Source organism: Theropithecus gelada, chromosome 1 (assembly GCF_003255815.1).
Source record: "Theropithecus gelada isolate Dixy chromosome 1, Tgel_1.0, whole genome shotgun sequence".
NCBI classification, from domain to species: domain Eukaryota; kingdom Metazoa; phylum Chordata; class Mammalia; order Primates; family Cercopithecidae; genus Theropithecus; species Theropithecus gelada.
In genome coordinates, this window is record NC_037668.1 from 17,072,976 (window position 1) to 17,201,314 (window position 128,339).

A 128,339-nucleotide genomic window follows, 5' to 3' on the forward strand; every position below is an offset into this window, starting at 1 on the left:
CAGAACCTACCTCCTCGGCTCTCGCTGTCGGCTGGCTTGACCTGGATCGGCCTGTTCATCTGAAGGAGAGAAGAGAAGGCAGCTGCTGGGGACCTCCTCTGAACACCCAAGAGCCCTCCCAGGCCGGGCCCTGCAGAGAGACTAGAGGGGCAAGCCCCAGGCCCTCTAAGTTTCTGATAGGAAGGAAGGGACAGGGCCTAATATTGTTCAGGATGAAGGCCTGAGGGGATCAGAGACACGGAGAGAGAGGATGTAGAGGGAGATGCTCATGGGCACAGCTCCAGGCTCAGGTTGGGCTCCCAATGACTTGGCCAGGGATGGGTGCTGCTGTCCTGAGTGGGAGAAGGGGGCCTGCGCATAGGACCCGGGGCCTGAGGGAGAGCCCAACCAAGGGGTTATTTAATAAGAATTGCCTCAATTCTACAAAGTGGGCGCAACAGAGGCCACTCTGTGAAGAAGCCCCAAGGAGGACTCTAGACCGAGGGAGACCTCACAGAGACCCAGACTTCCTTCTGACCCCTAGAGTTGTGTCTGCCTCTCTTTCTGCCCCCCTATACCCCTTGACCCCAGGGGGAAGGCACTCGGGCAGCACAAAGGGAGCAGATGCCCAGTCTCCGTGGCAACGGGAGAATGCGCACCATGGCAACCGCCCACTCAGCCTGATTTATCCGTCCCCGTCGCCCTGGCGACCGTGGTGACGTCATCACTTCTGCTGCTCCACACACCCAGAGAAGGAGTGGGGTGGGGGGTGGTAACAGGGTATGCTGGGGGTGGAGGATTTGGTGGGGGCTGGGAGGTGGGGGAGGGGCCCAGAAAACCTTCCTGATTCTGGAGGGAGGCTTGCAGAGCAGGCCCTGCAGGGGCCATCCCATCCCTTCTCCTGCCTCCCTCCTCCAGAGCAAATCCTTGGTGCCTGGAGGGCTCTAAAGGAGGAGTTGCTGTCCCGTGCTCCTTCGCAATTTACCCTGTGCACGGAAGTCCTCCAGAGCTCTAACCTCTCCCAGAACCCTGCAGTATCTCCCTTTGTTCAGTCTTCAGTGGAAATGGAGAAATTCCTAGTTCCACTCTCCATGTTCTTGTCTGGTGAGAGGACTTGGAAATTACTCCTGCAGGTTGATTTTCTTAACCAGGGTGGGGAGTATTATAGGAACTGGAGAAAGAGGAGAAGGACTTAGTATTTCGTGTCTGAAAATATTTTGCTCTTGAGGACTCTGACAGCTGGAACCACACCTGGTTGCCCCACTCATCTGATGGTGGGGCAGTAGTTCCAGTGACCAAAAAAATTAAACCATCCATTTACATTCTGAGGGTGAGGCTAGAGGTACCCTCAGGAAAGGCACTGGACTGGGAGTCAGGAGACCTGGATTTAAGGACTAGCCCTGCCCTGCCACTTACTAGCTGGGCGACCTTGGACAAGCCACTTGTCCCCTCTGGGCCTCAACTTCCTTATCTGTAAAACAAGGGAGTGGGCCAGGCGATGTCTAGTCAGGTTCCGGTCAGCTCGAGGGCTCCAGCATGTGGAGATCCTGTATGTGGCATCACTTAGCGCCAAGAAGTACAGAAGTCACAGTTGCCCCTGCCCCTTCTCACCCTGGATCCTCACCCAGGTGTCCATCATGCCAGTCAGTCTGGCCGACTCCACCAGTTAGGTATTCCCGGCCTCGGACCAAATGTAAGCCCCACTTCAACTGATACTCCTATCCCAGAGCCCCACGCCCACCCCCCAAATCTCTGGATCTGAGAGCAGCTGGTGGGGAGGGAGGGTAACAGTCACACAAATCCTCCAGCCAATCTGCCCCCAGCTTTATCGCCCGCCAATCTGGGATTATCCCAGCCGAAGCTCAATCTCCTTAGGCGTGTGTGCGCGCGCGAGTGCGCATGCGCAGGCAAAGCACAGTGGGGCAGATGCTCGGGGTGCACAGGCTTTCACCTCCTTCTCTCCTGTGCTCTAGCCAAACCACTCAGGAAATTCCCTCACAGGCACCTCTGCAGCCAGGCACCCACCCCTATGCCCACCTCACAAGAAGTAGAATCAGAACCAGGGTTGGGGGATTCTTAGCTTGGCACTAGCCCCTTCCCAGCACGCCTGGGGATTTGCTGTTCTAGATGGAGATGGGAACCTGGGACCCAGAGAGAAAGTATGCAGTTCCCTCCCGGCATAGGCTCCCAGGCACAAAAATAGCATCTCGAGAAATACCCACGGCTGATGTGGATTCGCACAAAGAGACACACAAGTGTACAAACCACAGCAAGGACCGTGCTTACGGTAGGCTCCCCCTACACGGTCACAGACAGGGCCCTTGGCGCCCCAGTGTCCCCTTCCCAGCCTCCTTCTTCGTGGCCTGGCACTTCCTGTGGGGAGCTCAGGCTTTGTTAGCTCAGCTCGGGCACACCTGCCCCCTCCCCTGAGTCCAGCTGTGCCCTGTTTACCTGGCAACCAGGCACGGTGCCTCTCCTCCCTAGTTACTACCCACCAGGTGACAGGCCCTCCCTCGGGCCTCCCAAAGAAGAAGGGGCTATTTATACCCCAACCCAGTATCGCGGAGCCCCTCCACCACGGTCACTTTTAAGGCCCTCATCCTCGCCAATAGCAAAAATTCCACTTCCAAGAAGACCTCGCAGTTCTCACAAAATCTAATTCTTTTGAGGGTACAGCCTGGGGTCCTGCCACTCCTGGCTCCACACTTGTTCCGGGAGTCCCAGACCACTCACCAGTTCTCTCTGTGGGGCCAGAATCCACCTTCCTGACTGCAGGCCAACAGGGAAGGCCCATGTCCCCCAAGTGGGATTTTGGTTCAGGGTGAAGGGGGAAGAGCTGGACAGAGGGCAACCCCCACTCCACCGCCTCCAGGAGGCCACACCCTGCTCACAGGACAAATGCAGGGACCTGTGGCAGAGCCACTCCTGGGAACTCTTAGGGCAGAGAAGAGGAAATGCGGCTCAGTAGCTATAGGCCCAGCCCCCATTCTTTCTCTTTCTCTCTGCAGCCCAAAATATCACCCTAGTATGGTAGCACCTTCTAGATTTTGGGGGTGACAGAGATGGGGAGCAAGGAGGGGGGGCTAAATGTCTCCCATTAAAAAAAAAAAACCTGCAGTAGGAAGGCATGGAGATTAAACAGTAGGAAGAACACAGTTATGCAGGAGCTGACACAATGCACACACACGCGTGTGCATGCATACACACGTGCAAACACACACTGAGGGGAGAATGCAGGTGAAAGGAGAAGACTTGAGGAAGACAAAGGGTCACAGACGTCTGCTCCCCACAGCTGCCCTGGATCTGCTCCTTCACTCCCTTTGGATGAGGGTCTGCCTTGGAGGATGGAACCCTCATTTCCTACTGGAAGCTCTGTCAGATCCCTCTGGATTCTGTCCCCTGGGGCAAGGACTAAAGTGGAGAATTCAGCGTCACCTGGGAGCTCTGGAGCAGGGCTAGACAATCATTAACCAGGCGCCCTTCTTCCTCACCCCCATCCTGGCCTGGACTTCCTCAAGAAGGGCAGGTGGCGCCTCTCCACACCCAGGATGGAGCTCTGCCTGAGCTGCCAGGCAGCTGGAGGGGCACAGACCCAGGGTAGACACCCACAACTGGTACACATCACCCTTGGGGCTCATGCCCATCCCCAGGCTGTCTCTCATCCATGTTTTCACTCCAATCCTCTTTATCTACCTTTTGCTCTGACCCCCTCTCATTTCTGCAGGGGCTCCGAGATAGGGAGACAACAGAAAAAGACAAATGGTGATGGAGATGAAAACTGTTGATTTGTGAGGGGCCTCCACAGAGAAAAGCGGGGAAGGCAAGTTGGGACTAGATGGGGACCAGGTTTGCCAGGGATACGTGTGCCCAAACTCCGCACATCTGGCCTGTCAGGAGCTCACATGCCTGTATGCACAAACACACACTCGCCTTGGGTCCTGTAGCTCACACACGTGCATGACCCTTAACTCCGGCTGCGACGGGCAATGGCTATTCTTGCCACCAACTGGGATAAGATCGTTGGTGGGGGTGGGGTTTTTGGTGGATTTGCCACAGTTGGCTTTGCTTTCCTAGCAGTGCTCAAAGGTTGAGGCCACGGAAGGGCTGGGTCATGGACCTATGCAAGGTTTGAAGTTGGGGGTGGTTGCAGCAGTTCTAATTTTCCCAGGTCTCCACCTGCCCTTTCCCCATCTGTTTTTCCTATTTCCCTCTTAGGAAGAGATGGGTGAGCAGCAGCAGTCTCCACTTCCCATGTTGGAGAAGCAGTAGAGGCCAGGACAGATGTGTCTCCGGCACCCAGACCCTGCTGAGCAAATGTTTGCTGAAGGTGGGGATGGAGTTAGGTCTCAGGAAGGCACTTGCTGGGATTCACAGTCTGGAAGAAGGCAGAGCAGACAGATAGCAAAGGGAGTGGGGGGCATCCTTTCCCCCCAGCTTCCATGACCGGGGAAGGGGGACAGTCCAAGGTTCTTTCTTCCTGCCCTCAGTTGCCAGCCCAGGCTTGGAACAATAAGCAAGGCTGGCTGGGAAGAAGAAGACACAAAGAGATAGGACCTTGCAGGAGAGGGGCCACCTCCATGGCCACCCCTGCCTCCCTGGGCATACTTGGTGGCATCAGGCCTGATCATCTACAATGTCTGTCCCTGCCCTTGCCTGCTACTCTCAGGCCTACCTCCAGCCCAGACCTGCCTGGGCCTGCCCAGGCCCTGCTTTACCCTAATGCTCTGTGGCTTTGTTCCTGGGACTCTTCCTGGTAGACAGAAAGGAGAAGGGAGCTCAAGAACCAGCACCGAGATGCCAATCCAGCCGGCACCAGCTGCCTGTTCTCAGGTCACAGGCACTCCTCCCTCATCTCACAGCCAGCCAGTCTGCCTTTCCAGAGTGACAAAAGAGTGCCTGGGTGCCTCCTGCTCACCCTGATCCACACTTGGGGTCCAGAGACTTTTCCCCACACCTTCCAACCAGCGGGTCCTCCCTCTAGTGTTGCCCCATGGGCAGCTTGGGAAGTGGGGAAGGGGCTGCATCTGCTCCTGGTAAAAGTCATGTTTACTCCACTAATCGCTGCTTTCCTTCTCTCTGGGTAACAAGAAATGCATGCATCTGTAGCAAGAAAGATGGATGCTAGAGAGAGAGAGAGGGACTTCCTGGTGATGAGAACAGGTGGAAAATATGCTCAGTGTCAGGAGGGTGGTGAGCCTCCTGCCATTTCTATGGCCCTTTTCAGCCCCCTGGCCCTGCAAAGGGCAGGACTCACCCCTGGAAGTGTCTTCTGTTCGTGTAGGGCGCTCTGGGCCTTCAGGGCTGAATCCCGGGCACAGTATGTCAGGAAGGCACATCCTGAGGAGGGGCAGGGGCAGAGAAACACGGCGGGGGGCGGTGAGTCCTCCATCTCCCCTCTCTGAAAGGCTCCCTTCCAAAGACTGACGACTGGGAAGCTTTCCATTCTTGTCATCTTCTGCCTGCTGGGGTGGGGAGGTGTCTCCAAGGGGTAGACACTCTGCCCCAGAAGTGGGGCAGACACCCGGAGGCCTAAATACTGGTGGTGAGGGAAGAGGGAGGACACTTGGGCTGTCAGGAGATGGGCTTTGTGTAAGGAGAGGAGAAGGACCATGTGACCGCCAGACAAGTTGGAGTAGTGTGGCTTTCTCTCCTGCTGAGCTGTTCTCCTTTCCCCTCTCCCTCACCTCCACCTCCCTCCATCTTGGTCACCATCATCCCTCTCTTCTCCCATTTTCCCTATTTCCTCATCTCTCCCCAACTCCACCATAGGCAGGTGGAGGGTGGAGAGTGAAATAGAGAAGGGAAGGGAAGAGCAGTTAGCCGGAAGTGCCTCTTCCCTGTGCCAGGTGGAGGGGGAGCTAGTGTGGCCCCTGGGATCTCCAGTGCATGGAGCTCTCCAAGTGCTGACCCCGACCGCCCTGCCTAGCCGCATAGCCCTTGGATAGGCCTGAGGAGCACCCTCCCTTCTCCCTCACTCTCTTAACTTTCTAAGCCTCCCACACTTTCCAGATCTTTGCCAATCTCCAGCCTTCATGCCCTGCTTCCTAGTCCCTCTCTTTAGTCCTGGAGCTGCCTTGCCCAGTCCAGCTCCACGCTTTCCACATTAAGCACCTGACCCTGTGTCCTGACCCCCATTCCAATATTATCTGAGGCTGCTCAGATTCTCAGTCTTGCTACACACACACACACACACAAACACACACACACACACACACACACACACACACACACACCCCTACCCAGCTGCTTATCTCCCAAACCAGCTCTCTTGTCCCTCCATTCTTTCTTGAGTTCATCCCATGTGACATCAACACCCCCATATGTCTGGGATCCACATCTTTGCGCCCTCTTGACAACTCTTTGCCCAAAAGAGGCCCTCCTTAGTCCTTCACCTGGGTTTCCTGATCACTAGCTGAGTTCTTTTTATGCTCCTCCATCCACTTTCCCCAGCCCTGAACTCCTCTCCTTCCACATCAGCCCTTCCCAGCCGCTCCACCCCTCCAGCCTGGCTTAACTACCCCCAGCCTCCCAGCCCACCCCGAAGCCTCTTCAGCCTGCCCGACCCCTCACCCTTGTGCAGCCCGGTGTACTTGTCCTTGATGACAGTCAGCTCGAAGATCCGACCAAACTGTTCGAAGATGGGCTTCAGGTCCTTCTCCTCCAGATGCCTCGGGATCTGCCCCACAAACAGCTTGATGGCATCCGGCTCCTTCATCGAGGCGGCCCAGGAGGAGGGCCGAGGGAGCAGGGAGAGACCCAAAGGCCAAGGGGAGCTGCCCAGCAAGGAGATAAGTGGTGGGGCCCGGGGGCCCAGCCGGGGCTGGCTTTCCCTTTGGCCCCCAACCACGCTGCTGAGCAGAGGGGCGGCTCTTCACACAAAGGAGGCCCAGGGAGTTGAGGGCTAGGGGTCAGGGGTCTAGGCAGACGCTGTCATGCCACCAGGGGGCATCGCCCAAACAAACGATCTCCCTCCCAGAGATCTGGCAAATGTCCCAGGATGGGGGTGAGTGTGGCCAAGACCTGGAGGGAGAGGTGGTAGCCGGGGCGCTGGGGCTTAGAGGGCTGGGAACTGGGAGTTGAGATGAGAGCTGGAGGCGGGGAAAGGGCCTGAGGAGGGTAATAGGGAGGAGACTGAGGGGTTAAGGGGCCTGCAATGGTTGCCAGCAGCGTCAGTGAGGGGGGCCCACTCCTGATGTGGGGCAGGTGAATGTCTCGTTGGCTTCCCTGGGAGGACACCTCCCCTGTGACGGATCCTTCTGCTGGGTCCGAAGATCCCTGATGCCAGACGCTTGATCTCTGATGGCGGCAGGGCTTCAGGGGTCCCTTTTGCCCTGCCGCCCCCCTTCAGGTCCTCCCCTCAGCCCCCCTCCCACCCCCACCCCGGTCCCCGGGCCTGGGCTGCTGCCGGCTGCTCCCGCCGCTGGGGCTGCCTGCTTTCCCGGTCACCTGGGTCCCGGAGCTCTGCTCTCCGGCCGCGCTCTCCTCAACAAAAACCTCCCCCCTCCACACCCCCCTCCCCACTCCCACCTCCTTTCCCCTGACATCAGTGATGTCAGTCTCAGGGGTCGAATACAAATTCTCTACCCTGGAGAGGGACGCACAATCCAAGCAAGAGCCACGCCCTCGTTCTATCTCCATCCTCCCTGACTCCTTTCCCGCCCCCAGAAGAGCAGCTGGTCCTGTTGATAATAACCCTTCCCCCATCTTACTCCCCAGTCAGTAGTTGGGCAAAGCACTAAGATGGAGAATTTACAGAGGAACCCTAAAATGGGGTCCATTGTTCCGGGGGCTGGAGCTGTCCCCGGTGCTGGAAGACTCAGGAGATGGGGGTTTAGGGGGGAAGAGGGGAGCCCGGCATCTGGGGACCCCCGAGAGTAGAGAGTCAAGGAAAGAAATCAGGGGAAAGAAGATGAGATAGGACGGTTGGACAGGCTGAAGGGGAAGGAGGTGTAGATGGAGAGGGAAGCAGGTCGCAGAGTCTGGGGGAAAAAGAAAAAATGCAGAGAGGAAAAATGGAAAGGAACGTGGGGAAGGCGAGAGCAGGATGAGATGAATGCAGAAAGAGAACTGTATATTTTCCAGAAAAGGAACCAAGAAAAACGATAGCTTTCTGGCATTTGCCGACGCCCCCTTCTCTCCCTCTGGGGGGTTTGTGAGTATAAGTGCGTGGGCAGGGAGGCCGCGGAGGAGGCGCGGCGGGCGCTCTCACTTGTAAGCTCCTTGAAGACCAGGACATCGTTTAATTCAGCATCTTACTGTTCATAGTGTCTAGCACCCTGTCTTGCTCATGCGTAGCAGGAGCTTAGCAAACACTTCATGCAAAGAACCTCTGACAACAGTGGATTCCTGATTCCTTCAGTGGGAAGAACCACAGCTGTCAAGCTTCCCCTTAGGATGTAGAAACCCAATTACTCTTTCCTTTGCTTCTTTCTTCAGTTGGGTTCTTTGAGTGGGACTCAAATTGAGCCAGGTAGCACAGAGGAGCAGGGGAGGCACATTCGGGGACCATTGCTCCCCTGAACGTGGATACTTCTATGGATGATTGGCAGGCTCCACGATCTGGAGGGAGCGTGAGCACACCCTCAGTGCAGGGATTATCTGTGGACATCAGACCTTGTCAGTGGTGGCAGCCCTTGCTTTCCATCAGTGCTCAGCAACGGGGGCTCTCCTGGGGTTCTGGGCTTTTGTAGAGCACCCTGTCTTCCTGTCATTCCCTTCTTCACCCCCGGAGTAGGGCTGCTGTTTCCACAGGGCACTCGTGTCTCTAAACTGTGTCCCAGCTGAGTCCCAGGGGCCTCCATTCCTGAGCTATCACAGCAGGCAGGCTTCTCTTCTGGAAGGAAAATAATAGTAACAGCTAGTGCTTACATGGCTCTTACAGTGTCCCAGGCTTTGTGCCAAGTGCTTTATATTTACTAACTCCTAAACCCTCACCACCCCCCTATGATGTAGATTTTGTCATTATCTCCAAATAGAGAGGAGGTAACCAAGACACAGAGCTGAAATAACTTGCCTAAAGCCATGCAGCTAGAAAGAGGTCTAGCTGAGATTGGAGCCCGGGCAGTCTGGCTCCTGCGTCCACGCATTTAACTCCCACATCAAACATTCCTCTTGAGAATAGGAGCAGTGGTGAAGTCTGGCCTTTCTTCCTCTTCTGTCTCCATTTAAGCCCTGGATGAGAGAGAGTCCTTCTTTTTACTGCTTGATTCTGTGGACCACCTCCCATCCTTCCTTAGTCTGTTTTTCTGTTGTGGCCTGGAGCCACGCTCTGGCAGTTGCTTGCATTTGAGTGAATGTGTATGTGTAGACTTGATGACACTTCATCACATGGATGCCCAGGTCCCCCAAGTAGGGTCCTCTAACATGGGGTGGCAGTGGGGGAGGTGCTAGAGGACTCAGTGGTGGGTGCTCAGAAGAAGCGAGTGATGGCAGAGCCAGGGAATCCAGAAGGGCAAACACATCTTGAAAGTAACTTTCCACTCACCTACCCCACCCCCACTGCTCCTTTCCTTGCCTTCTAATCTGATCTTGGTATTTATGGAGATGCTAAACAGATCATGCCCTCTGAGGATGGAGAAGGGGAAGACCCTATGGCCCTGTTGATCTCATTACTCTACGTCTTCTCAGCAAATCTGCCGCCCTGCTGCTCATTCAGGCTCCGGGCTAATCATATTAATTGAAATATTAAACATTCACAAAAATGAATTAAAATGAACTCCCCTCACTCCTCCTCCCAGTCAGTAATTGGGGAGATAGCTGCAGGCAGCAAAATGCCTCCAGTCCTTTGCTTAGTTTGTGGTCCTTAGATTAAAGGTGTCAGTCTGAGAGAAGAGGCAGGGTTTAGGGGAGAAGAGTGGTACCTCTCATCAGACTCTCCTTGCTGAGTGACTGTGAACACATCTCTGGTGTTCTTTCAGGCCATGGGATGGGAGTCCTGTGAGGTAAAGACAGGGGAGCCCTGAGACTCCAGTGCCTATTCCGGAAAGTTTCTCTCTAGGAGGGACAGAGGCTTCCAGGATACTGTCTCTGCCACCACCCCCAAGCTCACCCTCTTTTTTATTCCTCTGCAGTCAAAGCTAGGCTGCCCTACATAAAAAGATTATTGAATTTGTAAAGGGAGAGCTCTGATCCTGGCTTTAGATTCTTAGGAAATGAGAAATGCCGGATAATTGGGATATTTTTCAGAAAGGGCAAAATGTGGTGGTATGTGTGGGCAGAGTGGCCAGTCATCAAATACTGTCTGGCTTCACGGATTGAATACGGAGTGAAGACATCTGCAGCAGAATTTATGAGAGTGCACAAAGAATTGATTCTATAACCTTCCTGCCCTCAAGTGACTTCCACCTCAAGTGGAAAGTAAGACAGGCCAACACAATACATAATAGTGAGTACTGAGAGGCTGTTAAAAAAACAAAAAGTAGCCCCTCTCATACACGGGCATTTGGGCCATAGAATGTGATCAGTGAGGAAAGGCTTGATTGATTATCAAAGCACAAGAAGATCATAGATTGGCAGAGGGAGGATATCAATTTTCTACTTGGAGGTGGGGAGGTAGAGAACACTGTGCATGCCTGTGTGTGTCTGTGTGTGTCTGTGTGTGTAGGTTTGCTGGTCCAGGCTCTGGCATTGTCTAATACAATACAAGCCACATATATGGCTTAAAAATTTCTAGTAGCCATACATAAAAGCAAAAAGAAACAAGTGAAATCACTTTTAATAATAAATGTTGTTTAACCTGATATATCCAAAATACTATTTCAACATGTAAATCAATTACATGTTATTAATGAGATTTTTTTCATATCAAGCCTTCAAAATCCAGTGTTTATTTTATATTTGCTGCACATTTAACACCTACAGCCACATTTCAAGTGTTCAAGAGCCACAGGTGGCTCGTGGAGACTGTATTGGCTGGCACAGCTCTATATTGGCTGGCACAGCTCTGGAGGTGTCACCACTAGCTTCTCTGGAGGGAGTGTGGGGAGAAGACAGATCTTGGCCAACAGGAACCATTATCTCTGGTTAACCTCTTGTTCCTGCCGGAAAAAAAAAAAAAAAAATCACTTCTGACAGATGGCAGCTTATCTCTCTCTCACTCTATTAACTCTCTCTCTCTCTTAAAAAAAGACAACCAACCAAAATGATCACTAACTGGGATGGGGTTCCTGGGAAGTGGCTTGTAGCCCACAAACTAATTTACTTCTTGTGGTTTTCCCTGGCTTGGGAACTGCCAACACTTTCACTTCTTTTCCTCAGTCTTTGCTGGAAAGACAGAGGCAGACCGTTGACAACCCCATCCACGACCAGGGCCTAATGGTGAGCTTGTTTCTCATGGTATTTTCTTGCTCCTTAGGGAGTTGTTCACAAATCTGAAAAGACAGCCTCCCGTTTTTTCTCCTGCTTCTCAGAAGGCCTCTGCTGAGCACGATCTCTGCGGGGGTAGGAGCGCGGCATGTGTGTATTGATAGACAGGCTCATGCCCTTTCTCGTGGCTATTTTCAGCTCTCTGGCTTTATGTTTCACTTTCTCTTCTTAATTAGATACTAGAAGAACAAATCTTGAAAATCAAATTCCCTTTCTCCTCCCGTATTCAGTTAGGAGTGGAAGAAAATAATTTAGAATTTATGAGGAGAACAGGGTGAAGAGAAAGTTAATCTACACAAAAAAGTCAGTCCAAGAGGGGGAAATTCTGGCAGAATGTCCCCGGGGTCCTTTCCAACATCTTTAGTTGGAGAGAACGTTCCTTCCTTTGCAGAACTCAGCTCACTCTATGTTCTGGGGTGCTTCCACGTTGTTTGAAGAATCCACGGCTCCAGTGTCGAATGTGTACAGGACAGAAGGACGGGACGGTTTCTGGGACAGTGGAAAGGGAATAAGCCTGGGTTCTCTTTCCCCAGTACTAGGCTTCCTCTAGCTTCTGTCCAAGTGAGGGAGTCTGGAAGCAGATTCTGGGAGATCTTTTTTCCTGTTGTTTTACTCTAGGGCTAAGAAAAAAAAAAACTGAGGTTGGGTGGGGTCAAGAAGGGCTCATTCCACATACAATTAAGTCCAGAAATCAGTCCCCCAATCCTGGAAACGCGATCCTTTAGAGACCCCGCGCCGCCCCCGCCCCGGCTCCGGAGCTCACCCCTCAGCTCCCTCAGTCCCTCGCCCCAGCTTCGCTGAAGGGGCCGGGCTTGGGGGCGGGGCGGGGCCTCGCCGGCTCGCGGCCCGTCGCCTTGACGACCGCAGCAAGATGGAGACGCTGCCGAGCTTGCTGCGGCGGCCGGACCCCGGGGCCCTTAGTGCCGCGCAGCTGGAGCAGCTGCGAAAATTCAAGGTGGGTGCGCCCGCGCCCCTACCCGGCGTCCACCAAAGTGTAGCTCCCCAAGGACTGGGGCCCAGACTGGGAAGAGAGCCGCCGAGAGAAGGGGAGCGGGAGCCTGTTCCCTGACAAAGTGGGGAGGGTGCAGGGGGGACCCCCGGCGGACCTCTGGGCGTCTGAGCCCAGCACAGAGCGCCACGGGTGTCTGAGAGTACAGGAAGAACTAACTCAGGGACTCGGCCAGAGAAATGGGCCGAAATTACACATCCGACCTTAGTTAAGGCCCCTCAGCCTGAACAGGCGGCAGAATGATATTTTATCTGTAAGAAGATGGGTGGCTTAAACTTTCAAGCATCCTGGGGAAAGACTTGGGTTAAATGCGCACGCCGTTTCCCGCAGCCCCTCACATCTCCAGGGCTGAACCCTGCATCTGTTTCCTCATGGAGTGACCTTTTATTCTTGCCCCCCAGATTCAGACTCGGATTGCTAACGAAAAGTACCTAAGGACCCACAAAGAAGTAGAGTGGCTCATAAGTGGTTTCTTCAGGTAGGTGGTTTTCCAGGCTCTGGGATTTGTGGCACCCAGGGTTTTCTTCGTTATCGCTAGAGGTTTCCTTCAGTTATCTCTAAATTCTTAAAAATATGTCTATTCATTTACTTTAACCGTAAGGATAAATACATACCATATGACACTTGGAAGAGGGAATTTGGCGTTGAGAAACCCAACAGCTATCCACTGGGTGTAGAACACTATTCTCAGCCATAGGAGCTTAACAAAATCACTAGTTGAACTTAAAACAAAAATCAGTTGTCTGGTTGGCCCTTCCCTACGCGAAAACATTACTATAGAAAAATTCCAAGCGTTGGAAGCCACTCTTTTCTTGGGGAAGAGAAGACAATTTACCAGTGTATCCTGGAATATGTTCTTTCCTTCCCCCACCCTCCTTTCAGCCTGACATTTGCTTGAATGGAAACATATCCTAATGGGATGAAAGGCAGAGAATTAAAAAAAAGAAAAAAATCACAGAGCATCAGTGGATGAAAACAATAGAGCTATCTCAAATGCTGTTTGGTTATAGACAAATAGACAAGGTTTAAATAATTATAATGGCACCCATCTCCAGGCGTTGTGCTGTTTCCCTTAGCACTTACCACATTAGCACTTACCACACTGTATTGTAGTTGCGCTGTCAGTCTTCTGTTACCGGTCCAAAGCTCCCAGCTAGTGGAGTGTGTTTGTGTTCCCAGTGCCCACGCAGTGTGTGGCATCTTGGAACACTTTTGCTGATCCTCCCAGCACCTCCACAAAAGACAGGTTATTGTCGGCTGGGCATGGTGACTCACGCTTGTAATCCCAGCACTTTGGGAGGCTGAGGCGGGTGGATCAACTGAGGTCAGGTGTTAGAGACCAGCCTGGCCAACATGGTGAAACCCTGTCTCTACTAAAAATGCAAAAATTAACTGGGTATAGTGGCGGGCGCCTGTAATCTCAGCGACTTGGGATGGCTGAGGCAGGAGAATTGCTTGAACCTACGAGGTGGAGGTTGCAGTGAGCCGAGATAGCGCCACTGCATTCCAGCCTGGGCAACACAGCAAGACTCCATCTCACCAAAAAAAAAAAAGAAAGAAAAAAAGACAAGTTATTGTCATTTTCATTTTACAAGTAAGAAAATTTAAGCTCAGAAAGGTGGAGTACCTTCCCAAAGTTGCTGAACCAGGATTCAAACCCTCCACTGTATTGTGCTGTCAGCAGTTGGTCCCCATTTCCCCTCTGGACTATGTGCTTATAGCCAGAGTCAGGCCCTCCTTTGTCTTCTCAAAAGTTGTCCAGGTTGGGCGCGTAATCCCAGCTACTTGGGAGGCTGAGGCAGGAGAATTGCTTGAACGCAGGAGGCAGAGGTTGCAGTGAGCTGAGATTGCTCCATTGCACTCTAGCCTAGGCAACAAGAGTGAAACTCAGTCACAAACAAACAAAAGAAGTTGGCTGGGCAGATGTGTTGGCTCACGCCTGTAATCCCAGCACTTTGGGAGGCCAAGGCGGGTGATCATTTGAGACCAGGAGTTCAAGACCTGCCTGGCCAACATGGGGAAACCCCGTCTGTACTAAAAATACAAAAATTAGGCAGGCGTGGTGGCACGTGCCTGTAATCCCAGCTAGTTGGGAGACTGAGGCAGGGGAATCACTTAAATCTGGGAGGCAGAGGTTGCAGTGAGCCGAGATTGTGCCACTGCCGCCTGGGCGACAGAGCAAGATTCTGTCCTATAAAATAAAAATTATAAAAACTCACTATTCATATTATAGACGTTTCTCCAAGTGGCAACAGATTCTCAGAGGGCAGATAGGGGAAGGAGACAGAGAAAACTGAAACCTATCCAGTTATGAAGGCTGGCCAGGGATAAGCCTTGGGCAAAAGACAGTTTAGGGATCCTCTGTCAATATCAGACCTGAGGATCAGGCCGTCACCATTTGCAACTTTTCTTCTAAAGGGAAATAAGATGATACCGTTCCTATCTTGGGGAGCTTGCTCTCCAAGTTAGAAGTAGATCCAGCAGAGAGATTGGGGATAGAGGTTAAAAGCTGGAACTAAATCAACATTTGCATTGCTCTCAAACAACAGGATTAGAATACTTGGGGTTGATGAATGAAGAAGGAGTTGTTTCAGTCACCTGTCAGGGATGGTCTTGCTTCTCTCTTTGTCCAGGAACAGTCTCCAGGAGCAGCCTGGGTGTCTGGGACTGGCTGCTGTGGGGACAGCCCCAGATACTTCCTTTCCTTTCTTACCATGCTCCTGTCAAGGCCAGGTAGGCCACCAGGTTTTTCTTTTTGCTGTCCCTAAAGCTACTCCACCTGAAATCCTCCTGACCTCTTTTCCTGGGTGGAGCTTGCGGAGGGTTTCGTGTTTGAAGTTTTAGGGTTTACTTTTGTTTGTTCAGTGTCCTTGTTTCCTTTGATTGGTACCAGGATGAACCAGAATCAGCCTCGGTCCCTGCTGGTCACCTCACATGGTCCTTCCTGTGAGAAAAGAGGAAGGGAGAAGTGAGGGCAGAGTCCTGAGCACCGTGCCTGTCCTTGTCTGTTCTGCAAATCTCTGCTGTTGATTCATTCCAAGCCAAAAGAAGCTCTGAAGGGTTCTTTCTGGGAAGCAAACTCCCCACTTGGGTTTTTTGGATCCTAATGATTTATGGCCATTCAGCCACAATTCTCCAGCCTATACTGGTAAATACAGTGTACCAAACTCTTGACACCTTGAGTTTTGGACCTGCAAAATGGAAAGAGTAGGAATCTGACTTATTTTAAGGTACACGGAAACCTTGGGTTTTGTGCTGCAGATATGATAGATAGCCAGGTATGAAATTGTAGAAAGTCTTTTTTTTTTTTTTTTTTTTTTTTTTTTTGAGACGGAGTCTCGCTCTGTCGCTCAGGCTGGAGTGCTGTGGCGTGATCTCGCCTGACTGCAACCTCTGCCTCCCGTGTTCATGCCATTCATTCTGCTGCCTCAGCCTCTCGAGTAGCTGGGACTGTAGGTGCCCACCACCACACCCGGCTAATTATTTTGTATTTTTTTTAGTAGAGACGGGGTTTCACTGTGTTAGCCAGGATGGTCTCAATCTCCTGACCTCATGATCCACCCGCCTCGGCCACCCAAAGTGCTGGGATTACAGGCGTGAGCCACCGTTTTTTTGTTTTGTTTTGTTTTGTTTTGAGACAGAGTCTCTCACTATCACCTGGGCCGGAGTGCAGTGGCACAATCTCAGCTCACTGTAACCTCCACCTCCAGGGTTCAAGCGATTCTCCTGCCTCAGCCTCCCAAGTAGCTGGGATTACAGGTGCCCACCAGCAGGCCCGCTAACTTTTTGTATTTTTAGTGGAGATGGGGTTTCACTATGTTGGCCAGGCTGGTCTCAAACTCCTGACCCTCATGATCTGCCTGCCTCAGTCTCCCAAAGTGCTGGGATTACAAATACAGCAGTGATCATGTCCTTCCTTGGCTGGAAGAATCTTCAGTAGTTCCACAACATTGCTTTTTTGGGTTTATTTTTAAAGATTCTATTGAAATATACTGAAAAGTGACATATCCTAAGCTAGATGAACTGTCACAGGGTGAAAATACACATGGTACTATTGTTCAGATGAAGAAATAGAACCTTACCAGCACCTCACACCCTTTGTGCCCCTCCCAGGCACTCCCCTTAAAACAGTAGCTAGTATCCTGACTTCTATTAGCATGGATTTATTGCGCACTTTTATATTTTATATGAATGGGATTCTACACTACGTGCTCTTTTGTGCCTGTTTCCTTTTGCTCAGTGGTATCTTGTAGGTACTCCTTTCTCACTGCTGTATAATATTCCATCATGTGTTATGCCGTGTTTTGTCTATTTCCATTGTCTTTCAGACTGAGTATAAATGTCTCTCCCCAGCATTCAAGGCCCTCCGTAATAGAGCCTCTTCTGTTTCCCACTACTCCCTGCATTCGTCCCTCACTCCAGCCAGACCACGTTTCTGATCATTCTGCTGACCCCATGGAGCTCAGGCAAAGATGGCCCCTTGAGTGCTCTTTTGGACTCAAGATAGAAAGGTGTCTACAACCCACTTCCTACCCTCAAGGAAGTCGTAGTCTATAGAACACAAACTGTTTCTCTTTCTGGGCCTTTGCTCTTGCTGTTTCCCTGGATCTGGAATGTTCTTGTCCCTCCACCCTCATCCCGCCTACTACAATCCCATGTGTACTTCAAGGGTCCTCTCAAATGCCAGCTGCTTTGTGAAGATTGTTGGGTTCCTCCTCTCAGTAACCTCTCTCCCCACTCTGATCTCCCAGAGCACTATTTAATATCCTCTTTAGCACTTGTCAGAGGTTCCTTGACCTTTTGGACATTTGAAGACAAACCTGTTCCTTTTTACTTGCCTGTAAGTTATTTGAGGTAGGGCTATATTTTATTTTATTTTGAAAAAAGCAGTCACTCATATCCAGGGCAATTACACAAATTTGTGTTCAATAATTATCAAAATGAATTGAAGGAGAAGGGGGGCAAAATTCTTGAAGCTTAGGATAAGGAGGGGCTTCCTGGGGAGTTGGGAGGCCTTGGCCAAGAGAACATATTATAGATAGCACTGACCTTGGAGTCACAAGACCTGGGCCCTCTTTACTTTATTTACCAAGTTTATGAACTTGGGCAAATCATTAATCTTTTGAAGGCTTGGTTTCTTTGGATGTAAAATGGGGGCATAATAATGGCTGTTTCACAGGGTTGTTGTAAAGTGAGACAATATTTGTGAACATACTTTATGAACCATAAAACTCTATGCAATATGAGGCATTTTCAACTCTCTAGTGGCATTGGCCCTGCAGGTGTTACCACAGTGTCTCTTTGCTGGACTGAGGGGCCAACAACCATCTGAGGTCCATCTTTTAGCTCTGTTTATTGTATCTCCCTCTGCCCCTTGAATTCATGGTTAAGCTTACTCAGGACATTGTGGGGCTGCATATCTCCCACCAGTCGTAGGCCAGCCGGCATGTTCTTCATCTTTGCCTCTTGCCCTTGGCTTGAGATCTGGTTCAGTGAAAATGGTCGTTGAGGCTGGGTGCCGTGGCTCAAGCCTGTAATCCCAGCACTTTCGAAGGCCGAGGTAGGAGGATCACATGAGCCTGGGAGTTCGAAACCAGCCTGGACCCACATAGTAAGACTCTGCCACTACAAAAAAATTAGCCAGCACAGTGGCACACGTCTGTAGTCCCAATGAGTCGAGAGGCTGGACATGGGAGGATCTCTTGAGCCAGGGAGGGTGATCGCGTCACTGTACTCCAGGCTGGGTGACAGAGCGAGACCCTGTCTCAAATAAATAAATAAATGCACCATAAAAAAGGTTGTTGATGGAATGACAAGCCCCACTTGACTGCAGCACAGCTCTTTTGTGACATAAGCAATATCCTAGTGTATTGACATTTAGGATGCTTTGCTCCTTGCCTTAGATATGGAGTTGAAGGAAAATCACGAATGAAAGGGTCTTTGTCAGGAGTCTGAGGATTTATTGACTCCCAAGATGGTTGTGTCTCAGGTTAATCTGTGAAAGCACAGGACATGAAGTGTAGCCACAGCCTGCCTTAAAGTCTGCTTACCTCCCATCCTATCCCTTCATGTTTTCCAGAGAAATATTTTTGAAAAGACCAGACAACATCCTAGAATTTGCTGCAGGTGAGTAAGGCAGCGTCGGTTTTGGGTATCTGACAAAGCCAGCACGGAGAGCATGTTTATGAGTTTAAACTTGAATGAGCCCAGGATTCTCCCTGCGGAGTCTGGGGTACTCCTTCACCTGATGTCCCCCAAGGGAACTTTTTCTCAGCTTTTTCTTTCCTCCATCATCATTTCCTCAAAATGAGGACAGACCAGAAATGAGGCAGAACTTCCTCATAGTGAGGATGGTTAAGAATTTTGAGATTCCCAAAGGAACGTATCGGCAGCTTTTCCCTTGGTAATCTTAAAGCAGGGCTCTCAACCCTAGCTGTGCATCAGAATCACCTGGGGAGCTTTTAGAAATACTGATGCTCAGGCCCCACCCCCAGAGAGTTTTATTTAATTAGTCTGGGGTGGGGCCCAGCATACAGGGCTTTAAAGACTCCCCAGGTGATTCTAATGGACTGGCTGCCCGAGATGCCTTAAGGTCAATGGTATTTAGAGGGAAAGGGATGGGTCCGACAATTTCTTGGGTCCTGTTAGTCCTGAGAATTGGGTACCTCCCAGACCTCAAACCATTGCTAACGGAATCTCAATACGCCTTTGCTAGCGCAGCAGATGCTGCCTGTGATTCACAGTATGCTGGGTGTATAAAAACCCTCATCTGGCGTCATCCTGCGAGAGCTTGGCTCTCCTCTGAGAGGGTATTCTCAGAGAAGGCGTGATAGCTCAGAGACGGGAGCTGGCAAGCCGAACTGAGACAAGAATAATACTTGGCATTTATTTGGGCCCCAAGATGGGCCTGGAGCAGAAAACCCAGAGAATCCCTGAGCCCTCTGATGGCTCTCTGTGCGTCAGCAGGCGGAGGAGCAAACAGTGCAGCACAGGGTAGGTGGGGGGTGGGGGCAGGCACAGCGTGGAGGGGCGGCAGCCAGCCTCTGGGCGCCCTTCCTGGGAATGTTGGAGCTGGCAGACTCAGAACTGCTTGGGTGGGGGCAGTGACCGCTCATTTTACCATATTACATTGTAAAGCAGGGCCATTAGTAGCAGTCCTGCTAGTACCAAGCCATCCTAACTTTCTGGTGGAGTAAGCTGTTTCCTTCCGTGGGTAAGTCTTTTCCCTTTGGGTATAGATGATGTCTTCTTTTTGATTTTTATCCCAGACTACTTCACGGATCCAAGACTTCCCAGCAAAATTCACATGCAGCTAATTAAAGACAAGAAAGTGGCTTAATTAGCAAAATCATGATGCTTGGCTGTTGGGAGAGACCAGACAGAATCCAGCCTCAGGGTGGGTGTTAACCTCACTTACAGACAGAGGCTTCTTTACTCTTGCGAAAATAAGCTGTGGTTTATTGGTCCAGGGTGTGAAAGAAATCAAGTGGAGAATTTAAAAGAGAAGTTTAATGCAAATGTTTAGTTTTTCCTATACTGTCTTGGGGAATTAGGGACTGTGACGAGAGGCCCAGGGTTGATTGGTCATGTCAGTATCAGGAAGCTTCTTAATGTAGTGGAATGGATTAAGAGAGTGGAAGTGGGAGTACAGTAGTTCAGGGGTAAAGATGGCAACAGGGAGATGGGGAGGGGACCATTAGCATCAAGATGATGTTCCTGCTGGTGGCCTTTCCCGTGTGACCTTGGTGGTGAGAGGAGAGATGTTTCCATTGCTTCTGGAAGGGGTGGGAGCAGTTTCCTTCCTTGCATCTTGGATTGGGCACTTTCCCATTCCTGCCTCATCTTCAAGCCAGGCTGTCCCATTGAGGCCACCACAAGTTTTTCAGGCAGAATGATTCCTGAAATGATATTGAAAGCTGGGATTAAAAAAAAAAAAAAAAAAAAGAGGTGAGAAAAGGTCACACTCCTAATCTAGTGGAACCATTTTTGTTTTGCAGGGTCATCTGGAGGCATGAGAGCCCTCCTGCCATCAGTGTGGGTTTCCAAGCTGCCTTGGGCTCTGTCTACTGTCGCAAAAGCTTTCAAAGATATTCATTAAACACAGACCTTCCTGCTCTCTCTGCTTTATTTCACTCAAGAAGAGGAAGCCATCCTTCATGGGAGGGCTGCTCTGCCCCACTTTGACGTGCGAGGCAGCAGGCCTGTTTCCACTTTCAGGGCGGCCAGGGGCCTCTTGCTGGGTCAGTGGGCTGTCGTGCCCACCCCCTGAGAAGAACACAGCTGATCATGGGGGCACAGAAACAAGCGAGTCCATGCTTCAGCTGTGGTTTTGTTTTCTTGTTTATCTTACTTCCTGGGTTACTGTACAGAGTGTAAGGTGATGATTAACTTTGATTTCCATAGAAGCAATTGTAAGAGGAATTGGGCTGGAAGGACATCAAGATAATGTGAGATTAGCCACAGAAAACCCATTCAGGGTCATGGATATTGTGAAATATGTGCCCACCAAGGGATCTGGGAGTTGTGGGCTTTGTTCTTGAGGACTCTGGGGAACTTGCTGCCCATCCACTTGATTTCAGGTAAGAGGTATGGGAGTGGACCAGATGGCCTCAGGAAGTCCTTTTCAGGCCTAGGAGCTTGGGGGTCTTTTGTGGTTATGTCCTACCCCTCTGGCCTGCACGATCCGCTGGCTCCACTGTAGAAAGAACCTCTCACCTGTGCGTTACGTGTCAACATCACCATAGCAACAGAAGCCCAGACCAAAGCAGGGTTGTATTATTTTTATCTGCCTTGTCTCTGTCGGCCTTGTTCCTAGCTGCCGTCACCTGCAGTAGTAGAAAGGGCAACAAAACAGCGTGTTTAAAGAACTATTAAAACTATACATAATAAGCTATGGAATAGGAACTTGAGGAGTTATTTTTAGTGCCTTCAGAGTCACACTTCAGGAGCTATGGCACTGACAATAAGATATCCTTCTTTAGAAAATCCAAACGAACACTTCAGCAAAAAACACGCATCTACTAAGGACCTCTGATGTGAAGTGTTGTATTAGACAATGCGAGAACCTTTCCTGGGGAAAGAGACCTGGAACAATGTGGGGAGAGAGCAAAGCATTTTCCAAGATGCTGTAGCACATGATTTAATACTGGGAGAGTATAGTGGTTCATTCTTGGGGGAGTTTCCTGGTAGAAATAAGAAATCCTTTTCTTATATTTACACTTAAGGGACATTTCAATGCCTTCCTGAGTAAAGAATGAATTTAGCACATGTTCATAGGGCATCTACTTTGTGTGAGATGCTGTGCTATGTCCTGGGGGCAAGACATAAAGATAGTACCGCCACAGAACTGTTTATAGTCTGAGGAGATGGGCTTCTTTTCTCCCATAACTTTACCTGTCTGAATATCTCACCTATTAGACTAAAAGCTCCATAAGGGCAGGGACCAAACCTGAAAATCTAACTTGTTCACTACTGAATTCCTGACTCCTAGCAGTCTTTGGCAAATAGCAGGCACTCAGCAAGCATTTGCAGAGAAAATGCTTGTCTGCATAATTGAATGAGCAGTCGCATTACATCAATTGCTATATTGGCAATTACATACCTCTGATGGAAGTAGGTACATAATATAAGGGGAGGTAGAAGAAAAAGCACCAGGTTTGTCTGGGAGAGTGAGGGCAATCCCATGAGAACTGGCATGTGATGGATTAGAAAGGGTTTGCCAGCCGGACATGGTGGCTCACACCTGTAATCCCAGCACTTTGGGAGGCCGAAGCAGGCAGATCACAAGGTCAGGAATTTGAGATCAGCCTGGCCAATATGGTGACACCCTGTCTCTACTAAAAATACAAAAATTAGCCAGGCGAGGTAGCGCACGCTTGTAGTCCCAGCTACTCGGGAGGCTGAGGCAGAAGAATCATTTGAACCCGGGAGGTGGAGGTTGCAATGAACCGAGATCGTGCCACTGCCCTCCAGCCTGGGTGACACAGGAGACTCAGTCAATCTCAAAAAAATAAAATAAAAAAAAAAGGGTTTGACAGGCAGACCTGGGACGAGATAGTCAAGAGCAAGGATGACTCTGCTGAGCAGGATGGTGGTGGCAGGTCCTGTTTGTCACCTGCTTGCCCTTATCCTTTTCTTCCTTGCTAACGGAACTCCAGGTTTGCTGAGGGCAGCAGTGGGTTCAGCCCCAGGTAGTGGATGGAATTTGGTCTGGTCCAGCCATAACAATGGCATTCCCTGACTTCCCAGGCTTCCTTGCAGCTTGGGGCAGCCATTTATTCATGGGCTAGAGGTAAAAGTGTGCTGGGGGTTCTACAAAAACCTTTGCTTTTCTTAACAAAAAGCCAGAGTTGGGGACAACAGATTAGGTTGGAATAGCCCTCCCCTTTTTGGTTTGTACCTGAATGTGATGCCTCGAGCTATACAGTCATCTTTTTTTTTTTTTTTTTTTTGAGACAGAGTGTTACTCTGTTGCCCAGGCTAGAGCTCAGGGGCGTGATCTTGGCTCACTACAACCTCTGCCTCCCAGGTTCAAGCGATTCTCCTGCCTCAGCCTCCTGAGCAGGTAGGATTACAGGCATGTGCCACCATGCCCGGCTAATTTTTGTATTTTTAGTAGAGATGGGGTTTCACCATGTTGGTCAGGTTGGTCTCAAACTCTTGGCCTCATGTGATCCGCCCGCCTTGGCCTCCCAAAGTGCTGGGATTACAGGCGTGAGCCACCGCACTCAGCCTGAGCAGCCATCTCAAGACCATGAGGTAACCAGTGTGAGGGTGAAAGCCAGACTTCTAGAACAGCAGAAAGGGAAGATGGGGAGACCCTGGGGTCCTGATGGCATCTTTGAGCACTTAAACAGCCCAGAAATCACCCACCTACCTTCAGACTTCTTGGCAAATGAGAATAGTGAATCTCTTTTGTTTCAAAATCAAAGAGTTTACATCCTGTTCCACCACTTACTAGATATCTGGCCTTGTCCAAATCACTTCACTTCCTTGAGCACTGGGTTTCTCATCTATAAGACCTACAATACCCACCTCTCCAGGTTGTTTGGATTAGAGGTAAAGAATGGACAGTACCTGGTGCATGGGAGATGTTTGCTAGTGGCATACCCCCTGGGTGATGTATGAAGTACAAGGGTAGGTGTGGTGATAGGAAAAGCCAGGTAAGAAGGTAGGACAAATCAAAAGGTACTGTGTACTAAGGCACAGGAGGTTAGGTTTTTATCTTGTAGGCAATGGAGAGCTAGCAAAGAATTGTAAGCCGAGGGGAATTTATAAAGAGATTTGCATTGAGAAGGCCGGGCGCAGTGGCTCACGCCTGTAATCCCAGCACTTTGGGAGGCCGAGGCGGGTGGATCACCTGAGGTCGGGAGTTCGAGACCAGCCTGACCAACATGGAGAAACCCCGTCTCTACTAAAAATACAAAATTAGCTGGGCCTGGTGGCACATGCCTATAATCCCAGCTACTAGGGAGGCTGAGGCAGGAGAATTGCTTGAACCTGGGAGGCGGAGGTTGCGGTGAGCCGAGATCGTGCCATTGCACTCCAGCCTGGGCAACAGAGTGAAACTCTGCCTTAAAAAAAAAAAAAAAAAAAAGAGATTTGCATTGAGAAAGTATAATAGCGTGGAAGACAAATTAGGGGAAACTAAGTCTAGAAATGGGAAGACCTGTAGGGAGATGATCGTAATTGTCCAAGCTGTTTGGGCATGGTGGCTCACACCTGTAATCCCAGCACTTTGGGAGACTGAGGCGGACTTGAGGTCAGGAGTTCGAGACCAGACTGGCCAACGTGGTGAAACCCTGTCTCTATCAAAATACTCCACTAAAATTAGCTGGGTGTAGTGGCGCACACCTGTGTTCTCAGCTACTTAGGAAGTTGAGATGGGAAGATCGCCTGAGCCTGGGAGGTCAAGGCTGCAGTGAGCCAAGGTTGCGCCACTGTACTCCACTGTACTCCAGCCTGGGCAACAGTGAGACTCTTTTTTTTTTTTTTTTAAATAATTGTCCAAGCTGTCATTGTCTCTCACCTGCACCATTTCAGTTGCTTCTTACCCTAGTCTCTGTTGACTCTCTGTCCACTCTTTCAGTTGAGAATGTATTTAGGTGTAGGTAACAGAAAAAGAAATTTATAGTGACTTAAACAAATATGGGGTCATTTTTCTCACCTAAACAGTTCAGCAGTAGGCAAGAGTCAAAGGGTCAATGATGTTGACAAGTACCCAGACCAGGTTTTTTCTGTCCTCAATCTACCAGCTTAGCCTGTCCCTTTGTGGCTGTGAGGCCTCCTGCACTCTCAGGTGTCCTCTTTACATTTCAGGCAGGGAGAAGGGCAGAGAGCTGCACCAGCTGACTTTGTCCCTTTTTATCAGCAAAGACAAGCTTTCTCCGAAGGTCTCCCACCTCCCCCTCACTGGCCAGACCAGGGTCACGCGGCCTATCCTAAGCTCAACAGAGACCAGGAATGGGAGGAAAACTGCTGGGTGAGACCCACATCAGCATCTGTCCCACCTGCACTCCCTGATCCATCTTCCATGTAACAGCTGGGATAATTCTTGTTTTAAAGTTTAATTTTATTGATTTTTGAGACAGTCTTGTTCTGTCACTCAGGTTGGAGTACAGTGAAGCTCACTGTAACTTCAAACTTTTGGGCTCAAACAGTCCTCTTACTTCAGCCTCCCTAGTACTAGGACTAGGGACAGGTATATGCCACCACTAATTTTTAAAAAAATGTTGTAGGCTGGGTGCAGTGGCTCACACCTGTATTCCCAATACTCTGGGAAGCCAAGGCAGTGGATCACTTGAGGTCGAGAGTTCGAGACCAGCCTGGCCAACATGGTGAAACCTCATCTCTACTAAAAATACAAAAAAAATTAACTTGGTATGGTGGCACACAATTGTAATCCCTACTACTTGGGAGGCTGAGGTAGGAGAATTGCTTGAACTCAGAAGGCAGAGGTCGCAGTGAGCTGAGATCGTGCCATTGCACTCCAGCCTGGGTGACAGAGCAAGACTCCATCTAAAAAAAAAAAAATTTTTTTTTTTTTTGTAGGCATGGGTTGCCTAGATTGCCGTGTTGCCCAGACTGGCTCAAACTCCTGGGCTCAAGTGATCCTCCTGCCTCAGTCTCTCAAAATGTTGGGATTATAGGTGTTAGCCTTCATACCTGGCCTAGAATGATCTTTTAAGAAACTGAAATCAGAGTATGCCCTCTCCTGCCTAAAACCCATTAGTAGTTTCCCATGAGCTTAAAATCCAGATGGCACTCCAGGGGCTACAAAGCTTTGCAAGACCCCATCCACCCCTCAGACTTACCTACTCTTTCCTTCTCACTTCACTATGTTCTAGCCAGACTAATCTTTTTTCTGTTCCTCAAACATGCCGAGGTAGTTTCCATTTTAGTGCCTTTGAACTCTCCCTGATTTCTCCGCTCCAGATGTTCACATGGCTCGTGATGGAAGTTGGAATGCCCTGTGCTGAAAGGAAGAGAGAACTCCACCATGAGTGGCTTACACAAACAGGGCTTGCTTTTCTCCCATAGCGAGTCTGGGGGTGGTGGCTGCTGGCCTTGGTTCAGGGCCTGCATCTCTCTAGAGTTTCCTTTCTTTCTCTCATGATCAGAGGAGGACCAGGAGGACCAGGAAGGGACTCTGCCAATGCAATTGTCTTTTTTTTTTTTTTTTCCAGAAAAGTGAGAGCTTTCCCTCCACCACAGCTGACTTTCATTGGCCAGAACTGTGGACGTGCCTCCTCTTGAAGGGAGGCTGGAAAATGGAGTATTTCAGCAGCCAACAGTGCCCTAGACAGCTTCTTGTCACTGCCACAGAGTCCTTTCCTAGTGAGCCAACTAAAGTAGCCTCCCCCAAATATTTTTCAATATTTAACTAAAAAATACTTCCCCTTTGGCCAAGCACAGTGGCTCATGCCTGTAATCCCAGCACTTTGGGAGGCCAAGGCAGGTGGATCATGAGTTCAGGAGATCGAAACCATCCTGGCCAACATGGTGAAACCCCGTCTCTACTAAAAATACAAAAATTAACTGGGCACGGTGGCAGATGCCTGTAATCCCAGCTACTCGGGAGGCTGAGGCAGGAGAATTGCTTGAACCTGGGAGGCGGAGGTTGCAGTGAGCCAAGATCGCACCACTGCACTCCAGCCTGGAGACAGAGTGAGATTCCATCTAAAATAAATAAATAAATATATATATATATCCCCCTAGTCATTCTTCTCACATCACTTTGTTTTGTTTTCTTCATATCCCCTATCACTGTCTGATACTATCTTGGTTATTTTGTTGTTACTATCTGTGGCCCCAAGAATGCATGCTCCAGTGAGGCCTTGTCAGCCCTGTTCATCACTCTGTGACCAGCACCCACAGTAGTGTCTTTTTGTACAGATGGGTTGCCCAGGTTGCCTTGTTGCCCGGGCTGGTCTCAAACTCCTAGGCTCAAATGATCCTCTTGCCTCAGTCTCTCAAAGTGTTGAGATTACAGTTCTGAGCCTCCACACCTGGCCTAGAATGATCTTTTAAGAAACTAAAATCAGAGTATGCACTCTCAGTGTAATCTCCACCCCCTGGATTCCAGCAATTTTCCTGCCTCAGCCTCCTGAGTAGTTGAGATTACAGGTATGCGCCACCACACCCAGCTAATTTTTGTATTTTTACCGAGTTGGTCAGGCTGGTCTCGATCTGACCTCGTGCAGCTGCTCAATATGCATTTGCTGAAAGATAAATCGATGGGGTGTTGGAAGACTGAACTGCAGGATGAGGCCTTGATATATGCAGTGGCATGAAAACGGGAGGTGAATTCTAGACATATTTAGGAAGGGGAATTGGCAGGACCTGTAATTTAAATGGAGTGGAGTTATTACAGAAGTTGTAGATTCTAGAATGACTTCCAGGTTTTTTGCACGGGAAGAAGAGGAATGCTGGAATCATTCACTAATACAGAGGGGAAGCAGGTAGGGGCAGGGGAAATGGGGAGATGAATTTTGGCCAAAAGGTTTCCACTGAGTTTGCAACTGGGTCATGGTGATGTGAACATGAATAACTTCAGTGGGGTAGGCAGAAGTCAGATTGCGGTAAACTTGGTGGCAATTGTGAGATGAAGACATGGAAGTACATTCACAGTGCCCTTGAAGACAGCTTTCTAGGAGCATGGCTGGGAGAGGAAATGGAGAAAGGGCAGTCGTTGGAAGGGGAAGCAGGGTCAAGGATGGGTTCTTGTAATGGGAGATGCTTGAGCATCCAGTAATTTGATGCTTTCATCTCTTCTGATAGATTTTACTTTTAAGCTAAAGTTAGGAGTGTCTTGGAATTGCTGCGCAGATTGGATCTGATATCCTGAGAGCAAATACACAAGCTAATAAGCTGGCTACAGGCAGGCCTGCTTTGCCACCTAGTGACCTTCAGCAACCCCTCTGTGTCAGGTTCCTCGTCTTCAAAATTGGAGCAGTAGTTCTCCTTAGGCTTGCAGTAAGGATTGCCTCAGTGTGTGGTTGCCTTGCTGTGTCTACTGGGTGGGAAGGAAGGGCAATGTCTGGAAAGCAGGCCACTCTCAGTCTAGCTGGACTGGCCTCTGCTGCCCTCTCCTGGGCATGTCTGCAGAGTTGACACACTGTTCAGAGAATGCAGGCTCAAGGCCTGAGTGGAGTGTCAGCAGGAGGGAGAGAAGAGGAAACAAGGCTAGGCTGGGAGTGGGAAAATAGTAACAAACACACAGATTCCTGTAATAGAAAGTTCTTTAGATGTTACAAAGACCAGGGCCTTAGCCCTGGGCAGTGCTGCTTCAATGAGTACCTTAGATGTTTACTTCTTTCTTTTTTCTTTTCTTTTTTTTTTTTTTTGCGATGGAGTCCACAGGCTGGAGTGCAGTTGTGATATCTCGGCCCACTGCAACCTTTGCCTCCTGAGTTCAAGTGATTCTCATGCCTCAGCCTCCCGAGCAGGTAGGATTACAGGCATGTGCCACCATGCCCAGCTAATTTTTGTATTTTTAGTAGAGACGGGGATTCACCATGTTGGTCAGGCTTGTCTCAAACTGGTGATCTCAAGTGATCCACCCGCCTTGGCCTCCCAAAGTACTTGGATTATAGGCGTGAACCACCATACCCATTCAATGTTTACTTCTTTAAAGTATCTGAAGAGAAACCTTGCAAATTGATTATTCATTCATTTATTCATTCACTTATTCACTCATTCAACAAATATTAGGGCATATTATATACTCAAGATGCAAAGTTTTGGGAATAAGACACACTCCTCAAGGAACCCATGGTCTAGTGAGTGAAGACAGATATATAGATACATAATTACAGTACCATTTCAAAAGTAAAATGTAAGATGCACAGTGTATTCTTGATTACATGTATTCAATAGTTAATATGTTTTGGATCTGTGTCCCCACCCAAATCTCAGGTCAAATTGTAATTCCCAATGTTGGAGGTGGGACCTGGTGGGAGGTGATTGGATCAGGGGGTGGTTTCTCATGAGTGGTTTAACACCATCCCCTTGGTGCTGTTCTCATGATAGTGAGTTCTCTTGAGATCTGGTTGTTTAAAAGTGTGTAACACCTTCCCACTCTCTCTTGGTCCTGGTACTGCCATGTAAGATACTTATTCCATCTTTGCCTTCTGCCATGATTTGAAGCTTCCTGAGGCCTCCCCAGAAGCAGTTGCTGCCATGCTTCCTGTACAGCCGATGAAACCATGAGCCAATTTTTCTTTATAAATTGCCTGCTGTCAGATAGGTTTTTTGTTGTTGTTGTTGTTGTTGTTTTTTGAGATGGAGTCTTGTTCTGTTGTCCAGGCTGGAATGCAGTGGCACAATCTTGGCTCACTGCAACCTCTGCCTCCCAAGTTCAAGTGATTCTCCTGCTTCAGCCTCCCGAGTTGCTGGGATTACAGGTGTATGCCACCATACCTGGCTAATTTTTTTGTATTTTTAGTAGAGTCGGGGTTTCACCATGTTGGTCAGACTGGTCTCAAACTCCTGACCTTGTGATTCACCCACCTTGGCCTTCCAAAGTGCTGGGATTACAGGAGTGAGCCACTGCACCTGGCCTTCAGGTATTTCTTTATAGCAATGTGAGAAGAGACTAATACATAAAATTGGTTCTGAGGAGTAGGGCATTGCCATAAAGATACCTGAAGATGTGGAAGCAGCTTTGGAATTGGGTAACCGGCAGAGGTTGGAAGAGTGTGGTGTGGAGGGCTCAGAAGAAGATAGGAAGATGAAGGAAAGTTTGGAACTTCCTAGAGACTTGTTAAATTGTTGTGACAAAAATGTTGATAGTGATATGGACAAAAAGTCTAGGCTGATGAAGTCTCAGAAGGAGATGAGGAACTGATTGGGTACTGGAGCAAAAGTCACCTTTGTTATATGTTAGCAAACAACCTGGTGGCATTGTGCCCCGTCCTAGGGATCTGTGGAACTTTGAACTTGAGAGTGATGATTTAGGGTATCTGGTGGAAGAAATTTCTAAGCAGCAAAGCATTCAAGATATGGACTGGCTGTTTCTAACAACCTATCTCATATGCATGAGCAAAGAAATGATGTAAAATTGGAACTTATATTTAAAGGGGAAGTAGAGCATAAAAGCTTTTGAAAAATGTTCAGCCCAGTCATGTGATAGAATAGAAAAGCCCATTTTCAGGGGAGAAATTCCAAGCAGGCTACAGAAATTTTCATAAGTAAAAAGGAACCAAGTGCTAATATCCAAGACAATGAGGAAAATGCCTTGAAGGCATTTCAGAGACCTCCACATGCAGTCCCTCCCATCATACACCAGGAGCCCTAGGAGAGAAGAATGGTTTCGTGGGCCAGGCCCAGGGTCCTGCTGTCCTGTGCAGCCTCAGGACACTACTGCTCATATCCTGTTCACTCCAGTTCCAAAGGGGCCAAGGTACTGCTCAGAGGGTGCAAACCCTAGGCCTTGGTGGCTTTCATGTAGTATTAAGCCTGTGGGTGCACAGAGTGCAAGAGCTGAGGCTTGAGAACCTCTGCCTAGATTTCAGAGGATGTATAGAAAAGTCTGGATGTCCAGGCAGAACCCTGCTGGTAAGGGTGGAGCCCTCACAGAGACCTTCTATTAGGGCAGTGCAGAGAGGAAATGTGGGGTTGGAGCCCCACAACACAGTCCCCACTGGGGCACTGCCTAGTGGAGCTTTGAGAAGCGGGCCACCACCTTCCAGACCCTGAAATGTTTGAGCCACTGACAGCTTGCATCCTTAACCTCAAAAAGTTCCAGTCACTCAATGCCAGCCCATGAGAGCAACTGTAGGGTCTGAACCCTGCAAAGCCATAGGGCAGAGCTGCTCAAGGCTTTGAGATCCCACTTCTTGCATCAGTGTGCCCTGAGTGTGAGTCATGGAGTCAAAGGAGATGATTTTGGAGTTTTAAGATTTAATAACTGCCCTGCTGGGTTTCAGACTTGTGTGGGGCCTGTAGCCCCTTTCTTTTGACCGATTTCTCCCTTTTCAAACAGGAATATTTACCCAATGCCTATACCTTCATTGTATCTTGGAAGTAACCGACCTGTTTTTGATTTTACAGGCTCATAGGTCGAAGGGACTAGCCTTGTCCCAGATGAGACTTTGGACTTTTGAGTAATACTGGAAGGAATTAAGACTTCAAGGGACTGTTGGGAAGGCATGATTGTATTTTGCAACATGAGAAGGACATGAAATTGGGAAGCATCCAGGGGTGGAATGATATTTTTGGATCTGTGTCCTCTCTCAAATATCATGTTAAATTGTAATCCCCAATGTTGGAGGTGGGGCCTGGTGGGAGGTGATTGGATCATGGGGGAGGGTTTCTTATGAATGGTTTAGCACCATCCCCTTGGTGCCTTTCTTGTGATAGTGAGTTCTTGTGAGATCTGGTTGTTGAAAAGTGTGTAGCACCTCCCCCAACCCTTGATCCTGCTTCTGCCATGTAAGATGCTCTCCCCACTTTGCCTTCTGCCATGATTAGAAGCTTCCTGAGGCCCCACTGGAAGCACATACTGCCATACTTCCTGTACAGCCTGTGGAACTGTGAGCCAATTAAATCTCTTTTCTTTATAAATTGTCCAGTCTCAGGTATTTCTTTATAGCAATGTGAGAACAGACATAGCTTTGTTAGGAGTTTTTTTTTTTTTTTGTTTTTTGAGATGGAATCTCGCTCTGTTACCAGGCTGGAGTGCAGTGGTGTGATCTCGGCTCACTGCAACCTCCGACTCCATGTTTCAAGCAATTCTCCTGCCTCAGTCTCCTGAGTAGCTGGGATTACAGGCATGCACCACCATGCCCAGCTAATTTTTGTATTTTTAGTAGAGATGGGGTTTCACCATGTTGGCCAGGATGGTCTCGATCTCCTGACCTTGTGATCCACCTGCCTCAGCCTCCCAAAGTGCTGGGATTACAGGCATGAGCCACTGCACCCAGCCAGGACTAATCTTGAATAAAATCCAAACACAATGTCTGTCTGGCTTTGAAATACACCACTGTATGATTTCTTTTCCTCTGTGATGCCCCTTCAATGGTAAAGTAACATGGTAAAGTAACCTTGTGAAATTCCACAACCAAATCAACGAGGAAGAAAGAGTAGCTGTTTAGAGCTGTGAGAAAGATCTAAAAAATATTTATCTAGGTGAGAAGTATAAAAAAAATGTATCTCAGTTCTCATATTTAAAGGTACTATAGGCCAGGCACAGTGGCTCAGGCCTATCATCCCAGCACTTTGGGAGGCCAAGACGTGTGGATCACCTGAGGTTGGGAGTTCGCAACCAACCTGACCAACATGGTGAAACCCCGTCTCTATTAAAAATACAAAAAATTAGCTGGCTGTGGTGGTGCATGCCTGTAATCCCAGCTACTTGGGAGGCTGAGGCAGGAGAATTGCTTGAACCCGGGAGGCGGAGGTTGCAGTGAACCAAAATTGCACCATGACAGTCCAGCCTAGGCAACAAGAGCGAAACTCTGTCCCAAAAAAAAGAAAGAAAGAAAGAAAAAAAGGTACTATAGTGGATACTGTGGTGCCACCCAGATGTCCACCCCCATCAGGACTGAAGCATTCATCCTTGTCCTGCCCCTAGCACTTCTGGGAATTTTGGGGGACTGACAGTTCCCAGTTGCACTAGCATCTCTGGGAATTTGGGTGACTGACAGTTCCCAGCTGAGCTTCCTCCAGGAGTTGCCCTCAACTGAAAATTCATTCAAGATTATGCCCCCTCCTAAGACAGCCTGCATCTACTGATCAATGTGGAAGTATATTCCCCTGCATGATTCTGATTTCCTTGTCTCGGTGGGGCACAACTCTGCAGGGCCACAACAGTTCCTGAGTTCCTGCTGTCCAGTTCTAAGGCCCTCACTTTCTCCCAATGTTGTTGATCCTGAGAGCATGACTTAATGAACTTCTTTTACTCAAATCTCCATCTGAGAGTATGTTTCCCGAGGAACCCAGCCTGACAGTCAGTGCCAAGAGTGCTGAAGAAGCACATTCTAAAATGAGATTCTAAACTGGAAATACCTGCTGGCCCGCTGACAGGGAGGGCCACTAGCAGTAGGTGGAGCATGGAAATTCCCTAGCAGGGGATCAGTGCAACTGTCAAAGCTTTCACTAGTGCTGAACTGGGATGGGATCCTGGGGGAAGGCAATGCTTAGTGGGGGAAATATATCAGGGCGGATAAATATATCAGATTTTATAAAGACAATGGAATTGGATGGCTAGCTGGAGGCAATTAATGCATTGGACAAAGGCAATGAAATGTTGAGGGTGACTGATCACCAAATAAAGTCTAAGAGTGAAAGCCCAAGGCCCTCCTTAGCAACTTAAAAGACATTTTTTATCTTTTGCATCTAGAGGCCCCCCAAAATTGAGAATAAGGTCCAATATTTAATTGGAAGAGTTGTAGAGCTCCAGAGAAGTTTGAATTCTTAACTCTGGCAAGAAGAAGTGAGACCCTGAGACATAGGAGTGGCGGCAGCTGGGTTAATGCTTTAAAAAATCTTGAATTTTTAAATTCTCCATCTTTTGGGCCTGCAAAAGTGCCCACTTGTTCCTGGTAAAGGCTATCACTACTTCCTTACTTAAGGATGATAGAGAAGCCTCTGGCTTGCAAGACCACACAGGTTCCCTTCAAAACCTACCCCACCTCCTCACCTGATCTGCAAACCAATAACTAGGATTAAGTCCTTTTAGAACTCAGCTAAGACTCCCCTAAGAGAAAAAATGCACTATGCCCTGGAGATTCAAGAGGACCTAACTAGCAAATACAGGTTGGAGATGTATGGGACTGGATTCTGAGGCTATTGGATCAAGGAGGGTGGGACATAAAGTTTGATAAGGGAGAATATATGGATATGCGAGCCCATTCTTTTTTTTTTTTTTTTTTTTAAGACAGAGTGTCACTCTTGTTGCCTAGGCTGGAGTGCAGTGGTGTGATCTCAGCTCACTGCAACCCCCACCTTCCGGTTTCAAGTGATTCTCTTGCCTCAACCTCCTGAGTAGCTGGAATTACAGGCACATGGCTGCCACCACGCCCGGCTAATTTTTGTATTTTTAGTAAAGATGGGGTTTCACCGTGTTGGCCAGGCTGGTCTCGAACTCCTGACCTTGTGATCCGCCCCACCTCAGCCTCCCAAAGTGCTGGGATTACAGGCATGAGCCACTGCACCCAGCATATGGGAGCCCATTCTTATGATATGGTATTTAATACTCTGACAAAGACCCCAAGAGATGTTGCTAACATTCTGATAGTGTAACTAAGTACCCCATTTTCCAAGCGATAGTTTATTTTTTTCTCTCCTTTTCTCTTTTCTCCTTTTCCAAATGCAGTTATAGCCTTTTACCTCCCTTTACCAGACACTCCCTACAAGGCAAGTTCATCTAACTGTGTGTTTAGAAGTCCCAGAGCAGAAGGTTACCTGAAGAGACAACCTACAAGTTGTCTCTTGTAGACAAGCAGGAGGTTACCCGAAGAGACAACCTACAAGTCCATCTACAAGCCAATGTATGCCTGCTATGAGACTCTCTCACCTGGAGAGTTTTGGGCTGCTTTTCCCATGAAGGCACCAGTAGTCACCAGCTCGGCCACCCAGTAGAGAAGGCACCAAAGCGAGTATGCAGGCACCCCACTTGCCTGCTTCTTCCTCTGCATGCCATTTATGTCAGCATGCCAGGTCCCCTTTTAAAAGCATCTGCTTTCTGCTCTAAAAGCTAAGTGATACCCTAAAAGCCGGAGGCTATACCTTCTTCCCTTAAGCTAACTGGAATAAAAAGTCACTTTCTTTATACCAGACCTTGCTCTTGTTAATTGGACTCTGCAAGCAGCAAGCGACTGAACCTGTTTTGGTTACAATAGGATGGCTCTGGGAAGCTTGGAGAAAGCCATGGCCCACATTAAGTGAAGTAGGCATGTGAGAACTGCTGTGGCAAACAGTGGAAGAATTATTAAATGTCTCAAAAGAGTGGGCCTGCTAGGCCAGGTGTGGTGGCTCACGCCTGTAATCCCAGCACTTTGGGAGGCTGAAGTAGGAGGACTGCTTGAGCCCAGGAGTTCAAGCCCAGCCTGGGCAACATAATAAGACCCCATCTCTATTTTAAAAAAAAGAGTGGGTATGCTAGAATTAATATGTTATGTAAAGTCAGAAAACTCACCAAATGCTTATGTTCCATCAGACATCCCGAAGAATATTCACTTTCTTTAAAAGGCTCAAAAGAGTAGGCATGCGAGGCTGGGCGTGGAAAGAATACTCAGTTTCTTGAAGTGATGAAGAATGTGCTGGTAAGAGAAGCTCAGGGACTGCTGTTCTCTGTAGGCCAGGGCTGACATAGGGTATCCGGTCACAGAGCTGGGCTTACTGAGAGCAGAGGGACATTAGGATGCCAGACTCAAAGTAGCAGAATTATTGTGCTGAGCAGAAAGGTTGGAGAGGTAGCCAGGGTCTGACCAGCAGAGAACTTTGGCGATCATTAATAGAGCATGGCTTCCTGAGGACAAGATAGATGGCACTCAACAAAGATATTGTTCAATGCATTAAAAAACAAACATACAACAACAAAGAGATTAAGGATGGATGATTAGGAGGTGGAGGGTAGCCACCCTGATAAAAAGTTACAATTCCTTACTGTTTCTGCACCCACCCAGCTTAAAAAAAATTCATCTTTATTGAGGTACAATTTACCTACATTAAAATTCACCCATTATAAATATATACTTTAATGAGTTTTACAGATATGTACAGTTGTTCAGCCATTAACACAAGATATGCAACATTTCCATCATGCCCCCAAATTTCCTTGTGGCCAGTGGTGCGCTGGATCCCACTTATGCCACCTTGTGAGATCCAGTTGTTAACTAGCCTCTCTTCTCTACTAAATGGTCAGTCACATCACATCAGTAACTTGAAATTGGCAATGGAGGAGTATTTACACCATGGAAATCAGCAAATGCTACAAACCAGGGCTCCCTCTCCACCAAGAGCCAGTTGTTAAACATTTCCTGGGACACCACTGCTCATTCCCCTCTGCAGTCAATTCCCATCTACAGCTCTGGCCCCTAGCAACCACTGATAAATTGCCACTATGGTCTTGCTTTTTAAAGAATATCACATAAATGGAATCATATAGCATGTAGTCTTTTGTGTTCAACTTCTTTCATTACACTTCTAGGTTTATCACTGTTGTACATATCATTTATTTGTTCCTTTCTCTTATTGGGTAGTATTCCATTGTTTTTGCAGCAGCGATGGATGTTTGGATTGTTTCCATTTGGGGACTATTATGAATAAAACTCCTATGCACTTTAACATATCATTAGTAACTTTTCATTTCTCTTTGGTAAATATCTGGGAATAGGATTGCTGTGTTAAATGGTAAGTATATGTTTTAACTTTGTAAGGAACTACCAAACTCTTTTCCAAAGTTCCTACCCCATTCTGCATTGCTACCAGCAATGTATGACCAGTTTATCTGCATTTTTAGCAGGATTTGGTGCTGTTGCTTTTTTTTATTTCAGTCATTCTGATAGGTGTGTAGTAACATATTGTGGTTTTAATTTACATTTCTCTGATAGCTAATCATGTTGGGCATCTTTTCATATGCTTGAATAGTCTTTTGGGTGAAATATATATTCATGTTTTTTGCCCATTTTCTAAGTGGATTGTTTGTGGGGTTTTCTTTGTTTTGTTTCTTTGATAGGGGTTCACTCTGTTGCACAGGCTGGAATGCAGTGGCATGATCATAGCTCACTATAACCTGGAACTCCTGGGCTCAATTGTTCCTCCTTTCTTAGTCTCCCATGTAGCTGGGTCTACAGGTGTGCACTGCCACACCTGGCTAATTTTTAATTTTTTTGTAGAGATGGAGTCTCCTTATATATTATCCAGGCTGTTCTTCAACTCCTGGCCTCAAGTGATCCTCCTACCTTGGCCTCCCAAAGTGCTGGAATTACAGGCAGTTTTTTTTGTTTTGTTTTGTTTTTACTGTTGAGTTTGAGGGTTTTTCTTTTTTAAATATACTGAAGATACTGGTGCTTTGTTAGATATGTGATTTGCAAATATTTTCTCCCAATACCTTGTCTTTTCACCCTCTTCATATGGGCTTTCCAAGAACAAAAGCTTTTAATTTTGATAAGGTCCAAAATCTCAATTTTTCTTTTCATGAATTGTGCTTTCGGTATCATATCTAAGTACTCTTTGTCTAATCCTAGAATTTGAAAGTGTTCTTCTATTTTAAAAATAAATTTTATAGTTTTACATGTTACATTTAAGTATTTAACCATTTTGAGCTAATTTTTGTAGAAAGTATTAGACTTAGATTGAGTTTCATTTTTTGCCTATGGCTGTCCAGTTGCTGCAACATCATGTGTTGGAAAGGCTAGCTTTCCTCCAGTGAATTGATTTTTTTTTAAATTGAATTGAGGTAGTACCTTTTGATTGAATTGAGGTAGTACCTTTGTACTACCTCAGCACTATGTTGAATATAAAAACATTCAGACTTTCACCATTAAGTGTAATGTTAACTGTAAGCTTTTTACAGGTACTCTTTGTCAAGTGAAGGAAGTGTCTCTGTATTCTTATTTTTCTGAGAGTTGTTTTTTCTTTAAATCACAAATGGGTGTTATTTTGTCAAATGAGTCTTCTGCATTACTTGATTTGATCTTGTGATTTTCTTCTTTAGAGTTTTAATCTGATGGATTACATTGATTGATTTTTGAATATTGAACCAGTCTTACATCTTTGGAATAAGATGGGTGTGGTGTGTAATGCTTTTTATATATTACTGATATCTGTTTTTTTTTGTTTTTTTGTTTTTTTGTTTTTTTGAGACGGAGTCTCGCTCTGTCGCCCAGGCTGGAGTGCAGTGGCCGGATCTCAGCTCACTGCAAGCTCCGCCTCCCAGGTTCACGCCATTCTCCGGCCTCAGCCTCCCGAGTAGCTGGGACTACAGGCGCCCGCCACCTCGCCCGGCTAGTTTTTTGTATTTTTTAGTAGAGACGGGGTTTCACCGTGTTAGCCAGGATGGTCTCGATCTCCTGACCTCATGAGCCGCCTGTCTCGGCCTCCCAAAGTGCTGGGATTACAGGCTTGAGCCACCGCGCTCGGCTGACTGATATCTGTTTACTGATACTTTGTTAATGCTTTTTGCATCTATACTCATGAGAGATTTTGGTTTGTACTTATTTTATACTGTTTTGTCGTTTTCCCGCTCAGGGTAACACTGGCTTCATAAATGAAGCAGGAACTGTTCTTTCCTCCTCTATTTCTATTAGGTAGAATTGGTGTTAATTCTTCTTTAGACATTTGGTAGAATTCTCTAGTGAAACTATCTGGGACTGGAGATTTCCTTTCCTAGGGAGTGGGAGAAGTTTTAAATTATGAATTTAATTTCCTTAATAGTTACAGAGCTATTTAAATTATATATTTTATATTGGGTTCATTGTGGTATTTGTGTTTTTCGGTTTGGTCCATTTTGTCTAAGTTGTCAATTTACGCATATAGATCCGTGGTATTCCCTTATACTTTGGACGTTTATAGTGATAGGTTGTTTCATTCCTGATATTGGTAATTTGTATCTTTTTGTTTTTCATCAGTTTTGCTGGTTGCCTGCCAATTTTAATAATTTTTTCCAAAGAAAGTTATCTGTTTTATTGATTTTGTTCATTGATTTGTAAAAAATAAATCTCATTGATTTCCTGGTTTTTTTTTTTTTTTTTTTTTTTTTTTGGTATCTTCATTATTCCTTGCTCATGCTTGCTTTGGGTTTAGTTTGCTCTTCTTTTTCTAAGTTCTTGAGGTGAAAATTTAGATTATTGATGTTGGACTTTTTGATTTTCCTAATGTATACATTTAATGCTATATTTTTTCCCTCAGCACTGCTTTAGCTGTGTGACAGAAATTTTGATATGTTGTGTTTTCAGTTTTATTCAGTTCAATGTATTTCAAAACTCTTTTTTTTTCTTAAATCATCCAGTGGAATTCCTGGGTTTATGCAATCCTCTTGTCTCAGGCACCTGAGAAGCTGAGACTTCAGGCTTGCGCCTTTGCACTCAGGGCATTCAAGATATTTTTAAAAAATTTCCTTGAAACTCCCTCTTTGACCCATGGGTTTTTACGAAATGTGTTGTTTGACTTCTAAGTATTTGAAAATTTTCCTCCTATCTTCTTTATTTTTGAGACGGAGTTTCGCTCACTCTTGTCGCCCAGGCTGGAGTGCAATGGCATGATCTTGGCTCACTGCAACCTCCAACTCCCAGGTTCAAGCATTTCCTGCCTCAGCCTCCCGAGTAGCTGGGATTACAGGTGCCCACCACACACTCGGCTAATTTCTGTATTTTATTAGAGATGGGGTTTCACCGTGTTGGCCAGGCTGGTCTTGAACTCCTGGCCTCAGGTGATCTACCCGCCTTGGCCTCCTGAAGTCCTGGGATTACAGGTGTGAGCCACTGCTCCTGGCCCCCATCTTTCTATTATTAATTTGATTCCATAGTTGTCAGAGAACGTATTGTATAGTGCAATCCTTTTTAACTTGTTGAGATTTGTTGCATGGTCTAGGATACGGTCCACCTTGGTGTATGTTCTGTGAGAGCATTCAAAAATGTGTACCCTGCTGTTGTTGGGTGTAGTGCTCTATGTAATGTCAATTAGGTCTTGTTGGTTTGATGATATTGTTGAGTTCTTCTGTATAGTTGCTGATTTTCTGTCTAGTTGTTCTATTCATTGTTGATAGAGGGGTGTTGATGTCTCCAAATATAATTGTGGATTTGTCTATGTCTGTTTTGAGTTCCATTAGTTTTTGCCTCACACATTTTTCAGCTCCTTTGTTTGGTGCATTTAGGATTATTATGTCTTATCGGTGGATTGACCCTTTTTATCACTATATGATGATCCTTTTTGTCTGTGATAATTTTCTTTGCTTTGAAGTCTACTTTATCTGTATAGCCACTTTTGCTTTCCTTTGGTTAATGTTTGTCTTTTTTTGAGACAGTCTCACTCCATCACCCAGGCTGGAGTGCATTGGCACCATCTTGGCTCACTGCAACCTCGGCCTTGTGGGTTCAAGCGATTCTTGTGCTTCGGTCTCCTGAGTGGCTGGGATTACAGGCGCCCACCACCATGTCTGGCTAATTTTTGTGTTTTTTTAGTGGAGATGAGGTTTCACCATGTTGGCCAGGCTGGTCTTGAACTCCTAACCTCAAGTAATCTGCCTGCCCTGGACTCCCAAAGTGCTGGGATTACAGGTGTAAGCCACCATGTGTGGATTTTTTTTTGACAGAGTCTCACTCTGTCACCCAGGGTGGAGTCCAGTGGCACAATCTCGGGTCACTGCAATCTCTGCCTCTGAGGTTTAGGTGATTCTCCTGCTTCAGCCTCCTGAGTAGCCTGAATTACAGGTGCCTGCCACCAAGCCCAGCTAATTTGGTTAATGTCTGCATGATATAACTTTCCCCATCCTTTTACTTTCAGCCTGCCTATATCATTATATTTAAAGTAAGTTTCCTGTGGAGAGTACATAGTTTGGGTCATGCTTTTTAATTCATTCTACTAATCTTTATGTAGTTATTGGTATGTTAGGGCTTAAGTCTGCCAATTTTTGTTTTTGTTTGTTTTTTTCTGATTTTGGTTTCTTTGTTTTCTTTTCCCTACCTTCTAAAGATTACTTGAACATTTTTTAGAATTCTATTTTATCTATGGCATTTAAAAAAATATATGGAGCCCTTCACAAATTTGCATGTTATCCTTACATAAAGGCCATGCTAATCTCTCTATCCTTTCAATTTTAATATATGTGCTGCTGAAGTGAGCACTTTCTACAGTGTTTTTGAGTATATTTGCATAGCTTTCTTATTGATTGTTCTAGGTATTATATTATATATACACATAACTTATTACAGCCTACTGTTGTCATTATTTTACCAGTATGAGTGAAGTATGGAAACCCTACCTCTCTTTGTCCCTGTTCCCTCTCTAATTTATAATTTCTAAAAACATTCCCTGTACATACCTTTAGAATAAAATCAGACAGTGTTGTAATTTTTGCTTCAACTGTCAAACATAGTTTAGAAAATTCGATAGAAGAAACGTCTATTGATTTTACCCATATTTTTTGCTAACTGTGTCTTTTCTTCCTAACGTTCCAAGATTTCTTTTTTCATTGTTTCCTTTCCATTTAGAGAATCTCCTTCAGCCACTTTTAGAGTAAGTCTACTGGTGACAAACTCTTTTTGTTTTCCTAAGAAAACTTCCGATAATATCTTAGTTTCCTCTTCATTCCTGGAGGATTTTTCTTTCTGTGTATAGAATTCTATTTCTTTCTGGGTATAGAATTCTGAGTTGACCGTTATTTTCCTTCAGCCCTTGAAAAATATTGTACCAATTCCTTCTGACTTCCATGATTTCTGATGAGAAATCCATTGTCATTGAATTGTTTGTTTCCTTATAGTGACATTTTCAAGAGATTTTTTCTTTGTCTGATTTCAGAAGTTTAATTTTAACATGCTTGGAACAGATTATTTAGGTTTATCTTGGTTGAGGTTTCCTCAGCATTTTTTCTTTTTCTTTTTCTTTTTTCTTTTCTTTTTCTCTTTTTTTTTTTTTTTTTTTTTGAGACAGAGTCTCACTCTGTTGCCCAGGCTAGAGTGCAGTGGTGTGATTAAAGCTTACTGCAGTCTTGACCTCCTGGGCTCAAATGATCCTCTCACAGCTGGGACCACAGGTGCATGCCACCATACCTGGCTAATTTTGTGTGTGTGTGTGTGTGTGTGTGTGTGTGTGTGTGTTTATTTTTGGTTTGGTTTTTTTAAGAGATAGGGTTTTAGCATGTTTCCTGGGCTGGTCTTGAACTCCTAGCCTCAAGCAGTCTGCCTTCCTCTGTCTCCCAAAGTACTGAGATTACAGCCATGAACCACTGTACCGAGCCTTCCTCATCTTTTTGAATCACTACGTATATGAATCACTATGTTTATGTCTCCTGACAAACTTGGGAAGTTCTCAGTCATTATTTCTTGGTGTACTTTTTCAGCCCTGCCCTCTTTTGTTTCCTCTTCTGGGACTCCAGCGACAGGAGCCACAGGAGCGTTAAATCTCTTGTTAGTCTCTCAGGTCCCTGGGGCTCTATTCATTTTCTCACTCTATTTTCTCTGTTGTTCAGATTGAGTAGTTTCTATTGTTTTACGGTATGCTGATTCTTCCCTTTGTTCTCTTTATTCTGCCATTGAGCCTATCCACTGAGCTTTTCTATTTGGTTATTGTATTTTACAGTTTTAATATTTCTATTTGCTTCTTCCTTATACCTTCTATTTCTTTGCTGAAGTTGTATATTTTTAACTTTTTTTTCAAGTGTGTTCAGAACTGCTTCTTGAAGCATTTCTATCATAACTGCTTTAAAATCTTTGTCAGATATTCTAATATAGCTGCCATCTCAGTGTTGACATCTACTGTATTTTTTCATTCAGTTTGAGATCTGGACATTTTTGTATTATGTTATAAGACTTTGGATCTTAATTTAAAAATTTTGGCCGGGCGCGGTGGCTCAAGCCTGTAATCCCAGCACTTTGGGAGGCCGAGACGGGCGGATCACGAGGTCAGGAGATCGAGACCATCCTGGCTGACACGGTGAAACCCCGTCTCTACTAAAAAAATACAAAAAACTAGCCGGGCGAAGTGGCGGGCGCCTGTGGTCCCAGCTACTCGGGAGGCTGAGGCAGGAGAATGGCGTGAACCCGGGAGGCGGAGCTTGCAGTGAGCCGAGATCCGGCCACCGCACTCCAGCCTGGGCGACAGAGCCAGACTCAGTCTCAAAAAAAAAAAAAAAAAAAAAAAAAATTTAAAAATTTTATTTTAACTGACTTTGTCTGTCACTGCTTTGGCATGAGAGGGGGTGTCATTTCATTGCTGCCAGGTGAAGGGAGAAGTTCAGATTTCCCTCTGTACCTCTGTTGACACTCAAGCGGGACAGGTCTCCTCCTTACTGCTGGATGGGGCTGCTTGTTCCAGCCCCACATGGTCTCTCCTGATACTGTGGTAGAGGTGGCCTCATTACCTCTGGGTGATGGTTAAGGTCCTGACTCTACTAGGCCTCCTCTGATACCAACCGAGCAGGAAAGCAGAGGGGTACCTCATTTCTGCCAGATGGATGTCCAGGTTCCCCACGGACACCACGGTCTTTATTGCCACCACGCTCACAGAGAGGAGGGCTCATTACTGGCTGGCTGGGACAAAAGTCCCAGTTCCCTACTTGGCCTTGTGTGACACCACTCTAGTAAGGGTATTGGGGTGGCCTGTTGCAACCTTGAGAGAGTGGAAGTCTAGGTTTCCCGCTTAGTTTTGGCATGGGTTGGGGTAGGGCCACTGTAGTAGAGTTCTCTGGAGAAACAGAACCAATGGAATATATGTATAAATTGGCTCATGTGATTATGGAGGCTGAGAAATCCCATGATCTGCCATCTGCAAACTAGAGCCCCAGAAAAGTCTATGGTGTAATGTCAGTCTGAGTCTGAAGGCCTGAGAACCAAGGGAGCCAGTGGTGTAAATTCCAGTCCAAGAGCAAGAGAAGACTGATGTCCCAGCTCAAGCAGGCAGGTAGGAAGCAAAACAGGGACATTTGTCCTTCCTTTGCCTTTCTGTTCTATTCAGGCCCTCAACAGATTGGATGACGTCACTCACACTGGGGAGAGTAATCTGCTTTACTGAGTCCATAGATTCAAAAGCTAATCTCATCCAGAAACACCTCACAGACCACCCAGAATAAAGTTTAATCTAGGCACCCTGTAGTATGGCTAAAAGTTCCTGTCTTACAGACTGCCCCTTGCCTTTGGCTAGCAGAAACAGGCTTTTGTTGGAGCTTTTCTTTTTCTTTTTGGTCTGTGCCCATTGGCATTTCCTGGTTGCTGGTTTCTTCAGCTCCAAGTGTCGAATAAATGAAGCTGAAAGAAAACTCAGAGAACTCACCACTGTGGTATTTCTTGGGTCTTGAGGTTTCTATCCAGTCTGCTTTCTTTTCTCCACCTTTCCAAGTCTTCTTATGTTTAATAAATAATTTCCAGGGTTTATGGTTGTTCTAGGAGTGGTGAAAATACATTACCCCATCCTCCCAGAGGCAGGAGTTCCATCCAGTGTATTTTCCATTTCAGATATATTTTTCATCTCAAGAAGTTCCATTTTGGTCTTTTAAGAATACCTTCCACTTCTCTCATTATACTTTTGTTTTTCTTTTTTTTTTTTTTTTTGAGACGGAGTCTCGCTCTGTCGCCCAGGCTGGAGTGCAGTGGCCGGATCTCAGCTCACTGCAAACTCCGCCTCCCAGGTTCACGCCATTCTCCTGCCTCAGCCTCCCGAGTAGCTGGGACTACAGGCCACCTCGCCCGGCTAGTTTTTTGTATTTTTTTAGTAGAGACGGGGTTTCACCGTGTCAGCCAGGATGGTCTCGATCTCCTGACCTCGTGATCCGCCCGTCTCGGCCTCCCAAAGTGCTGGGATTACAGGCTTGAGCCACCGCGCCCGGCCTTATATTTTTGTTTTTCTTTACATTATTTAACTAACAGATTAAATATGTTCACTTTAAATTTAATTCAGTATGATACTGTTAACCTTTACAAAAAGACAACTAGGAAAATGGCTAAATATTTATTTCTAGAACCCCTAATCTCACATATTTTTAAGTTCAGAACTAAAATACTATGTCTCCTCTGAGGCCCTAGTGAAATTAATAGTATAAACTCCTTTTTTGAACTTTTTCTCCTGACTGGGTCTGTTTTTATTTTTTTAATTGGCAAATAAAACTTGTATGTGTTTGTAGGGTACAACATGATGTTTTGATATATGTATACATTGTGGAATGGCTAAACCTAGCTAATTAACACATATATTACCTCACGTACTTATCATTTTTTGTGTGTAAGAGCACATAAAATCTATTTTCTTTTTCTTTTTTTTTTTTTTTTTGAGATGGAATTTTGCTCTTGTTGCCCAGGCTGGAGTGTAATGGCACAATCTCAGCTCACCGCAACCTCCACCTCCCAGGTTCAAGTGATTCTCCTGCCTCAGACTCCCCAGTAGCTGGGATTACAGGCACGCGCCACCACGCCCAGCTATTTTTTGTATTTTTAGTAGAGATGGGGTTTCACCATATTGGCCAGGCTGGTCTCAAACTCCTGACCTCATGATCCACCCGCCTTGGCCTCCCAAAGTGTTGGGATTACAGGCGTGAGCCACAGCGCCTGGACATAAAATCTATTTTCTTAGCAATTTTCAAGCATGCAATAGATTATTAACTATAGTCTTTATGTTGTACAATAGATCGCTTGAACTTATTCCTTCTAACTGAAATTTTATATTATTTGACCAACACTTAGGTTGATTTCATATCTTGGCTGTTGTGAACAGTGCTGCAATGAACATGGGAGTGCAGACACCTCTGTGACATAATGATTTTGTTTCCTTCGGGTATATACCCAGAAGTGAGATTGATGGATCATATAGTATTTCTATTTTTTGTTTTTTGTTTTTTTTGTTTTTACTTTTTTCTTTTTAGTACCACAGAAAAGTCTTCAATGGTAGTTAGAGTTTTGATTTTTAAAGAAATTACCATTTTCCATAATGGCTGTACTAACTGAAAATGCCAACAGTGGACCAGGGTTCTCTCTTCTTCTTATTCTTTTACCAACACTTATTATCTTTTGTCTATTAGTAGCCATTCTAACAGATGTGAGGTGACGTTTCATTATGGCTTTAATTGAGCATTTTTTCGTATACTTGTTGGTCATTTCTTCATTTGAGAAATGGCTATTCAGGCCCTTTGCCTTTTTTTTTTTTTTTTTTTTTTTTTTTTTTTTTTTTTTTTTTTTTTTTGAGACTGAGTCTCACTCTATTGCCCAGGCTGGAGTGCAGTATTGGGATCTCAGCTCACTGCAACTCTGCCTCCTGGGTTCAAGCAATTCTCCTGTCTCAGCCTCCCCAGTAGCTGGGATTACAGGCGTGCACCACCACACCCGGCTAATTTTTGTATTTTTAGTAGAGACGGGGTTTCACCATGTTGGCCAGGCTGGTCTCAAACTCCTGACCTCAAGTGATCTGCCTGCCTTGGCCTCCCAAAGTGCTGGCATTACAGGTGTGAGCTTCTGCACCCGGCCCTTTGCCCATTTTTAAAGTCAGGTCATTTGCTTTCTCGCTATTGAATTGTTAGATTTCCTTATATATTGTGGATATTAACCCTTTGTCATATGCATGGTTTGTAGATATTTTCTCCCACTGGGTAGGTTGTCTCTTTACTCTGTTGATTTTTTGCTTTGCTGTGCAGAGGCTGTTTATTTTGATGCAATTCTGTTTGTCTACTTTTGATTTTGTTGCTTGTGCTTTTAGACTCATATCTAAAAAATCATTTTTCAGACCAATGTCATGGAGCTTTCCCCCTATGTTTTCTTCTGGTGGTTTTATTGTTTCTGGTCTTACATGTAAGTCTTTACCCCATTTTGAGTTGATATTTACATATGGTATGAAATAAGGGTCTACTTTCATTTCCTTTATTTCATTCTTAAGAACTTGAAGGCCAGGTGCGGTGGCTCACACCTGTAATCCCAGCGCTTTGGGAGGCCGAGGTGGGAGGATCATCTGAGGTCAGGAGTTTGAGACCAGCCTGGACAATATGGTGAAACCCCATCTCTACTGAAAAAAATCAGCCGGGCGTGGTGGCTGGCGCCTGTAATCCCAGCCACCGGGGAGACTAAAACAAGAGAATCACTTGAACCGGGGAGGTGGAGGTTGCAGTGAGCTGGGATCACACCACTGTACTCCAGCCTGGGCAACAAGAGTGAAACTCTATCTCAAAAAAAAAAAAAAAAAGCATATTTATATCTTTTAATGTCCTGTCTACTAATTCCACCATTTCTGACATTTCTGGGACTGTTTCTTTTGGTTCTGGGTAACATTTTCCTATCTATTTTTATAATCCTTTTTTTTTTTTAAGAGACGGGGTCTTACTGTGTTGCCCAGGCTAAAGTTCAGTGGCTCTTATTGGGTGTGATCGTAGTGTATTACAGCCTCAAACTCCTGGCCTCAAGTGATCCTCCTGCCTCAGCCTCCTGAGTAGCTGGGACTACAGGTACATGCCACCACATCCAGTACGATAATATTAAATTGAATGTCAGACCTTGGGAATTTGATTTTGTTCAGTGCTAGGTTTTGTTGCATTTCTCTAATGAGTGTTGGACTTGGTTCTGCCATGCTTGGTATCAGTTCGATCATCAGTGCTTGCTTTCAAGCTTTGCATGATGGCTCCAGAGTAACCTTTATTCTATCGTTCACTACTAAGTCCTTTTAAAGTCTCTATATGATGCCCCATGTATTATAGGATCTATTCATATGGGCTGTCAGGAACATAAACAAAATATTCCCAATCTTGTGTAAGTTCTGAGAATTGTTTGGCCTTTCATTTTCTGTTGTTGTTGTTGTTGTTGTTGTTGTTTTTAACCCCCTGCCCTGTGGAATTTTACCTCATTAACGTACATATCAGTATTCAGCCAAAGTTTTGAGGTCTGGGACCTCTTGGCAGATCTCCAAAGCCCTCTCTATATCATTCCCTCGTCTCTAGTGTTTTCCCTTTTAATCTTTCTTTTCTTTTCTTTTTTTCTTTCTTTTTTGTTCATTATTTTTTTGAGATAGAGTTTCGTTCTTGTTGCCCAGGTCGGAGTGCAATGGTGCGATCTCGGCTGACCACAACCTCTGCCTCCCGGGTTCAAGCGATTTTCCTGCCTCCGTCTCCTGAATAGTTGGGATTACAGGCATGCGCCACCATACCCAGCTAATTTTGTATTTTTAGTAGAGACGGGGTTTCTCCATGTTGGTCAGGCCAGTCTCAAACTTGACCTCAGGTGATCCGCCTGCCTCGGCCTCCCAAAATGCTGGGATTATAGATGTGAGCTACCATGCCTGGCCTTCCCTCTTAATTTCTAGCCAATGCATTCTCCACCAACTCTAATCTGTTTTCTCTACTCAATGAGACTGCTAGCTCTATTGGGGCTCCCCTCTCTGCACTGCTCCTAACAGTGTAGTGCAGGAAACTGCCTCTAGGCAATAAGCTGAGGCAATCATGTGACTCACCTTGTTTCCCTTTTGTCAGTTAAAATTCTGCACTACCGGCTTTCCATTGTCTATAAATATTTCTTTCATAATTTTATCTGGTTTCATAGTTGTATAGTGGGAAGGCAATTTCTGTAGCTGTACTTCCTTCTTGGGAGAAGCAAAAGTCTTATTGGGACAATTTTTCAGGTGGAAACAATTTACTAAAAAGGCTATGTCTCTAGCAGAAAGGACCCTGAGACACCATGACAAGTATATAAGGTAGTAATTTTCCCAATCCTAACCCACAGGGACTTAAGATCTTTTATTTTCATAACACACATGAGAGAAAGAGGACTATGCAAACATTTAAAGCACTGTTGGAGAGTCCATTGACATTGACACCCTAGGATCTGAAGCTCCACTCTGTTAGAGTGGCAGGGTGTGGAGGGTAGGTAATAATTATATTCCAGCTCCAGGTCTGACTCTCAGTAGGTCTATCAGGTTTACACTCACCTAGTGGTTATTTCGTGAGTCCTTAACGGACAGTTGGAATAGACATATTTGACAGTTGGCAGAACCACCAGGTTGGTTTTTTGGTGTGTGACGTAGGAAATATCATAGTGAGGAAGACCAACATGAAGTGCCTGGAACTGCCTCCACCATTCCGGACCAATATAATAAATAAAAATTACCTACCTCAGTGCCCCGCTTGAAGACCTAAAGCATGCAGAGGTGGTGGTGCCCATCATATTGCCATTTAATTCACTAGTCTGGCAACTGCTAAAACCAGACAGATCTTGGAGAATGAGTATGGATTACTGCAATCTCAATCAACAAATAATGCTAATTCTATCTGCTGTTCCAAATGTGGTATGTTTGCTGGAAAAGATTAACACAGCCTACATGGTATGTATTGATCTGGACAGTGAACCCTTTTTCGTCCCTGTGAAAAGGAAGACCATAAAAGCTTGCTTCCACTGAGATGAGCAATAATATACATTTACAGTTTTGCCTCTGGACCGTGTAAATTCTCCTGCCTCTGTCATAATATAGTCTGAAGGGACCTGGACATTCCATAGGACATCCCATTACTGCACTGATGACATCATGGTAATTGTACAGGATGAACCTGAAATGATGCCTATACCAGAGGCCTTGGTAGGATAAATTTTCTTCAAATAGTACTGCAAGAACCCTACAAATATTCAGGATTTTGCCAGATCAGTGAGGTTTTTAAAAGCCCAGTGGTCTGAAGCATACCAGGGCCTTCCCTCCAAAGATGATAAGGAGAAATTTTGCATCTCATGTTTCTCACCACTAAAAAGCACAATGCCTTGCAAACATCTTGGGGTCTGTTGCTAGCATATTCCACACTTGGGAATGTTGCTCTGACCCAAATATCAGGTGACACAAAAGGCTGCCAATTTTGAGTGGGTCCCAGAGCAGGAAAAAGCTCTGTAACAGGTCAAGACTGTGGTACAAATGGCCCTGCTGCTTGGCTCACAAGACACCATATTATATTAGATGTGTCAGTGGTGAGAAAAGATCATATACTGTTAGTGATAAATCCCAATAGTAAGTCACACACCCCCTATAGTGCTGGAGCAATGCCATGCCATCTGAAACAGAGCACTATACACCTTTCAAAAGAGAGCTCCTGGAATGCTACTGAATCCTAGTTGAGACAATGTGCTTACCTATGGGACGGTAAGTGATGATGTATTATAACCTGGGTTCTGTCAAACCCACAAGTCATAAGGCTGGGTGGGTCTACCAGTCATCCTTCATAAAATGAAAGTGGTATATGTAGAATTGGGCACAAGCAGGGCTGGAAGGCAAAAGTGAGCTACATAAGCAGGTGCCCAGATCCCCTGTCACCCACCACTGATGCACTGGTGGTTCTTTCTCAGTTTACATCTGTAGCCACATTGGTCGGCGATCCCTCATGACATGATGACAGAAGAGGAAAAAGGCTGAGCTTGGTTAATGTACAGGTTGTCTCAGTAGGTGAAAGTAAGCTGGAAATACACTGTGGCTGCACTATGGCCCCACTTAGAGATGGCCTGTGTACCTGCCAGAAGAAAGAATATATATAGATTCATGGGCCTGGAAGACAAACTGGAAGATTAAAAACGAGGAAGTGTGGGGAAAAGGCACATAATGTACCTGAGAATGGGTGTACGGTGTATTATTTTTGTATTGCAGGTTTTTTCCCATCAGATAACATCCACCACAGAAAAGGCACCAACTAAGCAGATGGAATGACTTCACCAAATAATGTTAACTAGGCTTTGTTGCTGGCACCCCAATGCTGGCAAAGTGATCATATGAATGGAGGAGCCACAGTAGAGCTAATGTAAGTGTTCAACGTCATGGACTCATCAAGTCTGATCTAACTACTGCATCAGTGAATGTCCAGCTTGCCAGCAACAGAGACTAACACTTAGCCTGATGTCACCATTCGTCAAGGAAACCATCCAGCCACTTGGTGGTAAGTTGATTACACTGTATCCTTGCTACCTTGGAAGGGGAAGTGTTCTATATTGAAGGGGCATTGATGTATATTATGGGTATCGGTTTGCCTTTCCTGCCTGCACAGCCTTGGTCAGCAACACCATCCAAAGGTTTACAAAATTTTGATCCATTGGCCTGAAATCTTGTGTAGCATTGCATCAAACCAAGAGACCCACTTGATAGCAAGGAGGTAGAATGCTGGGTACATGATGGTGGGATCGGCTTTAATCACATACCATACTATGCAGAAGCTGCTCCCTGATAGAGTGCTTTCTTGTGGGAAGGCAGGGACCCCAACAGAGGAAGCCATGGCAGAAGAACATAAATTGTGAAGATTTCATGGACATTTGTCCATTTGTCACTTCTGCAATCAATACTCTTGTGATTTCCTATGCCTGTCTTTATTTTAATCTCTTAATCCCATCATCTTCGTAAGCTGAGGATATATGTTGCCTCAGGACCCTGTGACGATTGTGTTAACTGCACAAATTGTTTGTAAAACACGTGTGTTTAAACAATATGAAATCTGGGCACCTTGAAATAAGAACAGGATAACAGTGATGTTCAGGGAACAAGGGAGATAACCATCAGGTCTGACTGCCTGAGAGCTGGGCGGAACACAGCCATATTTCTCTTCTTACAAAAGTGAATAGGAGAAATATTGCTGAATTCTTTTTCTCAGCAAGGAACAGCCCTGAGAAACAGAATGCGTTCCTAGGGCGAGGTCTCTACAATGGCCACTCTGGGAGTCTGTCTTATACGGTTGCAGATAAGGGATGAAATAAGCCCCGGTTTCCCGTGGCGCTACCAGGCCTATTAGGATGAGGAAATTGCCGCCTAGTAAATTTTAGCCAGACCGGTTGTCTGCTCTCAAACCCTGTCTCCTAATAAGATGTTATCAATGACAATGCATGCCCAAAACTTCATTGGCAATTTTAATTTCACCCTGGTGCTCTGCCCCCATTTGCCTTGTGATATTTTATTGCCTTGTGAAGCATGTGATCTCTGTGACCCACACCCTATTCGTACACTCCCTCCCCTTTGAAAATCACTAATAAAAACTTGCTGGTTTTATGGCTCAGGGGGCACCATGGAAAATGCTGACATATGATGTCTCCCCCAGACACCCAGCTTTAAAATTTCTCTCTTTTGCACTCTTTCCCTTTATTTCTCAGACTGGCCAACACTTAGGGAAATAGAAAAGAACCTACGTTGAATTATCAGGGGTGGTTCCCCCAATAGTGCTTGTTAAAAGCACAGCTAAGGCACCAGATTGGAGATGATACCTTGTAAGGAGGAGGCATCATCCTTCATGATGCAGTACATACCCGACCGAGACCGATTGCCATTGAATAGTGTATCCTTAAGGAAAATATATGGCTCTGGGGAACAAAGGGTGGGTGTAGGAGCAGCCCACCATTATCATCACTCCCAGTGATCCAATTGGAGAAACTGTGCCTTCTATCCCAACTCTGGTCTCTAAGGGTTTAGAAGTCCTGGTTCCCAGAAGGGGAATATTTGCACCAGTGGACACACTGAGTCTCACTAAACTTTAAGCTATGGCAGGCACCAGATTACTCCAACTCACTACCAAGAGACAAGAAAGCAAGGAAAGGAGTCATTATCAGGAGGTGGGGCTGCTATTACACAGTGGGGACAGGGAAGAATATATTTGGCACCCAGATCATCCACTTGAGTATGTTTCTCCTTGCCCAATTTTGATGATAAATGAACAAGTGCAGTCATAGCCTAAGAAGGGCATGATAGCCAGGTACCTCATCTGGTAACCCCCATGAACCAGAGGTACAAGTCTCAGGGAGTTAGGGAAAGATCAACAATGGGTAGTAGAGAAGGGAGGTGAATGCCAGTTGCAAACTCAAGCTACAGCAGCAGAGGCTGTGGCCTGTCCCAGACCTTCCTCTTTTAAGTTTCCCCAGAAAGAGATCCATCAGAATCCTGAAGAAACCATTCCAGAACTAATGAAACAAATCAGTCTGAGCAGTGCAAGGGGTGGACTGTAGTGTTGACTGCGGTGTGCTGCTCATATCTTCCCCTTCAGGACTGAAGCTGCTATGAATGCTGACAGCTGTCACCTGTGCCCCATTCGGGGCCTGCCTTTGGCTGAAGTCAGCCAACTCACTCAAGATCATACCCCTTTCCTGGTCAAGTAGGGAGATAAGGTCCAGCCTACTTGTCCTATTAGGGCATCCGGCAGAGCCATCCTAGTTTGAGTTCCTGGTTGACTGAGGCGTTTGTTAAGACTGCATCAGCTCAATTTCTCCCTCTACCCAATTCTACTGCCTTTACTCCCCAACAGGTGTTGATGCAGATAACTCCTCCCAATAAACTTCCTGCACATGAATCTCCAACACACAGTGTTTTTGCCAAGAACGCAACCTGTGGCAGGTATTTAAATGCTTTTTAAGGTTAGCTGTATTAAATGTGTGCCTGTTGCTCAATTTCAGAGAGCTTCATGATGGTCATGTTGAGAGATGCTGTGTTTAATGAGCCTACCATTTCAAGGACAATAGGAATGGGGATCACTGAAATGGCAAATTTCAGTGGGCTTGGGGCTCATGATGAGGCTGCAGGTCCTCCCCAAACCTCAGGAGCGTGTACAGGATGGCAGAACTCTATGCTTCAGTTTGGGGGTTAATTCTGGGTGTCCCCAACACACTAGGGATTAACTGGGGTATGGAAGTGTATACATCTGCTTCAATCTAGATTAGCGCTTCCTAAATGCTGGGGTCTCTGCAAGTTAATGGAGGCTCAAACCTTTCAGGAAGTTCTGTTAAATCCAAGACTGAGTGTGCCTACCAAAAGCAGCCAACCATCTTTCAAAACAAGAGGGTCCTGCTGGGAGATACTGGCAATGAGAAGTTCCTATAGGACCATAAGATCAGTCTGCAGCTGGGCGCGGTGGCTCATGCCTGTAATCCTAGCACTTTGGAAGGCTGAGGTGGGTGGATCACCTGAGGTCAGGAGTTCAATACCAGCCTGGCCAACATGGTGAGACCCCTTCTCCACTAAAAAAATACAAAATTAGCTGGGTGTGGTGGCAGGCACCTGTAATCCCAGCTATTCGGGAGGCTGAGGCAGGAGAGTCACTTGAACTCGGGAGGTGGAGATTACAGTGAGCTGAGACTGTGCCATTGCACTCTAGCCTGGGCAACGAGAGAGAAACTCCATCTCTAAAAAAAAGAAAATCAGTTTTGGCGTCAATATACCTGTATAGGCCGAGGGCACCTATATTTACGCTGATTGCCCCTTCATTGGTAACGTCTCCATCTGAGGGTGGATCCTGTCTGCATGGTGACCAAGATAAGAGATGCAAAAGATCAACATCATCCACCAAGATTATTTCCACTACATGTATAAGTACAGTTGCTTCAAGAAGCACAAGAACATGTTCATGCACCCATCCCCTTGCATCAGGGATGTCCAGATCAGCAACATTATCATGGTTGGATAAGCACCAGCATGAGCAAGATGGTGCACTTCAACATGCTCATGGTCCCCAGTGCCACCAAGAAGCAATTCCAGTTCTGAGTCTGGATGCCTGCCTACTCCCTAATATGAAATAATGTTATTTTCCTATTTTAAAAAAAAAAAGGTGAGGAGGGGAGAAATGCTAAATTTCAGATAGTGCCAGTGCCAGACTTGAGTTATAGAGCTCTGTCAAGTATGAAGTTGGCTATAGTTATCAGTGCAACTATTGATGACAGACTTTCTCATTAGCTGAGAAGGGATGAAAGTGAATGGAAGTGCTTAAACTGACTCAGAGTGGTAGGTGAGCTCAAATAGGAAAGAAACCAACATCTGGTATGGTATGGATAGCAAAGGAGTCAATGATCCCATCTACTACCCTAAACTGAATGACCTCACATTGTATTTGAGGGGCCTTGGCACAATCCACCTGAAAATGAATGTTCTTTTTTCTACTAATGAAACTCTGAACTTATAGAAAACTATTTACTTTCAGGCCAGGCGTGGTGGCTCATGCCTGTAATCCCAGCACTTTGGGAGGCTGAGGTGGGTGGATCATGAGGTCAGGAGTTTGAGACCAGCCTGGTCAATATGGTGAAACCCTGTCTCTAGTAAAAATATAAAAAATTAGCTGGGTGCTGCGGCACATGCCTGTAGTCCCAGCTACTTGGGAGGCTGAGGCAGGAGAATCACTTGAACCTGGAAGGTTGCAGTGAGCGGAGATCATGCCACTGCACTCCAGGCTGGGCGACAAAGCGAGACTCCGTCTCAAAAAAGAAAAAAAAAAAAAGAAAGAAAACTATCTACTTTCCTTATCTCCCATCAAGACATCCATTCATCCATTCCAGAGTTACCTCACGACTAGCTCCCTATCTTAATCTTGGTCAAGGAAATTAAGGTAATTTCTTTTTCAGAATTTTGGGAGCTGGTTCAAGGAACAAGGTTCCCTTTTAAAGCTTCTTTCATCCCAGCTTTCCAACAATTACCCTTAGGCCTTATTCAGGTCTTAGAGAAGTAAAATCCATTGTGCTTATTCACACTGATGACTACGTCAATATATCTAAGAAGAGTAAGTGTTAAGACCAAACACATCATCAACTTGTTCAGCACAATTTGTTCATACCACAGTAACTGTGGGATGAAGTCTAAGATACTCTCTTCTTTCCTTTGTAGCAGCAAACCTCTGTGGCTCAAGGAAGTATGTCAGTTGGATGTCCTGTCCCATCTACTCAAGACCAATAAACAACACTTAAAAAGAACATAATCTCTTTATGTCTGCTTGGGATACAAATGTTCAGCTTGGATGATGAGAATGTGGCAAGTACTGGAGACAATGGCTGGTTCTTCTGTTTGTCCCAATAAACTCCAATGGAGGAAGAAGCTAAACAGGTTTTGGATAGTTTCGGTCTATTGTATCTGGCTTATCAAATCTACAGCCTGGTACTTCTGGAACAAGACTGCCCCAGTGACGATAGTTAAAGATGGCGAAAATGAAGAATTCAACATGTATACGCAGTGCAGTCTGATGTCTTCAGATGTTCTCTAAAATTCTGCATTTGGTCAGAACTGGGAGTGAGATCAAGGTGCTTGCCCATTTCTGCTCCACTGCTCCTGATTCTGCTTTGCTGTCTTGGAGGGAGAGATTTAGATCTGGGGGCTGGTGGGGGCCATGCGGTTGGCAGTTTGCTGAGCTAACCAGTACTTATACCTTTTGGTCTTGGGCTTCTCAAAGTTCACCACAGACATAGGCACTCTTATAGTATCAAGCCCATTTACCTGCACACAAAACAATGGAAATTCTCAGAGATCAGTCAGGTAGGTAAGAATTAACACTACCTAATCCCAGCTTTTCACCCTGACTTTTCTCCCAGTCAGAAAAAGGAGAGCTAGGGCTGGGCACAGTGGCTCATGCCTGTAATCCCAGCACTTTGGGAGGCTGAGGCGGATGGATCACCTGAGGTCAGGAGTTTGAGGCCAGCCTGGCCAACATGGGGAAACCCTGTCTCTACTAAAATACAAAAATTAGCCAGGTATGGTGGCATATGCCTGTAATCCCAGCTACTAGGGGGGCTGAGGCAGAAGGATCGCTTGAACCTGGGAGGTGGAGGTTGCAGCGAGCTGAGATCATGCCACTGCACTCTAGCCTGGGCAACAGAGTGAGACTCCATCTCAAAAAAAAAAAAAAAAAGAGAAAAAGAAAAAAGGGAGAGCTAGGTGCCAAGTGTGGTGGCTAATGCCTGTAGTCCTAGCTAGCTACCTGGAAGGCTGAGGTGGGAGGATCACTTGAACCCAGGAATTTGAATCCAGCCTGGGCAATGAAACAAAACCCTGTCTTGGGAAAGAAAAAGGAAAAAAAAGGAAAAAGGGGGTGAAAAAGGAGAAAGAAAAGAAGAAAAGAAAGTATGCAAAACACTCACCGTCACCTCACACCAATACTCGCCCCACCGTGTGATAGGCTCTTCTGGTAACTTTAATGTATGTGGGGCAACCACAACACCAAGCTGGAAAAAAAAAAAAAATCTCAGCTCAAATGAACTGTTTTCGTGACTGCCACTTTAGGTAACCTCATAAAGAGGGTTACAGGATTTCCTGCACAGGGATGAATAAAACTGGGGTGTCTACTCTGGCTGATTCCATGGGAGAGAAGGGCATACACCTTCCTAGACAGTAGTAGAGAAATTCAATTCTGATTTCTCAGAAAGGGAGGTAGATTCACAGAGAAACAGGGTTTGAGGCCAAAACCACTTCATCTACAGAAGTAACAATTCTCCAGTGAGTCACAAATCCCCAGCATTTCCCTAGGTAGACAGGAAATAAATGGAAACCAGCACCTTTTCCTACCAATCTTTAAATTCTATGTGACCATCCTCAGTCCTTAGCCATTTCCTTCCCATACGCCTGCAAACCAACCAAGAATACTTTCCCTAACTACAGCTGGATGGTCACACCCCTCCCTAACAAAGGGATCAATCTCAGGCCTCCTTCCCAGAGGCAGCTTCCACCTCAGGGGTAGAGTGGTTTTTGGGAACACTCACATTCTTGAAGAAGTGGCGGGCAACTATTTCAGGGTTCAGCTCCCATTTGACATTGTTCTTCATTCCTACCTCCAGGCGACAGCTTTTTAGAAATTTCACTGTCTGAAAGGAATTATGAGTTGGAGTCAAAGGAGAGGAAACATGTCAGGTCACAAGGTATGCAAGCCAAGCACGATGGCTCACGCCTGAAATCCCAGCACTCTGGAAGGCCAAGGTAGGTGGATCACTTCAGCCCAGGAGTTTGAGACCAGCATGGCCAACATGGTGAAACCCCGTCTCTACCAAAAATACAAAAATTAGCTGGGTATAGTGGCGGGCGCCTGTACTGATTATCTTCTCATGTGTCTATGTTCTCTCCAACTTGTTCATAAATATCCTTGAAGGTGGAGGCCTCATCTCAGACTATTCCATGGGTTCCCTGATTCCCAGATTGGGACCTCCCTTGGTACTTTAGGGCACTTCACCCAACACATCAGGGATCTCCCAAGAGGTCTCCATACCGGTTTTGTGGGGCAGCCACAACACTTCCCCTTTCTCCCACTCTTGGATCTGCCTGCAATCAGGAGACCTCAAGGGAATCAGGAAGACTCTCAGGGTGAGGTTGTTAAGTCTTGTAAGTGATCAATAAATACTTTTTACGTTTCTACTCACCACTTCACCTGCCTTGGTCTGGAGCTTCTCTAATTTTCCTTCTTGTCTCAGCTAGAAAAGAAAGTTAAAGATGAAAAGCAGTAAGAGAAAAATGAACCCATGTTAAATAGCATCAAACTATTCCCATGCTGGGCATTGGCTGGGCTTCTGGATTCCTGTTCTTCTAGTTCCTATTTCATTTTCAAGTTAAATATCAAAGGGAAAGAAGCTGCGAGAGAAAAGTTGTTTTATCTCTCCAAGTCTCTGTCCTTCCTTTGAGCTCACCGATTTCTCCTCTTCAAACAGCTTCTTGTTTTCAGGGGATGCATATACAGCCAGTCCCTGAGGAAGGAGTCCATTCCGGCCCAAAGATTTCCTCACTGACACCAGGTCACCCCGGACTCCAATATCTGTCAATGAGAACAGAGACAGGGGATTGGAACCATCTAGGAGTCCCTAAAGAAAAGATGATCAAAGAGAGAAGCACCTCTTTCTCACAGTGCTTATTTTTCCTAAAAGAAATGCTAATTCATATTCACTAGGAACAAGATTTAAGAGACTGCTAATTAGTTTCTTTACGACTTGATGTATAAATTTAATATCCCCTGTATACAGGGAGGAGTTGTCCCATGAGAGGATGTCAGTATCTGTGGCACAAATTGTCAGGCTCCTCTCCCCACACCCTGTTAACGATGTTGCTTGCTGTCTTTATGTTTTAATTTTCAATGCTGGAGGCCAATGTCACAATCACAATAGTTTTTATGGCTTCCTCTTCTCACATATAGAGCTGATTATTTCCACAAAGAAAAAACAAGGCAAATAGTTGAGGGGGACAGGCAGGAAAAAGCTGATGCCAAATTGGACCAGCCTCAGAGGAGGAGCCTCGGCCCGGGCCTTACTCTCCACCGACTGCGTGAGGATGAGCTCCAGGTTTTCCTTGGGCCGATGCTTCGTGTCCTCCACCAGCTTATAGACGCGATGTCGCCGGTGCAGGCGCGGCTTCCGGCCCTCCCCGGCCAGCGGTACCTTCCACCAGCGCTCCACGATGACCGTGCCCTGGCGGCCAGGAAAGCGACGGTGAGCTAGTCTCCACAAGGAACACCGTCTCCCTCCACCACGGCCGCCAGCCCTTAAAGGAAAGCCCGCCACCCCCACATCGGCCCCCTCCAGGTCCCAGTGAGCCTCCAGGAACTATACTCGAGCGTTATCTACCCCCTACCCCAGACTCGGCCCTCACCCGATTTTGAGAGAGGCTGAAGTCGCGCGCCAGGCCAGGGGAGTTCCCTTCATGTCGCGGCCGCAGTAGCTCCTGGATACCTCCCCGCAGCAGCCGCTCAGTGCCCGCCCGTAGCAGAGCTCTGCCGGGCGCCGTCACCACGAGCGCCGCCATGTTCGCAGGCACAGAATGAAACCTAAGGGAGGACCCCAGCGTCGGGCGGCAGGAAAGGCCCCCGCCAGGGCTGCCTGCGGCGCGCCGGGGCGGCTTTGGTCTGGGCTGAGCTGGTGGATGGGGAGTGGGCCGGGGGACAGATGGCAGTGCGGCTTGCCTATTTTTTCTTTTTGGCAGAGGGGAGGGACGCCCAGAATTACTGACTGATAATGGAATGAGTGTTAGGTGGACTGACGCCGGAAAAGACGCTCTTCCTCTGGAAAGTGTGGGCTTTGCTTTAGCTCTAGTTGCTGGGGTAACTTTTAATTCTGACGTTTTGTGATGACTGGATACTGACGGGAGAATGAATGATGCTCTCACTTTTCCTTACTTCAAATCTACCTAAAAGTAGTAAAGGATGGGATCCCTTGGAAAATTCTGCCAGCTCCAGGAAGAGCCTAACCCTTAATCATTACACTGCAGTATTTAAGCTAATAAAGGAGAATTCTAAATCACAAGCTGTGTAAGCCATAGAAAAAAAGCAACTATGGTAGGGCCCCGACAGTTCCCTCTGGGGAGGGTCTCAGTACTGGACAGAAGACCATAAAAATTGGATGAAAGAAGGTCCGTTTGGCAGAGATTATGGAAAGACTGGCCCTTAAACATACTGACCAGTCCTCCTTCCTGCTAAATACACTTCACGTGGCCTCCGGGACACCGGTCTTCTTCAGTCTCCTCTGCTGATTTCTCCTTTTCTCCCTGCTTCTTAGAATGCCCCCGGGACGGCCGGGGGCGGTGGCTCAAGCCTGTAATCCCAGCACTTTGGGAGGCCGAGACAGGCGGATCACGAGGTCAGGAGATCGAGACTATCCTGGCTAACACGGTGAAACCCCGTCTCTACTAAAAAATACAAAAAAAAAAAAAAAAAACAAAAACTAGCCGGGCTCGGTGGCGGGCGCTTGTAGTCCCAGCTACTCGGGAGGCTGAGGCAGGAGAATGGCGTGAACCCAGGAGGCGGAGCTTGCAGTGAGCCAAGATCGCGCCACTGCACTCCAGCGTGGGCGACAGAGCGAGACTCCGTCTCAAAAAAAAAAAAAGAAAAAAAAAAAAAGCAAAAAAACCAAAGCCCCCGGGACTCCGTTTTTGAACCTTTACTCTTCTCAGTATACAGTCACTGTTGATCTCATCCGGTCTCGTGGCTTACAATACCATTTATATGCCAGTGACTCCCAAATTTCTAGTCCATCCTAGACATCTCCCAAACTCGTCTCAAATATTCAACTGTTACTCGTCATTTTCCTCTTATGTATCTAAAGGACACTTCAAAGTTAACTGTCCTAATTTATTTAAGGCCCCCCCCGTCCCCAAAACTGCCCCATTTGCAGCCTTTCTCCTCTCAGTTGACAGAAACTCCATTCTTTCCATTCTAACTCTTTTCCCTCATACTCCATCAGGAAATCCTGTGGGTTCTACCTTTAAATTACAGATAGTCCCTGACTTGGATTTACAATTTTTGAGTTTGTAATGGTGTGAAGGTGATGTGCACTCAGTAGGACATCAATAAGTTACATGAAATATTCAACACTTTATTATAAAATAGGCTTTGTGTTAGATGATTTTACCCAACTGTCGGCTAAGTTGTCTGAGCATGTTTAAGGTAGGCTAGGCTAAGCTATGGTGTTTGGTAGGTGTATTATATGCATTTTCAACTTATGATACTTTCAACATACGATGGGTTTATCAGGACATAGCCCTATTGTAAGTCAAGGAGCACTTGTATTTCCAGAATCCAACCATTTGTCACCACCTCCAATGCTCTACCCTGGAATAAGACACGACTTTCTCCTGGATTACTGCAATAGTCCCCTAAAAGATATCCCTTCATTCTCTACAGTTTATAATTCTCTGTAGCTTATTTATAGCAGCCAGAATGATCTTTTTAAAGCATAAGTCAGATCATATCATTCTTCCACCCAAAACTTTGTAATGACTTCCTCCTTTACTCAAGGTAAAAGAAAAAGGCCATCAAATGGTCTACAAGGCCATACGTAATCTGACCCCATTAGCTCCTCTGTAGTTTACACTGCTCCACCCACAGTGGCCTCCTTGTTTCTTGAAAACAGCAGGCACATTTCCTGCTCAGGGCTTTTGCACTGGCTGCTTCTGCATTGGATGCTCTTATCCTCAGATGCTGGCTTGGTTAACAACCTCACATCCTCCAAGTGTTTAAATGTCAGTTTTTTTCAATGAGAGATCACCCTATTTGTTATTGTAACCCTGACCCATCCCCTTCATGTTCCTTATCTTCCTTTATCTTGCTCTATTCCCCCCACCCCATAGCAGTTACCTTCTAACATACTAAATAATTTACTATATTTATTTTTCTAGGGTTGTCCTCTCACTTTTGGAAGATATGCTCCTTAGGGCAGGAATTTGTTTTGTTCATTGATGTATCTCAAGCACCTAGAATAGTGCCTGGCTCATAATAGACCCTCAATAAATATTTGTTGAATGGATAAATATGCAGAGGTCTCAAATTGGCAGCCCCAGAACCAAATTTTGCTTACAATGTATCAACCTTTTTTTAGTAGTCGATATTTTTTTTAATTGGAGAAATTTACTACAAAACTCTCTTTCCAGTTTCTGTTCAAAAATCATATGATACAGCACCATCAAGTCTGCATTCCTGCATGGAACTGGATGGAACTGAGTTGTGTGGACTTCCTTTAGATAAGGTGTGAGCTTTCCTATTTTGCTACAGCCCTACCCTGCCACTCCACTAATTTCCATAAGCCGTCTAGGCCCCTGAAGGCATTTAGTTTGCAATTCCTACCCTACAAGGTAGGATTCAACAATCTGTAGCAACCCTGGGTTATTAAGGGTAGGGATAATAAAAACACTCAACTGGTATGAACTGGGAACCAACTAATCAGGTCACCACTGGATCAGAGCCTTGGAAGACTCCTGCAGTGTCAGATACCAACTCTTTATTTGCTGGATTTTAGGGGAAGGGGAGTGTCCCCAGAGGAGCAGGGTGGGTGGGCACAAGTGCTCGGGCAGGGCTTTTGGCCAACCAGTACAGAAGTCTTCAAGTTCTATTTTTAAATCATTCATACGGCCATAACGTGCATACTAGTCGAATATGAGCCTTAGATAAGGGATTACGGTAGGTGAGCAGCAGAGTGGAGTCCTGAGGTGACATAAGGGCTGACCCCTTGTCCATGTCATAGTGCCCAGCGGGTCACAATGACACCAGGTTGCCTAAACCTCTGCCACCCACCTGTGAACCTCACTTTGCCACAGGGAGGCACTGAACTGAAAAACTGCCTTGTAACAGGTGTCGCCCCTCTGTCTACTCCCTTTCTTATATCAAGAGGGGAAAAACACGTAACTACCTCTACCCGATCTGGTCACCATACGCCTATTACCTTTACTGTTACAAGTACCGGATCACCCTCCGGGAGAAGATGCTGCCTCGTTGTTATAAAAGGTACTTGTTTTCATCTCTATTTGTAGTTGTTTATATAAAATGTAAGGAAAAAGTGTAAGAATTTGAAAGAATTTCCCAAATAGCAAGAAATAACAACAGAATAGGGGGTGGAAAGCTGGCATGGAACTTTAGAATATTTCCATCTGGTTGACCCAGGAACATAGAAACAGGCTGGACAACAGAAAATACAGATCATGCCAGAGCCTGGTACTGTGTATCTAGAAGTTATGTCTTCCCATCTCAGATTCCAAGATAAACTAATTTGGGTCTCCTTCCCAACCAGCATCACTTATAAGGAAGAGGAGGACTTGACACTCCAGCCCCGTTCCTGCCTCCAGTGCTCCTGAGTCCCTAGTAGGCCTCCAGGTGGGCAAAAGCACCGAGCAGGGTAACCACGACCAGCTTAAAGAACTGTATTCGGTAAGTGAACTATGAGCTGGTGCTGTGACAGGGCAGCCCTTTGCTTGCATACCTTGCAGAGGAGCGACATTGGCAAGTTGGAAGATCAATTATAGAGGTAGATGGAATCCTGGAATGCATGTGTAAAAGCTACTTTTTATATAGACAATGGCCCACAGACTATAAAATCAAGGTCATACAGATGGTAGTGAAAATCAGGATGGGAAAAAAGGGAGTGGGGACAAAGGTAGAACGAACTTTATAGGACTTCTGGGACATAAAGCTGTTTAGATGCTACGCAGGATCTGGAATCCAGAACTTGCCCACATATCATATTGCAATAACAAGCCTGGTTGTAATCACGGCATTTTAAATAGAAGAATTTAGAGAAAACCCATATAATGAAAAAAGTGGAAATTATTAGTGAGAAAGGAAGCACATTATAAAGCTTTGTTTAAATCCTAAACTCTCTGATGTAAACATTTCTAAGTTCCTAAATGGTTATCGTACTCCTGCGTTGAAGTCAGCAGGCAGTAATACTGCCTCAGCTGGATTGTTTGATATAAAGGAGAACTCCATAATAGGCATAGGCTATTAGTTCCTAGGACTAAAGGATATTATTGCATCTTTAAGATCTTGGCTCCGATTCTCCCAGGCTCCCCCAATCAACGCCCACCTTGCTTCAACGGACACACCCCAATCTGCCTGAGGTCTGATTTGAAGGCTAGAGGAGCATTTTTACTCCTTTTCCAGGCTGGGAACTTGACGGTGCTAGCTACTGATCCCCTGCTCCACCAGGACCCAGTACAGTTAGACTTTCACTTCCGCCTCACCTCCCAAACCTCCGCCCATTGGCACGGCCTTCTCTGTGACCGTCGACTCTTCCTGGATATCCCATATCGGGCCTTGGATCAAGGCAACCGGGAAAGGTGACTGAGCCTGGAAGGGAGAATGGGGAGGGAACAGGTAGGGGATTTCACCCTTCTATCATGTCATAGTACATAGGGCTAATTCTAGAGCTAGATATAAGCAATCCATTCACCTGGCATGCAGACAAGCCTGTGAGCTAAGCCAGGATCTGGGTTTCAAGGGGTAAGAGTCCATGGGAAGTTGGACTCAGATCCAGAAATAGTTGAATAACGGGAAGTACTTTCTAACTGTTCATCTCAGTAGTCGTTTCTCTCCAGGCCCCTTCTGTGGCTTACATCCAGTGGTGTGCAATCTCTTGGCTTCAGAGAAAAATCTACTAAAACTAGTTTAACAACTTCCATTTCCTGGCTTGGGTGGGTGGAGGGCAGAAAACAACCAATAAGATTTTTTCTGCTCCAAGTAGGTGTCTTTCTGGATTCTGAGTTGGCCAAACATTTTAACTGTTTTTCTGTGGCTGCTAGTTTGACTGCAACGCTGGAGTACGTGGAAGAGAAGACAAATGTGGACTCCGTGTTTGTGAACTTCCAGAATGATCGGAACGACAGAGGTGGGGATCTGCTGTTCTTCCTCTTCGTGCTGAGGCAGCTGGATAACTCCTTTTCCTTTATAGGAGACCCTCTTCCCCCATCTTTAAAAATGCACCCTCAGGCATTTCAGGGATTCTTTTCTTCCCACCCACCGCGAAGGAAGTTAAAGTGCCTAGCATTCTGTTCCATCAAGTTACAAGTGGACTCTGAGGAAGCCCCTGCAGGTGGTGTTAGGGGCCACACTGAAGGAGCACTGGCAAAATTAGACAGAATCCATTCGAAGGATGTGGTCAGCAGGACAAAATGGATCTCAAATATATTGAGCACGTACAATGTGAAAGGGTCAGACATAAGGCCAAGGGAATGGGAACATATTTAACCAGATGCCTGGAGCATATGTTACAAAAACCACAGCCTCTTGCCTCACGGAGTTCAAACTCTGTTGGATATAAGACAATGGATGGTGAATAACCATTCATAAGTGATAGCTACTATTTCAGAGCTTACTATGCCATCATTGTATTAGTATATAAGTAGACCTCACCAATCTCTAGTGTTAAGCACTTCATGAACATCTCATTTAATCTTAAATTCTGTGAGGAGGAAGGTTCTATGATTTATAAATGGAAAATTTTATAAATGGGAAACTGAAGTTCTGAAGGACTAACTCACAGAACAAGTGTTAAAGCCAAGGTTAGAGCCTAGGTCTGTTTGACTAAAGCACATCCTATATGCCTGCACTACACTGCTTCCCAGGGCCACTCCCTAGTGGAAGAAATCAAATCTGGGGGCATACATGTATTGAGTTTTAAAGCATGTTCTAATCATTTGTTCTATCCTTTCACAGGTGCCCTGCTGCGGGCCTTCAGCTACATGGGCTTTGAGGTGGTCAGACCAGGTCACCCTGCCCTCCCTCCCTGGGACAATGTCATCTTTATGGTGTATCCCCTTGAAAGGGATGTTGGCCACCTGCCCAGTGAGCCTCCTTGAACGTGCTTATTCCAACGCTTTGAGGGGCTGGAAGCCTTGACACCTGGGAATCAGGGGCCCGAGATGTAATTCAGAACACCTTCCATCCTAGGAATAAAGGGTAGTTGCAATCATCAAGTGTTCACTGTTTCTTGGGTGGGGGCGGGGGTGGGTAATAGGGTTGGCTGGAGTGGGACATACACCTTACAGAGCTAAATTCACTAAAAAGACCACAGGGACCTGAACTACAGAGGGAAAGTACCCAAGGATTTTTGGTTCCCTTTGCCTTCCTCCATGCCCCAAACCATTTCCTCATTTATTCTAACCATTTACTGAGCACTAATCAGTGAACTCCCTAGTTCAGAAAGACTAAGCTTTGTTGGGCTGTTTTTATCCATATATTTCAGTTGAGGTGCTATAGATGTGGAGAAAACCAGAGAAGACACACAGATCTCTTGGCTTTGGTCCAAGTGGGGGATTCTCAACAGACAGAATAGGTAACATAGAAGAGGGCATTCCAGGGAGCAGGAAAAGTACTGGGTTATACTAGCAGAATGACAACCCATCAGAATGGGCTGTAAACAGGTCAGACTTAAAGGCATATTAAAGAAAAAGACTTTTATACATAGTAACAAACTGCAGGTAAGAATGAGACATTACTCATTTTCCAGGGTAGGAAGTCTTATGATTTATATCAGGGATCTCTATCTTAAGAGTAAAGGTTCCCTAAGGAACTCTGGTAGCACCAATTCCAGGGCTGAGCATGCTTCAGCGAGTTCATTGCAGCCAACATCTGAAACATCAAATAAATGGAAGTCCCTTAAAGATTCCTCCAAGACTACATGAACTACTTCCCAGAGCTGTTCCTTCACCAGAACCTTTCTGCTAATTGGTACTGAGATTTTTCTTTTTTTTTTTTTTGGAGACAGCATTGGCTGTGTCACACAGGCTGGAGTGCAGTGGTGCAATCTTGGCTCACTCACTGCAACCTCTGCCCCCTGGGCTTAAGCGATCCTCCCACCTCAGCCTCTCAAGTAGCTGGGACCACAGGCACACACCACCACGCCTACTTTTTTGTATTTTTGGTAGAGATGGGGTTTCAGCATGGTGCCAGGCTGGTCTCGAACTCCTGAGCTCAAGCAATCTGCCCGCCTCAGCCTCCCAAAGCTTTGGGATTATAGGCGTGAGCCACCGGTGCCTAATACTGAGATTTTTCTGAGAAAATAAATTTTGAGAATTGTGGTTGTGAGAAAATATAGTTGCCATGTAGTATATAGGTAGACTTCACTAATCCCTAAATTTAAAAGACCTGTGTGAGGCATCCTTACGTGTTAATTTTTAATTTTCTAGTTTATCTTGCTTTATCCTTAAGAAAAGTTCATTTCACTTGCCATTTTTCTACCATCCACATTACTATACATTTATATTTACTTCTAAGCACCTCAAGTACTTCAGGGCTCTCACTGGAGCGTCACAGCACTGTCAGAAATGGAAAGATACTATAAGGAAACACGTTAAAATTTTGGAAAAAGTTTACAGTGGAGATCTACTCCTTAAAGATTCCTCCAAGACTACATGAGCTACTTACCAGAGCTGCTCCTAGAATCCAGGTTTCTCGAATCTTAATCTGGGCCTTTTCTTTTGAATAGTATAGGTGGGGTCTTATTCATATAGCCCAAACCTAAATTGGTTCTGGTTCTTAGTGAATTTTTTGGTTTTTTTGAGACAAGGTCTTGCTCTGTTGCCCAGGCTGGCGGTGTGGTGGCATGATCTGGGTTCACTGCAACCTCCGCTTCCCAGGTTCAAGTGATTCTCGTGCCTCAGCCTCCTGAACAGCTGGGATTACAGGTGCCTGCCACCACACCCAGCTAATTTTTCTATTTTTTTTTTTTTTTTGAGACAGAGTCCCGCTCTGTCGCACAGGCTAGAGTGCAGTGGCGTGATCTCGGCTCACTGCAAGCTCCGTCTCCTGGGTTCACGCCATTCTCCTGCCTCAGCCTCCCAACTAGCTGGGACTACAGGCACCTGCCACCACGCCCAGCTAATTTTTTGTATTTTTAGTAGAAATGGGGTTTCACCGTGTTAGCCAGGATGGTCTCAATCTCCTGACCTCATGATCTGCCCGCCTTGGCCTCCCAAAGTGCTGGGATTACAGGCATGAGCCACCGTGCCCGGCTTTTTTTTTTTTTTTTGAGACAGAGTGTCGCCCAGGCTACAGTGCAGTGGCGTGATCTCAGCTCACTGCAACCTCTGCCTCCCAGGTTCAAGTGATTCTCCTGCCTCAGCCTCCCAAGTAGCTGGGACGACAGGTGCATGCCACCACGCCCGGCTAATTTTTTGTATTTTTAGCAGAGATGGGGTTTCACCATGTTGGCCTCAAGTGATCTGCCTGCCTCAGCCTCCCAAAGTGCTGGGATTATAGGTGTGAGCTACCATGCCCAGCCAGTGAATGGTTATTTCTGAAGTGACTTTAGGAAAAGAATATGAATGTGTATATGGGAGGGACACTTGCCTTTCTGTGAGGCAGTTGGCAGTTTTCACCAGATTTAGGCTCACAGCCTGCTTCCACCTTGTGATTCAATCAGAATTTGGTTTTAGAAAATTTTCTTGAGAACTTTATTCGGCAAAAAAATCCTCCGAATGATTTAAACAGAACTGTATACTCTTCCTCTCTCTCCACGGGTGTATATGTGTGTATACATATAGATATTATACTAGCAATTTAGAAAATTTCCTGAGCCTCCTGTCTCCTTTCTACTTGTATTTTAACTAAAGGTTACGGAGAAATAGCCGAAGCAGTTTCAAAAGCCTGTCTCCAATAACATATCAGCAATTGAGGCTAGGAGGCAGTGTTCTCTTCCCACTTCCTGAGGCTTTTAAATATAATTATGCTAATTTTTGCCTTTGCCTCCTGATTCAACTGGAGTCTTTGAGTTCACCACTCAAAAGCTTTCCTTAACCAGAGTCACCTGATAAGGTGAGTCAGAAGTCTGCAGAATCATCACTTCCAATGACCAAAGCCTGACTGTTTCCCAGCCTCGAAAAGGATACAGCCTAGCAGTAATGTGTATCATGACTGGTAGAGGGACTGAGCCTGACGCTGAATGGCCTGGAAGTAACACAGCAGTATTCAAACACTGGAGGGTTGGGGAGGGATCAGGAGGTGGAATGGGGGAGACACACTTGTAGTGTGGTAGTCCAATTTTTTGGTAGTCCAATGGGAGGAGAACATGAATTTGGTCCATAGCAAGCCAGACTGTATGTGTAATAAAGGAAGGACTGCATGGATCCTTTATCATATACTCCTCTCCTCCAGGCACCAGTTCCTATGCCAAATCCTGCCAAAGACAGAAATACACAAAAAGCTTGAAAGTGCTCAATCTGAGAGCAAATTAAGCTGCAGGAAAGCAGCTGCAAAGAAGTATATTAAGACAGGGCACAGGGAACAGGGAATCAAAGCAAGTGCCCCACTGTCACCCTCATTACTTTCCTGTTGCTACAGATAAGATGATAGCTGCACTCACACAGCAAAGCAGATGGCTGAGCAAGCTGAAGCCCAGACTTCAGAGTAAGTAGTCATCTTCAAGGTTATCATCACCAGACATGGAAGCAGCTTCTATTGAAGAGAAAGAAGAAGGAGAAAGTTAGACACTGCTCTACTCTAGCAGGCACTGCCAGCGAGGCTCAAACGAAAAATAGACCTCTTGGTGCTCAATGACCTGACTAGGAACCAAGCCTTCAATTAACCTCCCTAGTCTGGAACGACTGAATGAGAAAAGTTAATCTCCAAAGATGCTCTAAGGAGGAAATACTGCTTGTACCTGATAAGCTGAGGCAGGACAGGGTATGTGTTATCTCTCCAGAGTTCTTTTTGGTCTCAGTGAGCAAGGTGCTGAGAGAGGCATCTGTTTCTGTGGCCTGAGTGGATGAAAACAGTAAAAACGGAGGAACATGTTGGCTTTTAGGAAAAAAGAGGCCACCTTTCATTCTTCTCATCGGACCTGGTTAAGGCAGTTGCATTTGGCTACCAAGAGGGACAAAATGCTCCTTTGGTCAACTACTGGAGGAGCTCAAAGTCCTCAGGAAAGCTAACACAGTATCAGGACTATAAGTCCTTAGTGTCTATGTGCTAGATTTGCCTGGAAGCAGCACCCTGTATAACTACAATGGCTCACCATGTCCTTCAACATGTCTGGGACAGCTCTGTTTTCTTCTATGTCTTCAGGAAGCTCAATTGCGTATCCTTTGTGTACTAATTCTAGCCCAATATCAAGTTTCTGAGAAGAAAAATGAAAAGGGAATGATGTTCTCTCAGTAAGCAAGGGCAAATTTGAGGAAACAAGGCAGAAGGACTGACACTTCAAAGACATTCCTTTGGTGAGATGGTGAGAAGGATCTTAAAAGTAAGAGTAATATCAGATAAGGGTTTCTGAGAAAGAAAAAGTAAATTAGGCCATAAATATACTGAAGATATGGTAAGCAGTGAGTGAATACCAGTCTTACCTTCCCATTGCTAGTATCATATAAGTAGATCTTTGGCCAAGTTGAGATCCCAGTCTGGACATAGCTAGAGATTTTGGCTACCAGAGGCTTCCAGTCAGCACAATGAGTGAGTCTATCAAACTCATCCAAAGCTTCCTCTTCCCATTGGTCACCTGGCAAAAGATTGTAGGGGTTACTACAGATAGGGGTGGGGATTATACCCTGGAGGGAAGCTGGAACTACCCTTTTCTACTCAGGAAGGCACCTGTGTCTTCTCTGGTCGGGTTGGGTCCGCCAGGCAAGTTTCTGGCTGCTGCTAGTGTTGGTGAGGAAAAGGCACCTGACTCCCCAGAATTCAAAAAGCCTGGGAATGTGAGAATTCCTTCCAATGAACTGTATGAAAGTTATTCTATTTGGAGGTAAGCTCAAAAGGTGGCATGACCAATTTACCTGAGGGAGCGATCCGTGCCAGACTACATTCTATTGCTTGAAATGGAAGGCTTAGGAAGTCACTCCTGAAGTAAAAGAAACTAAAATTAGAATCCTGGGGCCAGAAACATCTTCTTATATTGCTCTTTTAGAAAGAACCAACTAACATGAGATGATAACCATCTGCTCTCTGTAAACAGGTTCCCTTCCAAATCCCCCTGACAACTGCCAACAGCTCACCACTCTATGGCCAGAACTGAGTCAGTAGTTGGGATTCAGCTGAACTCAGCACTGACCTGAGAGCCCTGAGGTCCTTCAGTGGGCAATCTCCATTATCTCCAAAGTCAACAAAGTAGAGGTCCAAGTTCCCATTCTCCAAGGTGCCAAGGACCCTGGCTCGATACCAGGAACCATTTGTAGGTAAAGGTGCTGCTACAATGTCTCCTACATGCACAGTCAAGTCTTCAGGCTATATGTGGGGAGGAGGAGAAAAGCAGAGTTACAAAGTGGTAGGTTCATAAACAGAATCACAGGTGGAAGAAAGAACAAGTAGCTACTCCACAGGGAAAGGAAGAGAATACAATGAAAAAGATCTGCCTTCTTTTCATTAAACCCCAGCCCTGTCCCTGTGGCAACTCACCACACTATTCTCATAGTGCTGGGTCATCTCGTTGACAAGCTTATCCAATTGCAGGCTGCGGGAGCCAACGATCTGGATCCAGAAGTGGTTAGGGTGTTCAGAAGCAGAGACGTAGACTTCTAGGTACTCATCAGCATGGAAACTGAAGTCAGGACTAGGGACTAAACACAGAGATAAGGATGGTGGCCACATTGGACCCATCTCTGGTTGGAATGAAGAGATTACACCAGGGCAGTGAGAAGTACAAATACCAATGGCTGTTACCACTTTAAAATGGCAGGAGAGGCAACTGGATGAATCAAACAAGAATATCCTAAAGAAAGATACTAAGCTATCCTTTGTACCTTTCCATGTAACTGAGTAATAACAGCTTACATTCTTTGTCATGTGCTACGTATTCAAATCAGTCACCAATTATAAAGAAGGTAAACCTCCATATGCTAGCTGCAGCATGGATCAGTAAAAAGATATGTGGACAGCAACCTTTACGGACAGCGACGGATGTGGGCCTGTTCCAGATCCCATTCTACCAATGACTGCTTATGTCACCCTGGACAAGTCTGTGAGCTTCTTGGGGACCCAGGTCCTCTTTGCCCACGCTAGCACCTATGTATAGAAGAGATAGCTCACAGCTTTTTCTTTTTCAATAGTGATGTGTTTTTTTTTGTTTTTGTTTTTTTTTTTTTTGAGACGGAGTCTTGCTCTGTTGCCCAGGCTGGAGTGCAGTGGCCGGATCTCAGCTCACTGCAAGCTCCGCCTCCCGGGTTCAGGCCATTCTCCTGCCTCAGCCTCCCGAGTAGCTGGGACTACAGGTGCCCGCCGCCTCACCCGGCTAGTTTTTTGTATTTTTTAGTAGAGACGGGGTTTCACCGTTTTAGCCAGGATGGTCTCGATCTCCTGACCTTGTGATCCGCCCATCTCGGCCTCCCAAAGTGCTGGGATTACAGGCTTGAGCCACCGCGCCCGGCCAATAGTGATGATTTTTAAAAACAATAATGAAACAGGCAATATAAAATCTCGCTGAGAATTTTACTTGTTGATAAAGTATGTCTAGGCTGGGCGTGGTGGCTCATGCCTGTAATCTCAGCACTTTGGGAGGCCAAGGAGGATGGATCATTTGAGGCCAGGAGTTTGAGACCAGCCTGTCCAACATGGTGAAACCCCATCTCTACTAAAAAATACAAAAATCAGTCGGGTGTGATGGTGTGCATCTGTGGTCTCATCTATTCAGGAGGCTGAGGCATAAGAATCGCTTGAATCTGGGAAGCAGAGGTTGCAGTGAGCTGAGATCACGCCACTGCACTCCAGCCTGGGAGACAGAGGAAGACTCTGTCTCGAAAAAAAAATAAAAGTATGTCTAGAGAAACAATATCAGGTAAATCCAATTATTTGATGTATTACTCATTTGTTTCCTGTGTCAGCATTTCGCCATTTTCATCAGCTGTTTTATATTTAGAAAAATATTTATGTTTAGTATTAATTCAACTAAAATATTATTACCAGAAAGGATTATCTCTGATGATAGACATAAGTGTATTCATGAAACAAGCTTTTTATTGCTTTCTATTTTGGGTAATCTAAGCCAGTATTTCTTTTTAAAAAAATATTTTTTTTTTTTTTTTTTTGAGACAGGGTCTCACTGTCACCCAGGCCAGAGTGCAGCGGTGTAATCCCAGCTCACTGTAGCTTCGACCTCCTGGGCTCATGTGATTCTCCCATTTCAGCCTCTCAGGTAGCTGGGACCACAGGTTGCGCCACCACGCCCTAAGCCAGTATTTCTTTTTCTTTTTCTTTTTCTTTTTTTCTTTAGCAGAAAACCTAGGTTATTTGTTAAGCTGTTACAAAAACAAAACAATTACCATTTGAAGTACTTTTAGGACTTTATCCCAGACTCATTTGTTCTGTTACAGAAACTAATCTAGAAGGTTGGAAATTAAAAGATATAACCTAAGAGGTTATAACAGAGCAGGCTGGTAAAACATGGCAAAAGGAGCTCTCTCTTTCCCACCTTGTCTACTTATACCTCCAAGCTCCTGTGCATTCTCATCACGTAGGTCTGCTAGCTCGTAAAAAATGCATACAGTGAAGGCAAGAATTATAGGCCTACTCAGAGGGTACCCAGACACAGAAAGTTTTGGGGCAAATAATAAACTAGAAATATCCTCTTGGTTAATTCATCTTTGTTAATAAAGGTCACGTATCTATCTTTTGCTGGTGACAACTTATCTCAGTATAGTCTGTCTCAAGAAAGAAGTGGTTCAGGTTGGGTTTTGGAAAAGGAAGAAGACTTTCACCAACTTTGCTCCAGAGTGGAAGAGGCACCAAGTTCTCTCCTGCAATTAGGAGCAGAATCTTAAACCTGCATAAATCATTTTCAGTGATCAACATCTGTATCCTCAAATGTCAGCAACTATTGGTGTGGATTCTACCTCCATCCCATCTTCATAACATCTTACTGAATCTTCTGTCCTGACCCCAGCCATATTATACTGGCTGGTCACAGACTGAGAAAGCATTCCTTCTAATCTCTCCAATGTCTAAGCCAGTATTTCTATGTTCTATGATTAATGGGCTCCCTCTTTGTTACATACTTTCAAACATGGACATCTCTGGGATGGCCTGGGCTCCAGACTTCTGAAAGCTGTCATCACTAGGTTTCTCCCAGGAACCTTCCTTTGGCACCACCACAGCCATGTTGCCTCCTCCTTTGGGTGGAGGAGTCACCAGGGGCGCAGCTGGCTCCATGCTAGAACTGGTGTTTTTCCATAAAGCTGGCTCTCCAGCTCCACCTGGCTCTGTGATGTCTTCTCTCCTCACACTGATTGGCTGTTTGCGTGGGACTCTGGTTTCTGCAGAATGAGCAATTCTCTTTCGAAGTTCTTCATCTTCTGAAACTTTCTCCAGTATCAAATGCTGTGGAAAATAAGAGAAAGGCTGATACTCTGACCCGGGATAGAGTAAAAGGATCTTCTCATGCTCAGGTATAACTCAAGTCTATTAGCTACTTGCCTTGGCTGCTGCCACTTCCTTCTGTGTTCCTGAGATTTTTATAAGTCTTGATAGTAGTAATGTCCCTTCTGATTCTTTGTCACAGGTAATTTTGGCTCCAGAGGCCTTACAGATAGAACGAATCGTCTCGCCGCCTCTCCCTACATTAAACAATACATAAAAACCTGCCCTTCCCTCCTGGCCAACCTTAGCTACTGGAGAAAGCACTGTTTTGCATATACTAGGAGAAGAGAATCAGTTCTCATTTCTAAAGTGAACAAAATTCAAGATGTTGAATGGAAAGCAGGAGCTACTGAAATTATTACTGTGAAAAGGAGAATACCATATTCTTTGTTTTTTCCATTTTATTTAAACTCTACACTTTGGCTAATTTCATGTCATTTTCATTTTGACCACTCAGCATGGCCATATCAGGTCGTAAGATATGCTACATGGTGTGTCAGAACACTGGATCAAGGACAGGACATTTCTCTGCCTCTAACAGCAGCATTAAGCGATGCTCTAGGGGAAAGCATAAAAGGTACTCTCCAGAGCACTATCTTAAAAGACTTGAGATAACATGAGCATCCTGAGCTTCCCTTTAAAAATCAATTATAAGGTAAATATAATACATCTACTAGAACCCATAAAGAATCAATTTGTAAGGTTCAGATCACACAACTTTTTGAGGAAACAGGTTTGGTTTTACCACTAGTTCTGCAAACAGTAAACCTCTGGTCTCAATGCCCCTTTTTTCCCCCTCACATGGTAAAGGGGAACTAGGCCAGAAAAAATCCTTGGGAAGGTGTGAAAGAGAGGCAAAGGTAAAGAATAAAGGAAACAGTAGAGGAAGCCATCCAGTGGTACCTATGATTCTGCCCACAGATCTCTGGGGAACTGAAAGCTGCTCAGACACTGGGGTATTCTCTGTCAGGATCTGATGGATTGCTGCTTTGGCCTTGCACACCTGAACAGGAAAACCACTGATAAGCAGCACTCGCTCATCGCCTACATCCTCTGTGTCCACATCAATCCGAGCACCTGTCTGTTTCCGCAGCTGCAAAGAAAAGGACATTTGGCAGTACATTCTGGAAGAGTTCCCTTTTGAGCCCAGCTATAGACACTCTAAAACAAACCCTGGAGGTAGATAGAGTTAGCCAAAGGCATCAGCTAATGCTATCTATACAACCAATCCTCAGTTACTTTATATACAACCTCAGTTGTTACTATCTATACAACCAGTCCTCACCTTATGGAAGGAAATTAGCAACAAATATAACCCCAAATAGCAGTGAATTCAAACCCATTTATCTTTGTGTTTAGAATCCTTTCCCCTCACTAATTTTATTTGGATTAGAGAATCAAATATTTTGTTTTCTTGACATTTCAGCTGAACAATGGAAGATGGTAAGAAGAACCAGGTAGTCATTCAATATTTACTGTCAATTAATGAGAGTTCATTAATTCCACAGTAGAAAAGGATAATTTGGCCAGGCACGGTGGCTCATGCCTGTAATCCCAGCACTTTGGGAGGCCAAGGCGGGTGGATCATTAGGTCAGGAGATAGAGACCATCCTGGCTAACACAGTGAAACCCTGTCTCTACTAACAATACAAAAAATTAGCAGGGCGTGGTGATGGGCGCCTGTAGTCCCAACAACTCGGGAGGCTGAGGCAAGAGAATGGCGTGAACCCGGGAGGCGGAGCTTGCAGTGAGCTGAGATAGCGCCACTGCACTCCAGCCTGGGCGACAGAGCAAGACTCTGTCTAAAAAAGAATAAGAAAAGAAGAAGAAGAAGGAGAAGAAAGAGAAGGAGGAGGAGGAAGAAGAAGAAGGAAGAAGAAGAAGGAGAAGAAGGAGGAGGAGAAGGAGGAGGAGAAGGAGGAGAAGAAGGAAGAAGAAGAAAGAAGAAAGAGAAAGAAGAAAGAAGAAAGAAGAAGAAAGAAGGAAGGAGGAAGGAGGAAGGAGGAAGAAGAAAGAAGAAAGAAGAAAGAAGAAGAAGAAGAAGAAGAAGAAAATTCAAGCTATAACATGCTGACATTCACCCAGTCAAAAACCCATATTTCAAACTAAGTCATCCTTTCTCTACGGAGAAGTACTCTTCTCTAGAAGGAAAGTCCAAAAAGTTTAGTTAGCTAAAAAGTTCCTCTATTTGTTCTTTTAAAAATATACATAGTGGCTGGGCCATCCCAGCACTCTGGGAGGCCAAGGCAGGCGGATCACCTGAGGTCAGGAGTTCAACATCAGCCTGGCCAACATGATGAAACCTCATCTCTACTAAAAATACCAAAAATTCGCCGGGCACGGTGGTGAGTGCCTATAATCCCAGCTACTCGGGAGGCTGAGGCAGGAGAATCACTTGAACCCAGGAGGTGGAGGTTGCAGTGAGCTGAGATCATGCCATTGCACTGCAGCCTGGACAACAAGAACGAAATTCCATCTCAAAAAAAAAAAAAAAAAAAAAAAAAATATATATATATATATATATATATATTTTCACACATACACACACACACACACACACACACAGAGTATGGGAATGTTTTGTGATATGGGGTCAGTGGAAGGAAACAAGAAATCAATAAACAGAATCAATCCTTGGGAAAGCAGACTGCCTGCTCAGACACTTACTTGTTTAATATTGGCTCCTTGCCGGCCAATGATGAGCTTCACAGCCTCCTGGGGAACCCGCATCTCTATCTCAATGTCATCTTCCCCAACAAATGTCAGCCGCTCTTCTGCACAGATCGTTGTTCATCAGATCAGACTTAGGTAACACCCAAAGCTATTCTAACTACCAGTCCTCCCCAGAATCTGGCTGTCAAAGAGACACTGATCCAAGAGATAAAGTGAGGATCTCAACCATAGTAACAAGGAAAAGTGGCATCTGAATGGGAATTAGAAGGTCCCAAAAGATCAGAGATGGGCATTTTCTCTGGGACACTGTTTCAGATGCTAAAATGGGAAAAACAGACTCTGCAATAAAGAGGAGCTGGGGTCTGGGCAAATTACTTCTCCTAAGACATGACTACTGGAGAAGAATGAAGGCCAAAGGTTGTCTGAGGGGTCCATTAGGCTCAGAACTTCTCCTGACTGATATGTACATAAGTCATTTCTCTAGGTCCTATTAGATCCAGCCTTTGAGGTAAGTGCCTTCTACTAACAACTAGGGAACAGGAATATAGAAAAAAGATGAGTACAGAAATTAAAAAAGAACTCTTTGCTATGTTGATGTTGCTGAATAAAACACATCAATGGAGTTATGAGTTCATTTCATAGACTGGCTTACTTTGCTATGTAAGAACATAGCAAAGACTAGGCCAGGTGTGGTGGCTCACGCCTATCATCTCAGCACTTTGGGAGACCAAGGCAGGTGGATCACCTGAGGTCAGCCACGCTGGTGGTGAAACCCCATCTCTACTAAAAATACAAAAATTAGCCAGGAGTGGTGGCGCACACCTGTAATCCCAGCTACTAGGGTGGCTGAGGCAGAAGAATTGCTTGAATCCAGGAGGCAGAGCTTGCAGTGAGCTGAGATTGCTCCACTGCACACCAGGGTGGGCAACAGAGTGAGACTCCATATCAAAGAAAAAAAAAAAAAAAAAGACTAAATAATTTTAGTCAAAGATTCCTCACAGAAAGCCAATCACAATACCTGAGTCAGGCATGGAGGCACATGCCTATAATCCTAGCACTTTGGGAAGCTGAGGTGGGCAGGTTCCTTGAGCTCAGGAGTTCAAGACCAGCCTGGGCAACATGGCAAAACCCCATCTCTACAAAAAATACAGGTGTGTGGTACACGCCTGTGGTCCCAGCTACTTGGAGGCTGAGGTGGGAGGACTGCTTGAACCCAGGAGGTCGACACTGCAGTGAGCCAAGATTGTGCCACTGTACTCCAAGCTAGGTGACAGAAACCCCACAAAAAACCCACACAATACCTGGCAAGGAAAGAGTTTTTTTTCAATTTAACAAGGCAGGAGCATGTCTGAACATTTTCACATGTACAGTCATAGGGTTCACATACCTCTGCTTTCCCTATACCTGCGGTATAGGATATAGGCAATTGTTGCACTGGCTGGGATCCCAAGGCCCAGGGCTATTTTCTGAATGGTGGACAGGCTTGTCCAAGAAGTTCGTTCAGTGGACATTTTCTGCTGTACTCTGACTTACATCCTGAAACAAGCAAAGCAGGGAAAAGAGGGAGCTTTCATCCAATACTTGTATGAATAGCAGAGAGGCATGGGAGCACATTATTATTGAAAAGAATACTACTGCCTACCTTCCAATTTCAAGAGCTTCAGCAATTTCAAAATTTATTTCATATAAAAAGGGCTCAGGGTATTTTTTTAAAGTTAGCTAAGGTACACATAGAATTAAATAGAAGCATACTTCACTTTCCCCACCCAAGGAGAACTGATCAGTTTTAAAAGACAAACCAAAAAAAAAAAAAAAAAAAAAACAACTAAATGAATCAAATATTTAAAATATATATACTTAGATTTCATATTAAATTATTTAAAATTACTTATCTAAGTCCTTTTATGCCTCCAGGGGTTTCCAGAAGCTGCTGCCTCTGCAAGTAATACCATTCCAGGCTTAGTAAAGGCCTTACTATTTACCTTTGTTGGAAGTACAGTCTTCATTTACTGTCTCTACTTTTGGTTTCTATTTATTTACTCCTTAATGAACAGTGAAATGGGGTTCTTCCCTACTCCATCACCAAAACTGTAACTTCCCAGATAATCAACCCAGAGGGCATGCATGGAGCCTTATCTCATCCATCTCTCTGCAGTAGCAGGAAGGTAGCCACTCCTTCCACAAAACTCTTTCCTTGGTTTCTGTGCCCTCTTTCTGTTGGTTTCCTTTTATTTCCCTGGAGGGTCCTTCCAAGTTTGGGCTTCTCATCCTGTGCCATCAATTGTTAATGTCACTCTGCTCTCTTTAGACCATTTCATCCACATATGTGGGTTCAATTACTACCTATATGTTAATAACATCAACAATGCTGCATCTGGCCTGATTGAGAAGCCCAAATCTTACTTAGACCACTGTAATGGCCTTCCTACAGGCTTTCGTGCTGAGTTTCTCTCTGACACTGTATCTTCATTTTGCTGCCAAGCAAACTTTAATGTGTTCCTCATTATATTTCCTTATTCCACATAGTTTCTCAGCCTCCCTCTCCACTCAAACCTCTCATGCTGCCTCCTCCAACCTTTCTCAACTGAGGTCCTTGCTTTCTATTTCACTGAGAAAGTAGAGCATTCAGAGAAAATATCCACAAGCTTCTACACATTTTCCCACCTACCTCCACCTGTGCCTAAATGCTTGCTGTTCTCTCCTGTGACCACAGATGAACTGTCTCTGCTCCTAGCACTGAAGTCTTTCATAAAAGCACTGCTCCACAAGTTCTCCTTGCTTCTCCTGCATTATTAACATTTTCTTTCCCCTCTACTAGACAGTCCCATCAGCAGACAAACATTCTCCGTTCTTAAAGAAAACCCTGGATTTCACTTCAACTACTTCCCATTTCTTTTCTTCCTTTTAAAGGAAAACTTGAGTGTCAATATATCTGTCCTCAAGTTCTCTTCTTAAATCCACTCTAACTGCTCACATCAGGGTCACCAATGATTTCACATTGCTCAATCCAAAGACTGATTCTCAGTTCTCATCTCACCAGATGTCCCCACAGTATTTGGCACAGCTGGTGATTCCCTCTTCTCTGAAACACTTTCTCCATAGCACACCCTCCTGGTTTTCCTCTTTCCTTTCTGGCTATTCCATCAGTCTCCCAGTTGCTGATTTCTTCGCATTTTTCTATCCTCTAAACACTGGAGTGCCTCGGGGATCTGTCCTTTGCCCTCTTCTCTGTTCTACCTCACTTTCTTGGTGATCTCAAGTCTCATTCACAGACTGGCGTTAACTCCTATCTATATGCTGATAACTTCCAAATTAATAGATCCATGTAGGACCCTTCTCAACTGCCTACATGGATCTCCATTTGATGTTTAATATACATCTCAACTTAACACTGAGCTCCCGATTCACCCCCTTGCCATAATCTTTGCCATCTCAGCAAATGGCAATTCCTTTTTTTTTTCTTTTGAGACAGGGTCTTTCTCTGTTGCCAGGCTGGAATGCAGTGGTGCAACTATGGCTCACTGCATCCACAACCTCTGGGCTCAAGCAATCCTCCCACCTCTCAGCCTCCCAGTAGCTAAGACTACAGGTGCATGCCACCACGCCTGGCTAATTTTTGTATTTTTTGTAGAGAGAGCGTTTCACCATGTTGCCCAGGCTGGTCTTGAACTCCTGGGCTCAAGTGATCCACCAACCTCAGCCTTCCAAAGTGCTGAGATTACAGGGGTGAGCCACTGTGCTCCGCCTCGACTGCATTCTCTTACTTTGTCATCCTCTCTCTCACACTGCACACTTAGCCTGTCAACAAATCTTATTTGCTCTACCTTCAAATTATCCAGAATCTGACCACTTTTTCTCTTTGCAGTTCTATGACCCTGCTCTAAAATACCATCTTTTCCCTAGATTACTGCATTGCCTAATGACGTTCCTGCATTTGCCATTGTCCATTCAGTTTATTCTCAGCACAAGAGCTGGAGTAAGTACTATGTGCTAGATGCTATTGTGGCACCAAAGACACAAAAATGAAAAGATAAATGTGTTGAGTAGCTACTATGCCAGGCACATTACATAATTTTATTTAATAGTCATATAACCCTGTAAAGTAGGAAATATTAATCCTATAGAAGAGTACACACGCTTGAATAGGTTATCTAATCTCTAACCCAGAGTCTGGGTTATTATTTGCATGTAAAAAACCTTGTAAAGTGATTTTAGAAATCCTTCCCCACCCTTCTTTTTACCTAAACTCTCAGGGTAACAGCACCTGTATTTTTATTCTTTATTTTGATTAACATATCCAATTCAAAATTAATACCGACAGAAAGTATTGTAGGTGGTTAAAAAAACACTGAAGACTAAAAAAACTAAAGATAGGTAATAAAAAACTGAAAACTAAATACCTGTATTTCTAGATATTACGATCAAGTAGAATAAAGCAAGCTGGCTTTAAATGAGATTTGCTTAAAAATGAGTAAATGTAACTTTGCTATAATTTGCCTCCAGGTACAAAAATTCAACCCAAATAATTATAATAAACAAAAATGTATTTCACCTTGGGGGGAAAAACTGGCTTTATCCTGGTAAGGCTAAAAACATACTCACTAATACAAAACCTACTGTGGAATAAAACTTAGGCTTTCAGGGAAAGCACAGCCGATCAGGAAGAGTGAAGAGAGAAAGGAGAACATCTAGCACCGAAATCTCACTGAGGAGCAGATAGAGTCAGGTAAGGGAGGCTGGAGGTAGGTTTCTTACAACAGTCATCCTCTCTTATCCTCGAGAAATATGTTCCAAGAACCCCAGTGGATGCCTTGGAGTACTGAAAACTATAGGTTTTTTCAATGTGATAACCAAGATGGCTACTAAGTGACTAAGAGGCGGGCAGCATATACAGCATGGATATGCTGGACAAAGGCAGGATTCTCATCTGGATCAGGATGGAGATTTCACCATGCTAGTCAGAATGGTGCACAATTTAAAACTTAAGAATTGTTTATGCCAGGCGCGGTGGCTCAAGCCTGTAATCCCAGCACTTTGGGAGGCCGAGACGGGTGGATCACGAGGTCAGGAGATCGAGACCATCCTGGCTAACACGGTGAAACCCTGTCTCTACTAAAAAAAAAAAAAGAATTGTTTATTTATGGAACTTCCCATTTAATCTTTTTGGACCAGGATTGACTATGGGTAAGTGAAAGCAAAACCACAGAGAAGGGGAGACTACTACACTGTCATACAGATGACCAGAATTTGCATCTGGCCTCAGAGTTTTACTGATCAATAGAACTGAATAAAGTTCTTCAGAGAACTACCAGAAGTTTGCCAAATCTATTTTTTCTATATTCTGGTTTTAAACAAATTTAATCCACCTTCTTGCCCGGACTCGCAGCCTGAGCAAAAAATAAAACCGCCTTTTACTACTGGGGTGGGGGATGGGTACCTCTTTTCAAGTGTGTTGTCTACTTTGGGTCATTACTCGGTAAATTCAGTATATCATTTTTAGAGACTATCAGTCTGAGGGAATACTGTTCTCTCCTGACCTTTCTAGAATGTAGGACAGAAAGGGTTGAGTTTAATGTAGGCTGTTTGCTTTCATTTATGAGGTTCTTTCTCCAACTCATTGGATAAACATTAGCTTCTCTTTTTTTAAATAGGCTGCAAATAAAACCCTTCACCACCCTGAAAATTTGGATGGTATTATATAAGCATCTTTGTATATACCAAAGGAAACAAATTGTTTCATAAAGGAGATTTTTGGCTTAAGTAATTCTTGAATACATACTTCCCAAACTGCTACTTTCCTACATTGAGATGGTTTATTCTTGGTTTATTCCAGAAAGGATTTGACTTCTTTTGTCCCCTGATTACTTCAGATATTTTCTTTTTTCTTTTTTTTTTGAGACAGAGTCTCGCTCTGTTGCCTAGGCTGGAGTCCAGTGGCACGATTTCAGCTAACTGCAACCTCCACCTCCCGGGTTCAAGGGATTCTTCTGCTTCAGCCTAATGAGTAGCTGGGACTACAGGCACCCGCGACCACGCCTGCCTAATTTTTGTATTTTTAGTAGAAACAGGGTTTCACCATACTGGCCAGGATGGTCTCAAACTGCTGACTTCGTGATCCCCCCGCCTCGGTCTCCCAAAGTGCTGGGATTACAAGGCGTGAGCCACCGTGCCCACTTAGATATTTTCTTATATGACCACTCAAGTTCCTAGCTTGTCTCCATTATTAATGCGTCTTGGTTAAATAGTGCTACCTCCTTCTTATGTGCTGAGCATGTTGGGGACAGAAGGAGGAAGAAGAATTTGTACTTGGAAACCTTCAGAGTCTAGAAAACAAACACCAAAACAGGCTGGGTACAGTGGCTCTTGCCTGTTAATCCCAGCACTTTGAGAGGCTGAGGTGGGAGGACTGCTTGAGATCGAGTATTCAAGACTAGCCTGGGCAACACAGTGAGACTCTGTTTCTACAAAAAAAAAAAAAAAAAAAATTAACAGAGGCCCAAAGGACTAGCTGGGCGTGGTGGTGCACACCTGTAGTCCCAGCTACTCAGGAGGCCAAGGTGGGAGGATGGCTTGAGCCCGGGAGGTGGACGCTGCAGTAAACTGATCACACCACTGCACTCCACCCTGGGCAACAGAGTGAGAATTTGCCTGAAGGGGTTAAAAAAAAAAAAAGTATAGGGCAAGATGTGTGTATGTTATATGCAAATACTATGCATCTTATACAAGGGACATGAGAATCTATGGATTTGGGTTCTGTGGGGTTCCTGGAACCAATCCCCTGCAGATAATGAAGGGAGAGACGACTGTATAAATTCTTGGTCAATGTGACAGCTGAAAGGAGCTAGAACCTTAAGGTTTATTTCTTAGATGGTGCATAGCTGAAAATCATCTCATTACAACTCATTTTCCTTCTGCAAACCAATACTACATGAATGAACTGCAGTAAATGGACATTTATTCAAGCCAGTAAGTATCGAGTTCTGATGTGTGCTTGGCACTGGGGACACAACAGTCAAGATAGACTTGGCAGCTGCCTTCATGGAGTTTCTTGTCTGGCATGGAAGATCCTGACGGGCAGGAGTCTTTAGGTCTTAAAGGCTTTGGGAAACTGAAATCTAGCCCTATGAACAAGAATGAACTTGATCTGTATTTTCATGCTGTTTGCTTCTAAAAACACCTTTCTGGCCACAATTCATGCTTATGGGGCATAGAAATCAAAAGATTTTATAACTAGAAGGGACTACAGAACTTATTTGATTCCATTAATAATGTTCAATTTGGGAAACTGAGGCTCAGGGATAGAAAAGTATTGATCTAAGGTCACACCGCTAATTAGTCATTTCTACACAATACAGTGTGCAAGGGAAATAAGTCTGTTTTGATGGCCAGTCATAATCACACCTCTTTACAGAGGCCCAAAGGATTAGCAGAACTTTTGTTTTCCAGTTCTGACACTATCAAGTGCCGAGGGGCCTCTGCAGCCAAGGCCCCTCAATCTCGATCCCCTACACTGGGTTGAGTTGCATTGCTATGCGCTTCCACAGGATCCCCAATACGCCTTCATTCACACATGCCATGCTTGTCATTCTTGATTAACATCTGTGTCCGTGGTGAGGAGAATGAATTGAAGGCAGCAACGGTAGCTTCAGGAGACCAATCAGGGACTAGTCCAGGTGTCAATGATGGAGATGGAAAGTAGACGAATTGGAGAGTTTGTTGTTGTTTGGATAGAGACAGAGCCTTGGTCTGTCACCCAGGTTGGAATGCAGTGAATGATCATAGCTCACTGCAGCCTTGAACTCCCACAATCATCGGGCGTAGCTGAGATTATAGACGTGGCTTTTTTTGGCCGACTTCTATTTGAAGCAAAAGGTAAATTTCACTAACTCCTCTTCAGACATTACAAATGAATTTGTGCTAGTTATCAGCTGATGTCTCAAAAATGAGAATTTACTTGATCTGTCACTATGGTTTTGTTCACAATTTTCATATCCTTTCAGTTGTAGGTTTCTCTTAAAGAGAAATGGAAAATAATATAATGTAAACGGGGATAACTGCGTAGTACTGACTGCTAGTTTGTGTTTGATTTTATTACTTAAAAATTGAATGGGAAGGAGGAAGAGACTAGAACTTAAGACCACAGTTCCTAGGGGAAGCTAAGAAGAGGAGATGAGGATCATTGCTGAGTGAGGTATGTGGTTAGATAACGGTTTTCAGTAAAAGCTAACTTTGAAATTTCCTGACATTTGTATTGAACAATTGCCAACAACTATCTGATATGCATTGCTAAGGCTTACTTTATCATTTAAAATGACAGGAGTCAAATAGGATGTGATCAGGAGTCAAATCACATCGTTAGCTTCATGAAAGCATAGAGAACTCATTCCAGTATCTCCTAATAACCAGAACCTACCAAGGACCTACAACATGGTGACATGCTTGAATCGAAGCAGCTCAATGTTCTCATCCTTGGTACGTTTTATTTTAAACTCAGGAGAAAAAAAAAAGCGTCAACCCCTTTCTCTCAAAACAAGGAAAGGGTCTAAAAGTCAATCCTTCTAATGGGGGTCTCCAGCCAACCCCCACGATGATACCTGCATTAAAGAATAAGGAGGGATACTGGAAAAACAAAAACCCCAAAGTATTATTCTGACAACTGTCAACAGCCATCCTATTAGCGATAACTAAAGAAAAAGCTGGGGAAAGTTAAAGGCAAAGTGATACATGGATGGCAGCTCTCCGTCTCAAAAAGGCCCAGTGGACGAGTGTGAACTGACTCAGGGCAAATACAAACGCTCCTGCACCGGGTCCGTTGTGGCCTAAGCGTGTGACCGGAGCATTTTCCTCAGATATAGTTACGAGTTCCCAGTGGGTCAAGTTGCCCCCGAGCGGCGTCTCACAGCCCAGGGCTCCGACTCCCGCCCCTGCGCCCCACATCCTTCCCTCGCCCCGAAGCACGCCATAACCCTCCCTTCCCTCGATCCCGCATTTCCGTCTCCTAGTGGCCAGGGCTGCCCATGACCCAGTCTTTCCCACTCCCCAAACCTTCGCTCTCCATCCCCGCCTTTACCGCTGCTCCAGTCAGCCGTCGAGCGCGCCGCCTCGCGCCTCACCCCAGCTGCAGCCACAGCCGCCGCCGCCTCCCACTCCCACGGCGACTGGGAGGCCCGCCTGCGGCGCTTCAGCCGCCACTTCCCCGCCCCCGCAGCCCGCTAGCACCAGTCAACACCCTGCTCGCAGTCCGACCAATCGCCTTCTCCCGTAACAACCAATCCTTCCGCGGGCTGCCCCTGAGCGACGTGGCTGCTGCTAGCCACTGCCCAATTACCCGGATGGAATCCAAAGCAGGCCCACCCTGTCAGCCAATAAGATCCAGGAAAAGCAGATGTTGTTAATTGAGACCGCACCTGCTGAGAATTAAACAGCCAATTACAAGCTTCCCGGAGACCTCGCAGACCACCTCTAAGGCCAATTACCGAAGAGTTTTCTATCTTCTAACCCTCGGGGGAAAATCGGCGCTCATGCTGCTGGGACCTAGGCGTGAGAGCGTTGAATCATGCGTGTCACCGTTCGCACAAAATTGGTGTCTTTGTACAAAGACAGTGCCACAACACAACTCAGTGACCATCGGGAGAGCAGCCTCATGATGGGCGATGCTCTATTAGTTGTTTCTCTTGCGATATTTTGCGTAGATCAGTCTGGCTCCGCGTATGGCGACGAGTACTCAAGAGACACAGAAAACGTTTTCTTTTTGGAAAACATGAAATAGGCTTTGTAGATGGAGAGGAGGTGAAGGGACAAGCGGTGCGCCGCAGAGAGCGAGGACCCACTCTTCTATTCCTCTGCGGAGGCACGGACACAAGGTGTGGCCCGAAACAGCGGCAGGAGAGTGAGACCCGAGCTCCGACCGCAGTGGTAAGGGGGCAGGGGACCGTAGGGGCGCCAGGGGCCCACCCTTCCCTGGGGATTCGAGGAAACGAGTCGAGGCGACAGCGTGAAGGCCTACGCCGCGGGGTGGCGGGGGGCGTTTCTGTGGGAGCGAGGAAGGGAGCGGGTCTCTGCAGGCGGAAGTTTGCTTTGGAAGATTTTATTCCAGACGCTATCCTGGTCCCTGGACCGTTAGGAACGGTTGGGTCCTGCTACCGCCTCCGCACGGCAGGGAGCCTCGCGAGCCCAACCCTGCGCCCTACGCGGTCCACCCTGTCCCCGCCCCGCGCTAGGGGCTCACCCTGGGGACAGCTGTCGGGTGCTCCTGGTCATTGGGGGATCTTCCGCACTAGCTTCCATCACAATACCTGGCAGGTGATGAGCAATTAACGTTTGCTGAAAGAACGCAAGGTTGTATCTTTTGTCAATTAGGGAGATGCCTTTGGGCTTCAGGTTTTGCTTTCTATTAATATAAAAATGTGTATGCATTTTGAATAAGTAATGCATTTACATTCCACAAAATTCAGAAAAAACAAGGTTATTATAGTGAATAAATCTTCTTTCCTTCAAGGCAACCAGGGTTACCAGTCTCTTGTGAAAATTTTCACAAGATATTCTATAGTTAATGTGTGTATATGTGTAATATATACAGTGTATATATATACACACATATATTTTGTTTAACCCAGTTAATAACATACGCACTATTTTGCAACTTTCTTTGATACAGTCTGGAAATCTTTCCGTAGCAGCATATACGTATCTGCCTCATAGTGATAGTTTCGGAGTGTGCCTGAGGGACATATGAAGGTATATTTAACCAGTCCTTTAACATTTTATTGATATGCAAGGATACTTCATTTCCTTCTTGCATATCTGTATGATAAATACTTAGAAATGCAAGTGCCAAGTTAAAGAAGTGTGTGCATTGTTTTTTCATTTGGATAGATAAAATTTTGCAAATTCCCTTCCTCCCACACAGATTTTTATAATTTTCATCCCACCAGCAATTTTTGAAAATGATTTTAGTTAGTATTACCAAATTGCCTTCCCTGGAAATTTTACCAATTTTGTCTCCCATCAGCAATGTATGAAAAGAACCTGTTTGATAGCACACTGGTGCTGTTAAACTTCTTGATTTTTGACAATCTGATCATGTAAATGCTATCTCATTGCAAGATAAAATTTCATTGCTCTTATAAGTAAAGTTGAGCATCTTTTAATATAGTTACATGGCAATTTTTTGGTAAATTCTGTTTTTCTATTCTGTTCATATTTTTATTGGTTATAGGGTCATTTCTTAATACTTGCTGTTTGTATATAAGTTAAAAGTATTTTCCCGGCCAGGTGCGGTGGCGCACGCCTGTAATCCCAGCACTTTGGGAGGCTGAGGCAGGCTGATCACTTGAGGTCAGGAGTTCGAGAACAGCCTGGCCAACATGGTGAAACCAGGTCTTTACTAAAAACACAAAACTTAGCCTGTTGTGGTGGCAAGCGCCTGCAATCCCAGCTACTTGGGAGGCTGAGGCAGGAAAATTGCTTGAACTGGGGAGGTGGCGGTTGCAGTGAGCTGAGATTGCCACTGCACTCCAAGCTGGGTGACAGAGCGAGACTCCCTCTCAAAAAAAAAAAAGTCCCTTTTCCCAGTTTGTTCTATGTATACTGTTTATACATATAACAAGTATTTTCCGTTTTCCCAGTTTGTTCTATGTATATTGTATATTTTGAGGCTGGTTTCCAACTCCCGACCTCAGGTGATCAGCCTGCCTTGGCCTCCCAAAGTGCTAGGATTAGAGGCCTGAGCCCCTGCCCTTAGCCTGTTTATGATTATTCTCTGCAAAATTTAAAAATTTTTATGTAATTGAATTTATCAGTATTTTATTTGATAATTTCTGGGTTTGTTTCTTTCTTTTTTTGAGACAGAGTCTCATTCTGTTACCCAGGCCAGGGTACAGTGGCGTGATCTCAGCCCACTGTAACCTCTGCTTCCCAGGTTCAAGAGATTCTTGTGCGTCAGCCTCCTCAGTAGCTGGGATTACAGGCGTGTACCACCACACCTGGGTAATTTTTATATTTCTAGCAGACTCAGCGTTTTGCTATGTTGGCCAGACTGGTCTCAAACTCCTGGCCTCAAGTGATCCACCCGCCTTGGCCTCCCAAAGTGTTGGGATTACAGGCGTGAGCCACTGTGCCTGGCCAACTTCTGTGTTTCATATAATTTTTAGAAAAGTCTCCCACTACTTAAGATTATTCTTAAAGGTCCTATGTTTTTTGAAAAGTACTTTGATAGTGTCTTTGTATATGTAAATATTTGATTCACCTGGAATTTATTTTGGTGTAAAGGTGTGAGATAGAGATCCAACTTGGTTCTGTTTTTTCCAAATCCTTCTTATTGAATAACCCATGTTTTCTCGATTGTTTTTGAACGCTACCTTTATAATACCACATTGCCATATGTATTTGGGTCTGTTTCTGGATTTTTTTCATTTTGTTCCATTGATCATTTAAAAATTTTTTAAATTGTGTACATTATGTTTTTTTTACCACAATTTAAAAAATTAATTTACAATATACATACAGAAAAATGCACAAATGACAAGTATATATCTTGATGAATTTTCACAAATGGAATACATTTGTGTAAACAGCAGCAGATCAAGAAACAGAACATTACTAGTGCCCCAGAAGCCACTTGTGTGTTCCCTCGCAGTCACTGCTCTTCTCAAGGACAACCACTCTTCTGACTCCTGATATCATAAACTAATTTTGCCTGTTCTTGCTTTTTATGTAAAGAGAATCAGAGTATGTATTCTTTTGTGTCTGGCTTCCTTTATTCAAATTATTTATGTGAGATTCAGTCATATTGTGTATAGTTTTAGTCCCTTCATTCTGACTACTGTGTAGTATAATATTGTGGGGCTATATTGAACCATAATTTACTTTTCTATTCTGTTATTGTTATTTTGACTGGAATCACATATTTTTAGATTATATAAAGGAGAATGTATGATATAGAGTCTTCCTATACATTTAAGTCATTGGCGCCCCATCAGTAGAATTTTAGTTTTCATTATGTAGAATTTACATACTTCTTGTTAAAATTATTCCTAGGTATTTGAGTGCCTTGATTGCCATAGCTATTTTTACTTTAAAAAGGACAAAATGGTAGTTCAAATCCAAGGAAGAATGTGTCCAGTGTTTATATAAAAATACAGGCCTACTTTATGGGTCCATCTTCTTCTAGCTCCAGTGAAGGTGGGATGGGCAAAAAGAGGAAATGAAGTCTGAAAAAGGGGTTACAGTTTATAGATAAACCACAAGAGGAATTTATTTCTTTTTAAAGACAGAGTCTTGCTCTGTTGCCCAGGCTTGAGGCAATGGCATGGTCTCTACTCATGCAACCTCCACCTCCCAGGCTCAAGCGATCCTCCTGCCTCAGCCTCCCAAGTAGCTGAGACTACAGACATGCACCACCACGCCTGGCTAACTTTTGTCTTAGTAGAGATGGGGTTTCACCATGTTGCCCAGGCTGGTCTGAGATTCCTGGGCTGAAGTGATCCACTTGCCTCAGCATCCCAAAGTGCTGGGATTACAGGTGTGAGCCACCGTGATCTTATTTTTAAATAAGATTTATTTTATCTTATTTAAAAATAAGATTGAATTCTAACTTGCTGGGTAGGGAGGTTGGGGAGCAGAAGAAATAACTTTGAGTGAGCTGATGCCAAACTCACCCTCAAGTCACTGTACATTTGGGATTTGTCATCTCATTTCTCCTCTCAGATCCCAAATCAGGATTGAAAGATTGAATTGTGAGATGCTGGGATTGAGTGAACTGAAATTTCTTTATTCTCATCTCCAGTCCTAAGAGTCTATTCTCTTTCCCTGAAGGGTGTTCTGAACAGGCTATGGGAGGCATTAGGTGGAGTGAGTTAAGATAAGGTCTGGGTTGCCCAGAGGGTTCAGTGAGCAGGTGTTCCCTTTAATAAACTGAAGCAGGAAAGTAGATCTTAGCTAGGGATCTGGGCAGTGAGGGGGGCTCTGAAATACAAGGAGCCTGGCTCCAGAGCCTTGGCTGCCCACAGAGTTCCCTCCCTGTACAACATACGAATGATCCATTCAAGTGCCATTCAGCTATTTGAGTCTGAAAAACAGCACTCATCTCTCCTGTTGCCCATCGTAGGAGTCACCCCCCTCCTCCCCACTTAAGCCTCTTAACCACAGTGACTGGGAGCATGAGCCTCAGTGTCCTCACTTACGCTGGTGCTACTATTCCATCTTTAGACCGGATTGAATTGTGGCAGATGCCCTAGGAGAGAATTCTCCTCAGCCTCTCTGACCACCACTACCCAGCTGTATCTTCCTACTTAATTCCCCTTATGAAGCAATTTGGAGGAACAGGACCCAGGAGTCCCTGGGTTCAGATGCTTTCCAGTCTGAGTCACCACCGTACTGACTTCTTACAGCAAGAGTTCCACCCAAAGTCTCCCTGAGATGGGTGCTGGTGGGAGAAGGGGACAGGGGTGGAGAGAATGCTGGAGCATTTTTGTGTGTTTTCTTGCTGGGCTCATTCTAATACCTGCTCTTACCTGTGCTAACATCCACTTTGAACTGTAGTCCTTCTCAGCCTTTTCTCTTTGCCTCTAATGGACCCTGGGGAGCAAAGGTGGCCTGAGGCCTCAGAGTTTCCCCTGCAACCTGTGGCTTCTTATAGCAGAATTTCTTAACCTATATTCTGTGGAGTCTGTGATAGCTTCAGAATAACTGGACAATTTACAAACATTTTTGTTCATAGCTTACATCAGGAATTCTCAGAGGGGTCTGTGACTCAAAAAAGTTGAGGATCATTGCTTAGCTGGGCTCTCATCTCCTGAATCAGGGATCCAGCACAGCACAGGAAATAGAAATCGGAAATAGAGAAAGATTGTATCGGGGACCGAAATGTGGAGTGCTGAGATGGTGCCACAGGATCTTTGGGTCCAGAGTTCTCGCTCAGCTTAGGTGAGACCATGTCTGAGATGGAAGAGAGAGGGGTGGAAGGAGGGCAGGATGGAATACCCTCAGAAAGGTTCTGTCAAGCAGGGATGGGCGGAAAGTAGGCAGAGTCAAATTCTTCTCCAATCTGAAATAGCTCACAGATTGTTCCACCAATCTGTGCAACCTCTCTCTAACCTCGGAGGTTGTTGAGGTTAGAACCCAGAAAAGAACTAGGAAATCTGAAGCCTCCATTTCAGAGAATCCTTTGCTGGAAGCCAGGCATTTCACTGCAGTCCATTTGCTCCCTGGAATTTCTGCTCCTTTCTACCAGTCCCTGAGGCAGAGGCTGTAAGGACATTCGGAGAGAGGAAAGAGTGAAAACAAAGAAAAACCCCAACCTCCTGAATCAGGTGCATTTGAGTTAATGAAGAAGGTGAGGACCAATAACTGAGCCCAGTCCCCCCTGAAAGTTCAGAGTGGATGGGTTGGAAAATTTCCCCTTTCTTACAGGTCATGTCCTGCAACTGAAAGGCCCTGGGAGAGAGAGCCGTGAGGGCGTGGCAGTGAGGATGGCAGTGTGGTGGAAAGGGGGAGTTTTCAGTCAGACAGCTGTGAGCTCAAATAGCTAGGTACTATTTACTAACTAGCTTTGCGCACTTTACTCTATTTGACCTTTAGTTTCATCAGCTAAGATGCCTCCCTACTTTATAGGGTTGATGTAAGGATTAAATAAGAAAATATATATAAAGCCACTGACATAGAATAGGCCCTCAATAAATGCAGTTCTTCTCTTTGAACTGCTGTCCCGCCCTGGGCAGAACCTCCATTAGATTGTCCCCATGGTGTGGCACCATACATCCCTGCACATGGTCCACAAAACTTCTGCACACAACACCCACTCATGTCCTTGGCTGCATTTGCACACTCATCAGCACACACACAGCAGCCTGTGCTGTCACAGCTGAGCTGAGGGCAGTCTTCCCAACAGGTAAGATGAGGGACTGGCATGCTAACGCTTGGACAAGCTGTGGAAGTACTCATCATAGTAAGCTTGTTACATGAATGTGCTTCACCCCTCAAAAGTATTCTGGAAAAGCTGTGAAAGGAGACAAAGGGGCTGTGGTGGGACTAACTCCATAGGCATTTCCTTGAGATTAAATGTGTTTCTTGAGGGATACTTTGTCCACCCACCACTGCCAAGGAGACCTTAGTCTATGCCCCAGGTCGTGATGTCTGAAGCTTTGCTGTCCAATATGGTAGCCATTGGCCACATGTGGCTATTGAATGCTTGTAAAGGTAGGTGGTACAGCTGAGGAATGGAATTTTAAATTTATTTAATTTTAATTTAAAATTTAAAACATATTTGATTCAGTTATCAGAAAATGTTTTATGTTTGGAAAAACTTAGATGTGTGAATCTACTTTCTCAACAGTGACCTGTATGAAATCTAAATATGGATTTTTCTGGTGAAAATTTAGTAACTGAATTGCAATGTTGAGATGTACTATAAGTGTAAAAAATACATGGATTTTAAAGACCTAATAGGAAAAAATGTTAAATATTTTATGATTGATTTTTGTATTGATAATATATTGAAATGATAATAGTTTGGGTATATTGTGTTAAATAAAATAAGTATTAAAATTAAATGTATCTGTTTCATTTTGATTTTTTAATGTAGTAGCTACTAGAAAATTTGAAATTACATATGTGACTTAGATTCTACGTCTGTTGGGTAGCTCTGTTCTGGAGTCTTTGAGACTTCAGAGACTTTGGGCAGCAGCATGTCCCAGCGCCAGACAGTCATCTGTTCCCCACTGCGTCAGGGGCTTCCCAGAGAAGATTTCTCTGAACAGCGTTGCTGCTTCCGCATTGCAGAGAGGGCAACTAGAGTGAGAACCTTCAGCATCTGACTCCCAAGTCCCAACCTAATAAGCTGCTGGTGGAAGGTTATGGAAAGGAGGGGGAGGGCTGTGCCCCAGGAAATCTATCTGGTACATTATACACTAAAGAAGGGGAAGTTGCTGGGATGCTAATTGAGTTGTGTGTGCATGGTGGGTGGGAGGTTGCAGGCTCAGGGAAACTCATTTCTCAAGCAGGTCAGTTTCTCCAGCCTCACTCTCCTGTCTGCCTGGTTCTCACATTCACCTCTGGTCCTACCCCCATATTCCTATCTCTGCCCCACTAAAGAGCGGCCTGCCTGTGAAGTCCAGTTTCACCTCCTCAGTGGTGCTGAGTGTCTCACCTGTCAGGCAGTTTGAGCTGGGAATCTTCTAATGAGTGGAGTCTCCTCAGAGCAAGGACAACAGCAGCAGGAATCAACTAGAAAGCTCACAATGCTTGCATCTGGTTTGGTGTAGTGGTGGGTGGGAGGAAACTAAGGACGCTGGGCAGATGCTGCTGCGGAGAAAGGCTCCCTGGGGCCACGTGATTCTTCCCTTCTCAGTCCCTCCTCCCACTCCTCTCCTCTCCCTGTCACTCCTCCCTTCCAGTCATGCTGAGGCCGTTGCTCTGTACCTTGAGCTTCCAGCATCTCTACTTCTTTTTGGGCTCTGCTTTGCCCTCTATTTGAAGCACAGTCAGTGGTACTCAGCAGTTTCACCTCCCACTCCACCTCCCCATCTGGGGGTCTCTGTAAATCAGTGACCTCTACCCGGAGACAGCTTCCCACTGGGGCTACACTAATCACAGAACCAGAGGAAGCTGCAGAAGGATGGTGGAAATTAACTAGGCAGGCAGTTACTGCTGCTCCCCCTTCCCTCCACTTCTCACTACGGCCTGCTGTGCCCTCCTCCCTGTTCCTCCAAGCCTAGTCTCTGCAGTGTCCTGGGTCTCTCTCCTTTGACAACTGCGGATTCTTGCGTTTGTTAGTCATTATCTTGGAGTTCTGACTTTTCCCCAAGGGCACTAGGGATCTGTGACACAAAAATGATGGGAGCTGCCATGGAGAAATGGGAAAGAGGGGCAGCAGCTGGGTGTCTCAGGTGGAATTTCTATGTAGGGAACCCCTGGAAGGTGGAGGATCGCTCCTTCTCCAGTTCCAGAGATGGGGAGTGAAAAGGAAAGGATTGAGGCTGAAACCAGGGCTAGGAGTGCTGATCCCTCCAGGCATGGGGGTGGGGGTGTAGGGGGGTGAGGAGAGTGGAGGTGGGAGGGGCACTCCTTACCCTGTTTGTCAGGCAGGTTAGATGGAGGCAAGGCCATTGGGACACATGATCAATGGGCAAGCAGAAAGAGAAGGAGTGGGGAGATATAACAGAAATGAGGGTAGGAAATAGACTGAAATAAAGAAAACTCCAGATATGACATTTAGCTTTGGCTGCTACTGTTGTGGCCCTTTGGCAGCAGGTTTAATGATCTGGCAGACAGAGGAAGGTGGTAGAGGCTCATGCAAACACAGTGCAGTGTGTGGTCTGTCCTCCCCATCCCACACTCTGTCCCCATCCTCTTCTCTGTGGCTTGAGGGTCCTTTGCTCTTAATCCTGTACCTAGGGACAGGGTTGGGGTGGGGAGCAGAAAAGAAAGGGACTCTGCCAGGTTGACAAACAGAGACTCCAAGGAGCAAGTGGCACTTCCCAGCCCCACCTCTGAAATAATCTTATAGCTGTGGTTGGCAATTGGTTATTAAAGGATATAGGCGTGTGTGAAGAAAGCCTAGTGGTTAAACTAGCTGACTAGAGCTTTATGTTTCCTGTTTTGTGTGTGGAGGGGACGAAGGGAGGGCTGGACTAACGACGGGGTCTGTATCTGCAGCTCCCTGGGACCCTCAGAGAAGAAATGACAATGCTATCGTCAGACTGGAAAAGCTCAGGAGGCAGACTCTCTGGCAGGAGGCATCGCTAGTTGCTGGCACAACGCAGACGGGAGGTGCGGGAGAGCGGTGCTGCTCAGGACCAGGTTCTGGTTCAAGCAGCCTTGGTTCTGTCTTCCCCTTTGGTATCTGAAGCGGACTTGGTGGGTTCCCCACTGGGGAAGGAAAGGTCAGAAGAGCTTGGCAGTGACCCGGTTACCCCCAGAGTTTCTATCCCCAGAGGGCCGAGGTGCCACAAAGTCAAAGGTCATGTGATGTTTGACCCGACCTTTGCCCTTGCTCCAAAGGGCAATCAGGCCAAAGCAGAGGGTCACTGAGGTGAGGAAGGGGAGGAAGCCGACTGCCAGCACCATGGCCACACCTCTGCTATCCAGAAAAAAAGGCCCTGGGATCCCTGGCACGGTGATGTTGGGGTCAGAAAGTGTGCCGTTTGGTGGTTCCACCTGGATGACTTCCAGCCAGGTCCTCAAGGAGTCATTCCCAGCAACATTGCTGACCACACAGACATAGGCCCCTCTGTCCCGTAGCTGCACTGAGCGGATCTCCAGTGTCCCATCCTCTAGGACCCTTACTCTCCCAGCCCTGCCCAGCCAAGCCCCATGAGGCCTCATCCAGGAGACGGTGGGGGCTGGGTCTCCATCTCCAGAGCAGGAGAAAACTGCATGCCCGCCCTCTTCTGCAATGACCCATCGAGGCCCTGACTTTCGGATCAGGGCTGGTTTGCAGGTGAAGTGCCCCGGAGGCAGTATGTCTGAAAACTCCCTCAGGCTCTTCCCCTGAACATGCTGGGGGCCAGCACAGGCAGGCGGGGAAGTGCCAAAGTCCAGGCGGCGGCGGAGCCGGAGAAGCCAAAGGAGGCGGCAGTCACAGGTTAGGGGGTTGCCAGATAGCCTCAGGGTGACCAGTTTGTCTGGGGAAGGGAAGGCTGTTTCCTCTAGTGTCTGAAGGGCGTTATCTGCCACATCCAGGAGGTGGAAGGCAGTCAAGCCATGGAAGGCATGGGCAGCAATGGAGGTGAGGCATGCCCCTGACAGGCGTAGCTCCTGGAGCCGCACCAGGGGGCTGAGCCTTCGGGCTGGGATGGCTGAGATGGGATTCTGAGACAGATCCAGGACCCTGAGAAAGCTCAGGTGGTGTAGTGCTTGGAAGGGCACCGAGCTTAGATTGCAGCGGGTGATGGCCAGGCTGCTAAGATTAAGCCCAACGAGGCTCCCAGGGTCCAGAGCCTCCAGAGATGGCCAGTGGTGGATCTCCAGCTCCTTGAGCTGCCCCAGCCCCCGCAGGGCCCCAGCTGGCAGCCTCCCAATATCCAATTCTCGAAGCCTTAGGGCCACTAGTGCTGGGAGACGGGCGAGGGCTAGGCCAGGCACTGTGCTGAGGTTGCAGCGCTCCAGGGTGAGGGTGCTCAGCTTGGCCAGCCCTGCAAAGGCCCCTGGAGCCACAAATACCAGGTGGTTGTCCCCAACCTCCAGCTTCTGGAGGCTGCCTAGCTCCCCAAAAGCTCCATCTAGGAAGAGGACAATTTGGTTGAGGCGGAGGTCCAGCAGGGTCAGGGCAGAGAGGCCTGAGAAGACCCCAGGCCCCATGATTCTGAGCCGATTGCCCTGCAGCCTCAGGGTGAGTAGGCTTTGTAGGCCATGGAAGGCCCCGGGCTCAAGGGTGGAGAGCTGGTTGTAGCTGAGATCCAATTCCTGGAGCAGGCTCAGGCGGGAGAGCATTCCCCGCTGGAGTCCCCACAGGCGATTCCCGCTCAGGTCCAGGAGCTCAGTGTCCAGTGGGAGTCCTCCAGGTACAGCCTCCAGTTGCCTGTGGCCACAGAGCACAGCCTGGGGCTGGGAGGTGCAGTCACACACAGCAGGGCAGCTGCCACCACTCCCTCCAGGTAGGAGGAGGAGGAAAAGGAGTGGGGGCCATGGGGGCCAGGCTTGCTTTGGAGCTGTGGCCGCATCCATTCCCTCTTCAGTCCTGGAACAGATGATGACACGACCCTTTTTGGAAAGTGGCTTCAGATGATGGTGACCCTGGACTTCCTGGCCCTTCTTAGAGGGGAGAGAAATTGAGCTATCTGTCTCAGCATTGCCAACAAGTAGGGCACAGAACCAGGAAGAATTATTGTGTGCCACCTCCCTGGGGCTTCCTGGAGCTTCTCTTTGGGGAATCTCTGCTTTCCTCCCTCTTCCAGCCCTGGATAACCAGCCAAGTGCTTACTGGCTCATAGAACCCTAGCCAAGCCTGATTTCTGTGGGGGAAAGACTTATGGGAATGGGTCAGGGAACAGCAGGGAGTCTTTCTGACTTAGTTGGAGTTTCCCGATGTCTGTGAGATCCAGGAGTATCTCAGGTCCCTTCTACCTGATATCTACTCTCCCCAAGCTCTGCTCTGTCCCTCCCTGCTCGCCCTTATTCTTTCATGTTATGTACCCATAGCTTTGCCTAAGGCTCAGGGAGATCATGTCCTTGGCCCAGAGTTCCCTGTCCTGACTGGAGAGGTCCTTACCTTGACTAGCTCACCCAAGGCTGGGAAACATGCAGGCCTCAGCTCCACCCCCATGCTGAGCCCTTCTCCAGCCTGGCCCAGGGCCTGAGCCCTGGACTAGCAAGATCCAATCTCCCCAAAATGCCTGTGTGGACAATGGCCAAGCTGTACATTAGCTGTGGCATAGGATGCAGGGGGCACTTGACTGGGAAGCTGGGAATACCCTGCAAGAGCCCAAGGGCAACTGCTTCTCCACTACAGATGAAGCTGGGGTGTGTGAGAGACCCAAAGGATGCCCAGGTTTTGAGTTCTGTTGCTTGGTCTTCAGTCTTGGGCTTCCCTCATATCCCTCCTTAATGGTGTTTGGATTCTGGTCCAGTGTGTGGATCTGAGGGAGAGCTCTTGTCCCTTTTGGCCTGAGCTGCCTGAGAAATTCCCAAGAGACAGATTGTGAACCAGGGAGCATAGATAAGTGAGGAGAGACAGCATCTGACAGAGCATTGTAGGGTGGGGAGGAAGGGAGCCCTCGGTTGGCACAGCAGATATCTGGGCACAGGCAGCGTGCAGAACCTTTAGACTTATAGTCAGTTTCTGGGTACCAGGATCTGGAAACTCTCAGGAAGATGTTGACTACAATGGCTGAGGTGACAGAGGAGAAGGGGCCCTCTAGGTGGTGAGGGCCCCTGACTCACCCTGTTCGATGTCAACAGGGACCCCAAGGGAGGGGAAGTACTGGAATTGGCAAGGGATGTCTACAGAGATAGGAGCAAAATCCCACAGATGCTCTCTCAGAGACAGGGTGTCTGAGTCTCTCCTGAGCAGCAATCCTGATCACCTTTGGGCTTGAGGGCTTCAGGCTCTCTGAGCTCTACAGGGTCAGCTTTCTACTACATGCCCTATTTTTTCTCATGTGGAACTTAGGAGAGGCAGTTTAAGAGATGGTCATTTCTTCCCCTTTCCTTCCCACTCTCCACCCCCTGGAAGGATCATTCTAGTGGTTATCCTACAGCCACTTCAGAGGATTGTCCTAGTTGGAAAACTAAAGAAAGAGGCCAAAAGAGCAGAAGGATGCAGAAAACTGGTCTGAGGCTTGGGGATGAGAAAGAATAACGTGGGGCAAAGACTGCAGAGCAGACTCCTCTCGCCCCATCCTGACCTAACAGGTCTCTGTGGCATGCCCAGAGCTCTCCTGGGAAAGATGGCCCAGCCTCCCTTGTTCTCCCTGGGCTTGTTCTGGGAAGTCCATCTGACAGCTAGCTCTTCATCACTACTGCTGCAGTTCCTGCCCATCCTCTGCTCTGCATTCAGCAAAAGTGCAGTGAAGCACGTAACCCAGCTTTCTTCCTTCCTGCTCCGGTGAGTTTCCCCTGAGTCCCAAAGCCTGCTGGGCCAGGGGCTGAGGGAGATGGAGCAACCTATTTTATTTCTAAGGTGGCTAATTTAATCACAAACTTCCCTCGTCAACCTCCATGGCTGCAGGACCGGCTCCCGGCCACTTTGCAGGAAGAGAGATGTCAGAACCACTTTTTTGTCCCTTCAGTGGGGTGGGGACATCACCAAGACATGACTCTTGAGGGCATCACCCCCTCAAGGGTAGGGAGCTTTCTTCTTTGTGTGGCAGTCCAGAGACACTTTTGAACCTGGGTATCCTGTATCCTCTTTAAAGCACACCTCACTGACGACTGGGAACTGTGTGGGTAGAGGGTTCCTGGGGGAAATATTTCTGGAAGATCCACACTGGCTGTGGAGAAAAACCCTTCCAGAGGAAGGGGAGCACTGGGGAGATGGAAGGGAGGTCTCCTTGGAGCTCTTCCACTCAGGGGTACTTGGGATATTTGAGTTTCCCCCTCAAAGTTCCATGGGGCCAGGATTAATTGTTGGCAGGGTGGGGGCCCAAACCCTCTTGCCTTGAGGGGCACACTAGTCTGGCCTGTCTCTGAGAATGTTATGGAAAAGGGCAGCTGCATCTTCGGGACAGAGGGTGCGGGCACTTACCGGAGAAGCTGGAAGGTGGCATCAAGTTTGGCACTGCATCTGTCCAGCGCTGGGGGCCCTGTCCCATTCGAGCTGCACCTCAGGCCCCTGCACCTTCCCTGTGTGCCTCAACCCCCGCTGCCTGGCTGCCCGGCTGCTGCCTGCCGCTGCTGCTGCTGCTGTTGCTGCTGCGGCCGCTGCTGCCAAGACTGAGGTGGAGAAAAGAGCCAGAAAGCATTTCTCCTTTTTTTTTTTTTTTCCTCTCTCTCTCTTTTTAAACCAGGCAAGAATGAGTCTGCAGCAACCCTGTTGGTGCAAAATAAATAAATAAAGCAACCAGGGAGGGCTGCAGCAAGCACCACTACAGGCTGGCGAGTGACAGGGGAGGGATCCAGGAGGGAGGCTCTGGTGCCAGGGAGGGGTCATGCAATAGCAAGAGCAGCAGGCTCTAGAGGATCTCTCTGACATCCTGATTTCCCCGCAGGGGAGCTCAGGCCAGACACCTTCCAGAGGATTGTCTTTTGGTCTCCCAGATGTGGAGCAATTCTGTGCAACCTCTAAATCTAAACATTCCCTGTGGGTATCATTTATGGGAAGTTCTCAGTCTACAGCATCTCCCGTGGAGCTCAGTTTGAGGCTCCTATAGTGGGGGTTCCTGAGGATTCATTCACAGTCCTCACTGAGGGACTGCTTCACCTGGGAGAAACTGCATGGGTGGGGTGAGGGTGGGTTGGATCTGTATAATGCTGATGGATTGCTGAGCTGGAAATCTGAGTCTTGACCCAGGAATGAGACTGGAGAGCAGGCATGCAGGTAATCTAATTTAAGGATCTCCTCTACCCCCTGACACACACACCTCTTGCCTTTAAAATCATTTTATAAAGAATGGCACAAGTTGGGGTTTATGTTTACTCAGATGAACCTGTCCCCTTAGAGGACACAATCCACCCCCAACCCCCCAACTGCCCATCATTGCTGTTAATCCCTCAGGGGAGGATTCACAGCTGTTTATGAAGCCAAGAGAGGTTCTGGGCAAGATCAGAGCTGGGGAAACAGGCCCAGGCCCTGCTCCCTGGTGTCCTCCATGTTGGAGTCAGCGGTGCCCAATGACAGGGTGATGCAATCGCATCTGCTTCCTTCTCCACAACAAGAGCAGGGCTAGCAGGCAGGCCAGCAAAGTCCTCCAAGGTCTGATCGTGCCTTCCGACTGACCAGTGCCAGCCACCTCTGCTTCTCTTGGCGCTTCTAGTGGTAGAAGACAGCTGGAGCTGGGGTGGTGTTTGGATCACCCCAGGCCCAAGATCAGTGGACCGGAGCACCATGGAAATCTCTGGGGGGTCCCTCAGGATTGGGACTTTTCCCGAGGCCACTAGGCTCCTCCAAGCTGTGGCCTCACGGATGAGAGAGATTGTGTCAGGTTCATGTGTCTCTGGAACTGCATGGCTGCTGTTGAGTCTATGTGTGTTTCCCCTGTGTATGGATATGTGTCTCTAATCAGATTTGTGCCAGCCCCTAAAGTGTATTTTTTTTTTTTTTTTTGAGGCGGAGTCTCGCTCTGTCGCCCAGGCTGGAGTGCAGTGGCGCGATCTCGGCTCACTGCAAGCTCCACCTCCCGGATTTACGCCATTCTCCTGCCTCAGCCTCCCGAGTAGCTGGGACTACAGGCGCCGCCACCACGCCCGGCTAATTTTTTGTATTTTTAGTAGAGACGGGGTTTCACTGTGTTAGCCAGGATGGTCTCGATCTCCTGACCTCGTGATCCGCCCGTCTCGGCCTCCCAAAGTGCTGGGATTACAGGCTTGAGCCACCGCGCCCAGCCTAAAGTGTATTTTTAAAGTGCACATAAGAGGTTTGAGTTTTAACTCTATATCTGAGATGCTCTTGGCCTTCATTGTACCCTAGTCCCACACCCAAATCCCATAAAACAATTATCTCCAGCCTCTCATCCTCATCCCATCCATTTTTGGTTAGACCCCAGGAAAAGGGTAGGGTGCCCAAACACTTCCTTGTTGAGCTGGGAGGAAGGTAGAGGCAGAGAATGTAAAGCTCCAGATTCATTTTATACGGGTCCTTCTGGGCTCTCAATGCCAGTCTCTGAGCTTGATCCATCTCCCTCAGCCGAAGCCCAAAGGGAAATGCAATGAGGTATTTCAAAGGCTTATTCTTAGCTTCTGAGCTTCTGAATGAATTGCATTCTATTCATCCAGGGAGCCCTGGATGCTCCTGTTTTCTTGAGGATGGCTTGGTCCCCCAGAAGTCCTTATATCCCAGCTACCGCATGGCTTCCAGAAGCTGGGTGTGAAGGAATATGGGAAATGAGACAGGTCAAAGCTGAGGCTGGAGATGGCGTTCTGCCAGCCCCACCCTCTGGCGATTGTCCCACTGCCAGGCCAGCCTGCGGACAGAAAGCCAATCGCAGCATCTGCTCACTCCCAAAGAGCTGGTGGGGACCACCCTCCAGGGTTCATGGGAAACGAAAAGGCCGAGGGTGGAACGGGGTCCAGGGAGGTGGGCCAGCAGGCCATAGGGAGAGGTAAGGAGTCCCTCTTCCAGGTCACTTGGACAGCCCCACAGGTGACTCGGTTTCAGTGCTGAAGAGCTCCTTGTAGAGTGGAGGGAAAGCGGCTTGGACCACGATGGGGTGGAGGTGCTGGAAGATCTGCAGCCTTTCCACGTGCTGGCTACACAGGCTCCGAAGCTTCCCCTTGGGTGGCAGCTGGATATGGGTTAATGGGGAAGGGAGGGTCAATACTTCAGCTCTCCTCAGAGCAAAGAAGTCTGCTCATTCTTCCTGGGCTAGGACCAACCCTCCTTGCCTTCCCCTTATGTACTTGGCACTTTGGTACCAGCCAAATCCCACTGGTAGAAGTACGAGTGTGTTCAGGACACTGGAGGGAAGCGAGAGTGGGTGGGGGACAGGTGAATGTTTTCTGGGTGAAGCCCTCAATTTGTGTTCCCAATACTTCTAGACTGAACCTTATCAAAGACTCTAATGTGCACTTCATGCTTTTATAAGAGTGACTGTGACTCTTGTTGTATGCGGTCACATGCCTCTGCCTTTGTGCATGTTGTTTCCCTCTTCCTGTTCCTAATTCTTACCCTCTAGTGTCACCTCTCCTAAGACTACTTCCCTAACTCCCCCCATCTGGATTAAGGTCCTTCTTTTGGGCTTTCCTCTGTGTAGCACTTACCACATTGCAGGAAAATGGTCCAATTTGTCTGCCTTCCCACCCTAGATTTCAGCTCCTTAGCTGGGGTCTCTCTTTCCCTGTCTCCTCTGTGCCTATCATAATGCTTAGCACATGGCAAATGCTTAATAACTCTTTGAACTAAACAGACTTTCTAAGCAGGCGCCTAACACTGCAAGTCAAACCAACGCTGCCAGCACTCAGCCAAAGGGAAGGTGAAAAAGGCGCAGAAATCAGTGAGCAGACGGAGGCAGGGAGACCTCACCGGAGCAAGGCTGAAAGAACAATTTATCTCTTGCAGTCTCCTCTATAACCAAGGGGCTTAAAAATGTCTCTTGCCTGCCATTGCCTCCCTCCCCCTAGCTTAGTTTCCTTGGAAAGAGGCAGTCATGGGAAAAGCAGGCAGCAGGGTGTGATCCCTTCATATAGAAAGATCCCTGAATTCTTTCTCTTCCTCCCCACTGCTTCATTCTGAGCTTTTTTGGGCTATGGCAATAGCTTCCTTTGTTCATTCAAAAAATATTTGTTGAGAACCCATCTGAATCTGAGCTAGACACTGTGATGGCCTCTAGTGATATATCAGATGTATCAGTCAATAAAGTATAATCTCTACCTTGATTAAATTTACATTCTGGTGAGGGGCCCAGAAAATAAATATGTAATGTGTCAGATAATAAGTTCTTTAAAGAAAACTAAAGCTTTTTATATGGGGTTACTGGTTAGGAAAAACCTCTCTCGAATGAAGAGATGGAGCAAACCCTTTGGAAAACTGGGGGAAGAACCTTCCAGGTGACTACAATAGCAGGTAGAAAAGCCCTGTGACCGGGTTCGATGTGTTCAAGGAATAGCAAGGAAGCAAGTGTGGCTGCAATGGGTGTTTGAAGGGACAGTGGAAGATCAGGTGAGAAAAGAAGGCAGGGATCATGTTATGAGCCACTTGACCATGACACAGACTCTAGATTTGATTCTCAGCATGACGGGCAGCTACAGGAGGGCTGAGAACAGGAGTCAAGGTCGGGCGTGGTGGTTCACACCTGTAATCCCAACACTTTGGGAGGCCAAGGTGGGCGGATCACCTGAGGTCAGAAGTTCGACACCAGCCTGGCCAACATGGTGAAATCCCGTCTCTACTAAAAATACAAAAATTAGCCAGGCATGGTGGCTCACCCCTGTAATCCCAGCTACTCAGGAGGTTGAGGCAGGAGAATCACTTGAACCAGGGAGGTGGAGGTTGCAGTGAGCCGAGATCACACCACTGCACTCCAGCCTGGGCGACAGAGCAATACTCTGCCTCAAAACAAAAAAACAAACAAACAAAACAAACAACAACAACAACAACAACAAAAAAGCAAGGAAAAAACCACAGGAGTGGGCATAATGAGACTGCATTTTTAAAAGGGCTACCGTGGGTGCTGAGTAGGTGTGGTGTGGTTGCTACAGGGCAGACGAGGGTGGAACAGGGGCCCAGTTAGGAGGCCTCTCTTAAAGTCCAAGTGAGAGCTGAGAGCTGGTAGGGGCCGGAGTGGTGGTAATAGTAGGGAAGGTGATGTATTTTGAAAGCAGATCCAACCAGATTTCCTTTCCAATTGCTCTCCCAGATTCCTGTCTCTCCTCCTTCAAATCCATCCTGTAGCAGATTAAAGTTCAAGTTCTTCAGAGCACAGACAGTGTAAGTCATTGCCGTATCCTTAACACCCAGCCCTGTGCCTGGCACATAGCAAAGGCCTGCTTGAATAATTACATAAATGGTTCCTTTATACTGGTTCCAAAGTAAATTGCCTAAATAACAGCTCTGATTGTGTCATTTTTCTAGCCTTTGGAGCTCCCTGTGGCCTAGAAATAAAGCTTTAACTCTTATATGGCATTGAAAGTCCTCTCTGACTTGCCCCTGACCTAATTTTCAGGCTCATCATCTGGTGCTCTTCTGCCCCATAGGTCTATCCCAGCTCCTGATTTTACGCTTTAGTCAGGATGTACCATGAGCTATTCTCCACGTATGCACTATTTTGCCTCCTTATTTTTGCTCCTGTTGTTCTTGGTCTTCATTGTACCCTAGTCCCACACCCAAATCCCATAAAGCAAATATCCCCAGCCTCTCATACTCATCCCATCCATTTTTTTGGTTAGACCCCAGGAAATGGGTGTGTGTATATATATATATATATATATATATATATATTTTGCTCCTATTGTTCCCTAAGCCTGGAATGCCTGCCCCACCCCCATGAATGCCTGTTAAAATCTTACAACATTCATGGCCTAGTATAAATGTCACCTTCCCTGGGAGGTATTTATGACCCACTCCTTTTACCCCCAAATTATTTTTAATCCCTGTTTTATACTCTCATAACATTTTTCTGGTGTCTCTTATTATAGTTATACATAGGGGACATAGGGATAGAAAAAGCACAAAGGGCACTGGGATTCAATCTTCATTTAAGTCACTGAAGTCTCCTGATAGCTACAAGATTTTTTTTTGGCCGGGCGCGGTGCGGTGGCTCAAGCCTGTAATCCCAGCACTTTGGGAGGCCGAGACGGGCGGATCATGAGGTCAGGAGATCGAGACCATCCTGGTTAACACGGTGAAACCCCGTCTCTACTAAAAAATACAAAAAAAACCTAGCCGGGCGAGGTGGCAGGCGCCTGTAGTCCCAGCTGCTCGGGAGGCTGAGGCAGGAGAATGGCGTAAACCCGGCAGGCGGAGCTTGCAGTGAGCTGAGATCCAGCCATTGCACTCCAGCCTGGGTGACAGAGCGAGACTCCGCCTCAAAAAAAAAAAAAAAAAAAAAAGATTTTTTTTTTTTGAGACAGAATTCGCTCTTTTTGCCCAGACTGGAATGCAATGGCACAATCTTGGCTCACTGCAACCTCTGCCTCTCAGTTTCAAGCGATTCTCCTGCCTCAGCCTCCCAAGTAGCTGAGACTACAGGCGCCTGCCACCACGCCTGGCTAAGTTTTTGTATTTTTAGTAGAGACGGAGTTTCACCATGTTGGTCAGGCTGGTCTCGATCTCCTGAACTCAGGTGATCCACCCACCTCAGCCTCCCAAAGCGTTGGGATTACAGGCGTGAGCCACTGTGCCTGGCTGCTACACAGGGAGATTTGAACACCTGTCCTATTGACTGTGTTGCCATGAGGATGAGAAAGCATGTCAGCAAAAGCACCCTGTTAATTGCATTATTATTATATCACATACCACATTCTACTCTGTGTTAGAGTTAGTGATACACAGATCTCTTCTTCATACCAGATTAAAATCTTTTGGTGGGGGCAGCAACCGAATCTCTGTATCTTTCCACAGTGCCTTATACAAGCAGGTGCTGGGTAAGTGCTGGCTATATTAAACTGAATTGTTCCCTGGAGGTCCCTCCCAATTCTAGGCTCTCTAACTTTCCAGTCTTCATGCACATGGAAGTAGCTGTTCATTCCCTTAGTTCCCACTGCTGATGCAAGTTCTCTAACAGAGCGTGGTATTCCCGCACTTCCTCTTCTGTACCCGCAGAACCCGGCCCTCGCAAACTCTGATGTCACAGAGCTGGCGATGGGCCTGGCCTCTTCTACTCCAGGGACTGCTCCTACCTTTGCCAGGATGCTTTGGCGATGAGTTTTGCAGAGATGATGATGAAAGGCCAGCTCCAGATTGTACTGCAGCTGTTCTACTTTCCTTTTCTCTTGGAGCCCTGGCCGGTCTGGAGGAGGGGGTGGGACCGTAATGAGAACAAGAAAGAAGGTGGACGTTAACTCCCAACAAAAGGGTGTATCTTTTTGGACATCTGTGCTGGATAGAGGTCTTCTCTGCTGAGTGTGTGCATGTATGTGCCTTGGTTTGATGATGGTAAGCTCTGGGACGCTGGGCTTGGCTAACTGTCTACAAGGAGAACTGGGAAGAGATGAAAGGTATGAGAACTTCTGATCTCCTGACTCCACGCTACCTTCTCCCTGGTCACCTGATATTCCACATAGCTCATTCAATGCTAGGCACTAAGATTCTGTCATAGGGGGAACAAGAGTTGGAAAAGAGCTCCCCGATGTATGAAAAAGTCTCCTGATAGGAGGTGGCCTTCCTGAAGGTGCCCAGGCCTGCACCAGGGGGCTTGCAGCAATCTGTGGCTAACTTTTGCCCTGATTCTATAAAATACCCAGAAGTCATCTTTAAAGTTTTTATCTCTAGTTTGAGGGGCATATTTAGGTGTCCACTCACTGGCAGAGCCAGAAGACTGATAGTCTCGATCTGCAAACTCAGGTTAGCATCTTGACCCACTTCCCTAGGTTCTCGGAATACTTAGCATTCAGCTGGCTCAGCCCAGCTACTCCACGCCAGGGGAGTGGATAGGCTATCCAGAGTCTTCCCATTATAGGCATACAGCCTTAAAATTAGTTCACACAGAGCAGTGATTCTTAGTCTTGGTGGCCTGGGGGTGGCTGTTAAAATTCAGTGCACCCCTGATCAATTACAGATGGTCCCAGTCTTATGACGATTTGACTTACTATTTTTTAATTTTATGTTGGTGAGAAAGCCATTTGCATTCAGTAGAAACCATACTTTGAACACCCATGCAATCATTCTGCTGTTCACTTTTAGAACCATATTCAATAAATTATATGAGCTATTCAACACTTTATTTAAAAATAGGCTTTGTATTATATGCTTTTGCCTGACTGTAGGCTAATGTAAGCATTCTGAGCAAGTTTAAGGTATGCCAGGCTAAGCTATGATGTTCAGTAGGTTAGGCGTGTTAAATGTAATTTCAACTTACCATTTTTCAACTTATAGGTTTATCAGGACATAACCCCATCATAAGTAGCGAAGCACATGTACACTGGAATCTCTGGAAGTGGGACCCAGGCAGCAATAGTTTTTAAAGCTCCTCAGGTGATTCTGATGTGTGCTACAATGATGTCACTGCCATAGACTAACAATCAGACACTTTTCTATCAGGAAAGTGGCTCATTTCCTCTCAACCTCATTTCTCCCCACTTCCCACAACCCCACATTATGCTGCTCTTGTCCCTCTCTGAGAGTCCTCTGAATCTTTATTTTAGCTCATTTTATATTATAGCAATACTGAGTAGGGCTCATTCTGCTATTTAAAACTATTTCCCAGATTTAAACACATCTGAAGATCTAGACTCTTCTTGAATATCTGCCATGCCCCTGCCACCTGAATGTCCTTCACCCAAGCCCAGCAACACTCACTGGCATTGATGAGAACAAGGGCTGTGTAGAGGGCAATCTCATCCTCGGAAAAGTGCAAGGCACTTAGGGAGTGGGAGAAGTCAAAGATGGAGCTGATGAGCTCGCTGCAGCCTGTTGGAGTGGAAATGAGAAAAGTGAGAGAGTGGCTGGAGCGATGGTGCCCGAGGACACTGCCCTTATGGTGTTTAGAGCAGAGCCCTGGAAAGAGGGTGCCCTGGGTCACGAAGCTTTGCCCGGGGTTGGCATCAGAATCTTCTCTCTCATTTCTCCCTGCCCCTCACCCAAGGCTCGGAACAGCTCCATGCCACCGTATTTGCCTTCGAAAAAGACCGTGTGGTTGTCAGCATTGTAGGCCCGGCACATCCTAACCAGCACCACTTCCATTGCTCCTGGGCAGTGGGGAGAAAAGATGCAGGGACAGTGTCAGGCAAAGCCAGGATCTGACTCTGTCCCCCTGATTTCCTTAAGCCACCTCCCTCCACTTGGCTCTGCCCCGTGCTGTGCTCTGTCCCCCTGCCCCCAGGCCTGCCCACCCATCCCTGAGCACCTGCTTTGAGGAGCACAATCTGGTCATTCTGGCAGAGCTCCATAAAGCCTGAGAGCCTCTTGGCGAACTCCACCACGTACTGAATGGCCTCGGTGAGGTGGTGGGCACAGCGTTCCCACATCTCCCACATGGACTACAGGGAGGGAGGAGGGTCCTGCTGTACGCTCTGTGTGGCCCCGTGATCGTCCTGAGCCCTGGAGCCCCACCTAATAAACTGCAAGGGGTAGGCTCTGAACTCCTATGTTCTCAGCTAGCATTTTCAAAAACCTGGTCTTAGCACAAATGCACTCAGGGTGATTCCTGCCAGTGAGTCCCACACACTGAGCACCCACCGGCTGCTGACACCGAGTTAGCTGTTGTAAGAAAATCAAAAAAGTATGAGATACAGCTTTGCCCTCCAACAATGTACATCTCGTTGAGGTGAAAAGGACATACTGCTGCCCCTTCCCCCACAAAGGTTATGCCCAAGATCTCAGTAACCTAGAGAAGCAAATGTGAAGTGCCAAGCGAGTGTGTTTAGAGCAGGTGGTATCATGAGAGTGTGATCGAAAAGGCAGCATAAACTTTGGAGCCTGATGAATCTGAATTTGACTTTGGTTCCACCACTTTGTGACCTTGAGGAAATCTATTAACCCCTCTAGGCTCAGTTTCAGTCTGTTAAAAATAGGAATAAATGCCACCCTCATAGGTTGGTTGTGGTAGGGGCTGAGGATAATTTACGTTAAGTGTTTAGCACAATGCCTGGCAGAGAAGGGGTGTTTAACAAATGGTAATCAGGGTTCTGATTATTGTTATTGTTGATGGAAGAGGAGGAAGGAGAGTGCACCAAGGTCTGCATGGTAGAGGAGGTAGGATGAAGGCCAGGTACAATTTTAACAGGCAAGGACTAAGGAAAAGCGCTCATTCATCTGCTGGGGTGTAAACAGATATACACATTCACAAATGTACTAGAGGGTGTGCACATGCTTGTTGGCCAGCCTGTGTCTGTGATGTGCCACCCTGCCCCAGTACCCAAGTGTGTGCAGGTAGCCATCTCTGAGCTCTCCCGGTGGGGGTGGGCTGTGTTCCCTTCCTGCAGTTCTCCTGGCCTCACCTTCCTCTGGTAGCCAGTCACTTCCTCCCGGGAGAAGATGTTGGAGCGCTGCCGCAGCAGGTCCTCCAGCCGCAGCTGGCACGTCTCCCGGTAGGACTTGCAGACGCTCTGCACGAGGTGCTCTGGAGTCGAAGAAGGAAGGCATGGCGTGATCTCAGCCAGCTCCTACCCCTACTCATGCAAGGGCACTTCTCAGCCTGGCCTATCCTGCTCCACCTCCTCCCTCTGCCCCTCATCCGGACCCCTCAATTCCCTCAGGCTCATGTTTGATTGATATAGGGTGCTGGTGGAAACCCCTCCCTCATTTCTACCACCCTCTCCCTTCCCCCTAGCTGCTCACCTATCTCCGTCAGGGAGGCATAGGGTGCCTCCGGTGTGCTGCGAAAACTGGGGCTGCTGTAGCTGTCTGGGCCCTGTCCCAGTTCCCCAAGCCCAGGATGCCTGTGTTCCTCAAAACGAAGTCCACATCGGTCAGGGGTCAGCTGGCTGCCTATGCTATAGAAGCTCTCTCTGCCCTCAGCCTTGCCCCGCTCAGGGCTGTATTCAAGGTGGCATGAGGCCCCATTGAGCCCTGCCTTGGCCAAGTTGTTGGAATAGGAGGGCCCAGAGCCTGACGCTCTCAGGAGGCCAGGGGGACAGGCAGAAGCCTCAGGCAGGTCAGGCGAGGAGCCCAGGGGCAGCTGCCCATCTGGGAGCCCCAGTGTGTAGGTGAGGGTATCTGCTCCTTGAGCCCCTGCTGGGGGGGTCTTGACCACTGGTTCCTGTTGCTGCTGTTGCCGCTGCTGCAGCTGTTTCTGCACTTCTGCATGCAGGCTGTCCCTCTGCTTCTTGGACATGCGGCCGAACTTGACAGCTGAAAGAGGTCCAGGGACCAGGGGTTTATGAGGCAGGAGAACATGGCACAGGGCAGGGGCAGCAGGCATTTGGTCATGAAAGGATTAACTTGCTGCTCTCTGAATGACTGACTCCAGGCACAGTTTTTCTAGCCTTTAGGGAACTTATGCTCAAGACCCCGTCCACCTCTCACTCTTGTTTGCTTCTGGGGTCTGTCCAGCCTGCCATTTCAATCTGCTAAGCAAAATCTTCTAAGTTCTAAATCAGCTTTGAATCATGGCAAAATTCCAGCAATGAGTCTAGGCTGGGGATTCTGGCCTCCAGATATTGGGGCTGGGGGTGGTCGCGCAGAGGGCCTCAGGCTGTATTGGGGTCACCTCGCCTTTCTGGGAGGGTCGGAGGAAGAGGAGAGCTGAGAACACAGGTCTCCCTGTGGTCAGGCCTGCAGGCTCCCTGGTGACCTAGATACTCACCACAGCCCAACCCGGGCTCCGCGGCTTGTTTCTGAACATCCTCTTCTGCTCTCTCTTTCCTGCCTTTTTACTCCCCCCGCCACCCCTCCCAGGTGTGGGGGCACAGCCCCTCGCCCCGCCTGCCCCTTTGCACCCCTGCGTGCTTCCTTTTGCTTTGTTATTTTGGGCACTGAAAAGTGCTGACGGGCTCCTTCTGGCTCCTCATCACCTCATGCCCCCCCAGCTCCACCCTGGGCTCCTTCTGTGGTGGGGGTGCGGAGGGGGACCGGTGAGGAGGTGGTGGGTGAGAAGGGTGGATAAGGCACCAGGAACACACCAGCCCTCCCCCATGACCACTCTCTGGTTGTTCTCAGGCCAATTCTGTTTCCATTCCTGGCCACAGTCCCGTGTCCAAGTATGGGAATGGGGGACTAGGAAGGGAGATAGAGCTAGAACTACAGCAATGGGGTAGCGGGGGAAGGTGCCAGAGCTGCATGGGAGCTGGGCCAGAGGGAAGCAGAGTGAGGAGAATTCGTTCCAAGTAAGAAGAGATGAAGAGGTATCGGACCTTGGAAAGAGGTGGTTTGTTCTAGCAAAGCCTAAAGTTGGGGACTCCAAAGAACTTTGATGGGGTGACCATCCATCCCGTCAGGGGAGGAGACAAGGGGTTGTAAGGGGGAGGAACGGAGAGCAGACCAGAGGATGGGCAGTCTTGCAGGTTAAGCCTTGTCTAGCTCAGCAGGCCAGGCTGCCCCTCCGGAGACACCAGGAAAACCCCAGGGGACTGTCGACTTGGCCTCACCATCTCGGGACATGCCCAGCGCCAGGCATTTCTGCAGGCGGCAGTGCTGGCATCGGTTTCGGCTGGTGCGGTCGATGGGGCAGTTCTGCTGACGGGTGCAGGAGTAGGCTGCGTTACAGCGCTGGCTTCGGCGGAAGAAGCCCTGGGGAAAGCAGGTGGAGGGCAAGACTGCTTATCCTGGCCAGCCCCAGCTCACTCACAAACGCCTCCAGCCCACAAGCTCTGGCAGCTTTTCTACATTCCGCGACCTGTCAGTTTTCTGTCGCCTCCATCTATTTGTGTAATTGCAATTTATCCTGCAGTCATTTCCCTAGCTTAAGACAGGGCCCTGCCAGTGTTGAGGGTTCTCCAGGGAGGCACTACTCAGGTATTTTCTTGGCTGCCCAGGAGATCATCCCTGGAGTCAGAACAAAGACCACTAAGCCCCTTGTTTATCTCTAAGGAGATGCTGTGTGTGTGTGTGTGTGTGTGAGTGTGCACACACACACATGCATGCATACACATGCCTACGACTCACCTTGCACCCCTCACAGGTGATAACCCCGTAGTGGATCCCAGATGACTTGTCCCCACAGATTTTGCAAGGGATCACTTCAATTTGTGCTGGAAGAGAGAAAGAGAAGTAGGTCAGCCCAGGAGCCTTTTCTGCATTCAACCACTATGTACCTGGGCTGCAGATACAGGTACCTGGTGCTTCCCCCACTTCTCCAACCAGCTACAGCTTGCTGTTTCCCTCTTGCAAAATGGAAGGGGAAGTGAAATGCCAAATGCTTCTCAGCAAAGGATGTGAGGAAGCTGTGTTTGTTTCACAGAGGAGGGGAGTGTTGAGGGGCGGCCGGGAGTTGTATCAGTGCTACGGAGGCAGAGAAAGCAGCTGCAGAGGGGCCACCTGCTCAGCCCTTCGAGTTGAAAAGCTCCAGTTGCCTCCCTCCCTCCTTGGGACATAGGACTGCTCACTGCCTCACAACACCTGCTTCCCGCCCAAGGGGCTTCCTCTGTGCCTCCCTCCCCCACTGGGGCTCAGCTCCCATGGGCAGAGTGTAGGGTATGGCAGGAAGATGTGGTACACCCGGGGTGGGGGATAGGCAGAGATGCCAGCTCTTCCCAGCCAGTCAGTGAAGGTTCAGGGAGGGGCTATACAGAGAAGGGATGGGGGGGTGGCAGGGAGGAGCCCAGGAAACTGGGTCTCAACATCCCAGCTCTGCTGGATGCCTGAGAGCCCAGGGAAAGAATTAGCCAGGGCTCTTAGGCTCTTGGCCCGAGAGCAGCGAGAGGGTGGCTTTGTGTACATCCGTGTGTCTGAGTGTGAACACTTATGTTTGTACAAGGGCATCCATATCCATTTGTGTGAACATGAATCATCAGTGTTAAAACTGGCTGAGACTAGACACCATCTCATTCAACCTCTTCATTTACCAATGAAGGACTAGGCCAGATAAGGCAAGGCAGTTGGACCAGGGTCATAGGCTAGTTTGCCTGAGAGCTGGGTCTATATCCCAGTTCCCCCGAACTTTCCATTATGCTGCTCTGTGTACCTGTCTTTTGGGGTACACATATCAGTGGGTATGTTTGAAGGCGTGCTTGTGCGTGTGCATATGCATGAAAAGTACGTGTCATTTGTGAGCCTACGAAATATCTGGTTACTCCTGCGTCCGCACGTGCATGTTTGTATGTTAGCATCTGCTCATGGGGCACTAGGACCCCAGGTTCTCTCTCCCACTGAACTCACTGTAACCTGTACCTGCTTCCCTTTCCCAGTCGCTGCTGGCCCTAGGCTCATCTCTGCTTTGCCCTGTCCCTGTCAATGTCCATGGCTCTCTGCTGAGCTTCAAGGAGGCCTTCTCCCAGCTCTTCCTTGAAAGGTAGTTGGGCAAAGCTTGGGATCCCTGGTTACTGTAGGGTTTTTTTTGTTTTTTGGTTTTTTTTAAACATTTCCCGGAGCATACGTGTCTCTTTTCCGCCATCACTGACCTGCTGCCTCCCCTCTGAGTGGAGAGCCCTGGGGCAGGGCAGGCCAGAAAAGTGAAGAGAAGGGCAAAAGCCCCTTTTAATCTATGACATGTCTCCCACCAAAGGGGCAAAAGAAGTGGCAGCCTCTCTGGAGGGCGAATGCACATTGCTGTGAGCTCACCTCCAGTCCCTGGCCTGGATGCTGGTCACAGGTAGGGCCTGTTGATGTGAAGTGGGCAGAGAGACCACGGCTTGCCCGCCATTCCCCAAAATATTATTTCCATCATTCTTAAACCATCATCCCTCAGGCCAGCCTTGAAGTGAGTTAGAGGCAGTAGCTGTCCCTGACGAGGACAGGGCATATGGGTATCCGAAATCCCTTCGTTAGCACTTGATTCCTCCCCCAACCCCCAGCCACACGTGCCTGCCCGGTAGCAAGCTTCCAGTGCTCACGCTGTGAGCTGTGGTCCCCCCAGGACCAGGCGGTAAGTGAGCTTTCCAGATTCTTTCCAGTAAATTAAGAGCAGATTTTAATGCATGGAGGGGAAGAGAGAATAAAAGGGCACTGGTGTCTGGAACGGGGGCAGAAAATGTGGGGGCACTCGTACTTCCAGTCACTTAGATTCTCCCTCTCGACCTGTGTTTTCTTGTCAGCAAGATCAGGATAAAAATATTATTGCCTGTCCATGGGGTGATTGTAGGTAACAGAGAGTAATGAAATGACATCACCCATGGAAAGCACTGTGTATTCAAGTTACTCCTGAGCAGAGGTGAGGCCGAGAAGCCCAGTGGGCCTGGTAAGGCTGGGAGGAGCACTCGGGCCCTGTGGACTCTGTTCTTGCCCAACACCTCCCCCTTCAACACTGCGGCATCTCTCTTTTCAGTGGCCTAAGACCAGAGATGGGAGAAACCAACGTAGGCCACCCAAAAAAGTAAGCGGGAGGGAGATTAGGCCAAGCCACAGTGGGAACTCGGGCTCTGGCCCAGCAGTCAACCACAGGCCTCCCTGCCTCTTCCCTTCTCCAAGACCCACATCCGTGTGCGTGTGTGTGCTGACCACATGGGTGACCCCACACACATCTCCCTGCCCCATGCTTGACCCACTGCTGCTCCTGGCCCTAGGAACCTCACAACAGTGTCACCAAGACCCTGACCTTCTCAGGAAGATGCGGCCAGTCAAGGACCCCGTTCACAAATACCCATGTTTGGGGGACACCAAAGCCTTGGACTCCAGTCACCCGGTCAGCCCATCTTCCATCCTCCCAGTCCAAGACAGAAGTACCCAGTGAGACAGGCACACAGCGCCAAAGACTCTGAGCTGGAATGTCAGACCCCCACCCTCACTGAGCTAGAGAGACCAAGAGGTTTGGGACCAGGAAAAACAGAGACATAGACTTAGGGATGGAGAGATGGCTGCGGAAACACTGAAACACAGAAAATTCACGCTTGTATCCTGGCCTTTGCCCAACCCATAGCCCCCTCAGCACTTCAGGCCCTCTAGTCCTGCTACCCCCTCCTTCCCCTGCCACCTGCACTCCCTTCAATGCCATCTACCCAAACCTCAGAAAGAAAGTACCAGTGCTGTGTACATAAATGTGTGTGTTACTTGTAGAGAAGGGGTGGGGGAGAACGGGAAGGGGGCTGGTAGACTTGGGGGTTGGTGAGAGGAGCTGAAAACACCTCTGATGATAACTCACCTTCAAAAGCTACCCCTGGGAGACACGTCCCTGAAGCAGCAGGTGGTGGGAACTCAGATTGGGGAGAAGGAGCTGAGTAATCACAGGATTACTCAAACTGTTGCCCAGGAGCCAGGTCTGCCAGGAACTTACCATCTAAGGGCCTGCCAGTGCCAGGAACTAGAGCCAAGCAAAGGTCAGGAACCTCGAGCCAGCCCCTGCACCACTGCTCCCATGGCAGCCCTAACTCTACCCTCGTCTGCTGTCTTGGAAAGATCTTTACATCTCACCTGCAGCTCTCTCACTGTAGCTCTCTCACTGTAGCTCTCTCCTGAGAGACAGCTTTCTCCAAAAGAAAACTCCAATTCCACATGCTTCCAAAAGGAGAGACAAATGCCCAAATGCACACGCCAGCTCCTTAAGTCATCTAATGACTGACATCTAATGACTATGGCTTTTTGCATCTCAAACAAGATTACCTGGGTATCTGAGGTGGGGCTCAAGATTCTGCACTTTGGTCAGCTCTTAGTTGGTGCCTAAGCTTGCTGGTCTTCAGCCTATACTTTTAGTAGCAAGAACTTAGTCCCTATTCCTGCCTTTTTGCCAGGCTGCTCCTTCCAGGAAGTGGGGCCAGGGTTGGCGATCTTTTCCTGAGCTCATTCTTGTATTTTTTCTGCCATCCAGTGTGACCTCTACAACTTCATTGTGAGACAATACTAGAAAAAGAACCTGAATCTCCTCTGGATTGCTTTAGAGACTGAAGTATCCCCAGGAGCATCCTAGTAGCTCCTCCTACGAGGGGAAATACGGTAGAGGCAAAGTCCTCCATCCTCCTCTAATCGAGCCTCTCACAGCTGCGAGATTCAGTGATAGTGCTCTTTGAGTACTTCCAGAGCCTGGCCCTGTGCCAGCTTAGGAAGCCAACCCTAGGCCCCGTCCAGGTGCCCTATGCCACTGAGAGGAAGTGGTAGGAGCAGGGGAGGGGTTGCAACCCAGGGGGATCTCTCCCCTCAAACCCCAGAACCACCACCCCCCAACCATCATGGTACAGAATGGGTTCACACAGAGGAACCCCGCATCTCCTCCTGGTGCCTCATCAGTCTAGAGCTGGGCCTTTTCCTCTCCTCTTTCTCTCTCCCTTTTCTCCAGTGGATACTGATTAAGGAGAAAGGATAATGATAGACCTACGCATTGGCTGAATTCTTACTCTGTGCCGGGCTTTACATGCATTTTCATTTAATGATCACAACAACCCTGTGAAGTAGGCCCTGCTAGTATCATCCTCATCTTACAGACGAGAAAACTGAGGCCTAGAAAGAGTAAGCAGCTTGACTAAGGTCACACGGCCAGAAGTGGCAGATCTGGCATTGTGAGGTGAGTGTGGTGGTCTAGGAACAGAATTCACAGAGGAAACCCACAGAACTAAAGCCAGGACTCCTGTTTGTATAAAGATCCCAAGAGATATTATTCCCTCTGTCCCAACTCATCCTCTGAGGTCCCAGCCTCCTCCTGCCCTTACCCCTTTCTCCAAGGCCAAGTGGGACGACTTATATATCTCAACAGGGTTCTGGGGACTCCTCGGGAACACCACAGCCCCTTTAGCGTAGAGACTAGGTTTCCATACATCTTGGTATGCCTCTCTTTGCAGAATGAATGAGTGAGTGAGAAAGAGGAATACATCTCTTTCCTTAGCTTAGGCTCCTCCTCTCCCCACAGCCAGAACTCTCTGTCTCAATCCCCACTGAGACCACAGCTCTGGGCAGGGGTCCCTTGCACACCCCAACCTGTCACCAGCCTCCCTCCTTTCTCAGCTCTCAGTTCCCCCAGCTTCTGCAAAGCTGGAAACCAAGGTGGTGGGTGCCACCACAGGGGAGCAGGAGCGGGAGGGCTGGATGGGGGCCGGGGAAGAAGTGGTTCTACCTGGTGAACACTACCCCAGCCCAGGCCAGGGCCCTCCCCGCAGCTCCTGGTGAGAAATTTCTGCTGAAACACCCAGATCCTAGGGCTGAGAAAATAGTGAAGCTAAAACTCAGGTGGGCGAGGGAGAGTCTGGGGTTTTGAAAAGCCATGAATGACAGCCAGCCAGCCACCCGAAACCCCCCCTCCTGGTGCCTCTGCCACCCCCGCAGTCTGGGACTGGAGAAAGGCGAGTGAAAACAACCAGTGAATGGGGGAGGGGATGAATCACCAGGAGGAAGCTCTGGCGAGTGGGAGCCCAGACGTTACCATCGGCGCCTTCCCTGCCTCCAGGGCCGTCTGTCCCCTTTCCCAGAGCACCTTTGCTGCCCAGGAGTGTAGTGGACCCAGAAAGACCTTGGCTCTGACCCTGAGGCCCTGCCTTGTCCCTGTCCCTCCTCCAAAATAGACATCTCCATCCTTTCTGAGCCTCAGAGCCCCAGGGAAGGGGCTGCACTGCAGCAGCAGGCGTGAAGGTGAGACCTCAGAAAGGACTAGCCATATGAGAACTGGAGCAAGGGCCTTGGGCTGCCTGCCTGGGAGAGAGAGCCCTTAGCCCTTAGAAAGTCCTGTTACTTGTTAGTTTGAGTCAGCAGCACAGAGGCAGGGGATGGGGAGGAGTTCCTGGTAGGGACCACGTATTTTCATTTTGCTGGGACAAGCTGAGTCTTTTCAGAGTCTAGTGCCTTGGGCTCGGGGGTTTGGTATTTCTGTTAGGAATGGGAAGATGGGGAAAGAGAAGGGTGCTGGAGTGATGCAAGGAAGGAAGAAGCCCTTCACAGAGTCCTCAGATGACCCTGGGCTCTCAGGGTGATATCTGTGTACCCTGGAGACTTGGAGTTCTTCCTGGCCCACTGTTCCTCATGATCATGACCAAACCTAAGAAAGACCAGTTCACAGTGATCTCGCACCCCTCAGCCTCCCACCTCCCCATCCAGGCCAAATGCCAGGGCCTAAGTGCCTATTGGTGCCACACTGGCCATGCCCTTAGGGGAAGATGTCTGGGCTACCCTCCCTCTGGCTGGCTGGGAGTCTCTTTGGCGTACAGACACATTCTCTCCACTTGACAGCAGCAGGTCGGATGGCAGGGCACTGGTGCCATCCTTGTCAGAGCCACCCTACTTCCCCCTTACCACTTTCCTAGACCCTGTGTCTCCCTGTCTTCCCTTTACTGCCAGTTATCTTTTCTCTCCGCCTCTCCCTGTGTCTATGTGCCTTGTGATCTTCTGCACTTCAGCTCTGTTTCTGGGCTTCACGCCCTCATGTTTTTTTGTTTGTTTAAGAGACAGGGTCTCACCCTGTCACCCAAGCTAGGGTGCAGTGACATTGATCATAGCTCACTGCAGCCTTGAACTCCTGGGCTCAAACCATCCTCCTGCCTCAGTCTCCTGAATAGCTGGGACTACAGGTACACACCACCGTGCCCACTTAATTAAAAAATTTTTTTTCGTAGGGACAGGGGCTGACTTTGTTGTCCAGGCTGGTCTCAAACTCCTGGCCTCAAGCCTCAGCCTCCCAAAGTGGGATTACAGGCATGAGCCACTGCGCCCAGCCGCACTTCCATATGTTTGGCTCTACTGGTGTTTCTCCATCCACACCTCCAGCTGGACACTACTCTCTCCTCAGGTGTTCCAGAAACCTGCCCTTTGAGTTGGGCCTCTGCATCTCTCCTTATTTCTTGATCTGTTTCTGTTCCTTTTGCCAGGCCCTTGGTCTCTGGGTGTGTCACAGTCCCAAACCCCACGTGCTTTGACTCTCGCCATCGGTGGAGGGGCTGGTGGTGGCTGGCATTCATTGGGGTCAGATAACTTGGGGCTATGAGATACCTGTAAATGTCAAAGTGAGAAGGACCAGTGGCACTGACCCCCTCGTCGGAGGAGGCCCTCTCTCCTACCTCCCAGCCTGGGTAGGGCTGTGTGTTTGTGGTGGGGGTAGGTATAATGAAGAGCTGGCCAAGTGTCTCCCTCAGCCCCTGCTGGGGACTCCTGCTCTGCTGCTGGGCTGGAAGCACACCTGGTCATTTCATCCCAGGGTTGATTTGCTCATTAGGGGCCCTCTCTGGGAAGACCAGTTTGCCAGCGTTTGCTGCTAATAGAGAGAAGCTAGAAGGGAAACTGAAGTTCCAAGGGGCCCTTTCCTCTGTGTGGAAGCTGTTGGCTCTTCTCCCCAGCCCTCCTTATCCACTCCAGCTCCTATGCCTGCACTGTGGCCTCAGTCCCCACCACAGAAGTGGAACTCTTTTCTTTCCTTGGTTTCCCTTCCTTCTAACTTCTGGGAGAGCTGAGTCTCCTTCATCACCCTTGGGGATGCCTGTCTCAGGGCACTGGGCTCTCTCTTGGCCCTGGGCCTTTGGAACTGCGAGACTCTCCATAGTTGGTTTTGTTGTTTTATCTTAAAATTTAGCTCCCTTGTTTTGCGGATGGTAGACCAGGGCCCAGGGACTTGGCTTGTCGAAGTCTATATGGCCAGCCAGTGACAGGTGGCACAAGCCCCTGGTCTTACACTGTCAGTCCAGGGGTCTTTCCAGGACTCAATTCGGCCTCCCTTCTGTGGCTTGTGGGAAGACCCCAGGTCGAAGCTGGGGCTGCCTCAGGCCTCAGCCATAGGGGCATGGGGCTTCCCTTTTCCTCCTTCACCTTGGCTTCCCTTCACAACGAGTACAGGGGACTTCCTGAGGTTGCCCACCCTTGCTCTGCTGGAAGGCACAGAACCCCAGACATCTGCCCACCAACTGTTGGCCCAGGGCTCCAAGCCAGGAAAAGGGTGAGGCTGAGGTCTTTCCAAGACCATCTCCACTGCCTTGCTTCCCCCGTCAAATGGGTGGAACTCCAGGACTGACCCTGGAGAACTGCGTGCACACACACACACACACACAAAGGCATGTGCCGGGGTGCACCCTGACTGGATTCTACCTAGTCCTCATGTCCCTGGATTGGGCAGAAAGCCTGATGGCTTTAAGGCCTGGATGCAGGGTTTCTGAGCCCTGCTGCCTGCCGACCTCAGTTGACTCTTGCCGTCCTGTTGCTTCAGAGCACAGCAACGGCTCTGGCCTCCTTTTCCTCACAAGCAGGCTGGAGGCACAGAGGGAAACACTGTAACAGGAGCCAGGAGAGTGCGTTCAGGGCCCCTAGTAATTACCAGCCTCCATCAGATACCAGCTGCGTAACCTTGGGCGAACTATGCAGCCTCCTTGGCTCTCAGTCTTTTTGTAAAATGGGGGGCCTGGATACCTCAGATACTCTTGGAGGTTCTTTTTGGAACTCAGGAAATCCTCAACAGTCCTCTTACCATCACTGCTGTCAGGGAGCCGCCTGGCCAGCAGGACTCCCCAGCTGCTCCACCCATCTCCCAACAGATCTTGACCTTGACCAGGACGTACCCTGCCAGGGAGGAGCACTCAGCTTTGCTCGCACTGCTCCCAAGACATCCTCCTTTCCAGAGGGGTGACGACGGGGTCCAGGCTCCCCCGCCCCCAGGTGGCCCCATTCACTTACTTCTCATGACTGAGCCTTGGCTCTGCCGGCCTTGGCTCCCTGTCCTTCTCAGCAGGGGGTGGTCCAAGAGTGGGGTGCAGCTGGCAGCAGAGGCGGGGTGAGGCCCTCTCAGCAGTGCCTCAGCCTGAAGCTCTGCACCTAACTCTCCCCCAGTGCTTCTGGGCTGGGGGGTTTAAGCTCCGCACCACACAGGTGGCCAAGTGACAACCCCCCACCCCACCCCCAAGGGGTGCAGTGAGTAGGATGACAGGCGCCCCACGTGGCCAATCTGGGCCTGGGGCAGGGTGTGAGGGGAGGGGCAGCCAATCGTAGGGGGCGTTGGAAAATTCCAAAACCACATGCGACAGCCACACGCGGTAAAAGCTGTTTCCACCCGCCAGGGTAGTTCTGGTTGGGGAGCCGGAATGGAGCTCACATGAGCCTGAGGCCAGGTTTCTACTCCTCCTCCCCCTGAGGACCTTCCGAGCCTGACCCTCTTTGCCAGGTGACTTCAGGGACAGGGATGTTTTCAGAGGTAAGTCACAGGATGTCTGCCTGGGGTGGTGGCATGTGCCACCTGACACCCTGTGGACTGCCAACTGCCATGCCCAGTGTGGTGCAGCCTGGGGGGCTGTCCTACCACCCCCATGCCCACGCTCCTCCCTGCAGACACCACGTATATCTTGTGCTAGGGAATACGTGGAAACGATAGAAGCAGTGATAATCACCAGGCAAATACCCACAATCCGCAGAAGGAAATCAGAAATTTCCTTAGGAGCCAAACTGCTGAAATTGGAGTGTAGATAATGATCATTATCACCATCATTATGCTCATAATCATAATAGTGCTTACTATTATGTGTCAGAAATGGTTCTCAATGTTTTATGTGGATTATCTAATCCTCACAAAATACTTTATGTGGGCCGGGGGTGGTGGTTTACGCCTGTAATCCCAGCACTTTGGGAGGCTGAGGCAGGTGGATAACCTGAGGTCAGGAGTTTGAGACCAGCCTGGCCAACATGGTGAAACCCTATCTCTACTAAAAATACAAAAATTAGCCAGGCGTGGTGGTGAGCGCCTTTGGTCCCAGGCCCTCAGGAGGCTGAGGCAGGAGAATCGCTTGAACCTGGGAGGCGGAGGTTGCAGTGAGCTGAGATAATGCCACTGCACTACAGCCTGGGCAACTGAGTGAGACTCTGTCTCAAAAAGAAAAAATAAAAAAAACTTTATGAAGTAGCTACCATTATCCTCACTTCGAGGAGGAAAGTGAGATACACAGAGGTTAAGTAACCTGTCCAAGGTTACACAGCTAGTTAGTGGCAGAGTCAGGATTCAAACCCAGGCGGGTTGGCTTCGGATCCCACTTGAAGGATGGGAGGGTTTCTCTGGTTCAAGTCTGCTTTTGAGGGTGTCTCAGTCTGGGAGGTCCCTTGGCATGTGAGTCTCTCTGGAGTGTTTTTTGGCCTGGGGGAGGGAGATCCTTCTTAGAGGCCAAACAATTCCAGAGGCCTTCTCAGCCTCTTATGTGCTCTGTGTTATATGCTGGCTTTGAGAGTCAGCTCTCAAAGGGGGCTTTCAGGGCCCCTCAGTATTCAGGCTCCCTCTTGGTCTGGGGAGTTCCCCCAGGTTCCCCATCTTGGACCCCCATCTTGGGGTTGTCTCAATTCAGGAGCCAATTTTCAGAGTCTCGGCCTGGGGGAGGCCTTAATGTCTCCTGGATTCTGTGGGGCAAACTCCTGAGGGGTATCTAACCTTGCTGGGACTCTAGACCCTCTCATCCAGGCACAGGCCTTTCCTTGCCTTCCCGGGCCTTCCTGGGGCTTCAGGAGCTGGGCTGTGGAGCGGGGGAGAGGCTGTCAGCCTGGATCCTTAGGACTCTTGGGGTGGGGACATGAGGCCCGGTGGGTTGGGAAAGGGATAAGGAGGTATGGTCCTGGCTGAGGTTTCTGAGGTCAGAGGTTAAAGGAAGGAATAGGGGTTGACCTCTCCCAGTTCCTACTGCTCCGAAAGTCCCCCTACTCCCCCCACCCACATATGGTCCGTGACCCACCTCCCCCAGCTCACCCGCGTCACTCCCTGACCCGCTTTCCTCCTGGGGCCCTGCTCAGCATTTCCGTGGGGCCCTGTGGCTAGGGGCAGGCGAAACACTGATCAGGATTATGCTGAGCAAAGCAACCCCCACCCAGGAGGAGGTAGCATCCTGGATGGCCCTCAGCCCTGGGCTGCCCAGCTCAGGGAGGAGGGCAATGCTTTGCTCTCTGACATGTCTCTACTTGTCTCATGGACAGCCATGGAGAAATGGTGTGGCTACTCCTACCCTGGAGGGATTCTCGTCGATTCAGGGACCTATGCTTACAGAAGGGCATGCGTGGCCCTAATGGGCATAGCTTTGGGACTATGTGCATTCTCTGGGGGACTAGCCTTTGCCACAAACTAGGAGAGGAGAGCTGATGTGCTGAGTGGTTCCTAGAGAGGATGCTTATTCACTAGCACCCACTGGGAAGTCCTCTCCGAGCTCTAGTGCCCTTCCTACCTGCTGTAGTCTGGCTTTCAGGGCCCCAGGACACAGAGTGCCCCTGTCCATTCTGTTTCCTACAGAGATAAAACTCTCCTGCTCTCTAGTCCTGCACAGGCTGGCTTCAGGCTTGTTCACACCTCAGAATGTGTTAACCACAGAGATGAACACCAAACCTGGCTCAGCACCACAAAGCCTGGTGCAGGCTGGGCAAGGTGGCTCAGGCCTGTAATCTCAGCACTTTGGGAGGCCAAGGGGGGTGGATCACAAGGTCAGGAGTTTGAGACCAGCCTGACCAACATGGTGAAACCCCGTCGCCACTAAAAATACAAAAATTAGCCAGGCGTGGTGGCGGGTGACTGTGGTCCCAGCTACTCGAGAGGCTGAGGCAGGAGAATCGCTTGAACCTGGGAGGTGGAGGTTGCAGTGAGCCGAGATTGTGCCATTGCACTCCAGCCCAGGTGACAGCGTGAGACTCCGTCTCAAACAAACCAACAAACCAACAAACAAACAACAACAACAACAAAAAGCCTGGTGCAGGCTCCCTTCCTCCCATGGCAGCAGCGCTGAGTTCCTGAGGCCACCTCGCCTCTGCACACTCCCCTACCTCCATCTCCTTCCTTCTCCGGCCTGGCAGTCCGCCCCCACCCCCTCCCATCTCCCTGTCTCTGTCCAGCATCTCTCCTCGCCCTTTTTCACAAGGCGGTTCCCTTTTCCTTTGTTCTTTCCTGGTTTCTTTACAGTGTTTCCTTTCATGCTTAGGCTTCTTCCTCATCTCCTCCCATTGCCCTGATCTGTGGTTTCCTCGCACCTCCCCTTGCTTTCCTGTTGCCTGCCATTTCTTCCTGACTCCTCCACCTCTGTCCAACCTCAGTCCCCCACCAGATTACTTGCTGAATTCTTCTCCATCTCATTGTGCCCCAGCCATTTTCTTGCCCTGGGCCACCTACTCACAGGTGTGGGTCTTCTTTGCAGCCAGCAGCTCTGTAAAGACAAGAGAGGGGGTTGACGTCAAAGGTTGAAGACCATGAGGAGTTGAGACACTTCCCCCACTCCTAGGATCCCACTGCTGCATCCTTCCCTCAGAGCCTGGCGTCTGAAGGGCACAGGCCACCCCCTGCAGTGCCCCTATCTCCTCCTCTGCTCTTGGGCCACGCTGGCCCTCTTCCAGGTACCCAGAACTGTCAGGCTCCTCACTGCCTCTGGGGCTCCCCCAGGCTACTCCTTTGCCTAGAATGCCTGTCCCTCCTGTACCCCTTAATCTAGCCAACTTCTCTTTCTCCCTCAGGTCTCTGATTATGTCTCTTCCTTGGAGAAGTCACACACACCCCCTTCCCCTGACCTCGTGCTGACACACTTAGCTCCTTGCATTTTATTTCCTGGCACTCACCATGTCACCTGTCACCTAACTGCTGTAATTGTGTCGTTGTCTACGAAATGGGTCTTCCCTGCCAAATTGTAAAGCCCTGTGAATGCAGGGACCGTGTCAGTCTTATTCACCTTGTAATTTCCAGAGCCCTCCATAGAACCTGGTTCGCTGGAGGTGCACAAGAAATATCCTACAGCCACAGCTAAATTTCTGTGGGACTGAAGTCTCTTGGTTGTTTATCTATGCCTGAAAACACCAGGGCTTAGAGATGCAAGGGTTGGGAGGAGGGGGAGAGGATGTTTGGAGGAAGAGGAAGGGAGAGCTGCAAACAGAGACCCCTCTCTGGCTTCCACGGGCCAGGCTTCCCCGGCCTACCAGCCTGAAAAGGAAGGCATCCCTTTTCTGTTGCTGCTGCGTGGCCGGGTCTGGGTGGAGATTAGGCAGTAGGAAGCGTGAGTGGGTTGATGGGGGTCACAGGGATGCGTGGACCTCCAGGAGGAGCAACCATTGAGGGGAGGGCCTTCGCTGGAGCATGATTGCGGGGGTCACCCATTCATGCAGTTAGCATCTATGAAACACCTAGCCAGGGAGCCCCTGGAAAGAGGATTCCCCTGCCAGACCTTGGTCCATTTCCTACATCCACATAGCAGCTCATCACAGAGCAGAGGGCCAGTCTTTTGTCTCAGAAAGCCCTTCATCCATGCCCTACACCCCCTATAGCTTCCCTAACCTCTGACTCTGTTCTGTTACTTTTTTCCTTCTGCTGTTCAGTCTCGACACCTGACTCACACACAGACACACACACACACACACACACACACACACACACACACAATGCCCTTCTGCCCAGGAGATGCTCCCCACTGGCAGGCCGTGCTCACTGGGCTGTGTGGAGGCCAGTGGCCTGATGGCCTGGGCTCTGGGCTCTGCTGGGGTGAGGGAGGAGAAAAGACTGCCCCAAGGTGGCGAGGCCCCACCCAGCCCCATCCACCTCCCCTTGCTCCTGCCTGGCCCCACCCAGCTTCCTCCCTGACGTGGCACCGGCTCCTGGCCTCTAGCCTTACACCTCACAGCAGTCCTGTGGTGGCGGTGCTCCCCTTGCTCACCCAGGCAGCCAGTTCTTCCTCCACCAGGTGGCCCTGGAGCTTAGTGGCTCTGGCCCTCAAACTTTCCTCCTCCATGCTCACAGCTGACCAAGCCTGTGGCCCTGGGATCCTGCTCTGAGGGGGTTCCTGACTTGGACCATGGGTGGGGCCAAGGACGGCCTGACATTCTGTCCCTGCCTGCTGATGGCCCAGTGCCCCACATTCTCTGCAGAGATGAAATCCCACACCCCTGGGTGAGTGGGAGGAAAGGGCCAGGCTATGTGGTCGTGGGCAGCTGACAGGGTGTGGTTCCCCCTGCCACACTCCCCAAGTCTGTCACTCCTTAAAGGACAGGTTTCTCCACTGGTGAATGAACAGAAAGTGGAGCAGCCAGCCTCCCAGCCACTGCTGCCTGGGGTCCTGGCCAGATCAAGGAGGCAGTGTCCCTGTGCCTCCTGGGGCAGGCCAACACCTGGGAGGGCCTATCCACATTCTGACCCCTTGCTAGGTCTAGATCTGGCTCCCCTGACTTGGGCTCTTCCCTTCCCATCTACCCTCCAACCTGTTCCTTCCTTCTCCCGCTTCTCCCTTTCTTTCCTGTTTCTCTCCTTTTCCGATTTCTTCTCCTCTGTCATCTTCCCAGCCCCTCCTCCAGTTTCTCCTTCGGTTTCACCCTCTTGCGCTGCCCCCCAACCCAGGCCTTCCTCCTCTGCACTCTTGTCCCTCCCTCCCCTCCTCACTTCTTGCCCATTCTCTTCCCATTTCTCCCCTCCTCTGAACCTCCGGCAGTCTCTTCCACCTGCAGGCAGGGCCATGGGCCTCTTCCCCTGTGAGGCTCGGTGCTGTCTCTGTGGGGCCCTGTCCATGGGGCAGCTCCCTTGGTGCCGTCCTGGCTGCCCTGGCTGCCCAGGAGGGCAGGGAGCAGGGCCCAGGGGAAGGAGGAGGGCGGGGGGTGGAGGGCGGGAGCACCTGGCCCTCCAGCAGGCAGGGAAAAGGAGTGGCTGGCAGAGTGTCCTGGCACCAGGAGGGGACATGAGGAGAGACCAGTGGACCAGTGCATGGAGCCTTGAGAAACAGGACAGGAGAAAGGAAGGGAAGTAGCATTTATGGATCACTTACTGTGTGCTGGGTCCTCTGCAGGGTCCTTTATGTAAATCCATGCTTTTACTTTGTGTAAATATTCACAACACCCACCACAGGGAAACATTATTATTCCAGATTGATCAGTGAGTGGAGGGATGCTCAGAGATATTAGTGATTTTGCCCAAGGACTCACACAAGAACAATAAATGGGTGAGCTATGATTTGGACCCAAGTCTTTGTGACTTCAGAATCCTGTGATTTCTACCTAAGACAGGTGACAGGCATAGGGGAGATGGAGGGGGCAGGTTTGGGGGACTCTGTCTCTTCTCTAAGATGCAGTCAGACTCCTCCCAGTGACTGTTCAGTTCCCTGAGGCCGCTGCCTGCTTGGCCCCTGCCTGTAACCCTTGCTGCTCTTGCCAGGACTCCCTGACCCCCTGATGCTTCCACGTGCTCCTCAACTGTTGGGACAAGGGACAGGCCTGGAGGAGTGCCTGGAGGCAGAGAAGCCCTGGTGGGGAAGAGGAGAGGAGAGATCCTGCACTGGACTCGTTGGGAGAAGGAAAGGCTCCCAGACTGAGTGGCCCACACTGAGGCCTGCAGTGAAGGCTCTGAGGGGGGCCAAGAGGATGAGGCTTCTGGGGATCCTGGTGCTGCTTTTCTTGCACAGCCTGGGCCCAGAGTTTGATTAGCTGGGCCTGGCTCTCCTGGTTACCCAACAGGCAACTGGCCAGGGGCCAGGCTGCAGCAAGAGGCTCCCTGGCACCTCCTCCTGCTCTCGTTCCCAGCTGGTAAACAGCAGAGCAGGAGTCAGCCATGCCACAGCCTCGTGACTCACCCACTCCCCCCCATCTGGTGCACGTGGCACCTGGCATGGAGAGGGCAGGCAGCTGTCCCTTCCCTTTTCTGCCTTGTCTTCTCGCCATCCTCCACTCCTGCCCAACCCTGGAGCTTCACACTCTGCTACCATCAGCACCTCTGTTCTTAGGTAGCTTCCAGAGTCTCCCCATGGCTGCAGATTGAGGGATAAAGGTAGAAGTGGAGAAGGACTTTTCAACTGCTAAGGTCACTGACAGTGGATGAGTAGTGAGAAAGAGGAGGGGAAATTTTGGGGACCTTCTGCACTGGGAGTCTGAGGGTGTGTGTCTATGCCTCTGAGGCTCCGATTATCCCTGTGTTCTTTTGGTAAATGTGGGCGCACGCATCCATGTATGAGTCTCTGCACAGGACAGGATGTTGGTCTGGGGGCTCTGCCCCTTGGGCAGGTTTGGAGTGAGAGGTCAAGTGCTTTGTAGCAGCCCCCACCCAGCACCCCCCACCCAGCACTCCCCCACCCAGCACTCCCCCACCCAGCATCCCCCACCCAGCACTCCCCACCCAGCACTCCCCACGCAGTATCCCCCACGCAGCACCCCCCACCCAGCACTCCCCACCCAGCACTCCCCACCCAGCAGCCCCCACCCAGCACCCCCCACCCAGCACTCCCCACCCAGCACTCCCCACGCAGTATCCCCCACCCAGCCCCCCCCCCCCAGCCCCCCCC

At 47.7% G+C, this 128,339-nt stretch overlaps 7 protein-coding genes, 1 long non-coding RNA gene and 1 other non-coding gene across 50 annotated transcripts in view; 3 read left to right on the forward strand and 6 right to left on the reverse strand.

Moving 5' to 3' along the window:
- The window catches only part of CELF3 (CUGBP Elav-like family member 3), a 15,175-nt gene extending 7,684 nt beyond the window's left edge, over positions 1-7,491 (reverse strand). For 19 of the 35 annotated variants that reach the window (XM_025360767.1, XM_025360859.1, XM_025360773.1 and 16 more), the window contains exons 1-3: positions 6,550-7,491; positions 5,234-5,316; positions 11-59 (exon numbers count right to left, since the gene is read on the reverse strand). In XM_025360767.1, coding sequence (XP_025216552.1) covers positions 11-59; positions 5,234-5,316; positions 6,550-6,694 — 277 coding nt within the window. In that variant the 5' untranslated portion in view covers positions 6,695-7,491. Of the gene's footprint in view, positions 60-5,233; positions 5,317-6,549 lie in introns of all 35 variants that reach the window. The other 16 variants (XM_025360896.1, XM_025360836.1, XM_025360877.1 and 13 more) reach the window with 1 other exon arrangement.
- A 4,706-nt stretch (positions 7,492-12,197) lies between these two features.
- On the forward strand, positions 12,198-20,468 carry RIIAD1 (regulatory subunit of type II PKA R-subunit (RIIa) domain containing 1). Its single transcript, XM_025357576.1, has 5 exons — positions 12,198-12,298; positions 12,754-12,830; positions 18,432-18,478; positions 19,621-19,748; positions 20,350-20,468. The coding sequence occupies exons 1-4, from the start codon at positions 12,215-12,217 to the stop codon at positions 19,689-19,691; spliced, it is 279 nt and encodes a 92-aa protein (XP_025213361.1). The 5' UTR covers positions 12,198-12,214; the 3' UTR covers positions 19,692-19,748; positions 20,350-20,468.
- A 20,069-nt stretch (positions 20,469-40,537) lies between these two features.
- LOC112615581 lies at positions 40,538-40,641 on the reverse strand. Its single transcript, XR_003117411.1, has one exon. It is a non-coding gene; the product is annotated as a U6 spliceosomal RNA (small nuclear RNA).
- Positions 40,642-55,137: 14,496 nt separating this feature from the next.
- MRPL9 (mitochondrial ribosomal protein L9) lies at positions 55,138-59,623 on the reverse strand. 2 transcript variants are annotated; one of them, XM_025385757.1, is made up of 7 exons: positions 58,793-59,623; positions 58,455-58,611; positions 57,841-57,965; positions 57,577-57,627; positions 56,926-57,027; positions 56,308-56,391; positions 55,138-55,666 (listed from the first exon to the last, which is right to left on the reverse strand). In XM_025385757.1, exons 1-7 carry the CDS (start codon positions 58,943-58,945, stop codon positions 55,535-55,537), a joined length of 804 nt encoding a protein of 267 aa, XP_025241542.1. In that variant the 5' UTR covers positions 58,946-59,623; the 3' UTR covers positions 55,138-55,534. The 2 variants fall into 2 exon arrangements, with proteins under 2 accessions (XP_025241542.1, XP_025241551.1); XM_025385766.1 differs by lacking the exon at positions 56,926-57,027.
- Positions 58,601-65,373, forward strand: OAZ3 (ornithine decarboxylase antizyme 3). Its single transcript, XM_025385777.1, is given in 6 exon segments — positions 58,601-58,632; positions 62,698-62,758; positions 62,760-62,834; positions 63,567-63,742; positions 64,205-64,290; positions 65,118-65,373. Coding segments are annotated over 6 exon segments (573 nt in total). The 3' UTR covers positions 65,261-65,373.
- A 241-nt stretch (positions 65,374-65,614) lies between these two features.
- Positions 65,615-85,657, reverse strand: TDRKH (tudor and KH domain containing). 6 transcript variants are annotated; one of them, XM_025385710.1, is made up of 14 exons: positions 85,461-85,657; positions 77,803-77,951; positions 76,410-76,516; positions 74,646-74,835; positions 73,800-73,939; positions 73,382-73,703; positions 70,791-70,951; positions 70,447-70,619; positions 70,172-70,236; positions 69,743-69,894; positions 69,415-69,516; positions 69,061-69,157; positions 68,764-68,855; positions 65,615-66,032 (listed from the first exon to the last, which is right to left on the reverse strand). In XM_025385710.1, exons 2-13 carry the CDS (start codon positions 77,924-77,926, stop codon positions 68,803-68,805), a joined length of 1,686 nt encoding a protein of 561 aa, XP_025241495.1. In that variant the 5' UTR covers positions 77,927-77,951; positions 85,461-85,657; the 3' UTR covers positions 65,615-66,032; positions 68,764-68,802. The 6 variants fall into 6 exon arrangements, with proteins under 6 accessions (XP_025241495.1, XP_025241485.1, XP_025241505.1 ...); XM_025385728.1 differs by lacking the exon at positions 65,615-66,032 and adding an exon at positions 67,832-68,577; XM_025385700.1 differs by lacking the exon at positions 65,615-66,032 and having other exon boundaries at positions 67,827-68,855.
- A 172-nt stretch (positions 85,658-85,829) lies between these two features.
- Positions 85,830-86,747, forward strand: LOC112612354. Its single transcript, XR_003116849.1, has 2 exons — positions 85,830-86,330; positions 86,512-86,747. It is a non-coding gene; the product is annotated as an uncharacterized LOC112612354 (long non-coding RNA).
- A 7,877-nt stretch (positions 86,748-94,624) lies between these two features.
- LINGO4 (leucine rich repeat and Ig domain containing 4) lies at positions 94,625-101,089 on the reverse strand. Of its 2 annotated transcripts, none has more exons than XM_025400871.1 (2): positions 99,598-101,089; positions 94,625-97,092 (listed from the first exon to the last, which is right to left on the reverse strand). In XM_025400871.1, exon 2 carries the CDS (start codon positions 97,077-97,079, stop codon positions 95,298-95,300), a length of 1,782 nt encoding a protein of 593 aa, XP_025256656.1. In that variant the 5' UTR covers positions 97,080-97,092; positions 99,598-101,089; the 3' UTR covers positions 94,625-95,297. The 2 variants fall into 2 exon arrangements, with proteins under 2 accessions (XP_025256656.1, XP_025256665.1); XM_025400880.1 differs by having other exon boundaries at positions 95,298-97,082; positions 99,579-99,644.
- A 526-nt stretch (positions 101,090-101,615) lies between these two features.
- On the reverse strand, positions 101,616-120,933 carry RORC (RAR related orphan receptor C). Its single transcript, XM_025394547.1, has 10 exons — positions 120,766-120,933; positions 112,207-112,292; positions 111,690-111,831; positions 109,942-110,454; positions 109,602-109,723; positions 108,509-108,641; positions 108,243-108,350; positions 107,962-108,072; positions 106,344-106,453; positions 101,616-102,292 (listed from the first exon to the last, which is right to left on the reverse strand). Exons 1-10 carry the CDS (start codon positions 120,770-120,772, stop codon positions 102,131-102,133), a joined length of 1,494 nt encoding a protein of 497 aa, XP_025250332.1. The 5' UTR covers positions 120,773-120,933; the 3' UTR covers positions 101,616-102,130.
- Between the last annotated feature and the right edge of the window lie 7,406 nt (positions 120,934-128,339).

What these genes read in the sequence shown, in the direction of transcription:
- RIIAD1 (XM_025357576.1), top strand. Translation starts at nt 12,215, where the DNA reads ATGGAGACGCTGCCGAGCTTGCTGCGGCGGCCGGACCCCGGGGCCCTT. An exon ending in AGCAGCTGCGAAAATTCAAG is followed by an intron (nt 12,299 to 12,753) that starts GTGGGTGCGCCC and finishes CTTGCCCCCCAG; the next exon opens with ATTCAGACTCGGATTGCTAA. An exon ending in CTCATAAGTGGTTTCTTCAG is followed by an intron (nt 12,831 to 18,431) that starts GTAGGTGGTTTT and finishes CATGTTTTCCAG; the next exon opens with AGAAATATTTTTGAAAAGAC.
- MRPL9 (XM_025385757.1), bottom strand. Translation starts at nt 58,945, where the DNA reads ATGGCGGCGCTCGTGGTGACGGCGCCCGGCAGAGCTCTGCTACGGGCG. An exon ending in AGACCAAGGCAGGTGAAGTG is followed by an intron (nt 57,028 to 57,576) that starts GTGAGTAGAAAC and finishes AATTCCTTTCAG; the next exon opens with ACAGTGAAATTTCTAAAAAG. An exon ending in CCCGCCACTTCTTCAAGAAT is followed by an intron (nt 56,392 to 56,925) that starts GTGAGTGTTCCC and finishes TTTTTTTTCCAG; the next exon opens with CTTGGTGTTGTGGTTGCCCC.
- TDRKH (XM_025385710.1), bottom strand. Translation starts at nt 77,926, where the DNA reads ATGTCCACTGAACGAACTTCTTGGACAAGCCTGTCCACCATTCAGAAA. An exon ending in ATGATACTAGCAATGGGAAG is followed by an intron (nt 69,517 to 69,742) that starts GTAAGACTGGTA and finishes TTTTCTTCTCAG; the next exon opens with AAACTTGATATTGGGCTAGA. An exon ending in CAGACATGTTGAAGGACATG is followed by an intron (nt 69,158 to 69,414) that starts GTGAGCCATTGT and finishes TCATCCACTCAG; the next exon opens with GCCACAGAAACAGATGCCTC.
- LINGO4 (XM_025400871.1), bottom strand. Translation starts at nt 97,079, where the DNA reads ATGGATGCGGCCACAGCTCCAAAGCAAGCCTGGCCCCCATGGCCCCCA.
- RORC (XM_025394547.1), bottom strand. An exon ending in TGCCTCCCTGACGGAGATAG is followed by an intron (nt 109,724 to 109,941) that starts GTGAGCAGCTAG and finishes CTTCGACTCCAG; the next exon opens with AGCACCTCGTGCAGAGCGTC. An exon ending in GGAGCTGTTCCGAGCCTTGG is followed by an intron (nt 108,073 to 108,242) that starts GTGAGGGGCAGG and finishes CCACTCCAACAG; the next exon opens with GCTGCAGCGAGCTCATCAGC.